At 35.7% G+C, this 144,179-nt stretch overlaps 2 protein-coding genes, 1 non-coding gene and 5 pseudogenes across 3 annotated transcripts in view; 7 read left to right on the top strand and 1 right to left on the bottom strand.

Moving 5' to 3' along the window:
* Positions 1-50,658, bottom strand: part of Dbp80 (putative ATP-dependent RNA helicase Dbp80) — a 68,861-nt gene extending 18,203 nt beyond the window's left edge. Inside the window, exons 1-8 of the mRNA XM_089093636.1 lie at positions 50,403-50,658; positions 42,803-43,008; positions 23,999-24,091; positions 20,119-20,336; positions 14,810-14,987; positions 8,752-8,989; positions 4,876-5,038; positions 992-1,183 (exon numbers count right to left, since the gene is read on the bottom strand). Coding sequence (XP_088949762.1) covers positions 992-1,183; positions 4,876-5,038; positions 8,752-8,989; positions 14,810-14,987; positions 20,119-20,336; positions 23,999-24,091; positions 42,803-43,008; positions 50,403-50,456 — 1,342 coding nt within the window. The 5' untranslated portion in view covers positions 50,457-50,658. The remainder of the gene's footprint in view (positions 1-991; positions 1,184-4,875; positions 5,039-8,751; positions 8,990-14,809; positions 14,988-20,118; positions 20,337-23,998; positions 24,092-42,802; positions 43,009-50,402) is intronic.
* A 24,278-nt stretch (positions 50,659-74,936) lies between these two features.
* tws (protein phosphatase 2 regulatory subunit tws) lies at positions 74,937-140,297 on the top strand. The gene is made up of 9 exons (XM_089093635.1): positions 74,937-75,070; positions 90,134-90,202; positions 95,622-95,719; positions 103,319-103,484; positions 108,098-108,213; positions 123,192-123,534; positions 125,188-125,357; positions 126,071-126,286; positions 137,779-140,297. The coding sequence occupies exons 1-9, from the start codon at positions 75,064-75,066 to the stop codon at positions 137,929-137,931; spliced, it is 1,338 nt and encodes a 445-aa protein (XP_088949761.1). The 5' UTR covers positions 74,937-75,063; the 3' UTR covers positions 137,932-140,297.
* Positions 109,277-109,566, top strand: LOC148949626 (Nuclear RNase P; annotated as a pseudogene).
* On the top strand, positions 111,015-111,303 carry LOC148949625 (Nuclear RNase P; annotated as a pseudogene).
* Positions 112,900-113,190, top strand: LOC148949624 (Nuclear RNase P; annotated as a pseudogene).
* On the top strand, positions 117,760-118,051 carry LOC148949623 (Nuclear RNase P; annotated as a pseudogene).
* On the top strand, positions 120,349-120,638 carry LOC148949622 (Nuclear RNase P; annotated as a pseudogene).
* On the top strand, positions 124,756-125,063 carry LOC148949621 (Nuclear RNase P). The gene has a single exon (XR_016142162.1).
* Positions 140,298-144,179: the final 3,882 nt, after the last annotated feature.

Below are 144,179 nucleotides of genomic sequence, written 5' to 3'. Positions count from 1 at the left end.
GTCTTACTCGTTGACAAATATTCATACTGGTTGACAAAAATTGGAATTCGTCGTTAAAACGAAATATTTGCATTACAAAAACCGCAAAGAAATCGTAAAGAAAACCTCATATTTTGAGGCCAATTTATCAATTGAATTTACTTTTGATAGATCAGAACTATAGCACATAGCGGGTCTCTATCATGATACTACTAATATCTTTGTTGTACGTTTCTTTCGTTCCTTCTCTAACGTTTATAGCGATCTCTAGAATTTGTGGACTAGTATAGGGCTGCATTCCATTCTTCTTGCGAAAAATTCTGTTTTTTTTATTTATTATGTTTATACTTCGGCAGTAATGATATTTTTTCCAGATTTACCAAAGTAGTTTTTAACTTATTCGTTCAGCAGTAATTGTATTTGTTTCCAGATTTACAAAAGTAGTTCTTAAGTTATTTAAAAACGTTTGATGCGCTAACAGTAACGTAAACAATAATAGTTCCGTGAACAGTAACAGTATTTGTTTCCTAACTTACCAAGGTGGTTTTGAAATACTATGATCAAGAGTTGGATATCCTAACAGTAACGTAAACAGTAACAGTTAAAGTATTTGTTTCCAGACTTACCTAAGTAGTTTTTAGATTATTTGAATAAGCTTAAAAATTACGAAAAAGAATAACAGTTCCGACAACAGTAGCAATATTTGTTTCCATACTTACCAAAATGGTTTCCGATTATTTTAAAAACGTTGAATGTCTTAACAGTAACGTCAACAGTAGTATTTATGTAAAGATAAGGTTAAAAATATTTGTTTTCAGAATTACCAAGTAATTTTTAGCTCAATTGAAAATATAAAATGCCCTAAAAGTAACGTTAACAATAATACTTATGTAAACAGCAACAATATGTTTCCAAACTTACCAAAGCAGGATTATTTTTAAGACGTTGAATGGTTAAAAAGTAAAGTAAACATTAGTGGTCATACAAACAGTAACAATGCTTCCAAACTTACCAAAGTGGTTTTCTATTTGTTTGAGAACATTCGATGTCCTAGGCCCATCGACCATATTGATTGCCAGCCCACTCTTTCCAAACCTTCCAGTTCGACCAATTCTATGCAGGTATGTTTCACAATCAGCATTTCCCTCCATATCAACAGGTACGTCGTAATTGACGACGAGTGTGACTTGCTCAATGTCAATGCCTAAAAAAGGTTAATAGTGTAAGAACAAGACATACACAGACAGAAAGAAATAAATTCACTTAACTTGCCTTAGGAGTGCCATAGTTTTTTTCGAAACATGTATAGCCTGTTTAAATTTTGAATACAATTTTTTTTTGTTCTCTTAAGTCGAATTCACAAACATATTTAGCTTAGACTGTGTAGATGACACAGGGATTCTTATAATGGAGATGGCCCGAGAGGTAACTGATTGCCCCTGTTATGGTGAGTATGGAGATGACCTGAAATTTTTTCTAAGTAAATGCCAAAGTTTGGAGAATTCAAGGAATAGCTTTTTTTAAGGGGATTTAACCATAAACCACTTCTCCTCGTACTTTACGCATTATTCTGACTACAAGTTGAACTTACGACGGGTCACATAATAGATCTCTGACTTGAATTCTAAGGAAAGAAAAATAGAATTTAATCATCTATAAGAAATTATTAGTTTCTAGGTTATTATTATTTTCTTCAAGTTTTACCGTTTTAATTTTTTACCTTACAACCTCAGTATTTAGATTATTTTACTGACTAGCTTTATTCAAGTCATGCAAGTGGCCCTAGTTCACAGCAATTAGAGTGACAAAATTTACTTTTTAATATCTCTAAGCGGGAGAAATTTCTTTATTCTTATATGAGAATATATTAAAACAAACATTTTCAATGAGAATAATCCCAGAAATGTATTCTTCAAAATCTAGGGGGAGGGGGGCAAACACATCTATGCAAAGGAATCCTAGATATCCTCCTTACAAACAGAGATGGGACCTGAAATCTGTTTATACGCATAATGAAGAGTATCAATGTATTTTTATTTTTCTTACTCTGTTTGAATTTCTATTTAATTACGTGTAAATATTATTGAAATCTATGAATTAATAAATAGAAGTACAGTTTTTCATACACACGTTTAACTTTTTTCACAATTCTTTATCTATTCGCTGGTAAAGAAAATAATATGGTAAAAAAATAAAAGTTTCACTATAGTAGTTATTTTTAAATTGTATACACCATCGAGAAAAAGAAAAAGGATTTTCTCTAATTTGGAACCTATTAAATGTGAAAGCTGCCAGAGAAGCTGGGAGGGGGGAGGGGTCAAAAATCTAGAGGTGAGCAGTTTTTTCTCTGAAAATATGAATAAGAGTATTTTCAATAAAAATACAAAAAAAAAATTTTAATTTAGGGATGGAAAAAAATACAGGGGCACAAATTTCAAAATGTAATAATCGTCCTTCATTGTTTTCTGCAAGAAAAGCCATTCTTTTCTTGGTAACATACCAAGTTTGGAGAATTCAAGGAATAGCTTTTTTAAGGGGGTTTAATCGCGGCTATTATTGCTGCTATTGATTTGTTATTGACTATTATTGATTTGTGCAATTTCGTATTTTGTTTGTCTTTTTTCGTGTATATGGCCATTAGCTTTTAAATTCACCTATGTACTTATGTATAGCTTGCTTAAATTCCGTTTTTTTTTTTTTAAAGTTCAATTTACATACAGGTTTATCTAAACATAAATGTCTAGGCGTAATCATTATCTTCCAATCAAAATTTGATACCTCTTTTGTAAGCGGCCTTGATTGGTCAAAAGCAACGACTAGAAGTTGATGTTGAACAATTAGAACGGAACTTCAATAAGTGAGAAGATGAAAAAAGGATAACAAAAATTTCAATGAAAACAGTGAAAATTACACGCCAAATAAATTGCAAATAATTAAGAATTCCAGTCTGAAACTATTTTTCAATCAAAAAAGAAAGAAATTTAAAATAACAGGGATTCGTTGAAAAAAAAAATGTAAAAAAAATGAAGTTTTATATCTCGAAATGCAACGAATAGAAACGAATTTTTTTAGAATTCCCATCCTGAACGGTGCTTACCGAATTAAAACAACAAAAGGAAAAGCCAGGAAAAAAAATCAAGAAAATTTCTGTAGCTATAAATGCCAAAAATCGAAATTGAATATTTGAGGACTTAAATCCAAAACTATTTCCATAAAAATCTAAGCCATAAACTCACGAAAATTTCGACTAGGCAGCGAAAAAATGTGAAAAATCACTGGAAATCTCTACTGAGAAAAATATATACAGGGTAAGCCCTAAAATTGATAAGGAATTGTTTGGATTGTTTCGTGAGTATTTGGGATTGTTCATCCCGCTAGAAATCTTTCTCTTTTATTTCTTTTTTTCACATTTTTCTTCTACCAAAACTTGTTTCGTTAAAAACATTTAAAAACGGAAGAGTTTCTAGTAATAGATATAGATATGCTATCAAATATGGTACAATTAAATTCTTTTCCAAGTGAATATTTGAGAATTCACATCAGACATTGTTTAAAATGGTAAAAAAGAGAGAAAAAATAAATTTAAAAAAAGACATTAGAAAAGAAAATGTAAAACGAACTTGTTCAAAAAGTTAAGAGTACTGGAATAGGAGCCGTAGGTTTGAGACTGTCTTCAATGGAAAAACATCAGCAACTGTTTTTAGCAGAAAACCATTTTAACAGAATAATAACGCCAAAAAATAGGAAATAAAAGACCTCTATAACAGGATGAACAATCCTAAACAGTCGTCAAGCAATTCTAACTAATCGTCATCAACTAAATAAAACCATACAAAAAACTTCAATAGCTATACGTGGCTGAAATCAGGATCGAATTACAATCTAGGTAGGAGACTGCATCTATCTATATGGTATCTATGTGGTATATTATGCAAAATATGTCGTACCATATTTTCTGTTTATTTTTCAATATTTGTCGCCGTATATACTAATACTATAAACCAGCGTAAATGACACGAATAAAATAATATATAATATATATCATATAATAAATAATATATAAGAATAAAAATAATGAGGAAGAAGGATTTTAGAAGAACTCTAAAGGGGGACTTCTGTGACTAATACTGAACCCCTGAGCTCTTTTTCTGCTGGGTTATGGTTACTGCGTTAACGTACTTTCTTACTTGATATAAAGTAGTGACACCTTTTTTTTCAGTTTTGTTTTTTTACGGTTTGTCACAGCTCTTCTTGGCTTTTATACAAATAAACTAAAATTATAGGCTGGACAACGTATAGCTTTATTATACAATTATATAACGTATTAGATGATGTACAGAATTTTTTGAGAATTACGTATTAAATATCTCATTTATAATCTACTTTGGGCAAAGATCTGTTACAAAACAAGATACGATTTTATTAAAAATTTGACAGCCAAAAGCCCAAATAGGCCAAATCCACATGCTTGTTTAAAAACAGCAAAAATAAAACAAGATAATACAGTGAGAAGGGAAAAACGCTAACATAATAAACGCTAGATGGTCTAAAATGAATATTCATACAAGATTTGCAAAATAGGATACAATCACATAATAACACAGAGTGAATAATAATATCACAACTAACAAGTAACTGCAGCACCAAGACGTCTGAAACCAACACAGCTGTGCACGCCCCTCGTATACTCCAATCTATTCAAAGCTTTGCTCTTAACTTCCTCCCAAAAATTCCCAATTTCCTTCTAATCCTTACAACGTCCTCCAATCCAATTCGAGGACGAACTCTCTTTTACTTTTGACCTACTTTTCAATAATCATTCATTAAACATTAGGTAGAACTGTCGTTTGGTACGATTAATATTAGAATACAAATAATTAAACACATCACATATACCTCTTGCCACGACATTAGTGGTGATTAAAACTTTCTCCTTTTCTTTCCTGAATCTTTCCAATACAGCAATCCTTTGGTCAACCTCCAATTCACCAGTCAACAGCCCAACTGAGTGACCATCTCGAGTCAACTTCTCCGCTAGCCATGAGGCTGTTTTCCGTGTCTGGAAAAGAAAGACTGATTAACCAAAGCTTAATTTAAATGATAGGCCATAGAAGAAGCTTAGATGACCCGCACTGCTAGTGGGCTGTAATATCAAATGGATTGACATATGTCTGAAAAAGGATTAATTAAACTCAGCTTGATTTACATGACAGGCCACAGAAGACGCTTGGATGACTTCAGATGCAGCTGTGAGGACTCGATGTCATTAATGGACTGTATTAATATATTATATTGGAAAAAGAGACTGATTAACTTAAGCTTATTTTAAAGGATATTTGAACTCAGAGCGGTATTTTTAATAAAAGCAGCTGGATGTAAAACTGCCGAAAATACCGTGCATTTGAGGGTTATTAGAATATCCCCTTCAACAAATTTATTATTTTACTTTACCAAGAAAAACCAAATTTTTGGAAATAATCTATTAAATCTACAAAACCAAAGTAGAAAATACTAAAAAAAACAACGGAAGAAAAGAAGCAGGGAGAAGAGAAGAAAGAAGAGCAATCAAAGAAATATTTCACTTGTGTTCAACAAGGCTTCCTCGGCGTTGAGAAAAAAAGAATCTAAACCATAATTACTTAAAAAAGGAAGTAATATAAAGGAAGAAAAAAAGAAGAACAAGACAAAAAGATGAAAAACAAAAACAACAAAAAACAAAAAAAATAAAAAAAAAAAAAAACAATAAGGAGAAAAAACAGACCAGTACACACAATAGCTGCTCTTTAGTTCTTCACATAGCAGCTATTGCATATATCGGTTAAGTATATATATTTGTTTCTGTCATGGTAGGCCATTTCGGCTAAAGTCTTCTATTAAATCTTCACTTATTGCACAAAAGCTAACATAGGATACGAAACGATATGCTAGGTTTCTTTTTCTTGACAAGAAGAAAGAGAAGGAACAAATACAGAATAGTCAGTAATAACGATTTTTCTAGGCTGAGACCTTTTCTACGGCCTGGGAGACCATTTTTCTTATATCCCTACATCTATAACAATAGGCTGAGGATTACCAATGAAAAATCAATAATAAACAAAATATTAATAAGTAGATCAGTAACATGGCTTGATTTTGGTTTAGAGTTCATATAATAATTACATTAAATAAATAAATTTTGGCTTATGTCTTTTATTAAACATTTTAGTGCACGAAGGCAGAAACAGGATAGGATATGATATACTAAGGTTTTTCTATTTGAAAATAAGGAAGAGATGAAGAAATAAATAGGGTCAACAATGATGATTTTTATAGGCTGAGACCTTTTTTACTGCCTTGGAGACTATTTGTCCAGTATCCCTACACTTGCAACAAGAGGCTGAGAATGACAAATGAAAGATTAATAATAAACGAAATATTAATAAGTAGATCAGTAATATGGCTTAATTTTGGTTTAGATTACACATAACAATTAGAAAATTAAATTAAACTTCTCTTCCTCTTTTTTAATGATGCCATCTGGACCATGTATGTACACCTCAAGTAAGAGGCTATTTTAAATATATCTTCTTTTTTTTAATATATTCAATAAAAACAAGTCCAACTAATAAATATATTAATAAAATTTTGAAGAACATATTGGACAAAACAAAACGAAAAAATGGTTCAAATACCAAACCAGTAGGTTGAGCAATCCTCAGCAACTCAAAGGGTGTTAGTGTCACAAGACATAAATGTTAACAGTTATATAATTCAACTGTTTATCAGTAATTCACATAAGATAAACAAGGCCTAGATCATGCTCAAGTCATAGTTGTAAGGACATTTCAAACAATGTGGATGCTAATCGAATTACAAAAAGAGCTTCCTTTTTTCTTTTTTTTTATTCAGTTGTCAATTTGCACATTCATAGTTTTCAGCATTAAATGAGTGATGTTGTTGCGATAAATGAGTACATAAATACACCCCTCCCGTGAATATATAGGGGAAAGTTAGAATTTGTCTGAACAACCATTGGATGTTTTAGTGGATATTCACCAGTTTATAAAAAAATTTAATGATTTGCATTGGGATCTTAATTGGTGATCCTTACTTTGGAGGTATTTGGAATATAAGGTTCTATGTAGATTTGAATTTAATGCAACACTGCTGAAAGGACGAAACACCTGTTTCAATAACCCTATGTTTTGTGCATATCCAACGGGTCGAGGAGGGGAGGGGGATCTGATTGTGCTGTATACATTGGCACATACATAATTCTCAAGAAAGGAGAATCTTGAAGCTTTAATTTTGGGATAAGGTGGTGGCATCTTCCCCAGGTTTAAACTTCCGCTCGGTTTCTCCGCCTCCCCCCTCTTTTTCCAATCAGGGCTACAAGTCTAGTCCCTTAGCCGTAATATTTGATGTCTAGCGGTTGCTAACCGCAACAATATATTTTTCCCTTTTCCCTCCTCCATTATTTATGAAATATATGCAGGAAGTAAAAAGGCTTAACACAATACTGTCAATATTGTAGAAAGAATTGTTTCCTAGACTTTTATTCCTAGAATACTTCTAGAAAAAAAATATACTTGACTAAAAAATTACAAATATTACTTGATTTTACTTAATCCTTTGTCATAAAAAAAAATTAGTTCTAAAAAAAAAGCTTCATCTCAAGAAGAGTTTATGTTTCACGGGTAAAAATAAATTAATAAAAAAATAATAATTATAATTTGTAACTAAATAATAATTTGTTTAAATTACGCTTTTGCCGCTGGAAAAAAAAAACCCTCAATAAGCAAAAATTTCAGAGCATGCTGAGGAGGATTTTGAGAAGTAGAAAAGAAAAATCATGAGAACTGACCCCTGGCCCTTCCTCCAGGCCCCCTCCCTCTGAAAAAATTTATTAAAGATGTTTTATTCCAAAAATCATAGAAATTCAGTTTCATTTTATTAGTTCTTTCCAAGACTGCTCAAGACATCTATAGTTTTCACTACAAACAAGAGTATGGCTGCTGCCCGTTTCCGAAACGGCAAAAGCATGAAGCCTACTGCGTATTGGCGCTTTACTAAAACGAATATGGCCTTTAATTTTCTTTGGCAAACTTCTTTTTTTTAGAGTGGAGTAGAATATTTTTATTTATAACACATAAATAAATAAATGTCACAAAACAGCGCACATGCCTGGTGGCATACTTTAGCGCTGAAAATATTGCCAACGAAAATACACTGCCATTTTCTAATTAAATTTTACAACAACGTAAAAGAAAACCCTAATGAACAAAATCCTTAGCATGTCATAAGATATTTCTTCACCAATTTTAGAAAATGTCGCTTGTTGCTGCATTCTCGAACTGATGCTGGAATTGAGTTCCAGATTTTTGGCCCAGTGTGACGAATGCTGAATCCCGCTCTCAATGTAGGGCGAATTTCGCACGAAAAGTCTAAACGATGCGTAGTAGGATAATTATGAAATTGAGAATTAGTTGGAAAAATGCCGGAGAAATTTACAGGTAAATTACTATATTGATAATCGTGAAAAATACTAGAGATAGAAATTAAATGAAGTTGGTCCAAAGAAAAAATTGCTGGAGTCCCATATAGGTGTCTAACTGAAAATCTGAAATCAACATTAAAAAGAATCCTCATTTTTGGAAAGTTGTTTCAATTAATTTAAAAAAATAGCATTTTTCCGCAAAGTAAATTAATAAACAAATAATAATGATAATTTGTTTTAATTACGCTTTGGCCGCTGGAAAAAAAAAAATCCTCAATAAGAAAAATACAACTTACATGGCAAAAAATAATTGCTTGTCCAACTGAAACTGATGAATAAATCATAGCGATTGCCCGGTATTTACTTTCTTGTGAAGGGCAATTGACATAATATTGCTTAATGCTTTCCACCGATTCCTCCTCTCTCTTCAATTTAATAATATACGGATTTGGAATTATGCACTCAGCAAATTGCATCACATCTTTCTCGTATGTAGCTGAGAACAGCATCATTTGGCAGGTCTTTGGCAATAGTCTGAAAGATACATGTAGATAACAAAACATCTTACCCAGTTTAATCATCTTAAACTGATTAATCTGATGAATCATCTGATGATTTAAGATTAATCATCTTAAACTGATGGTTAATCATCAACAAACAAATTAATTACACACCAATCGTAAGCACACACAGGTTCAATTCGAATGGACTGAAAGAAATCCATGAAATATTGAGAGTAACTCTGATTTTATTTCTCGAACACCCCCTATCGAAAAAAGTTTAACATTTTTATCATTTTAAGTTTCCGAGCTACAGACTGCCAATCATAAGTAAAGAAAAAACCTGCGAAAGCCTGAATATTGCTCCATGACAAATAAAACTTTCAATTCTTGACATATTTCTGAACGAAAAAAGCGGAAAAAGAAAACTTTGGAAATTATTGAAAAAATTAGTTTTCTAAAAATCTAAACTAAAATAAAAAAAGGAAGGTTTACTGGGTCTTTGATAAAAACCTAAAAGATAAATATCAACAAACGTCCCCTCCCTGAAAAATCGACAGACAAATTAATCATAAACGTTCAACTGTTTAATTCTCATAGAGGGTGACAAATTAAACCATATTAGTTACTTATATTGAGAGAAAAGTTTTTAAATTATTTATCTTACTGTATCCCAGCAAAGGACCGCTGTTCACAAGAAAGAAAAAAGCGAAAGTATAAATGTTTTTTAATAACTCAATTAGCTGAACTACAAATTTTAAACCATGACCACCCCATTTGAGTCACTTATTAACTGGAAAATCTTATAAAGAAACGGTTCGAAAAAGCTACAAACGTTAATTTTTCTTATATTTTTTTTTACAACGAAGTTCCTTTAATTCATTGAATCGCAAGACGGAGCTTGCTAAATAAGGATGCAAATAATACACATAAACGTCACATATAAAGAATAGATATTCAACGCAGCGTTTCCCAAAGTGGAGTACCCATACCCCCAGGGATACAAGAACACATTGATGGGGGCATATGTTGCACTGGAGTTTAGTGGGAACATTTCCTGCCCCATGCACGAAACGACAGACAAATTAATCATAAACGTTCAACTGTTTAATTCTCATAGATATTAAACGTTGAATAGAATCTCGAAATAAAGATTTTGATCAGAGAAGCAATTAATCAGCTGTGAAAATATGAAAGGCGTTAAGTGAAATTTTTAATCAGAGAGCATATTTTCCAAAATAAGTCTTTTGCTTCTCCTGAGCAATTTCTAAAATGTTACTTAACGCCTTTCATATTTTCACAGCCGAAAGGGGGGTACACATTGATCTAGAGAACAGTATGCGCCATCTATATCTATGGGGGGCAAGGGACCTCTGGAAATACTTCGCCCCTTGGGAATCTCATAGTCTGCAATTACCGCAATATTTTCTTATAACTGTCATATGTTTTACCTTATGTTGCTGTTGACTACCCCCCCCCCTCTCCAAAAAAAAATTCTTTATATTCTGACTTATTACGTATTTAAGAAAATGATATACATTTCGGAAAAAAAAATTTGAATGTATCTAATGGGTTAGTGGTCGTGCAATTCGGATTATTCAGACATTTGTCAAAATACACCAGTGTCTGACACTGGCCCGCTTAATTAATTGGTTACGTGTACAAAATCGCTCGACACCTTGCCTGAACATGTCTACTTGAACATACAAAATTAACAAGAATCTGCTATAATTGGCATTATTCAATTCCTATGCAGCAAATTAACATACAAAAGATTTTGTTCAAAACTAGTTTTCCGCAGTAGCTTATTTTGATTTTAAACAACAGAAGTATAAAGCTTCAATTGGGATGCTTGCAGCTACAAACACTTGCCTTTAGACGCCACCGTGGACATAATGCTAACATACAAGTATTCACAAAAGGTGCTAAAAAGTCTTATCAATACCCGAACACGGCAACATTTCTGCTATAAGCCAGTTGCTAACGACTGGAAAATAGCTTCTAAGCTAAATTTATTTGAAAAAAACTACGTTTTCTAAAGAGTTAAAGAGGCTGAGTCACAAGTTCGAACCTTAAAACGTACAGGGACTTCCGCATGACAGACAGGAATAGTGACCACTGTACCATTAGAGACTCTTGTTAAATTATTTTTAGTCTCTGCAATCTATTTTCGACGCAAGCAAATACAAAGTAACATTTTCGTTTTTCGACAAAAAAACTTCTGGGAAAGAGCTGGAATTTTTGGAAGCTTGCAGTCGGTCTTGTCAAGTTAAGAGGACTATTTTGATCTAATTTAATAATGAAATACTATGCTTTTAGGAATTTCAAAAATTAACATGGGCTATTATAGGAAAACGAGGTTTTTCGTAAATGTAAATTCGGGGGATAATTTTTTCGGTCTGAAAATATCAAAACGCCCTAACAGGTCGAATTCCACTTCGAATGAGTCCTCATTCACCCAGATCCGTTGCCAACTGTGGCCTGTAGGCGTGTCAGATAAAAAAAAATAACTTGATGAACATTAAGTGGCTATATTTGGTTTTTGGAAAACAGGGATTGAGCTGAAATTTTGAGGAGAAGCTCCCAGGCCCTAGGAAAGTTTATCCTCTAAATTTCAGCCCGATCGGACAACGTTAAAGGGGGGCTGTGGTGGGAGGGTTGAAACTTCCGGCCCTCTTTCCGCCATGAAGATAAAGTCGGAGGGGGGTGAAATTTTGCATGTTTCTTAGTTTGAGCTTAGGCTACAAAATGCGATCACGGCCGTCTCTCTGTGACCACTAGGACCGGAAATCGCTTAACATTGTGGTGGATCGCCTCTTTAAAGAGGCACAAGTGTGCCTCCTTGATGGTGAATTCACCCATAATTGCGTCCTTCAAGTACAGATTTGAGCAAGAATGGAATAACGAGTCATAGAAATATGAGTGGGATTGTCCGTCCCATTCAACCATTTACTGATGTTAACCTTACCAAATCTTTGCCATCATTGGTACGGAGCTTAATAAATCCAATATGGACGTTCATTTTGCACCGGAGTGCGAATTAAGGTATCACAGATTCTGGTGATTGTTGGGTAGATTTTTGGCAGTTCATATTATTGACCTACAAATAGAGTGAACATACCACTCGATGCCTTTTTTATGCTCTTTACGAATATAATAATCGCTTCGGAAATTCGGAAATAACCGGAAATTCAAATTTACCCACCCCCACGCGCCCAATGTGAAAATATATACCTGAATTGTCGACGGCAAAGTTTCGAATCGCAAAATTCGACGCTATTTTGGTCGAAGGCATTTGAAAAACTTGAAACGGTAGGAAAACGTTTTATATTTGAGTTACCTAATAAATGAGGTTTGAATTGTTATAAATAAGTATGTTTGGAATATGTTACTTTTGAACAACTTATCTATAAACTAGTTATATTTTTTAATCATTTTTCAATAGCTTAACTGGTGTTGATAACTTCTTTGTGTGGTTACAATTCAGGGTATATATTTGCACATTAGGGGGTGGGTGTTGGTAAATTCGAATTTCCGATATAAGCTATTATTATATTCGTAGAGAGCATAAAAAAAGGCATCAAGTGGTATGTTCATTTTATTCCTAAGTCAATAATATGAACTGCGAAAAATTTACCGATTTTTGAATTAAAATTTACTTGGTAGTCTGTGATGAAACAATTGAGAGCCATGGCTAATAGGAGAAAAAGCCATGGCAGATAGTCTCATTGAGAGGCAACTGCAACTCAGTCTTCGCAGAAAAAAAAGCTTTTTAGAAACAAGTCACTTCAAATTTTTGTGAAGTTTTAGGGTCAAAGTACTTGATGAGGGTTACTAATAAAAATTAAAAGAAACATTTCACCACTACATTTTATTTTTCGAGTTGATCATTTTCAAATAATCTTAAGAATATTCTGAATGCTCGAGCCCATAAGCAAAGGCAAAACGGACTGAAACTACCCAGCGTTGCTCAGGAATGTTTCATTTTGGTTTATTTAATGGCTTATTTTCAGCAAGTGGTTTCTGTGGTTTCTAAGAAAGAGTACAGTTAACTTAAGACTGGAAACTGGCTCAAGTGTTGACAAAATAAAATCACCAGTGCCATCTAGCATTTGATGCTTCTTGGCATTTTTTCAGTTTAGTAATAAGGCAAAATCAGTGCAATTTGTGCAATCGGTAGAACCAGTATAGTAATAAGTATTTGATCTCGGTTTCCGAAAAAAAAAAATTACGAAGTCTTGAAAAAAATGCCAAGAAACGCCATGTTACATTGGTGATTTTTTTTTTTTTTTTTTTTTTTATGCTAGCTTTGGCTTCCACTCTTATTAGTAGCCTATACTTTTTGTTTCAAATCTTTAATTCTTTTTAAGTGCTTCCTGATTACTTTATCACCAACCTCCCCCCCCCTAAAAAAAATCTCCATCACTCCCTCTTAACCTTCCCCTGTCCTTTCCTGCCATTCCCGCCTTTTCCTGCCATAAAAGCAAAACGTCAATGACAAAAAAAAGAGGTCATATCTGAAATCGAGTCGTTGACTAATTGCGTGTATAGGGAACGCAATAGCCCATCCGTTTTATAACTGCAAAAACCGATCTTATATATCATTCAAATACAAAAACACTCATGTTTGAACTTCTTCAAATATGACTTCGTTTTATGATCGTTTATCCTGCAGCAGCCGTGAGTTCTCATTTTAAATTTCTCACCGGTTTGCTTTAAGAGCTTGCTCAAATTAAGTTTTGAAGGGCTCCGATATAGCCTTAACTTTAAAATTTACATGATGTCTTCATGGAATATTATCTTCATCTCAAGTGTCTTCAAACCCTTGCATATTATATGAGTTCAAGAAATCCATCTCACAGTCGCTAAATCTTCTCTCCATTGCTCTAATGAAGACCCAAGAAAATAGGTACGATTTTATAAAATATCGGTTCAATTAATTTTGCCATCAATTTTACAACACACATAAGCTGACAGAAACCCCAGCCAGTGATTCATACGGATTTTAACGAATGGAATTTAGCTTACGATTTACTCCCTTTGCTATTCTTTTATCTTTTACATATTTTATTTTTAAGCATACATAGTCATGCATGGCTAAGAATATTCATGCCTTAATTTCCTCAAATTTCCTAACGTATTTCGTTTTTCCTACCGAGTGAGCAATCAAGGCCCGCCAAATAACTCTTATTTGTTAGACAAAACACTGGATTCAGAGTAAATATTGCTGAATCCAGCAATATATTGATAAACAAAGCATAAATATTGCTAGGTCAAAAAGATCTAATAAAGTAGATTTAAAATGGGACGTTTTAGCACACGATTTGGTATTAGGGACTCTTATTTTCTCTCTTTTTGAATTTGAAAATTTAGGTTACGATTCTTTTGATTGTTTTTTTCAGGCACATAAAAACATATGCATAGCTAAGAACACACATAGTCTAAGTCTAAAAATGAATAATTTAGATATATGTGCATTTATAATAAGAGATTTTATTGTAGCAATAAGTGTATTTTTAGAAACACATGAACAGACATATATACTGGTTTCCGATTACTCATTTTCTTCGAAAGAATTCACGCTTTCTTTCTAAAAATATACTCAGCTCGTAAATACACTAAACCAGCGGTTCTAAAAAAAAATTTTAGGGGTTACTTAAAAAATCCAACAACTTTTTAACTCCAAGACTGGCAATTTTATTTATATTTTAGCTATAGTTTAATTAGTGCCGGTAACTGAGAAGGGGTACCTAAAATGTTTTGTAGGTAAAAAGGGGTACAGTGTCTAATTAAGTTTGAGAATAAACAACTGCACTAGACAAAAAAAGAATATAACAATAAACATGTCACTTACTTATGAATACGAATGCTCTGATCTTGAAGGCCTTGCGTGTCAATCATAATGTCAGCCTCATCTAACACAAACACTTTCATCTTGGTCAGGTCAAGACATCTTAACTTAGTTGCCCAGTCAAATACTTTGCCTGGTGTTCCGATTATCACTTGCTCGGTTAATTTCGTTCCTCTGGAGACTGAAATAAAGAAAAACCAATTGTTCAATAGACAACACTGTCCAAAATTCACATGGATAACTAATTGAAAAGGAGCAAAAAGGTGGGCAGATGTATCCCTTTCCAGATAAATACAGTTTAGCTCATGAACTTCATAGTATAGTTCGCTAAGCATAAACTCTTGGAAGAAAGGAGCACACTATAGGTACTTTGATCATTCTACTATCCAAATCAAAGAGTATGGGTAACTTATAAGAGTTGAAACTGGCGCTAGTCTCAATAACAAAAAAAATCAACGCCATCTAGCATTTGGCGACACGGCTTTTGATCAAGCCTTGGAATTATTTTTCTGTCAGAAACTGATATCAGACACTTTAGCTATCCTAGTTTTACCAATTGCATTAAATAAATTAATTATTCTTATTACTACACTGAGAAAAATTTCAAGTGTCGCCAAACGCTAGATAGCATTGGTAGTTTTTTGGTCGACACTAGCGCTAGTTTCCATTCTTATAAGTTACCCATACTCTTTGATCCAAACTATAACTTTCACCTCTTGATTTTGAATCAGGTGCAAAATAATAACTAATTGGCTTCCAAAGTCTTCTCATTATGAAAAAAACAAAAACAAATCAATTTTCCTTTGAAAGAAGTAAACTCAAAGACCCAACCAGACACTTTGCCTGGTGTTTCAATTATTATCTGTATGGTTGGTCACACAGTACACTCACTAGGTGGTTTCTATTCCTCTACCACTACTAATAACAACTGACAGCAGTACCGAGAGCCACAAAGGACAAACACAGCTGCGCATGCTCCTCCCCCATTTCAATCTACTCAAAGCTTTCCTCTTTACATCCTCCCAAGAAACTGTGATTCTCTTTACATCCTTTCTTACGATCTTCCCATCCCATATGGGGATGACCTGCTTTTCAAATTGCCCTAAATCCTCTATCCCTCTGGCTACTAGAATAACAGCGATTGACAACTTGCACGGAAAACAAAGCCCAGTGGACAACAGGCCCATACCCAAGAATTGGTTCCAGAGGGGACCCAAATACAAAAAAAAAGAAGAAGAAAAAAACAGCGAAAATAATTAAAATCCAGATATTTCAGGCGAAAATGGGGTAAAGGTCTAGAGCAGGGGCTATTGAGAAGGAAAAACGTTAAGAAAATAATTCTTAATTCATAATACACATAATAATTATAACTAACAGATTTTAACCGCAGATCCACTATACCTAGCCCCCCCTCTAATGTGCAAATATATAGTCCAAACTTAATACTTCCCATGCATCTCTTCCCAAAACCCGGCAAAAAAAGGACGAGGGATGGTGGAATGCATGAAAAATATATAAATTGGGCTACATATTTGCAAATTGGGGGGGGGGGAATTATAACGGAGCTGTCACCAAAATGTGTTAGCTGTAAGAATCTGTTATTGAAGTAGCTGCTATGAAGTAGGAATCGTTTTCTCAATATGTTCCTTCTCAATAGCCCTTATTCTAAACCTTTACAGAGGAGGGAGACGGTCCGAAAGTGCCCACCCTATGTGCGCGCTTGTTAATAATAAAACCCGACAAACTAACTAACAAGGAGTGGAATTCTTAGTTTGATACTGATAAACAACACAATTTTAAACAATAAAAATAATTAGACAAGAAGCACATTCAAAGAATAAGACAACTCATAGTAGTGATATCAAACAAGCAACAATATAGACACCCGCTCCACTAAAAAAAAATCCGGATAAATAAATAAAAATTAGCTAAGGACAATAAATAATCCTTAATACAGAGACAAAGCCTTTTTGAATTAGATTTGAAAATATTAAATGAAAACTTTCCTGGACCAACTTGCAAAGCATTGTAAAGTCAGGGATTCACATAATTTAAACCAAAACCCAATTTGGCTGTGTTATGACACTGAGAAGTTAAACCATTTTTGGGACTTGCATCACAACGGTGAAAGACCTAGATAAATTGCATGATTTTGCCACTGATTTTACGAATGAATTGAAAAAAACTGCGAATTATAACCAGGTAATACACATGAGCTGATATTATCATTAGATAAGGACATAACTAATGATATGACATCAAAAGTTCTAAGTTCAAAAAGCGAGATGTTATCCTACAAAAAAAGAAGTTTTGTTCTAAGTAGTTGGGTCCTTTTGAAAAAAAAACAAACCGGAGCATATCCTGTTACGAGGACTGGAGATAAAATATGATGATTCCTTACCTCCAAAATAAAAATCAAAATTCTCTCAACCTCCCATTCCCTTCAAAAAATTTCCTAAGGTTTCGACACGATTTCCGGCCAAGAAACAAAACAGGATAGACTTACTAAAACTACAAATAAAATTCGTCCAAATGTCAAACCAATTCGACAAAGCAAAACAGGGTAGATTAACAAAAGCTACAAATAAAAATCAGCAAAATGTCAAACAAATTCGACAAAGCAAAACAGGACAGACTACTTAAAGCTACAGTACTTCGTCAAAACGTCAAACAAATTCGCTAAAACAAAACAGAGTAGACTTACCAAAGCTAAAAATAAAATTTCTTCAAAAAGTCAAACAAATTCGACAAAGCAAAACAGGGTAGCCTACCCAAAGCTACAATACTTCGTCAAAACGTCATAAAAATTCGCTAGAACAAAACAGAGTAGACTTACCAAAGCTAAAAATAAAATTCGTCAAAATGTCAAATAGATTCCACAATGCAAAACCCGGTAGACTAACCAAAGCTACAAATAAAATTCGTAAAAATGTCAAACAAATTCGCCAAAACAAACAGATTAGACTTACCAGAGCTAAAAATAAAATTCGTCAAATGTCATACAAATTCACCAAAACAAACAGGGTGGATTTACCAAAGCTAAAAATAAAATTCGACAAAATGTCAAACAAATTCGCAAAAACAACACAGGGTAGACCCACCAAAACAAAATTCACGAAAATTCGTCACTACCTTAATAAAACCTACTGACCAGATAAAAATCTGCTTAGGATCAATGTTACGGGTCTCTTTGAAAAACTTCTAAAAGCATTGACCGACATAAAAGTTAGAAAATAATCGGAAAGTTTATGATGTTTAGAGATTTAGCCAGCAGTTCGCGGTGACCTTAATGGACGTTGTCAGTTCATTAAACAGCTGAATGGAGCACTCAACGCATTGATATTGCTATAGATCATTATCTCACACAAATAAATTAAGTAAATAAATAACAAATAATGTCTAGCCTTTATTAGTAACAAATAATTTTCCAGGTACTATTTTTGGTAGCATCATGAGCCAACATGTTGTGACGAATCAGCAGGTAGGGTTGGTTACCCATTGTTTAAAAAATAACTTTTTCCCTTAATTCAGAAGGTGGATTGAAGCAAAGCCAGTCCGGGAAAGTTGCAATCAGAAATTTAATTAATTTCTCTTATTTTTGGAGAATCATAAGGCCTTCAATGCACGAGTTCGAGTTTAACCAAATAAAATTCTTAAAAGTTCCAATTTTATCCAAAAAATTTTTACTTTCGCAAAATTTACCAGAAACTGCTTTCATATGTACGCATTATTCTTCTTTCTGCCCACCTCCAAAAAGACCCTTAATACCCCTTCCACAAAAAGTCAAACCTGTGCCAACCCATGACAACACGTTTTATGGCAATCAAATCGTCAGTAAGAAGTGGCTTTCTTCAACATGAGCAAAATGTAAAAAAGGCATGGTTTTAGAAACAATGTGATTTTACTTTAATCACACAGGAATTTTAAATTTTAAATACAAAAAATCCTTAAGTTTCAGTTTCAAACTGATCAACATAATTATTTGCATCTTTTAACAAAAAGGGATGTGACGCTGATGAAAATTATGCTACCAAGTCCAACAAGTCAGATGGGATAGTTGTGAAAACCTTGTCGTGGTACAGCTGAGAGTAGTAGACACAAATAGCCGCCTACTGCGGCTAATTTCATTTATCCAGCCTCTGGTCGTCCTGTCCAGTCTCTGATTATCAAGCAGGGTATTTTCTGAAAAACACTGTCAATATTGGTTGGGTCAAACCCAACCCCCTTGACATATGAAATTCCGACCATGGGCCAAGAAAAGATCCCTGACGAGCAATTCGACATGGAATTAAAAAGTTCTTTTATTGATACCAGTTCTGAGGAGGGCTTGCCGCTGATGGCTGTCGAGTGAAAGGTGACTCCTCTTCTCTTATGAGGGATGACTGTTACCTGCTCAAGCCAGTCTGAAGCAGACAGATGGGAATCTAAGGATGGAGGAAAACAACAGTAGACATCTTGACACTACTAAGGAAGTCTCTTCCATAAAGGGAAGCCCTATCTCAAAATACTGCGCATGAGGGGGGGGGGCACCAATAAACCAGTGGCTACTAATTCTTTGGCTGTTTTTGGTATGGAGGCAATGGGCATTGGTTGCCTTATCCTCGAGCTTGTAAGTATCTCTATAACAATAATAACACCAAGTAAGTTAACAATGGAAGGAGGTTTCGCAAATCTATTTACAAGCATTCCTAATTCCAGAATTTATACTGAGGAGGGTGGTTGTATTTTTTTTTTTTTTTTTTTTCTTACCAGGAGCGACTGCACTGAACCACAAGTCTTAGGAGATTGGAAAGGAGCTCACTCAAGCGGAAATTTTGAGCTCCACTCCTCATTTTAGCAACAAAGGAAATTATGCTGCTCTACCATGCCTCAATCACCATTCAGTGGCCCAAAACAGCAGATTTTGGCCCCTATACAGCCAAAACACCAACGGGCAAAACTTCTGAAATAGCCAATGAAAACCTATATAAAAGTAATTTGTCACACATGAGTTTCCGGGAACGTCCTGTCAACGGTGGTATATTTCGTCCCTCAGCATATATGTAGTCTATATAAACACATTTCTTCTTTTTCCATTGAAGTCGGTTTACAATATAATATATAATTTTAGAAATCTTTTGCTGAATGGAGTCTGAGCTAGAGTCGGTATATTGAAAATGTCTGGAGTCGAAGTTGGAGTCTGTTATAACCTAAGTCTCTAAGTAATGGGTAAGTCTCTTTACCCATTCCATATGGGTGCAAAACATAGCAAAAGAATATCAATAACAGACTATAGCAAGCAATAGGAATGACAACATAGCAAAAATAATTACCTTCTTCACCACGAACAGCATACCTGATGTCAATATCAGTACAAAATTGCCCTATTTTCTTAACAACCTGTCCTATTTGAAGAGCCAGCTCCAAAGTGGGAGATAAACATAAGACTTGCGGGTATTTTTCCGATGGTTCAACTCTGCTTAGCATAGCGATGACAAAGGCTGCTGTTTTGCCCGTACCAGATTGGGATTGAGCGATCATATTTTGAGGCCTATACAGAAAAGAGTCAATTATAAGCACATCTCTACTGTCCAAAAAACCGTCACCGCGAAATAAAATATAGTAATAATAAAATCAAAAAAGAGCAAACGAAGTTAGAAGTTAGTACAGTTTCTATATAGTTTCAAATATTTTCACCAAAATTCCCATATTTTGGCCTTTAATGCTATATCAGATGACAGAAGAAATTTCTCTTAGCATAGTGAGCTATATTCACAAAATGATAGAATATTGTAAGTACCAAATTGGAATTGAGCAATCATAATTCCCATATTTTGGCCTTTAATGCTATATCAGATGACAGAAGAAATTTCTCTTAGGATAGTGAGCTATTTTCATAAAATGATAGAATATTGTAAGTACCAAATTGGAATTGGGCAATCATAACTTTAGACCTGAATAGAAAAGAGTGAATTATAAGCTTGTCTCCTTTGTCCAAAAAACGTTTGCTGCAAAATTTGCTTTGAGAAAATGAAGTTGGATGCTACTACAGATTTCTCATAACTTCCAAAATTTTACCAAAATCACCGTATTTCGGCCTTTTTCAGATTGACCTTTTATGCTGTGTTAGATGACAGAAGAAATTTCTCTTAGCATAGTGAGTTATTTTCACAAAATGATAGAATATCGTAAGTACCAAACTGGAACTGAGCAATCATAATTTTAGGCCTGAATAGAAAAGAGTGAATTATAAGCTTATCTCCTTTGTCCAAAAAACGTTTGCTGCAAAATTTGCTTTGAGAAAATGAAGCTAGATGCTACTACAGATTTCTCATAACTTCCAAAATTTCACCAAAATCACCGTATTTCGGCCTTTTTCAGATTGACCTTTTATGCTGTGTTAGGTGACAGAAGAAATTTCTCTTAGCATAGTGAGTTGTTTTCACAAAATGATAGAATATTGTAAGTACCAAACTAGAATTGAGCAATCATAATTTTACGCCTGAATAGAAAAGAGTGAATTATAAGCTTGTCTCCTTTGTCCAAAAAACGTTTGCTGCAAAATTTGCTTTGAGAAATTGAACTTAGAGGTTACTACAGTTTTCTCATAACTTCCAAAATTTCATCAAAATCACCGTATTCTGGCCTTTTTCTGACTGACCTTTTATGCTGTGTTAGATGACAGAAGAAATTTCCTTAGCATAGTGATTTATTTTCATAACAAATGCTGCTGCTTTGTCAAAACCAAATTTGAATTGAGCAATTATATTTGTAGGCCTAAACAGAGAAGAGTGAATTAAAAAAAACTATCAATGCTATCTAGCGTTTCGCGACACTTGAAATTTTTCTCGGTGCAGTAATAAAAATAATTAATTTAATTAGTGCAATTGGTAAAACTAGGGTAGCGATAAGTATCTGATCTCAGTTTCTGACAGAAAAATAATTACAAGGCTTGATAAAAAGCCGTGCCGCCAAATGCTAGATGGTGTTGATGGTTTTGTTGCTCAGACTAGCGCCAGTTTCAACTCTTATAAGTTACCTCCGCTGTCCAAACAACGTTTACTGAAAAAAATTGCTTTGAGCGAATGAAATTAGAAGTTACTACAGTTTTCTCACAATTTCCAAATTCCCATTAAAATTACTATATTTTGCCTTTTCTAAAGATTTACATTTTATATTGCATTCGACGACAAGAAGAAATTTTTCTAAACATAGTGAGTTATTTTCACGAAAATGATGCAGTATTGTAAGTACCAAGTTAGAATTGAGCAATCATATTTTGAATCCTAAACGTTTCCCTTGTCCAAACAACGTTTACCGCAAAAAAATTCTTTTGACCAAATGAAGTTGGAAGTTACTACAATTTTCTCATAGTTTAGAAAATTTCCATCACAATTAAAACTGTTTGGCTTTTTTTCATATTTTAGCTATTATGTTGTTAGAAAAAAGAAGAAATTTTTCTTCAAATAGTGAGTAATTCTAAAAGCAAATATGGTACTATTGTTTTGTAACTACCAAATTAGGATTGGAAGATCATACTTTGAGGCCTTCAATCACATTTTTGAAACCTTTGAAGTTTAAACAGTGAACAACATTCACGTTTCCACTACGTTAGTTTCATTTATTCTTAAGCAAAAAACTTGTTTTAATCAAGTAAAGTTTAAAGCTATCATGATTTTCTCAAAAATTTCAAAACTTTCATATAATTTATGATTCTTCAAATCTACCATTTTTTTATGTTAAGTAGTAGAAGTTTTCCTTAAAATAACTGACAATTGCTGTTTTTCTTTACAACCAAAGCATATACTGTCGTTCAATTTTCCAGACAAATTCTGTCGTTTCGCCAGTACCATATTGCAGATCATATTTTGACGCTTTAATAGGACAAAGTAAATTAAAGACAAATGTCTATTGTCATAGCCTTTTAATGCATAAAAAAGAAAAAAAAGGGGGAAAAAATTAGTTTTTGAAACTATTTTCACATCTTCTAAATTCTTCATTTTTTTAGAATTCGTTTCAGATATCTAGCATTTACCGTCATACATATCAAGTTTTTGAACATTTTTTTTCGAATTAACCGTTTCAGTTATCTAGCATTTACCGTCATACATACCATGTTTTGAATGGTCATATTTTTTTTTAATTAACTGTTTAAGATATCTAGCATTTACCGTCATACATACAATATTTTTGAACGATCACATTTTTTTTCGAATTAATCGTTTCAGTTATCTAGCATTTACCGTCATACATACCATGTTTTAGAGTGGTTATATTTATTTTTTAATTAACCGTTTCAGATATCTCAAAATTGCTTTGAGAAATTGAAGTTAGATGCTACTACAGTTTTCTCATAACTTCCTATCTACAGTTTCTTCATGAACGATCATATCTTTTTTTCGAATCAACCGTTTCAGTTATCTAGCATTTACCGTCATACATGCCATGTTTTTGAATGGTCATATTTTTTTTTAATTAACCGTTTCAGATATCTAGCATTTACCGTCATACATACCATATTTTTGGACGATCATATCTTTTTTCGAATTAATCGTTTCAGTTATCTAGCATCTACCGTCATACATGCCATGTTTTTAAACGATCATATCTTCTTTTCGAATTAACAGTTTAAGTTAACTAGCATTTAATATACCATATTTTTGAACGATCACATCTTTTTTTTTCGAATTTACCGTTTCAGTTATGTTAATTGGCAAGAGGCTAGTCTTAAGATACTGGCTATTTCTCCGTGTCATTTTCACTTCGTGACGAATATTGTCATGTAATTTTCATAAAAGAAGCTGTTGGTTTGCCACTACTGAGTAGGGATGGGGTAACAATATATTAAGGCTAATTAGATAAAAATAAAATATAGGTATGTCTTTATTGCCATAGAAACGTTTTTCGAGAAAAAAAGGTTCCGAACAATTGGAATTCCCACTTTAATGATTACTCAATTACACACTATCATCTATATAGCTTTATTTCAGTTTTATTTAAACAGTAATAAGCGCAGTGTAAAAAAAAACTGTTCCCTTTGGAACTGTTCAGTTTCATCAAGCTGGTTTTTTTTCTGCTGCAGAACAGAAAAGTATTGCATACACCTAATAAATTTAGACACGACACTATAAAAACGCCCCATGAAGCTTAAGAACTAATAATAAATTACACAAATTAATAAACAATAACAAAAAGTAATATTAACAAACTTACGGATCAGCAAGCAAAGTAGGCAACGCCGTTTCTTGAATCTTTGATGGGGCATTGTATCCCATGGCATAAACACCTTTCAAAATATTTGGCTTTCTAGAATTAGGATAATTCATACAAATAAATAAATGCAGACACTGTAATTATGTTTCTTATGACATCATTTATTTTGTAAGTTTTATGCCTACAATGTCTTTACAAAGTATTTTTTTTTACATTTTATAATTATATGATTTTGAAACATAAAGATCATTACCATCTTCAGTGGACAATATATATATATATATATACCTTTGGGACGTCTGGGCACAGTACAACCTTGGTGTGGAGGAGAAGGGGATCTATTACAAGAGATTGCCTGACCTCGACTAAACTTGGTGGGAGCTCAGAACTAGTGTTCTAGCTATGCATTTTGACGTTTACAGCCTGATCTCTTTGAGGGACGAAAAAGGATAGGGGAGGAGGGTGATATATTTTTGTTGCCGGAATATCTACCTGAATGGGTTACTACCTAAAAGTATTACAATAGTATAATATGTGGAGCAAAATACACACAAAAAAAGAAACGTAAAACGAGCAAAATATAAATCGAACATAAAGGGAGAAACAAAAAACAACTGAAAGTAAAACTGAAAGGGTGGTGATGTGAAAAAATACGGAAGCAAGCTGTGTTTAAAAGCTTTGTTATGCAGTACTTCCAGTTTTACTTTAATATCATGAGCTGGAAATTTTCTGACAAGAACCTTTTTTTCTATTTTCAAGGTGGAAGCAATTTTTTTTTTACAGAATCTAAAATAATTATCCAAGATTCTGCTTTTGTTAATCCAGATTCTTCCAGAAACAAAAAATAATAGAATGATCACAGAAAGATGAGTAGAGCTTGGCCAACGCACGCACTAGCAACAATCTCAGTAAAACTTTACAGGAAGATCAGAGCCAGTAAGACTTTTGTCAAAGAGGTGGGGTCCCTAAATTCTTCCAAGTGCAGCTAAAGTAAGAATAATCTTACTTTTTTGCTTCTTTTTAATGAATACGAGGTTAATCGTTTACATAGAAAGATTGTTAATTTACTGTCTATTACTTGCAATGATAATATGTTGTGGTTATTATTCTCTGTCACTAGCGGCAATTAGCCAAGAAAGTTCAAGTTTTATTCTATTTTATTTATTATTAATGATTCGCCTTTGTCTATTAGTAACGGCAATTCAAAATGCTTGCTGACGACGTAAAAAATATTGGACTAGTGAAGTTGATTATGTATGAGACATATGTATGTATGAGATTTGTATGAGACTGAATATGTATGAGACTTGTGTATGAGACAATCGGTCTTAAGACTTCACACACAAGAATTCTATTGGGCAGTACTTATCATCTTGCGCAGGTGAAACAAAGTCAGAGGCGAGTATCTTCCCGTTAATCTGGAAACTTCAAATTCGATGGTGTCAAAAATATTGGACTAGTGAAGTTGATTTAGATGCTGGGTTAGTGCAGGATGATTTAGATAGTTTATCTAGTGAGTGCTTCAGTGATTCTATGTTTGTTGATTCTTCAAAGTGTACTGGTTTGAATTACGTAATTGTTAATTGTAATAATATGCCTTTTTTATACTTTACAGGGTTGTAATATTCCATTCAAGGACCTTGGTATATCCTTTTATACTTGGTTAAAGTTTGAATAACATACATCTAAAAAATGTTGAGCATTACTTCTATAAATTCTAACTTGAAGATTGTATGACCCTTTATTAGTCGTTAGTTCGTATCATCGTTGAATATTGTACTTCTATTGGGTAACCCATGAATGGCTCCAACCATTCACACATCAAAAGAACCAAAAGACATAAAAAAATCGAAATTCCATAGCTTTCCCCGCTTATTTACCAACAGTACTTGAAATGTTTGAAGTTCCTTTCACTTAAACTTCTTAAGAACAGAACTAACCCTATTAATACATTCTAAATAACTATAAGCATTTATAATGCGGATCCTATCCCTATCATATGTGTTTCTTTCAGTTCGGCCATTGCCTTTTTAACCCAATAGCATAAGCACAAAATTTATCCTAATGGATGGAATATTAAATTGGACAAAATTCTTTTGGTAATTGACTGCATAAAAACAGCTACTTGCATCTTTTAATTGATACTGTTAAAATTGAAGCGTTTAAGACTACTTCTACTACTGACAACTAACTGCAGCACCAAGCCACCTGAGGCCAACTCAGCTACGCACGCTCCTCCTCAATCCCAATCTATTCAAATTCTCCCTCTATTCAAGGTGTAAACCTTCCCAAGAAGTTCCTATTTCCCCTAAAATTTTCCTTAGGACATCCTCCAGCCCCATTCGGGGACGACCTACTTTTATTTTAGCCTAGACGGTTGGCCGACAAGGACAACCTTTGCCAATTTGTCATTCTTCATCTGTAGAACATGTCCTAGCCATTTCATCCTTTCTCTCATAATAGCCCTAGAGTGCGGGACTGACCCACATTTTTCGTACAGCTTACTGTTTGAGATACGGTCCTAGACTGGCACAACCGTTATTTTATCAATTTTAATTATTTTTGTTTGTATTATTTATTCTAGTATATTTTGTTTTGAGATAGGCATCTGGCTTACTGCAGTTTTGTTTCAATAAATAAACAAATATCTAAGCCTTTCCTACATTATCTTTGCTTTAAGATTATCTTGAATTATAATCACTTCCATTTGATCCTCAACAAGGCTGTAATCAGGATTTTTCGGGGGGTGGGAAAGTATTTTTCGGAGGGGTTTTACAAAAAAAACTTTAAAAACGCATCAAAAATGTGTTTCTATGCATCTTTATTCCGTTTTTACAAGTCAGACAAACATTTATTGGGTGGGCGGGGCTAAACTTCTCCTCCCCCACCTCGATACGGCTTTGGTCATCAATACCAACTTAAAGAACCAGTGACAGTGAAAATGAAACCTGATAGTTCGAATCGGTTATGTGGAAATTTACACAACCACATACGTCATGCGCAACCACGCAATACCTTAAAAATAGAAAAATTGGAAAATAAAAAATAGAAAAAAAATACAATTTTAACAAAAAAAAACCTCTGTATGCAGTTTTTAGTAGTAGCTTAAACAAAATAAAAAAAAATGAAGGCCAAAATTCATCAAAAATAAACTAGAAAACATGTTCCAAACAGCTTTCTTTTGAAGGTATAAATGTCTACTGATTTGAACATAGTTAAGGCTAGCCAATCATAATATTCTCCTAAAAATTGAAATAAGTAATCATCTTTACAATCCCAGTAGAAAACTTCGGCTTTGGCTGGCAACACAATCAGAAATGCCAACACACAGTTCAACTGGTTTGAGCTCAGTCAAGGGTGGTCAATTAGACCACTGACCATACGAAATTTGTATTCCCAAATATTGCATAAAATTGAGGCATTGGCTGGTTGAAGTATTTAAGTAAACAATAAAACTCAATCATTAGCATCAAGTTATACCAAATGTTGATACATGTGAATCTAGTAAACTCTCATTGTGGATAGGTCTTTATTCCTTTGATCAGAGGAGAAAGAAATTTAATGATGGCCCCAAAACATTATATCTCAGAGACAAGTGCTCAGTGTCCCTTTTTTTTGTCACTGAAGATCTTATGGGTAATTTACTTGAACATCTCTTTTAAACTGAGAAAAAAGCCAGCCAATTAGAGAGCTTCAATGTCAATCCTTAGCATTTTGATCATGTAGGAATTTAAAGGTTAAAAAATACCTATATAATAAATTAAAAATAGAAATAACTGCCACCCACAAGCACAGAAAAACAACCCCTTAAACAAGGTCACTTATTTAGGCTAGTATGTACCAGTGTACTAATAAGTAGTAGTAATTGAACAATATATGTACTAGTACATCAACATATGAGCTAATAAATCAATGTACCTAATAAATCGTTTTAATAAATGATATCTACCTATTTCTCTCCTTCCCGTCAGCTCTAAAGTTGTTGAAAAAGTATTACATCGTAGACTAACTTCATTTGCATTTAGCACTAATGCGACGACAGGAAATTGTCTCATAACTAACCATCAGTATGGTTTTCCTCCCTCTTTCTCTACTTCGCATGCACTTTCAGATGCCCCGGAGTTTGTGCAAGTTAATCTGGACAAAGTATTGTGTGTTTTGGTTCTATTTCTTGACTTTTTGAAGGCATTTGTTATGGTTGACCATTCTGTTCTTCTGTCTAAACTATCTTTATTTTGAGTCCATTGAATCCCACTAGAATGGTCAAGGTTTTACCTCTCAGGGAGATCTCAGCATGTTTTGGCTAATGGTACTTCTTCCTTTACTTTGCCTGTATTGAAAGGTGTCCCAAAGAGCTGTGCTTGGACCACTTTTGTTTTTAACTTATATTAACAATTTTGTTGATGGTCTTCAGCCCCATATGCACTGTTAATTTTGCTGATGACAGTGACTTTTCCATTGCTGCAGTGGACCTACCATCTGCCACTTCTGTAGCTCAAGGTCTTCTTGATAAAGTGAAGGAGTGTTGCTAGTCAAATGGTAGTGCTTTTAACAGCTGGAAGAGTGCTGTTGTGCATTTCAGGAACCCTTATCGTACTTGTGATGTACAGGAGACAGTCATCCTGACTTATGAGAATGATACTATACTGCAAGCTATTATGGTAAACCTTCTCAGTATGTTCCTTGATTGTTTTCTCTCTTTTAAACCCCATATAACTCACACCCGTCTGTCCCTCACTAATCACATCTGCCCCCTCATCCTCCGTTAGTACTCGATGTTGCACCATGTTAACTCATTGCTTCCCCCAGATGTTTAACTTTCTCTTTATTATACTTTTATTTCTCTTCACCTTTTATATTTTTGCCCTGTACCGTAGTACTAACAAATCTCTTCTGTACTCACTTCAAAGAGCCCAAAATAGGCTGACAAAGCGTACAGGCTACTTTTCTTCTCCCTTGGCAATACCCTTCTGCTGATTTATATAGTGATACTGGAATAGCTCGGCTGGATTGCGTTATAGGTAAAAGTAATCTTTATATAGCACATTCTGCTTTTCTAGGTCCACTTCCATCATCTCTACAGCAGTTTTTTTTTTCATGGATGGGTTCAGGTAGATATTCTTCTTCTTTGCGTATTATTTCTCATAAATTTACTGCACCTAAATGATCATCAAAAGCAGCTCAGAGTTCTCCTGTTTATCAATCCATTCTACTATTGAACTCCATCCCTTCCAATGTCTTTCTATCTCTCTCCGTGAAGGCAGTTTCTTGATGGGTCTTTCCATAGTTTTAGGCCAGTAAATTTTCTCCCTTTTTTCTTTTCCTATTTATATCCTTTTTTTAGTATCATGTCACTTATATGATCTGATTTTTTTAGTTTTCCAGTTGATTGTTAATAGGTTATTTTAACTTACTGAGTCATTTTCATGTGTGTGGTCAGTTTGTTGCTTTATAAATATTTAACGGATCCCTCCACAGTCTTGCTTCTGGAGACCGGGTTTTTCTGCTCGTTTTTGTTTGTGTTGTATTTAGTATAAACTAAATTATGATGGTGATGATTGCAGCACCACACCATGTGAGCCCATATAGCTGCACAAGGTGCTGCTCTGCTCCAATCTGTTCAAAGCTTCCCTCTTTACCCCCTCTCAGAAAGTTCTTATTTCCTTTAACTCCTTTCTTAACAGCCGATTCTGAACTCATTTGGAGACAGCCTGCTTTTCGTTTGGCTCTGGGTGGACCGCCAAAAACACAATTTTGGGCAATCATCCTTCATTCATAAAACATGGCAAAGTATTCTAAGCCTTTTTTTTATTATAACCTAGAAAGCAGGATTGAACGATATTTTTCTAAGCTTCTTGTTTTTCTAAGCTTATTGTTCCCTATAACTATCTTCAGACTATTCCTCTGAAAAACGTCTAGCTATCTTCCTAATTCTTTCAATGTGCCCATGTTTCAGAGCCACACTTGATCTCTGCCATTATTGCAGCTTCCAATATCCTAACCTTACTTTTAAGACTTACCTTCCTATTCTTACAGACTTTTTGTCAACTGCAAAAAAACAAGACTTTTCAAGTCTTGGCTATTCTACTTTTTACACCTTCACCACATTCATCATCCTACTAATATTACTGACTAGGTAAGGGAAGGTATCCACTTGATAGATTATCAAATTACATCTCTTCCTCCTCACTTATTACTAGTCTAAGCAACTTAGTCTTTTCAACAATAGTTTTCAAATATAGTTCCAATGCCCAGATCTCTTAAAACCTCCAGGAATTCACTAGTTTTGTAAACCTTTGTATCTAGGTACTCATATCATTTGAACAGTCTTAAGTCTACAAGAGTTTTACCATCACATTTGTTACCTTATTCATGTAAACAGGGTTTGCAAATACACAAAACACAAAACCTATTAACAGAAGTGAAAAGGGTACTGACCAAATCATATCTTCAGCTGACCACACTGCTCTTATAATGGATGGAAATTATTGCAAACTAAGAAATCAGAGGCAACGATATAGCGTTGCCTATATTAAAGGCCATACGGCTCCAAAGTTTTATTATTTATTTATTATTATTAATTTTTTTCCCAGAGGCACTTCATATGGAAGGACTCGTCGTAATATATTTCAAATATAGTTCCAATGCCCAGATCTCTTAAAACCTCCAGGAATTCACTAGTTTTGTAAACCTTTGTATCTAGGTACTCATATCATTTGAACAGTCTAAGTCTACAAGAGTTTTACCATCACATTTGTTACCTTATTCATATAAACAGGGTTTGCAAATACACAAGACACAAAACCTATTAACAGAAGTGAAAAGGGTACTGACCAAATCATATCTTCAGCTGACCACACTGCTCTTATAATGGATGGAAATTATTACAAACTAAGAAATCAGAGGCAACGATATAGCGTTGCCTATATTAAAGGCCATACGGCTCCAAAGTTTTATTATTATTTATTATTATTTTTCCCAGAGGCACTTCATATGGAAGGAGTCGTCGTAAAAACTTCAAAGGGGGCTCATTCGATTGGAAATCGAGAGTTCTAGTGCCCTTTTTAAGGGTCGAAAGAAACTGGAAGGCAACGAACACCCCTTCCACGCCCACCAGTTCCCCAAACACATCCAATCAAAATTTTGAGATAGCCATTTTGTTCAACGTAGTGGATTTCCAGAAAGAAATTATATTTTTGAGGAGGATACTCCCCCCCAGCTCTCAGCGCAAGGGTTGTAAATTCTGCCCCTGGGGCATATAAGCTTTTATAGAAAGCTTTGTCGTAGAAACTTCAAAAAGGGATAATTCGATTGAAAATTGAAAGGGCTAGTGCCATTTTTAATAGTCGAAAGTGATTGGAGGGCAACTACCCCTCCTCTCACAACAAACTTTTCCCCACCCAAATCCAATCAAAATTTTGAGATAGCTATTTTGTTCAACGTGGTTGAAAATTCTGGAAATTAGGTCTTTAAGGATGACAACCCCCATCCCCCCCACAGCTCTCAGTGCATGGGTTGTAAGTTATGCCTTGGGGGCATATAAGGGTGTTCAGCGTAGTTGAATGTTCTGGAAATTATATCTTTGAGCATAACACTCCCCTTCCCCAAGGTCTTCAAGACAAGGGTTATAAGTTATCCTCTGGGGGCATATATGGTTATTATGGAAGGAATGCTCATATAAACTTCAGAGAGGGCTCATTTGATTGGAAGTTGAAATTTCTAGTTCAATTTTTAAGCGTCAAAAGATATTGGAGGGTAACCAGTCCCCCCCCCCCCCCAACACAACCTTTTTCCCAAATGCATCCGATAAAAATTTTGGGATAGCTATTTTGTTAAAAATAGTTCAAAGATCATATAACAAAAACTCCGGGGTCGAGACAGCCCCCCAGGGCCAGAAGGCAGCCGTTGTAAGTTATGCCCAAGGGGCATATATGGTTCTTATGGAAGGGATGCTCGTATAAACTACAAAGAGGACTCATTTGATTGGAAATTGAAAGTTCTAGTTCACTTTTTAAGTCAAAAGACATTGGAGGGCCCCTAGCCCCCCCCCCCCCTCCACGCCCTTTTTTCTCAAACCCATCTGAAAAGAAATTTGAGATTGCCATTTTCTCAAAAATAGTTGAAAGACCATATAACAAACATTCCGGGTCAACAAAGCCCCCAAGGGCCCGAGGGCAGGCGTTGTTAGCTATGCCCTGGGGGAATATGTGGTTTTTATGGAAGGAATGCTCGTAAAAACTTTAGAAAGGACTCAGTTGGTTGGAAATTGAAAGTTCTAGTTCAGTTTTAGAGAGTCGAAAGAGATTGGAGGACAACTAGCCCCCCCACGCCCTTTTTTCCCCAAATGCATCCAATGCAAAATTTGATATAGCCTTTAAGTTAAAAATTGTTCAAAAGATAGATAACAAAAACTCAGTTGTCGACACAACTCCTCAGGGCCCGCTGGCATACGTTGTAAGTTATGCCCTGGGGCACATTTGGTTCTTATGAAAGGGAAGCTCGTATAAACTTCAGAGAGGGCTCATTTGATTGGAAATTGAAAGTTCGAGTTCACTTTTTAATAGTCAAAAGAGATTCGAGGTGAAATAGCCCCCACCCATGGCTTCTTTTTCCAAACCCATCTGATGAAAATTTTGGGATAGACATTTGGTTAAAAAAAAAAGTTCAAAGGTCGAATAAGAAAAACTGCGGTGTCAATAGAACCCCCCCGGGCCCGGAAGAAGGCGATCTAAGTTATGCCCTAAGGGCATGTATGATTCTTATGAAATGGATGCTCGTATAAACTTTATAGAGGGATCGTTTGATTGGAAATTGAAATTTCTAGTTCACTTTTTAGGAGTCAAGAGATTTAAGGGCAACTAGCCCCCTCCCCCATGCCCTTTTTTCCCCAAACCCATCCGCAAGAAATTTTGAGATAGCCAGTTTTTTTTAAATTGTTAAAAAATTAGATAACAAAAACTCCGGTATACACAACCCCCCCAGGGCCCAGGGGGTCGGCGTTGTAAGTGTTGTCCTGGGGGCGTGTATGGTGCTTATGAAAGGGATGCTCGCATAAACTTCAGAGACGGCTCATTTGATTGGAAATTGAAAGTTCTAGTTCACTTTTTATGAGTCAAAGGATATCCAAGGCAACTAGCCCCTCCACCCCCCACACACCCTTTTTTCCCCAAGCCTATCCGATAAAACTTTTAAAATAGCCATTTCATTAAAAATAGTTCAAAGGTCAGATAAGAAAAACTCCTGTGTCGACGCAACCCCCTATGGCCCGGAGGTAGGCGTTGTAAGTAATGCTCTGGGGGCATATATCGTTTTATGGAAGGGATGCTTGTATAAACTTCGGAGAGGGTTGATTTGATTGGAAATTGAAAATTCTCGTTCACTTTTTAAGAGTCAAAGGAGATCGGCGGGCAACAAGCCCCCCCCCCCACCCTCCACGCTCTAAATGCATCAGATAAAAATTTTAAGATAGATTGTAAAAAATAGTTCAATGTTTAGATAATAAAAACTCTGGTGTCGACACAGCCCCCAGGGCCCAACGGTAGGCATTGTAAGTTATGCCCTGGGGGAATATATGGTTGTTATGAAAGGGATGCTCGTATAAACTTCATAGGGGCTCATTTGATTGGAAATTGAAAGTTGTAATTCCCTTTTTAAGAGTAAAAAGTGATCGGAGGGCAGCTAGCCTCCCCCCACACTCCATTTATTTTTTCTCAGGCACACTTCATATAGAAGGGGTCGTCGGATAAACTTCAAAGGGGGCTCATTTCAAAGGGGGCAAACTTTTTTCACTTTGATATTGTCACTTTGATACCAGTTTTGATACTTTGATGCAAATTTGTTTTTTTTTTTGTTTTAAGTTTGATTTTGAAATAAGGAATTTTTAAAGACTTAAAACTTTTTGCAATCAAAAACGAACGAAAATTAATTAAAAAAAAAACTTTCCAAGAAATAAGTCTTTCAAATAAAAGGAAAGGCCATTTTAAACTTAAGCTCAGCAGATAAAAATACCTGTTAAAATCCAAACCCAAAATGACCAGAAATTACCATTAAAAAATAAATAAAACCCAAAACGAACAGAAATTAAATAAACAATCATAGGAAAAAACATACAACAAATAATAATATAATGAATAAATAGATCTCAAAGCGAGTAATGCTTAGAATGAATATGAAAATCAAGCTTAAAACGGAAAAAAATATTTTGCCATTGAAGTATAAATGAAACTTAAAACGAACAGAAATTAAATAAATGAATAAATAAATCTTAAACGAGTGAAACTTAAATTGAATATGCAAATCAAGCTTGAAACGAACAAAAATCACGACAAACAAGAGTTTGGGTATCGCCTCCTTCTCTCACTATAAAAGTCTAAAACCTACTGCGTCATTGGCGCTTTACTGAAAACTATATGCGTCTTGAACAGTCTTGGAAAGTATAAGCAACATCAAATCAGTCTTAAACTAGATTTCGATGCAAGAACACCTATGTGAATTGTTTATATCACTAAAGGATTAAAAGTATCAAGTGACTTTTCATTCTGACGCAATCTGGTACTTCTTATATTTTTTGGACTGACTTAATGCAGTACTTAAGGTTGATGAAACATCAACCTAAAGGTGGATTTTTGGATATATATTCGTGATTAATGAATATAAAATATAGACATGGAAAACATCATTTGGAATGCGGTGTTAAATTTTTGTTTCAAGAGCAATGCTAGCCGGAATAAAACATCAATTGATTATTAATCGCGCTGTGGAATTTTTCTCCAGAGATAATATACTGAGTGCAAAAGAATTGATCCTACAGAAGCCTGGCCTACCGGACCCCTTCCGTAAATCAGTTAAGGATGAAGAAAATGTCCTGGAGATTGTGAAATTCTTTGCCAAATCAGCTAAAGAAAAGCGTAAACTTCCTACATTCGTGATTTTTGAACCCACCGAGGTCCCTGCATGCGGAGAAGAAATAAGTGCATGCATAACAACCAAAGTAAATGATATGTGCCGTCGTTTTGAAGGCTTCATGGAACGACTGAATAAAGATGACTTAAATCTTTTTACTCAAACTAGTTTCCCTACCCAACCAAATGCCCCCACAAAGCTGTCTTACTCTGTAGTTGCTACAAACCCTCCGCCACTGAAAACCCCATCGGAGCGGAAAGCGTTTATAGAATCTGCGTGTGGTGAATCCCTTGCTGCTTCTAAGGTTGAGCTCAGACGAGGAAAAAATGGGTGGCGGTTAGCCATTGCGCAGAAGGCTACTGCGGAGAAATTGGCGCTTGCGATACAAGAATTAATTTTTCTCCCGAAACGTTGTTTTAATTGTCACGAAATCGGCGATATGTCGACATAATGCAAAAATACCAAGAAATGTGGCCGTTGCGCCAAAAATTACCACGGTGTGCGAAAGAAAGCCCGTGCAAGGACCCGATCCGCTGTTTGAATTGTCAAAGCACCAAACACACGTGCTACCATGCTAACTGCCCGTTGAACAAAACTTTGAAGCCGAAAAGCCAATCTGTTCGAAATGGTTGATCCTTATATTAAAAAGAACGTCTTGTCATGGAACGTAAAAAGTAGTCTCAGTGAAAAAATCGCCGTGGTAGAACAACTTTGCCTTACAAAAGAATTTATGTGTATACAGGAACATTTTCTTTCTGGTGACAATATGAAACAACTCGATGTAGTGCCATCACATGTTCTCCACTTTGTAGCCGCAAAAAGGCCCGGGAAATGAAGCCGTCCCTCAGGCGGACTTGCTAAAATAGTAGAGACATACTAACTCCGAACTGTTTGTAAAATCTGACCATTTCCTTGCAGTTACAGTGGGTGATAATGTCATTGTTAATGTATACCTGCCAACAGACTATAGAGACGAAAATTCTGAAACGAAGTTTGCTGTAGCATGTAGAAAATTTGGTGAGTGTTTGAGTAAAATCAGAGCCTCGCACCCCCATTGGGTTCTGTTGGGGGATTTTAATTGTGACCTATTAAAAAGTAATAATCCATTTTGTAGTATCTGACCATTTGCCTTTGTCTTTCAGCATTATGGCTCCATTTAACCGTGCACGGGTAATCCAAGATTCTAAGTGGCGTAATGTGATAGAATGGGAAAAGATTGATATACCCCAATACCAGCAATGTATTGATAATATTCTCGCAAAGATAAAAATACCATTTAAGTTCTCCAGAATTCGGTTCCGTCTTCAATTAATAAAACTCGTATTAAATTAAATATATATGCGTCACTTATTTCACATACTTTATTACAAGCAGAAAAGCAGTTTGTCCCTTGCACCAGAGTACGAGTTGGATCCTAAGTGAGGTACTGGTCCCAGAATTCTTTACTTGTTGAGCCTTGTAATAGGGCCAAATTCTAGCTAAGCACCTGGATAGATTGTGGCCCTCCCAGAACTGGTGCCGTAAACCAGATCCGTTTATCCATCAAACGCCGTTTTTCAAAAGAGCTAGAGAAACATAGAACTACTATTCGTTCCAATTTTTCTGAAAAGATTTTCAATAGCCCAGGACTTTTGTGGAAAAAGTTATCACATAAACAAAAACAAAAGCCAAACCAGTAATTTAGTATTTCTCCTGAACTATGGGAACAACATTTCTCCAGAGTTTTCAGAACCAGACCCACTAATAGAAAATCCCTCCAAAGTTCACTCGAAAAATATTTTCGATAGGGGACATATCGATGTTTACTGCATCAGTTTTTGATGTTTATAATACAATTCATAAAATTAAGAAACCTTTCTGAAGGGGTACTGGTCAAGTTTACGCTAAACACCTCCAATATGGGACCCCTTTTCTTTTTTTCCCACCTTGCCCTACTTTTCCAAATGGTGTTCACAAAAGGAATAGTTCCTTCCTCGTTTTCAACTGCCCGTTTTACTCCTCTCCCTAAAAAAAATAAACGCTTAAATGAATGTTCATAATACCGGCCAATAACTGTACCAACAACTTTCTGTAAAATTTTTGAAAATTTGATAATGCCCGAGTTGGTTGATAAATGTTATATGCCCCCACACCAATTTGGGTTCCAGAAAGGAATAGGGTGCGCTTATGCACTGTCGTCAGTTTTGATTGATGCTGATAAATCTGGAGAGCCGTTTGTTCTAGGGAGACATGATGTCAGTCGTGTGTTTGATTCGATAATTCATGCGCATATCCTCACTGAATTGTATAAACGCGGGGTCAGTAGCCTACCTGTATTATTCGTGCTTTGTATGATATGTATAGTCATTTAACTGTCGTTGTTAATCTGCCTGATGGAATAATTACAAAGGTAAATATACCTGTTCGTCGCGGAGTAAGGCAAGGCGCCCTTACATCCCCAATTGCGTTTAACAACTGTATTCTTGACGCACAATCTCAAGCAGTTTCTTCCTGTATTTTAGAAGGGATAGATGTGTATCTTATTGCTTATGCGGACGATGTCTTTAACCCCAGCCGAACGGTAATGGCATTTGAGTAAAAATTTTCCATTTTGAGTCGAGAGTATTCAAAACTAAATCTTAAATTTAACATTGAAAAGTCAGAAGTGGTGCTATTCAACTGGGGCCCAGTTCCCGAAGGATTGAATGTTGATCTTAATGGAGTATTGGTTACTCCTAAATTTGAAATGAGTTATCTTGGCCTCCCAATCGGGAACTCCCTTAAAACAACTAAAAAGCTTCTCATTCGCCATTTCCAGCGCTGGACGTCCAGTGCCTACGGTGGCATAGTTTCCAATAAACTTAGTTTTAATCGCCAGCTGCTAGCTAAATTATATAACTCATATGCACTCCCGAATTTTTTATACCTTGCACCTTTTTGACGTACCTTTTCGGCAACGGACTCACAGCACCTCTGACGATTTTTATTACCGGTATGCTAAATATCTTCTCGGCCTCTCCCCTTGGGCAAGTAATTCTTGGGCTAATAAGAAATACGGTTTAATTGACCCCAATGCTGCCATCAGCATATGCATTGTAGCTTACAATAGGGGAATAAATGGACACCCATGGTGTTTTCTTTTAAAACAACAGGTCTTTCACGTTTACTGTTTATTATATATACTATATGATTGTCTGATTTATTACTATGTTTATGTGCTTGTTCCATACTTTTTATCTTCGTTCTGTTCGTGCTTGTCTATGTGCTTGTTGCATTAACTTGTGCTGTAATTTTCTGGTTTATTAGTATGCTTATGCGACTGCTCTATGAGCTTTTATTTCGTTTTATTTGTCATTATCCGTCTTTTTCTTTTGCTTTTGTTTTTTTTTATATACTCCGTTCATCATTGTATTTCAACGGGTTATATATAAATTCAATTCAAATTGAATATTTGATATATAACGATATTAGTTATTGAAAGATCCATCAGTTCAAGAATTTATTTCACTCAATTTTATTTTTATTTTCAATGCTGTAAGAACTGGAAAAAAAATATTTGTAATATAATTTGTTTTCAGTGAAGCGCCAATGACGCAGTAGGTATTTGGTTTTTATTTACAGTTAAGGAAGGGGGCAGTATCCAAACTATTGTTTGTAGTGAAACTGTATTCGTCTTGAAAAATTTTAAAAACAGCTAATAAATTAAACTGAATATTATATGTATAATGATATTAATTGCTGAAAGCTCATCAGTTCAAAATTTACAATAATTTTAATGTTTATTTTCAATATTAAGTACAAAAAAAAATATTTTTAATAAAATTGGTTTTATTAATAATTGGAAATTATTGTAAACTAAGAAATATCTGTAACGAACTCCTTCATACAAGGTAATTCTCATTTGATGTTTTAATTCATATAAATGGCAATACAACAGATTCCTTACAAACTCCTGATCCCATACCAACTTCTAACCTCACTTCCTATCTTAACCCCACTAATATTAGTTTTTTCATGGCAATGACGTTTTCCTATCAGCTGAACCATAATGAAGGCTTTTTCAGAATCTGGTGGGGGTAGGTAAAATGGCCCCATCCCTAGATTTTGAAACATACTTTTTATTAAGAATTTACAATAAAAAATGCCCCCCCACCCCAGATTTTTCAAAAACGCATTTTTTTTGTACACTCATTAAAAAAAATGAAAAAAAATCTTTGCCCCAACCTACATTCTCATGAAAAAACAATCTTTTTTTGCCTATCTTAACACAATTTTGCATAATATTCTTAGTTGTTTATCCAAATTTCTTCCCTAGGACATCTTTGGCTACTTAGGAGACTAATTTCTTGAAGTTATTCCATCTACTATATTATGAAGTTTTACACTCTCCAGATTCCAGTCCAACTGTTTTTGAACACTCCTCTCCAATCCTCATCCTGACTACTATCAACATCATAACATCATCTTTAAGGCAGTTACCCTTCCTAAATTTCAGCTTTAAAATGTTTAGGAACAACAGAGATTTGTTTAGTTATACCAAGAGTAATTAAGCAGTGTCTGTTTATATGAATCGAATAATTACATAATTCAAAAACATAGTATTTAGTCAAATAGCTTGGTATATAATGACTGAAAATTAAGCAAGCAGTTGGCAACTCCTGGGAGATGGAAAACTAAACAAAAACAATAAACAACAAGGTTAAAGCTGAAAATAACTCTTAAAGAAAATGACAAGTACAAGGGCCAAAGTCCAGAACAATCAATCAGTCAACCTTCTATTTTTAAATAAATGAACAAACAAAAGAATTAACATGAACATTTCGACTCAAAGCAATGCTTGTGCAAGTCACACCTGATATTGGTAAACAAATTTATATCACACTATGACATGAAAAGAGGAGAGCTGATAACATAAGAGAGGGATAAAGAATTAGAAAGGAAAGAATTGAGAAGAGGTGGAGTCAAAGAAGGAGAGTGAGAAGATAAGATACAAAAGAAAAATTAAGACATTAACTCATGCGGTATTAAATCAAGGAGGCCCACTTGTGCCTCTTTAAAGAGGCGACCCACCACAATGTTTTTATTTTGGGGGTCTTCCGCCCCCCTCAACCCCCGCTTTTTCCCTTGCAAAGAAATGCTTTGCAACACGAACGAAGTCTGCTTGAATTTTTTACCGTAAGAACATCCTATTGCATCTCTTTGATTAGAAACAGTTCTGAGCCTGTTTGCTGGATTTTTTACATGAGATTTTTCCCTAATTTTACCAGACAAATACATTAAAGTGATTAGTGCTATGTACGAGAATAACACTGCTGCGGTTAAGGTAGGAAATGAGGTTAGCAGCTGGTTTTGTATTAAATCAGGAGTTAAGCAGGGCTGTGTCCTATCCCCCTTTATATGGATTATTTTGATGGACTTTGTTTTAAGGAGCACAGGAAAGGCAATGGGAGACCACGGAATCAAATGGGGAGGAAAAAAGTCTCCTGGACTTGGATTATGCTGATGATTTAAGCATCCTAGATGAAAGTGTGAGAAAAATGAATGAAGTTTTAGAGGTTTTGCGAGTTCAGGGTGCTAGAATTGGTTTGAAAATTAATGTTAGGAAGACTAAGTCACTAAGGCTAGGAATAAGTGAAGATGAAAAGGTGACGTTGGGTAATGAAAAGATTGATCAGGTGGGCAGCTTCACTCACCTTGGTAGTATTATTAGTAAAGATGGTGGGAGCAGTGAAGATGTTAAAAGTAGAATAGCCAAGGCTCAGGGTGTTTTTTCACAGTTAAAAAAAGTCTGAGAGATAGGAAGATATGTCTGCAAACCAAGATTAGAATATTAGAAGCTACAGTGATGACAGTGGTCAAATATGGCTCTGAAGCATGGACGCTCCGAAAAGCGGATGCAGATTTGCTAGATGTTTTCCAGAGAAATTGCTTAAGGATTGTTCTGGGTACCCGGCTGACTGATCGTACTTCAAACGATAGGCTATACGAAAAATGTGGTTCAATACCGCTCTCTAGGGCTATAATGAAAGAAAGGTTAAGGTGGTTAGGGCACGTTGTGCGGATGAAGGATGAAAGATTGCCGAAGATTGTTCTTTTTGGCAAACCATATAGGGCTAAACGGAAAACAGGTCGTACCCGTCTGGGGGGGGGACGCCATAAAGAAAGATTTGAAGGAAATGGGAACTTCATGGGTGGGTGTAAAAAGGGAGGCTTTGAATAGATTGGGGCGAAGGAGGAGCGTGCGTAGCTGTGTAGGTCTCAGGTGGCTTGGTGCTGCGGTGAGTTGTTAGTAGTAGTAGTAGATTTTTCCCTAACCAATAGCAAGCTATAATGTGATGAACTTGGTACGACCAACTGATTGCAGGCTACATGACTAAAAAAACCTTAACAAAAGAGGCTGCAAAAGCGGGGGGTTTGGGGGGCAGCAGCCCCCCAACTGTACCTCCCAATCCCTGTACGTTTTAAGGTTCGAACTTGTGACTCAGCCTCTTTAACTCTTTAGAAAACGTAGTTTTTTTCAAATAATTTCTTACTGTGTAAGACAGGTATTGGTTTTGGAGTGTGCCAAATGATTCTATGGATTTAATAGATTCATTAATTGAGTTCCATAGAGAAATCTTCTATAAACTGGAGAGTATTGAGACCTTGTAAGACTTCTTCTTGGTAGCACAAAATTGTACTGGTTGCAGCAGAGAGCTCTTCCTCGATGGATTGTGCTACAAAGTTCGAAGTACCTGGAAAGACCTTGAGGAATTCTATTCGATATTGCCGAGTGTGCTAAATGCAGATTACTAACGTTGATTATCTCTGTTATATCTATTGTTCCAGTGTCTCTATATAGGTTTGTTGAGGGGTATAGCCTGGGGAGGCAATATGTGGCCTTGACTGCACGATTTTGTGATCTCTTTAATCATTTTAGACAAGGTCATTTTAGAACAGAACAGCAGTAGTTCAAGTAGGGGAAGACAAAAGCATTATAAAGCATTTCCATCATGTCAGCACTTAGAAACAGGCTAGCTCTATGCAACATTGATGTTTGCCATGAGACTGTTGAAGACAGATGGGATATGTGATGCTTGAAAAAAAAGAGGAATCAACAATTATGCTGAGGAACTTTGTGACTGTGGTCTGAGGAATGGGATTTCCATTGATTGACAGTGCGACAGTGTGAGACAATGAAGAGTTTGAAGGAGCAGAAGTTGAAGGAGCAGAAGACGATGATGCAGCTTTTTGTAGCATTTACCTGCAATTTGTTATGAAAACACCCGTCAGATATTTCGTCAAGAGTTTTTTGGGCCTTTTTTGCAGCAGACTCTGATGTTTCAGCAGCAATGAAGAAATTTCAGTCATCAGCGAATAGTAATGGGTGTGCATTTGTAGTAATACATGTTGTCAGGTCATTGATATACAAAATAAACAAGAAGAGTCCAAGTACCAACCCCTGAGGTATGTCAGATTGTCCAGGCAATTCTGCCAACACACTACCCTCCACAATTACACACTGCTTACAATCAGTCAGGTACGATGAAAACCACTCGTGAGCAACAGCATATACTCCAAATGAATCCAAGGCAAAGGATATGTGAGAAGCCAGAATATCACTCAAGCAGCTGAAAGAAGGCACCAAGGCACCAAGAACTGCTAAACATCTGCTAGCCAAGAGGCCTGCTAAACAGATCTTTTTGGTGAGTTTGTTATTACTAGCTTGAGTTCTGGGTAAAATATGATATTTTTGGGATTTCTTACTCTTTTCAACCTTATTTTTCAATTTTATTGTTCATTCTAGATTTAATAATTGTGGCTACAGTACCACCAGATGCTCAGAATTAAACTTTAATCTAATTAAACATTATTAAGCTGATTAATTATGCTCATAATTAATAGGCAACTATAGAATAATTGCATATCTGATGAAAAACTTACAGGTGTAAAGCTTCAAATGACTTCACTGAATATAGTGGCGAATTTGGATCTTTCCTTTGAACCTCTATGTCATTTTTAGTACTGACAAGCCCTGTTCTGATCACTTTTTGTAGTAAAGCTTTGTCAGCCAAGGGTATATTTTCAGTTTCTTCTGGATCCTCATTCTGTCTAGTAGCATTATTAGAATTGATGGTCACATTTTTAACCTGAAAGATAAGAAACAATTCAGATTACTTAGGCAAGAGGAAGAGCTGTTGATTGCAGTTTAGGCGTTTACCCCCCCCCCCCCCCCACGTACAAAATAAGGCTTTCCAAATTTGAGAATTTTATTTGAGTCTTATTTTTATTTCCATAGGGAGAAGGAATTTTGGTATTTGTGTATTATGTGCTACTTATTCAAGTTTATGTTGAGAAAATTCAAGAACACACCAGTTTTTTTAGTTTCTTTGTTACTTTAGAAATAAATTTGGGCTCTAGATTTTCATATTAGGGGGGGGGGAGGGTAAAGTATGGTGGGTCTGCATGCAAAATGTGTTTGGTACAATTATTCTGCATATTAGATAGATAGATAGAACAGTGTATTTTAAAGCCAAATATACAGCCATGAACATAGTAAAATAAACAGAAATAAAAGACACAATCAGCATAAACTTTGATCAGCAATCATCCTAAAACACTTAAATGAAAAACTACGTTAACCAAATTATAGTACTTAATACTTGGAAAAGCAGTCATTGAAAAAAAAAGAACACTTAACACTTGGAAAAAACACTTAAACGATAGAAACAATAAATGAAACAATAGATTTTCTTTATACTGGGATTTTATAAATATATATATATATATATATATATATATATATATATATATATATATATATATATATATATATATATATATATATATATATATATATTTATATATATATTTATTTATATATTTATTTATATATTTATATATATATTTTATATATATATATATATTTTAAGTTAGTTAACAAAATTTTCAGATACCTTGCTGTTCTTCTGATTCAGACTTCAAACTGACTTCTAATTGTTTTCTGACTTCAAACTGCCCAGATACTTTACCCTCCCCCCCTTATGTGCAAATATATAGCCCAAATTATATATTTCCCATATATTCTGTCACTTGTCTTTGTCTTGTCTTGTGCTAAACTGAAAAAAAAACTAACAAAGAAACCAGTTTGTTCTCGAGTTTTACACACCATAAACTTGAGAGAGTTGTGTTAAGTTTTTTTTTTTTCAATGACCGTTTTTCCAAGTATTAAGTACTATTATTAGGTTAATGTAGTGTTTCATTTAAGTGTTTTATGATGATCACTGATCAAAGTTTATGTTATTTGTGCCTTTCATTTATGTTATTTGTTATGTTCATGGCCGTATATTTGGCTTTAAAATACACTTCTCTATCTATCGATCTAATATGCAGAATACTTGTTCCAAACACATTTTGCATGCAGACCTGCTATACTTTACCCCCCCCCCCTTATATGCAAATCTACAGCCCGAATTTATTTCTAAAGTAACAAAAAAACTGGTGAATTCTTGAATTTTACACAGTGTAAACTTGAGTGAGTGGTGCATAATACACAAGTATCAAAATTCCTTCCCCCTACAGAAAAAAAAAAAAACTCAAATAAAATTTTCAAATTTGGAAAGCCTTATTTTCTATGGGGGATATTCTCCGCGGGGGAGGGGGTATTTTCCACGATGGGGGGGGGTATTTTCTGGGGGATAATTGCTGGGGGAGGGGGGGTAAACACCCGCCGCCATTGATTGCATAAGGCTTCAAAAGTTAGTATTTCTAGGATTGAATGCCTAAAATATCATACATTCAAGTGTTTTTTGCAGAAGGTTTTGGAATAGAATTGCTTGAATTGCTTTCATTTTTTTTTAACAAAAGGATTACAAAATCATTTCTTGTATATTTCATTCTAAATTGATTTAAATTTGATAACTAAATTTGACTTAAAATAAAATTTACTAAATACTATAAATGTTTTAGTAAAAACAGGATGTCTATGTATGTTGATTCTTAGTATACACTATTCTCAGTAGCTACTAGAAGGTAACAGTGGCATCAATTCATGGAAATTAGGGAGGGGGGATTTTTCCTATAGAAAATACCAAGAGCCCTTACTCAATTTTTTCAAAATCTAGGGGGGAAATATCCCCCTCTCCTCTCCCCCAATTGATGCCAATGGAGGGTAAAAAATAAATCTATCTCAGATATTTCAACCCTCCCAGGAGAATTCAACTCATTTGTGTAGTCCATACAATGCAGATTTTGTTAATTCAAAATTTATTATTTATATAGATCTAACACCTAAATTTTGTATAGTTAAAAGTGAAATTTTTAATGCTCATTTTTATTATGTAACATAAATGAGTGATGAATAATGCCCTAATTTCACTGCAAACGCTAGTCATGCCTCACAGTCCCTATTCCAATACAATTAGACCCAGGCACCACAATCGGCGGGGCCAAAAACAGCAGCAGAGGCGCACTGCCAGCCCACCACTGGTAAGATGCCGGCGGCGCATTCAATGTTGACTGCAAACATTAATGTTTTCATCAGTCTTTCTCAAATCACAGCTTAAATTTACAAATTTACTTTCTCTACGCATTGACAGTACACTTTCATTGGGTGCTCCGCCTAGTAGCTACTGGTAGCAACCAAACTGTCATATTCTTGTAAAAGTCTCTCACCTTCCTTTACACTCCCTTTTGAATTTTTTTTTAAAGCATCCATATAATGTTCTATAAGATATAGGCATCCCTGCTCTCAATAAAAAATAATCATGGTACTTTCACTTAAATATAATAATGCCCACCCCCCCCCTCTGGATACCATCTTTATAGGATACCATCTCTGCGTTAAATTTAAAAAAAAAAATTAACTTATTGGCATCCCTGCTTTCAAAAAAATGAGGTATTATCATTTAAATATGATAGCTCCCTACCCCCCCCCCTCCTCTGAATACCACCGTGATAGGATACCATCTCTGCTTTGAATAAAAAAAATAATTAACTTTTTCCAAAACAATGAGGTATTATCATTTAAATACAATAGCTCCCTACCCCCAACCCCTTTCCTCTGAATACCACCATGACAGGATACCATCTCTGCTTTAAATAAGAATAAAAATAATTAGCTTTTTGGCATCCCTGCTTTCAGTAAAAAAAAAAAATTGAGATATTATCATTTAAATGTAATACCTCCCTACCCCCACTCTCTGGATACCACCTTGATAGGATGCCATCTCAGCTTTACATTAAAAAAAATAATTTACTTTATAATTAACTAGGTCACTATATGGTTCAAACAAACACGTGAAATAACGTTAAACAACACAGTGTTCCTTGAAAAAAAAAAATTGAGGGTATGAGTAAAGAGGTACAATGAAAACAACAAAAATGTCAATGTTTTTCAGATATACCTCAAATTATTGGAAAACTGAGTCATAGATTTGTCATGGCATTCAATAAGATCCAAAGAATCTAATTAAAAGGGAGCATACACAAAAGTCAAATTAGGCCAATAGCCTATGAGAAATTGCAAAATATCTAAGACAATGGACAAGTCCCAATGGGGGCCCTGGGTCAATCAAAATATTTCAATGGTTTCCCAGGGAATTTGATATCATTTTCTTCCATCTCCACTTTAAATGAAAAGAAATTATCTTTTGGGCATCCCTGCTTTCAATAAAAAAAAAATGAGGTATTATCATTTTAAAATGATAGCTTCCTATCCCCCCCCCCCCTATAGGCAATAATTTACAATTTTTATGAATCATATTTTTTGGGTAACTTCAATTTAAATCTTTAATTCCCCAACCTTGTAAATAGCTTAGTCTATAGCTAAATTTTTTTTCAATAGAAGGTTTTTTTTTGGGGGGGGGGGGGTAAAAAATTTTCAGAAACAAGATTGTATTTTCTTTGGTCTATCAGGTGTTCAACAATTGTGCATTAAAAACTAAGAAAATCTTATCTAAAAACAGCAAAAGAAAACAAAATTCTGCAAACTTACAATTCAGCTGTAGAAACAATCTGTCAACTATCAATTTCAAGATCCAACTGAAGCTGTATAACAGTGAATGTGTTCTATTCAACTTAAAATTGAAATTCTTGACTACAAATGATGTAAGAAATAGCAATTGGGAAACTGCATTCGAAATGATTTAATCTGATTTCATAGAGACAATACTTTTTTTGTCCACATATGAAGAATTGTGTATATTGTAATTGCGTCTGTCTGGTTTTTATGCTAAGTAATAAGAGACGAAAATTAACGAACAAGAGAGTAGTGAAGAATTATGGCATGCAAAGTAATTTTTAGCAGGGAAAGTCACTGGTGATAAATCGCTAGGGGTGACACCGTGATTGGGTGATTTTTGGGGAACCCAATTTTTTTTTGGGGTGATGCATAGATTTTTTGGGAAATACCCAAAACTTTGGGGATAATGCAAGCCCTGCTTGATTTCTAATCAGAATAATTGAAATACTAAGCCACACAAGAAAGAAAAGCTCTGACTTTGCAGTTGAAGCAATAAAGAATTGCTGCAAAATTAATTAAAAGTCAGCCAAATGCCACCACCTCTGCTGGCAGTGGTGCACCTGGAGCATAGCAACACTTTGGTGGGGATTAACCAGGCCTCTTGTTGGCGGCATTTGGTCAATCAGCCAGCATGGTGCTGGGGTCTAAATACAATCATTTAGATTTGTGACCAAATTTTATTTCCTATAATAACTGAGGAGAATGACAGGCTTCATTAACAAAGAATTATTTATCATAGTTTTAAGCTTAGTATTATGTTGGTTTTAGTTTTAAATCCCTTTTTTTATTTTATGCTAGTTTTCCTAATTCCTAGAACAGGAAGACAATTCTACTTGTTCAACAGAATAAATTTAAATAATAAAATTTTAAACTTCTTCCTAAAACTAGTCATAGTTTAAACCATTTTTTCTCTATGCTAATGCACATATAGTTAATGGCATTCAAAGACCCTACCAACCTTTTCACAGAGCAATCAAGGGCAGAAATGTTTTACTCCACTGAATCAAAAATGAAAGTAAGAGCAAGCAATGGGTAAGACAAGAGAAATTAAAGAAGAGGAAGGGAGAAAAAATAGAAAGGAATCAATTGAAAATCAGGAGGAAAAAGACATTGAGAAACATCAGAAAATGAACACTATTAAAGCAATAATAATCAGATATTGTGAAAAGAACACTATCAAAACAAAGCTCATAAAATATTTAAAGTAGAATATTAAGAGAACAATTTAAGTTAGGCCTAACATTTGCTGGTATAGAAATCTAAAGAGAGAGAGATAAATATAGAGCAGTTCACATTTCTCACCTATGAATAAAGTGAACATACTACTCAATGTCTTTTTTATGCTCTTTTTGGATATAATAGTCACTTTTATAGCAAATTCAATTTCAAGCCGTTTTTGGACCCTTGAAAATGATAATTTTCAAAGTGCCATGGAAATTTTGTCTATAGTTTTGGATATAAAAAAGGTTCAAAACATTGGCTTCAAACTTACTATTTCAGTATAAACCATTTTGTAAAAGTTATACAACTCATAAACATTGATTAGTAACAATTAAGTTTAATAAAAAAAAAAAAAATCAAAACAATTCTGCTCTTTTCCTCTTATTCTGTTAGGCTACTTAAAAATTGTCATTTTAACTAAATGTCAAAGCCAATAAAAGAAACATGGCAGATGGAAAAATGGCAAAATATAATCAAATATAACTATAGAAAGAAATTATCATTTTCAAGGTTCCAAAAAGGGCTTAAAACCAAATTTGGAACAAAAGCAATTATTATATTCAGAGAGAGTAAAAAAAAAATGTACTGAGCAGTATGTTCACTTTATTTGTAGGTTAGCAATGTGAACTGCTCTATAATTACCATGAGATATGATGCACAAATGACACTCAATCTAGAATTATACTTTATTCTTAATAGGCTAGTTTAGACTTAATGGTAAATATTTTGTTGTTCATATTATTGTCTTATGAATAAAGTAAACATACACTTGATGCCTTTTTTTATGCTCTTTCCAAATATAATAATCATTTTTGTCAGAAGTGAATTTTAACCCCACCCCTATATATACCAATTCAGGGTATATATTTGCACATTAGAGGGGGGGTAAACTTATCTCTCATTTACATCAGAAATAAAATTTACCCCACCACCCCTAATGTGCAAATATATACCCTGAATTGGTATATATAGGGGTGGGGTAAAATTCATTTCCAACAAAAATGATTATTACATTTGCAAAGAGCATTAAAAAAGGCATTGAGTGGTATGTTTACTTTATTCATAACTCAATAACATGAACAACAAAAAAATTTACCAACTTAATTATTATGTGTATACTTAGCCCAAAGTTAGAAACAGGCCTAACCTGGTCAGGGGTGGATCCAGGATTTTTTAGGGGGGGGGGGGCAAAATAGATTGATCCAATAAACTTGCATTAGGAGTAAGTTTAATTAATGCAAATTTGCATTAATGAAGTAAATTACACTGCTTTAAACTATGTTAGGGGGGTGTGCACCCCCTCACCCTGGATCTACTACTGAACCTGGTCTATAGCCTAAAATTGGTAAATTCTAGACAAGCTACTGTTTACAATTTTGGAAAGTAGTTAGGTTAGCAAATGAAACTTTTTGGGATGGATCTATAGACTAAAATATGTCCTGGGAAGGTGTTTTGAAGTAGGCTACCTACCTCTAGGTAGGAAGTCTACCTAGAGAACTTCTCCCTCTAGAGGGGACTGACCTTTGATTACCTTTAAAAATCCTTCTTTTATGAAAGTGAAATCTTGCAAAATAGATCTTCTGCTTACATGAAGTGCAAGGTCATGAAGGCAAACTTCAGGACCCTCTAGAGGGAGAAGGAGTGGAGGTAGGTACTTCAAAATACCTTCTTGGGACATTAATCTTTGGAATTTGGTACTTCTCAATTCCTCTTTGGTAACAAGATGTGAGGGTTTTAGTTTTACATAATTTTGCTCAACTGGATAGGCATACTGGTCTTTTACCCTACTTTAGCCTGTGGACACATACCTGAAATTTTTATTCTACTAGTCTAACCCCTTTCCAAGATAGCCAAAAGTAACTAAAGTAGAATTTTACAGCTGGATTTAATACTGGAAGTTTTATAGCTTGTCTAGAATTTTACCCCAAAATTTAATAGCTGTAGAATATTTATTAAATAATTATCCAAGAAGCAATCCTAGCTGAGTGATTAGCATGTTTGGCCTAGACCAGAAATCCTGGACTAATAATGGCATGGGTTGGAATCCTGGTTTTGCCCCCAACCATAAACTGCACTCCTGAGTGAAGGCAGAGGATCAAGAGACCAATAAATGTGCAGCATATACTGTTGGTCTGCATGTGGAAATGTTTTGTGTTTATGGTGATTGTTCATTAAGCAGTAGGCTATTGTCCCTAGGCTAAATGCTTCCTCCAATTTCTATCCTAAGCATTTTTTTGACCTGAGAACAAATTAGGCTATTTAAAATAAAAATTTAACTAGTTTGGAAAAATAATGTTTCACCTGTTGAGCGAGTTCTTGCTCTTGTAATTCAGCAGCTTCTCCCCAATCAGCCATGCTTAATATTCAAATATCTTCTTCTTCTTCTATTTAACAGCTGGCGGGTTTTTCAGTAAAACTATTTAGCCCTTTTCCTTTTGCTTCACTCTGTGGGCTACAGAGTTACTGGCTTGATTGCCTCATATTTATTAGATATATTCAGATATCTTTCAGCAGATCTTTCGACTCTAGGAGTTCAAATATAAGTTGATATGCAATTTCAAATATATTAGGATGCTGCTGCTTCCGCATAGCCTATGCTGTGCGACATTGCAATGACTTCACTGAACTCGTATCGAAGCTCGACAAAATGCATGTAATTCAGGTTCTGCCCCAATTATATAGAAAACTGAACACAATAAAAACGATATTTGATATGGAGTGTACAGAAATTACGAAAATTCTTGTTCTCATTCTTGCAGTTTTTCCACATTATTCCACATTCTTGCAACATTTATTAGAATTAAATAAACAAAACAAATTTTGTCAACTGAAATTAAGAAAAAAAAAATTAAAACTCAAAATAAACAAAAATTATTTCTTAAATGAAGTCGCTGTCCCTCCCTTTTCCTCAATACCCTACTCTTAACACTAAAATTTATAGCACTTTTAGAAATGTTTCCTATCACAGGCAGCATTGCCTAAGTAAAGAACGATGTAGGCACAATGTATTTTTTTCTTTCTTTTTTTTACCAGGGCACTTTGTATCGAAGGAGTTGTCACTGATACTTCGAAAAGAGCTCATTCGATTGGAATTTAGAAGGGCTAGTGCCTTTTTAATAGCCAAAAGCGATTGGAAGGCAACTAGCACCCCTTCCACGCCCACCATTTCCCCAAACACATCCAATCAAAATTTCGAGATAGTCATTTTGTTTAACTAAGTTGAAAGAAGAGGTGGACTGGAACGAAAAAGCTAAGGGGACATTTAGGCTAAGCGGCCCTACCTATCACGTTTCTTATAGAAGGAATTTGTTTTGTTGTTTCGTATTCAATCAGAAAGGGCCTTTAACAATGAGTGGAAATTGCACTCCATATAATTGTCAGACGAGTTCTTTGTCAGAGTTCAACCTGTCAACACCTCTTTAAGTTCAAAGCTATAGTGGATGTGACCTTTGTCCAAATGGTAAAACAAAAACAATACTGTCCAGAATGCAGACTACGAGTTACTTCTAACTCAATCAAATGTGCCAATTGTGACTCTTGGTTCCACGCAGGGGCCGAAAAGTGTGCCAGGATAGACATTACTAATTGGAGTAACTCTTGGATGTGCCTTGACTGCTCCACTAAATCCAAGGTAAACCTTACTTCTTCTCCGGGTCTTTCTGTACCCAGTTCTGGCTTCCCCCGAACGCCTCGTACCCCAGTTGAAAGAAAAAGAATTCTTAGCATCCTAAGTGACCTAAGCAGTCCTACTCCTTATCATGACCCTCCACACAGCCAGCTTTCTGTTTCAACAGAAAAATCAAACAAGCCCCAGGAGGCTAGCTCAGTTGGACCTACAATTGTCCTTGCCCCACCCCAGTGCCAAGTTCTTGAAATTCTTCCCGAAGGCCCAATGCATGTATCATGCCAAACCACTGAATGCAGTATGGATAAATATGTTCAAACGGACAGTGTCACGACATCTCCCTCATCACAAGCAGATCTTACGAAAACTTTGACTTTAAAAGAAAAGCTAACGGATGTGTTAATGCTAATTAGAGATTTTTTTGTCAATTTATGAAAATGATTCAAGCAGTCAACTTACAAATTATTCCATCACAAACGAGGTAAATAACACCTTAGATTCTCATCATCAAAACAGTGCATTGTCCCCAAGCTCAATGAATATTAATGAAGGAAGCAGAGGATTAAGTTCATCAACTTTAGCCACTACGAGTGATATAAACCCAAGTTCAGAAACTGTACCTGACCCCAATATCACCTCTGTTCAACCTAATTATAATCCTGACCTTGAGAACTCAATCAGAGATGCCAGAATTTGTATTGAAAGTACTGAAGTGATTCTGACTAATAATAAGGACTTCTCTGCAAATAATCGCAAATGTGCTAATATAATTTTGGCAGGTATTTGCAAATTAGGTGATGAATGTCATTTTGGACATGATCGTGCTCCAAGCAAGTTGCAGGAAAAAAGTATTCCTGATAATAGTGCTATAAAAAATTGCAAGTTTTTTAAGCAAGGAAATTGTAAATTAGGTCGAAAGTGCCCCTATAATCATGGATCTATTACCCGTAACTTCAAAAAACAAAATGAAGCTAGTCCAAGAGTTTGTTCTCGATTTTTATATAACAAGTGCGACCAAAAGTTATTGCACTTATGTCGTTTTTACCTCACTGGCAAGTGTACTAAAACAAAGTGAAATTTTGACCATGTTCCTTTATGTAAGTTAGCATCAAGTGGCTGTTGTTTTGGGTGTGATAGCCTGCATATTTATGTCCCCCCTTCTTTTTTACAAAATAAATCAAGCTGCAAACAAAAAACAAGTGCACAAACTTGGGCAGTCCCAGCTGTTACCAGTCAAGGATTCAACACTGGAAAGCCCCTTTTTTTAGGCAGCACTACGGACTCCATTCCTCCCTCATTAATTACTCCTCATTACCTACCTCCCTATCCTCTAAAAAGCAACATGCCCCAGGCATCCTCTACCCAAAACGCCCCTCCAACCCGAAATTTTACTCACGACCAGTCAAACCATCATCACAGACGTTACTGCACCAAAACCCTCCCACAATCCCCTCTTACTCATATCCCTCCCAGTCACAAGCCCCCTTGTATACCCTACCCGTTCCATGTGCCCAAGATGCTGTTGACTGGTTCTGGCCTCCATCCGTCATTTGCCAAAGCAAATCCGACCTCCCTCCTCCCAGAAAGTTCCCACCCCACTTCCATTTCCCAGCACCTTCTTACCTTCCCATCTCCTCCTTTCCTCCCCACCAAAAACCCTCCCGATTCAACTACTTATGACCGTGTCTCCACAAAACCCCACCTCTAGCCTAGTCATTTTATTCCGCTTCCCCACCCTACCAGTTTGACTCAGGTCTGTGGCCGTTTGCATTTATTAGTTGATTTGTATTAAATCCTAATTGTTCGCACTTCCCGACAACTGAAAACAAGTCACACCTTCCTCATCATGCTTCGTCTGTATCCTCGCCCTTCCTTCCACCTCCAAATTCCCAAGGTAAATCCTTCTCTTACCCTAATTCTCCGCAGCATCATAATGTTAATTTGAAACCCCACCCAGGAAATTCTCGAACACACCAAGTATCCCTGTCGAGATTCCCCAATCGGTTTGTTTTTCCTAAACTTTTAGTTACTAATTCTGAAAGTCTTAATTTTGAAAAGCTTACCGAGCTCGAGATGCTTTCAGAATCAAATCTAATCGATATTATAGCTATTACGGAAGTACAGTCCCATGACCCAGGGTCTCTGCGCCTGACAAATTATACGGAGTTTATTAAACTCCGTCCTTTAGACCACCCACTTGGAATAAAAGGTGGCGGTGTTTTGTTCTTTACTAAGAGTAACCTTTACCCAAAGCTGATTCGAGTCCCTAGTTTATCCGAGTATGATGAAATCCTGTGACTAAGTATTAGACCAAAAGTTCTTCCTCGTCCATTTAATATTATTGCAATAGCTGTTTTCTATTACTCCCCATATCAAAATATCGAGTCAAAACGTAAATTCATCCAGCAATTGCAGACAAGTGCTGATTTTGTTATTTCTAAATACCCCAATGCTGGTCTATTTTTCGTTGGCGATGAAAATGACCTTAAATTGGATTATTTTTGTTCATCACTTAAATTTAACCAAATTGATAAAATACCAACGACTCGGGGAAATACCTCTCTTGATGTTATTTTAACTAATATGTATAATTTTTACAACCCTCCCTCAGCTTTGCCTCAATTAGGTCGGAGTTATCATCTTTCGATTCTTTTATCCCCCTCCTCAATTTTTAAGCATTCTTTCTCAATAACTTATGGCAGTTATCACCCTCTTCAAAATTCTGGTCTTCTTTCTTTTGGTATGTGGCTTAATACTGAAGATTGGTGCGATGTTTACAGTTTAAAAAATCTTGATGAGAAAATGGCTTTGTTCCACAAAAAGCTAATTGACAAATATCAAATTTGTTTCCCTGAAAAAAAAATTTAAAAGTGCTCCAGCGATGAACCCTTTATTATCCAAACTATAAAAACATTAATTAGAACCAAATTGAAGCTTTTCAAAAATGGTAAACAAGATGAAGCCAATAAACTAAGAAAATCAATTAAAAGAGAAATTCGCAAATTGGCACGATCGTACTACAAAAATAAGGTCGAAGTATTGTTCACTAATAAACCAAAAAACTGTTATTCTGAGGTTAAAAAGCTATGTGGCAGGAGGTTTGAACAGCTTAACTTCAATCTACCCGAGTCCCCTGATATTACTGCCAATAATCTCAATAAATTCCTCGCTTCCATTGTCCAGAGCCTTCCACCACTGTCCGACCAATTACCATCAGGAGCCCTTTCCCCTTCTTTACCCACTGTTTCCCCGTCTGAGATAGAAAGAGGAATTCAAAAACTAAGAAAGAAAAGTATTTGTCCTTCGGATATCCCCTTTCCTCTTATTAGTGCCTTCGGTGATTTCTTGTCTAAGCCCTTGTCTTTCCTGTTTAAGAAAATTACCGAGTCTGGGCAAATTCCTACAATTTGGAAACAGGGTTTCATAACCCCTTTGAAACAGAAAAACGGAAAGCCTGGTTTTGAAGGCGTTCGGCCTATAACTCTTACTCCTATTTTCTCGAAACTTTACGAAGGATTACTTGCAGATTGGCTAAAGGAAAAAATCCTACCTCTTACTGACTTGAAACAATGTGGGAACCTAAAATCCACCTCTACTTCCCATTACCTCGTTTCTCTTATTGATCACATCGGGAAAACCCTTGAAAAGCCTAATTCCTGGCTAAATTTAATTTCCATTGACCTTCAGAAAGCATTCGACCTTGTTAACCACAATATTTTAATTGATAAACTTGTCAACGAGTTCAATATTGATCCCTTACTGGTGAAATTAGTTGCCTCCTTCTTAACAAATAGATCGCAAGTTGTCAAATACCAAAACCATTATTCAAATCCTCTCCCTGTCCACAACGGCATACCCCAAGGTACTCTCCTAGGTCCCCTCCTTTTTTCAGTAATGAGCAACAGCCTCGCAAAGGAATTTCCTGACCGATGGAAATTTGTTGATGACCTAAGGGTTGTTGAAACTTGCTTCAGAAATTTAATATGTGACCCTATGAGTATCCTCAATGAAATTGGAGACGAGGCCTTAGACTTAGACATGACAGTAAACGCCTCTAAGTCCATGATAATGCCCATTTGTTTCCTCAAATCCTCGCCCTATTTTCTTAATCCTATCCCTCCTGAAATTTATGTGTCCTCATTTAAACTACTTGGCGTCACAATTTCTTCCAATTTAAAATGGGATATCCACGTTAAAGACATCATCCATAGAGCTCATGTGTCTATCGCCCTCCTTAAGCTCCTAAATAAATTCAGCGTCCCCCCTTCCCACTCCTTAAGAATTTACACGTCTTTTGTCCGCCCGCATCTAGAATATGCTTGTCCAGTTTGGCACCCTGGTATCTCTCACGAAGAATCGGAAAAAATCGAATCAATTCAAAAAAGGCCCTTGCGAATAATTTTCAAAGAAGGCAAGGTGCCATACTCTCTGCTCCTAAAAAGAGCTAGTCTGAAAACCCTGGAGCAAAGGAGGGTTTCGTTGTGCCTCCGTTTTGCAAAAAATATCATAACAAACCCTCGGACGGCAAGTATTTTTCCCAAACGTCACTCACCATCCAGATTACGGCCGCCTCGACCTGTTTCTGAGTCCATCCCTGCTTTGTCCCCCATTCGCTGCGTTACTTCCAGATACGAAAGAACTTTTATCCTCTTCGTTACAGAAAAAATAAATAAAATATCTCAATAGTTTCTTCCCCCCCCCTCTTTTTTGTTTATTAGTTGATGGTACTGCCCAGGTTCTTGCACTCATTTGCTTGCCCCCCCTTGTTTTTTTTGACCAGTTTTTATTGTTTTTAACTCTTTTGTTGATTTATTGTAGTTGAATTATTGACATTTTGTTAGTATCCCTTTTAATTTAAATGCATTTATGTCTCGCTCCAAGTTTAGTTTGACCAGTTTTTATCTTTTTAATTTTTTAATTGACTTTTAACAGTTTTAATTATTGACTTTTAAATTATTGTTCATTATGGTTTTCTCTATTTTGTTGTTGTTCTTTGCATTTTTAGTGTAACCATTTATATTGTCGACTCCAAAGTCCGAATTCGGACCTTTGTGGGCTTGTGATAGCGATTTTTTTTAAATAAAATAAAATATCTTATGTTATCTCCTACACCACAAGGCAAGTTAGTACTACCCGCTAAGTAAGAACTAGGCTTACAGTAGGAAGAAGAAAGATATTGCTAATCATTTTGTGTGCCAAGTTTCCCTGATTTTTGGTTGAACTTTTTGTTGGCCTGGTTTTCACAGAAAGGAAAAGTGGCATCGTATTTTCAGCTGTATAAAATTTTCAGCTTTCGTTCTACATCATGAAAATTCTGGCCAACGAACATTCACGGCATTTGTCCTTTTCAGAAGGATGTGTAACAGCATCGAGTTTTCGACTTTCCATCAGAACACAAAATATATATTTCGATCAGATACAAAACAAAATAACTAGACTAAAAGAAAAAAGTGATATTAAAGCTGATGAGGACAGATTGAGCCTTAATAGCTACCGCTACACGCCAATTATGCAGTTGCTGCACAAACTGCAGGAAGTTGAATCTCGCACATCAGCCTCTCCACATTCGGCTCCAAGTTCAAGTCCATCCTCATATTCTGCACGAGAACAATCCCGGCTATTTTTACGACCTGTCCTAATAATTTCGTCGTAAACTGAGGTGAAGCTTTTTCTACTCGGACTTAATATCGTCATGAGAAACCTTCGCCATCTCTGCAACCTTTCGAAGAACCGGCTCTGGAATTTCACCTTGACATACAAGGCTGAACGTGGTGAACTTCAAGACATATACATCGGAAATAAGCTGTTTGTTGTCGGAAAAACTTTCTTTCAGGCTAGTTGCCATTTTGTTAATTACTACCCTGAACACTTCGGCTCGAATCACTTTTCCGGATCTTCAGGTCGAGAGCATTTTGCTGTTTCTCCCGGCATGTATTTTTTCTTAGCTACACGACAAGCTGATAGCTCGGTGATAATTGCAAGGTCGAGTGAAATGACCCCTAGAAGGCCTGAGACGAACTTGGAGGCGTTTTTTTGACGCTTTTGAAAGAAAATGCACTCTATATTCTTTTTTTGCTTTATCAACAATGTTCCAGGCCGTCAAAAAGTCCAATCGTTTTGTCTGGAGATATCCTGAAATAGGGCCAATGACTTCAAATACATCAAGAAATAAGTGAGCGGTTAGGAATGGTTTGTACTCCGTAAGCTTACTCAGTAGTGAGTCGGCTTCAGATTCAGTTTTTGAGTCGAAAGAACTGCTGTATTCCACTGAGGACAAAACTTGCATTGCATCTAAGTACATGCAATCGTCACCTGAAAACATTCCAATAAGTAACTTTTCTTTTGACCATCAAAGAGTCTCCCGGATTTTCTGTAACTTTTTTAACTTTGACTGTCCTTCTCTTGTGTTCTGTACTTGTTGTCGCCAAAGGCCCATTCGTTTTTATGACTCAGCAAATAAACATGAAATTCTGTTCATGGCGCAAATTTCTCACCTCTGTTGCAGTGCAACAATCAACTACGCAAAGGTTTATAACAAGGCTGTGGCACCAGATATAAACCAAATCTGGAATGAGGTTTTCGATGTGAGAAAGAACTCTGTTAAATTTGCCCCTCATGTTAGAAGCACTATCAAACGATTCACCAGCTTTCTTTTCGTACTCAAGTCCATGCTCTTCGTAATTGACATGTAAAAGTTCGTCCATACCCATACCGCAAGAGATTTGGACAGGTGTGGCAGCAAAGAGCCGTTCGTCTTTTACGTAGCTTAATACAATAGAAGCCTGGTCCTCAACCCCAGCGTCCTGAGTTGTGTCTATTTGGATGCTGTATCTTTTTTCACCGATTTTGTTCACTATAGCTCTCCCCATTTTTTTCAAAATGCTCCTTATCACTTTCTGGAGCGTTGTCTGAGAAAGAAAAGTGACGATTGAGCTACGACCCTTAGCTGCGTCTCCGGATTTCCCGCTCGCATTCATGGTCGAATTTTCTTTTTCTGATATCATCTATAGCTTTTTCCAATTATTAATTAAAAAACTTTCCGAAAAAGAAGTTTTTCAAAGAAAAGTAAAGGCCATTTTAACCTTAAGATGAGCAGATACAAATACCTGTTAAAATTCAAACTCAAAATGACCAGAAATTACTGTTAGAGAATAAATGAAACCCAAAATGAACAGAAATCAAATAAACAATGATAGCAAAAAAACAAACAAGTAATAATATAAATGAATAAATCAATCTTAAAGCAAGTAATGCTTAAATTGAATTAACTAAAAAAACCTAGTTTTTTTAACTGAAAGTAAGGAGCAACATTAAAACTTAAAATGAACAGAAATTATTTCGTATATGAAAGGAGCTGTCCCCTCCTCAACACCTCGCTCTTTACGATAAAGTTCTTATTGTTTTAAAAAATAAAGTTGTGAGACAGAGTCAAAGTTTAGCGTAAAGAGCGAGGCGTTGAGGAGGGGACAGTTAGTTTCTGAACATTTTTGAATTAATGCAGCTTTGATTTTGGCTCACCATACATGAATAATTAAAACAAAATTCGCATATTAATTTTCCTTTTTTTGGCTAATTGGCTTTCTCGAAATTTTGTTCTGACGTAACTTACGAATTAACTTACGTAACGAATTTTCTATATTCGTATGTTTTTATTACGTATATTAGGGAGTTCGCTCCCTAGTCATTACCTCGCTCTATACGCTAAAGTTCGAATTTTGTTCAAATCACAAACCCCTGAATGACAAAGACCGGTTAATTAGAATATATAGCTCTTTTGAAAGTACTAAAAAAAACTTTAGCGTAAGGGTGAGGTATTGACTAGGAGGCGAACCCCCTCACGTACGTAATAATTTCTGTTCTTTTTAAGTTTTAATGTTGCTTCTTACTTTCAGTTGAAAAAAACTTGCCTTTTATTTAATTTCTGATCGTTTCTTAAATAATGCTGGAAAATCTGGCACCCCTTCATAGAAATGTCCCTTCCCCCAAGGAAATATCCTCCATTGAAAGATCCTCCCCGTAACCCCTACTCTGACCCCGGCCCCGAATAAGAAAAAATTTCTCCTGAAAACGCATGTATACTTCCCAATAACCAATACTATATGTAAACAATGGGCAAAGCTTATAGCTTGCAGCCCTTCCCCTGGGAATAGTGGGGAATTAAGTCATCCTCAAAGACATATTAATTAGATTTTCGACTATGCTGAACAAAATGCCTTTCTCAAAGTTTTGACTGGGTGACTTCAGGAAAAAAAATGAGCGTGGGAGGGTCCAAGTTGCCCTCCAATTTTTTTTTGTCACATAAAAAGGGTACTAGAACTTTTAATTTCCATTCGAATGAGCCCTCTCACGATATTCTAGGACTACCGGCACGTTTGAACATAAGGTGTGAGTTACCTCTTTGGAAGTTTTCTTCACACTGTTGACACATTTTGGTTGTCATGTCTTTAAGTGCCTGGCGAGTTTACTTCTCGATTTGGCTTTTCAGTTGCTTGAATCTATCCTTGCTTTCTTGATCTTGTTTGTTTCCGAGAGTTTGTTTCCCGTTGCTAATGCCAACAATTCTGAGTACCTTCTTAGTAGGGACCCTGCCCTGGCCACTCAGTGCGTCCCCAGGTGGAAGTTAGGGGAACGTCCTACAGATATGTAAAGTACCTCCATAAAGGGAGGCGTGAACCAAGGGGGGGCCTAGCCCCTGGGGGTTCCAAATTGAAACTGGGGTACCCTCGCCTGGGGGTCATAAATACAGAGCAAGGAGGAAGAAGGCCCCTCTGACGCACACTGAGCAGGGCCCACCGGCGTGTGGACACGTCCCACTAGTTGCAATCTTCAACCAGCAATAGGTTAAACTGTGTGGTGCTGCAGGATACCATAGAGGGAGGAACCTCTCCACGACGAAAACTGAGAAAGGGTAGATGATACAGATTGGGGCAAAGACCTCTGCAAGTTGACAGAGAGGAGTGGCTTGCTGCCGTCAATGAATAAGCCGAGAAACCATACCTTTTTAGAATATGAACACAGGCTCAAAAGATCAAAATAGAAGTGCTACCGCGTTCGGGGAAACCGACCACCTTTGTGATTTGATGCTAATAATGAATGATAATGATGATGATGGATTTGCTACCGCGTACGGGGAAGCCGACGACCATCATAGGCCTAGGACGACTCTCAGACGGTATGAGATTTAGTATTGGCGAAAAAACTCTCAAAATTGGTATACTAAATACCCGGACTTTAGCTAAACCTGGCAAGATTGATCTGGTGTTGAAAGAGATTGATAGATACAAGTCGGATATATTCGGTATGTCTGAGACGCATCTTCCTCAAATCGGAGATGAAAACATTCTTGAAACCACTTTCCTACTGTCGGGACGTACTGATGGTGTTTATCGTCAGGGTTTCGGCTTCTTATTTTCTCCGGATAGCAAAAGGTCATTAATGACCTTCACTCCTGTATTGGAAAAAATAGCGACAATCCGCCTGAAAGGACCCATCAAAATCTCTCAGTCGTCCAGATATATGACCTGGATTCAGCCTGAAGTGAAGAGGAGTGCGACCAATTCTACTTCCAGCTACAAAGTGGCCCAGGCAAGATCCCCAAAAATGATATACTTATCATGTTGGGTGACTTTAATGCGATAGTTGGCAGTTTCCATACTAGTCGAAAAGATATCTTGGTCCCACACGAGCATGACCGTCTTAATGCAAGGAGAGAATGGCTTATTGACTTCTGCAGGGAGAATGAACTCTACATTGCCAATACCACCTTTAAGCACAGACATCACCGAAAGGTAACATGGAGATCCCCTGATGGAGTCACCGAAAATATGATCGACTACGTCCTGATATGCAAACATTGGAAGTCATCTGTAATACCCAGTGTCTCATTCCCGGTGGAGATTTTGACTCGGACCACACACTCCTGATGTTCAAACTCAAGCTGAGGTTAAAACGTCTCCCAAAAACCAAAAAATCCCAATATTTCGAACGGAACTCTTCAAGACCCCACCAAAAAAGCCACATACAACTCTAACCTGTCTCCAAAATTCCGTGAAATCCTGAGTACACCTACTCCACTCGCAACTCCCGAAGAGATCGATCGCTTGGCTGAACATGCTACATCTGCAATCCTCGAGACTGCAAGCGACATCCTTGATAGAGAAACCAAAGATGAAGAGCCTTTAATCACTGAAGAAATAGTTCTATTATGTTACCAGAAACGCCTACATAACAGCAAATCCGAACGAAGCAGCCGGGATACCTACAAACATCTCAAACGGAAAGTTGAGCGTGAAATCAGGAAGGCACTCTGCATTAATATTGCCAAAAAGTGCAAGGACTGTGAAACCCAGTTAAAGAAAGGCAACAGTCACAAGCTCTTCAAAACAGTTAGCGCGCTATCCTCCAAAAAAGATCCCCCAACGCCCGTAATCCTATAAAAGCAATGGAACGACATCAATGATGCCCATATGAAGCTCGAACGATGGAAGAAATACTTTGAGGAGACACTGAACCCTGAAGTAATGACCAACCCAAATCTCCTAAACTCCTTCCCAATTATAGATTGAGGCCCCTCTCCACCTCCACTTAGAAGCGAGAACAAAGCGGCCATAGAATCCCTAAAGCGAGGCAAAGCTCCGGAGCCAGACGGTGTCACTGCTGAACTGATAAATGCTGGTTCAGAAGATGTTGTCGACCTTGTTCCTTTTTGTGAGTCAAATCAAATAATCAAATTCTGAAGTTTATACGACCTCTCCTTACAGAGAAACCTCATATACCCTGGGGCATAATTTAAAGCACTTGCCCCCAAGCTCTTCGGTTTGTGTCAACCTTGGAGTTTTAATTATCTGATTTTTTAGCTATTTTTAACAAAATGGCAATCTGAAAATTTTTATAGGATGGATTTGGGGAAAAGGGCGGGGGGGGGAGGCTAATTGCCCTTCGATCACTTTTGAATCCTTATAAGTGAGCTCAGGGGCGCTAATTAGGGGGGGCAGGGGGGGCCATGCCCCCCCCCCTAGCCTTTGAAAATTACCTTCTTATTTATATTTCACAGGTAGTTTCTATTTTATCTATGTGCTATATTAAACCAGCAACTGGTCCAGTAAATACGACCAACAAACTGGTGCCCTAATTATATAATCTTGTTTTGAAATGTCTAAGAGCGAGCGCGTCTACACTATTTTATTTCCGAGGAGGGTTCATTCAAAACTAAGCTTCATGTGGTCAGTACCCGTTTCGTTATTGTTCTTGAGACGAATTAGTTGTAAACTATGAGTGTTGTATATTGCCTTTTTTAGTAGCAACGAAAGGAAATGTGTTCTAGGCTTTCAAGGGAGTTTTGGTCAGCAGATTCTTGACGACACTGAATAGTTTATGGGATAACTAGTTCCAGAGGAGTGTATGGGACTGTCGTGAACGGGAAATGTAAGTGATTGGTTTATGGGGTTTCTAAGCGGGAAAGTTTCACCGTGGAGTATGGGAGTGATTTTCTAAGTGAGTTTCTACGTGTTTCTTCAGTTCTTCTCTTGCCGTGTCTGAGTGGAGTCCTTGTCTACTACTCGTTTAACTATGAGTAAAAAGCGACAACAACAAAAGCGAAAATGCGGAAGAAAAATGAAGAAACTTTAGTGCAAGAAACTGGCAATAGTGTCAGCGCCCAAAGTCTCGGGTTAGTTGAGATAAATTCCACCACCTGTGACAGAATTTCGGAAACAAGCGGAACAATAAATGGCTCAGATCAACATGAAAGTTCGGTCTGCATCGCTGAACCCCTTGCAGGTTACAGTAGCAGTCAAAAAACTCTCTCAGATATCTCTAGGACACGTCACGACAAACCAGCTCAACCTATTCTTGAGAGATATCCAGCTTCCACTTCTAATGAAAGGAAATTCAGTACACATTACTATAAGACTTATGAATTGATTGAATACTCAAAAAACTTGAATTCCGTGTTTTGTTTTGCTTGTCGCTATTTTTCTATGGGGACTCTAGGGGCTGGAGAAACTGCTGGAAAAAGGGCTTTCATTGAGTCAGGATTTTGCAAGTGGAAAGACAGTTCAGCTCTATTAAAGCAACATGATGGTTCTGAAAGACATAGGCCTTGTATGTCAGCATGGACGGAATTTAAGATAATGAGTACTGATGCGTCGAAATCTATAGCGAATGCCTTAATTCCATCCAGATCTCAAGAGGTTCAGGAAAATAGAGATCATGTGAAGTAAATTTTTCGCGCTATTTGCTTTCTTGGCCGCCAGGGTCTTGCTTTGAGGGGTCATGACGAATCAGAAACATCTGCAAACCGGGGTAATTTGGGTGAATTGATGGAGGAAATGTCTAAAGGCGACGAAAAGCTGAAGGCCAAGTTACAGCTTCAATATGGTCACTATCGCAGTCATCAGTACCAAAATGACGCAGTTACACTGACAGAAAATGCCAATTTTTTGCCAATCAAATTGCAATAGTTCCAATTTTCTCGAACTTTCGAAAGTGGAAAGAGTTATGTGTCATTATCAAGAGATTCTCGGTGTCGATGACCATGCCATAGAATCCCAGCTTTCTCTTGCAAAGCTGCAGCTGTCAAAAGGTGATATTTCAAAAATGGATCTTCTTCGAGCTATCGAAATCTTATCCGACCTCCCAGTTGCCTATTCTGCAGTGCTAAAACTGATGAAGCTAGTTGCTACTTTCCCTGTGACCACTGCCAGTAATAAACGATTCTTCTCGGCATTAGGGCGTGTGAAAGAGTATCTGCGATCGACGATGGGAAACGACAGACTCAGTGATCTCATGATAATGGCCGTTGAAAAAGAGGAGGTAAAGAAAATGGATTTGGCTAGATTAGTCGACGATTTTGCCAAGCAGCGACCTCGCCGCTACCCCCTGTTTTAGGTATGTTTGCTAAATGTTGTTCTTTTTTTGCATCTTAATAAAAAAAAATCGAAAAAAAATCGTTGCCCCCCCCCCCTACATTTTCGTGAATTGGCGCCACTGAGGGAGCTATAACTTTCAATTTTCAATCAAATGAGCCCTCTCTGAAGTTTATACGAGTTTCTCTTCCATAAGAACTATATATGCCACAGGGTATAACTTGCAACGCCTGTCCCGAGGCCCAGGCTCTGGTGCTAGCTGCCTTTCGATGTCTTTTGACTCTTAAAAAGAGAAACAGAACTTTCAATGTCAAATCAAATAAGCCCTCTCTGAAGTTTAGACGAGAACCTTAAATGCCCCCAGGGCATAACTTACAACGCCTGTCCCAGAGCCCTGGGCAGTTGTGTCATCATCGGAGTTTTTTTATCTGACTTTTGAACTATTTTTGTCAAAATGTTAATCTAAAAAATATTATTTTATTTTATACATTTGGGGAAAAGAGGGCGTGTGGCAGGGGGATAGTTGTCCACGATCTCTTTTGACTCTCAAAAAGTAAACTAGAACTTTTAATTTCCAATCAACTGAGCCCTCTCTGAAGTTTATTCAATCATCCCTTCTATAAGAACCATATTTGGCCCCAGGGCATAACTTACAAGCCTGCCCCTGGACCCTGGGGAGTTGTGTCAACACCGTAGTTTTGTTTTATGATCTATGAACAATTTTGAACATAATGGCTACCTCAAAATTTTTATCGGATGTATTTAGGAAAAAAGGGCGTGGGGGGGGGGCTAGTTTCCCTCCGATCACTTTTGCATCTGAAAAAGTGAACTACAACTTTTAATATTCAATCAAATGAGCTTTCTCTAAAATTTTTACGAGCATCCCTTCCACAAGAACCATATATGCCCCCAGGGCATAAATTACAACAACTACCCCCGGGCCCTGGGGGCTGTGTCGACACTGGAGTTTTGTTATCAGACTTGAACTATTAAAAAAATGTCTATCTAAAAAAATTTATCTGCTGGATTTGGGGAAAAAAGGGCGGAGACGGCTATCTCCCCTCCGATCAGTTTTGACTCTTAAAGAGTGCACTAGAGCTTTCAATTCCCAATCAAATGAGCCTTCTGTGTAGTTTATACGAGCATCCCTTCCATAAGAACATTATAAGCCCCGAGGATATTGCTTACGACACCTGCTCCCGGGCCCTAGTTGCTTGTGTCGACATCAGAGTTTTGTTTAAAGAAATGGCTCTCTCAAAATTTTCATTTGATATATTTGGGGGAAAAGGGCATGTCGGGGGCTATTTGTCCTACAATCTCTTTTGACTCTGAAAAAGTGAACTAGAACTTTTAATTTCCAATCAAATGAGCCCTCTCTGAAGTTTATATGAGTATGCCTTCTATAAGAACCATATTTGACCACAGGGTATAACTTACAGCACCTGCCCCTGGGAGGTTGCGTTGATCCTGGCATTTTTCTTATATGATCTTTGAACTATTTTAATAAAATGGCCACCTCAAAATTTTCATTTGATGAATTTGGGGGAAAAGGGCGTGTGGGGGGCTAGTTGCCCTATAATCTCTTTTGACTCTGAAAAAGTGAACCAGAACTTTTAATTTCCAATCAAATGAGCCCTCTCTGAAGTTTATACGAGCATACCTTCTATAAGAACCATATTTGCATCCAGGGCATAACTTACAAAGTTTGCCCCAAGGCCCTGGGAGTTTTGTCGGTCCTGGTGTATTTTCTTATATCATCTTTGAACTATTTTTAACAAAATTTCTATCTCAAAATTTTAATCAAATGAATTTGAGGAGAAAAGGGCGTGGGTTGGGGGGTAGTTGGTTGCCCCCCGATCTCTTTTGACTCTGAAAAAGTGAACTAGAACTTTTAATTTCCAATCCAACGAGCACTCTCTGAAGTTATACGAGCATCCCTTCCAAAAGAGCCATAGTTGCTCCCATGGTATAACTTACAACACCTGCCCCCGGGCCCTAGGCAGTTTCGCCGACCCCGGAGTTTTTTTTATATGATCTCTGAACTATTTTTAATAAAATGGCTACCTCAATATTTGTATCTGATATATTTGGTGAAAAAGGGCATGAGAGGGGGGGAGGATGCTAGCTGCCCTTCGATCACTTTTGACTCTTAAAAAGTGAAATAGGACTTTCAATTTCCAATCAAATGAGCCCTCTCTGAATTTTAAACGAGCACCCCTAGCATAGAACCTTATGTGCGCCCGAGGCATAACTTACAACGCCTGCCCCAGGGCCCTGGGCAGTTGTGTCGTCATCGGAGTTTTGTTATCTGACCTTTAAACAATTTTTAACAAAATATCTATCTAAAAATTTTCATCTGATGCATTTGGGGAAAAGAGGGCGTGTGAGGTAAGGTAGTTGTCCTCTGATCTCTTTTGATTCTTAAAAATTGGACTAGAACTTTTAATTTCGAATCAAATGAGCCCTTTCTGAAGTTTATACAAGCATCCAGGGGCGTCCCGAGGGGGGGGGGGGGCGGGGAGGGTCGCGTCGCCCCTCCAATATTTTTGGTATTTGGTAAAAATTTTGCAAAATTGCCCAAAATTTAGAAAAATTCTTGATTTCTGCAGAAAATTCAGCATTAAATCAGGTGGCAATTTGGTAAAATTTACGAAGGTCGCCCCTCCAATGAAATGAGTCTCGGGATGACCCTGCAAACATCCCTTCTATAAGACCCATATTTGCCCCCGGGGAATAACCTAAAACACCTGCTCTTGGCCCTGGTTGGTTGTGTCGACACCGGAGTTTTTGTTATATGATCTTTGAACTATTTTTAACAAAATGGCTATCTCAAAATTTTTATCGGATGTATTTGGGAAAAAAAGTTCTCGGGGGGCTGGATGCCTTCAGATCATTCTTGACTCTTAAAAAGGGCGCCAAAACTCTCGATTTCCAATCGAATGAGCCCCCTCCGAAGTTAATGTGACGACTCCTTTCATATGAAATGCCTCTGGGAAAAAAAATAATAAATAAATAATAAAACGTTGGAGCCGTACGGCCTTTACTATAGGCAGCGCTATAGCGTTGCCTCTGATTCCTTAAGAGGGACGTCATATTTCGAGTGCAAAAGTATGGCCTTGAAGAATTTTCCGTGTTTTATCCCCGGCTTTATTAGAAGCTCAAGTCTCTCCGGAACGCCGTGTGCTCAAAAAGGTAATATTTGTCTCCCCAGCAGCCTAATGACCTCAAAAAAGCGCTGTTTATTTACCATCCAATGTCTCGGCAGTTTTCTGCTTCAGCTGCAGGGATATGATTTTACGACTTTTCATGTGCCTGAACTTTCTCATGGGAATGCCTAAAATTGGCAAACTTAGAAACAAGCTGCGACTTTCCGTTGCAAAAAGTGTTGCATGTGCAGGTAAAGACTTGATTTCAGTCTCATTTCTCTAGTTTCAGGAGTAATCCAGGATTGTGATACGGAACCGGTGGTAAGTTTTTGGTAGTAAATCGAAGCCAAGTCATAGGTAGGCTTTTCTACTTGAGGTGGTGTCAGCTGGAACGGATGTGACGTCATGAATTTAATTTCAAAGCTAGTATCGAATTCGGTGGTACAGATTATGATATGGACACGCTTACTGGCACAGGTGGTTCATCATCAACTAGCTTCGCGTCAGAGTTACCACTTCCAGTTTGGCTGGGATACGATATAGATTCGTCAGCTACTGGCTCCACTGGTATGGAAGGTATCACAGTATTTGACGGTGTTGGCTCACCCTCTGTTGAAACTGGGTCGATGTCGTTTGTTTCTTCGGTGTGGTTCTATAAAAGGGAATATAAGCATAAGAACACCCAAGCTCAAAAGCAGCCAAGGTAGGGTGAAGTTGTCAAGACTTCTGTAAAATTTTGCAGGCATTGAAGCCAAGACGCTGAATCTTGACTCAAATTCATTGTTCGACCGTCTGCTAGCCAAAGCCAGGTCTTATCAAAGTTCAATGATCGGATAGGATTTTTCCTCAATCTGAGGACAGTGAAAAAATGTGATCCGATCATTGACCTTTGGTTTTTGAAAAAAAAAAACTTTAAAAATCGCCGAAGAGGAAAAGTTGCCTTTTTAGGGGTCGTCCCACAGAAACTGGAAAGTAACGCCATAATAACACGAAATCTAAACCAACGCAACAATAACTCATATTTTCGACTCAATGGACCTCAAATGGGTGGGGCTCTGTCCGTACTGTGGCCACCTAAGCAACCAATTTGATGAAAAATTTGCCAGTAGAACGGTATACCGGACGTGGCATCCATAGACTGGCAAGCTTTTTGATGTCAAGATCTGCCCCTAAGTAATCAATAGTGACACTCATGGGGAAAAAAAATTAAGACGAATAAATGAAACCCTAAACGAACAGAAAACGAACTTAAAAATAAACGGGTTAAAAATGAGCAGATACAACGGAATGAACGTGTTTCATTTATTTTTAACAGTAATTTCTGGTCGTTTTGAGTTTGAATTTTAACAGGTATTTGTATCAGCTGAGCTTAAGTTTAAATTGGCCTTTACTTTTCTTTGAAATGCTTATTTTTCGGAAAGTTTTTTTTTAATTAATCCCAGGTAAAGATAGGAACTGGACCACTATTAGTGTTAAGGAAAGAGAGATGAGCAGAATATTTTGAAAACGTGCTAAATCGTGCTTAAGTTATAGGAATAGATATAGAAAAGATTGAAAAAGCTTGTTACACTTTGGAAGTGAAGCAAGATTTATTTTGTGAATAAGAATTAGTAACAGTGCAAAATGAATTGAATAATAATAGAATCCCAGTGCTGATAGTGTGGCAAATAGGTTTTTAAATATGGTGGTTGTGAAATTAGGAATGAATTATTAAGATTGTATTAGATAGTTTTGGAGACCACACTGCCTTTCCATGACGATAAAATAAAAATTCAAAATAGGGGTAAGATCCTTTTTAATAGACAGTGCATAAAAAATTCACAAAAAATACCAGATTTTTTGGTCAAATGTACAGTGACCAACATCAGTAATAAAACTAAACTAAAAAAATTGGAAATAAAAGCTTTTAAACGAACTCATAAAACCATATATTGTTTATATCTCTGATTCTTTTCAAAGTAAAGGCGGAAGCTAGCCTCTTTGATCTTCTTGGATTCGGTTCATTAGCGTTCAATGATATAACATTTGGGCAAAGGTCAACTACATTGGCTGAATTGAACTTTATTCTGTCAGATTTTAATAAATTATCATAGATAGAGCACAGCCCATATTCACCTGTATCCCGATTCAAAGCAATATTCTTGAATAAGATTTTCTTTATTTCAAGAGTTTCACGAAAGTTTTGCTTTAAACCCCGATCCCTAGAAATCAAGGAGACATTCTCGAACAAAATAAAATGGTCTGGAAAATCAAAAACATGTTCTGAAAGGGCTGAAATAAAATCTTCAGACTTAGAATCTTGATTTAAAGCTAAAGAAATAGAATCTTTATGTTGTAATAATCTCATTTCCAAACTCTGGTTAGTACGTCCGACATATGAGCTTCCGCAAGTACATGGGATCTGATAAACCCCACTTTGTTGCTCCAGGGAAGTTAGATCCTTCCCAGAATTTAGAAAACTACCCAAAGTATTATTACTTTTTAAGGCTACCCTTAGACCATTGCTTTGTAAAATTCTTTAAAGTTTTTCACTTAGCCCGGGTACATATGGTAAGGAACAAAAAACATCCTTCTCCCGAGTTGTCTCCAAGACTTCCTTAGAAATCTCTAGAAATCTTTTTCTTCTTTTTGAAAAAGTCTGGTTAATTAACCATTCTGGATACGTGTTGCTTATTAGTATTTTCCTTAGAAAAGACAACTCCTACTCAACAAATTTTGGAGAGCAAATACTAAATATTCGATCAGTTAAAGAGATGATCAAACCAATTTTTACTTCGCGAGTGTGAGCGGAACTATAAGACAAAAGTCTATTTTTCTTTGTCGGTTTTCTGTAAATTTTAAAATCCAGACTATTTTCATTTTTCAAAAGAAGAACATCAAGAAAAGGAAGTTTTCTTTTCTCTTTTAATTCAAGAGTAAACTTTAAACCCCCCCCCCCCCCCCACCCCTCCAAACAATTAATATGTTCCAAAAATCCTTTTAATTCATGACATTATTGCAGTATGGGATTATGGGGTGGAAGAATTAAAAGGATTTTTGGAACATCTTAATTGTTTGGGGGGAGGGGATTTAAAGTTTACTGTTGCATTGGAAGAGAATGGGAAACTTCCTTTAAACTTCCTTTGGCTAATTAACCAGACTTTTTCAAAAAGAAGAAAAAGGTTTCTAGAGACTTCTAAGGAAGTCTTGGAGACAACTCGGGAGAAGGATGTTTTTGTTCCTTGCCATATGTACCCGGGCTTAGTGAAAAACTTAAAAGAATTTTACAAAGCAATGGTCTAAGGGTAGCTTTAAAGAGTAATAATATTTTGGGTAGTTTTCTATATTCTGGGAAGGATCTAACTTCATTGGGGCAACAAAGTGGGGTTTATCAAATCCCATGTACTTGCGGAAGCTCATATGTGGGACGTACTAACCAGAGTTTGGAAATGAGATTATTACAGCATGAAGATTCTATTTCTTCGGCTTTAAAGCAAGGTTCTAAGTCTGAAGATTTTACTTCAGCCCTTTCAGAACATATTTTCAATTTTCCAGACCAGTTTATTTTGTTCGAGAATGTCTCTTTGATTTCTAAGTATCGGGGTTTAAAGCAAAATTTTCGTGAAACTCTTGAAATAAAGAAAATCTTGCTTGCAATATTCAAGAATATTGCTTTGAATCGGGATACAGGTGAATATGGGCTGAACTCTATCTATGATAATTTATTAAAATCTTACAGAGTAAAGTTCAATTCACTCAATGTAGTTGACCTTTGTCAAAATGTTATATCATTGAACGCTAATGAACCGAATCCAAGAATGTCAAAGAGGCTAGCTTCCGCCTTTGCTTTGAAAAGAAGTAGAGATTTAAACAATATGTTGTTTAAATTTGATTTCGTATATAAACTTTTGTTTTAAATTGTTTTAGTTTAGTTTTACTACTGATGACGGTCACTGTATATGTGACCGAAATATCTGGTATTTTTTGTGAATTTTCTATACACTCTCTATAAAAAAGGATTTTATCCCTATTTTGAACTTATATTTTATTAAGATTGTAAAAACGATTCTAGAAAAAGGGAAGTACTTAGCGATTTTGGGACAACTTTATTTAAACCTCTCTATAAGAAAAGTAAGTGTGATGTAATAATTATAGAGACATTAGCTTGGTTTCTGAGAGAAGCGAATTACTTAGTTTTAAAGAAAGAACAGTGGAGTCTTAAAAAGAAGACAGGATGTGTCGATCAAATTTTCACTCTCAGATTAATAATTAAGATGTACCTGAGTCGTCAGACGCATTTAATGCTCAGTTTTATAGATTTGTAACAAGCGCTTGATTCATCTAGTATAAGAACTTGAGTGAAAGTCCATTCTTTGTTTGGTATATAAGATAAATATAATAAAGTGACTAGAACTGCGTACGAGAATAGCATTGCTGTGACTAGGGTAGGGATTGCGGCTAGTCACTGGTTTTGTATTGAACCTAGAGTTCAGCAAGTTTGTGTTCTATCCCTTTCATTTGGATCATTTTGATGGACTTTGTCCTTAGGAGGCTTGGAGCACAGAAAATGCTATGGGAGAACACTGCATCAAATGGTGAAGTAAAACTTTCCTAGACTTAGATTACGTTTATGATTTGAGCATCTTAGATAACAAATTAGCAAAATGAATGAATTTTTTGAGGTTTTGAGAAATCAGAGAGCAAGAATATGTTTGAAAATTAATGCTAAGAAGGACAAGTCGCTAAAAATTTGAACAAGGGATGGCCAAGGGGCTATCTTGGATAACGAAAAGATTCATCAGGCAAACATCTTCACTTGATATATTTTATCATTGGTTAAGACGGTAGATGCAGTGAAGATTTTAAAAGTAGAATAGCCAAGGTCCTGGGGTTTTTTTTAGTTAAAAGAAAAAACCAAACAGGATGATGAGTCTGTCAACTAAGGTTAAAATATTGGTAGGTACAGCGATGACAATGGTCAAGTCTGTTTCTGAAACCTGGGCTCCGAAAGATGGAGGAGGATTTTCTAGATGATTTCCAATGAAATGATTGACGGATTGTTTTGGGTAGCCGTCTGACTGACCGTATTTCAAACAGTAAGATGCTCGAAAAATATGGTTCAATCCTGCTTTCGAGGGCTACAATGAGAGAAAGGTTGACATGACTAAGATACATTCTGCTGATAAAGGATGACAAATTGCCAAAGATTGTCCTTGTTGTTCAACCATTTAGGGCCAAATGAAAAGAAGGTAGTTCTCGAAAGAGGGTGGGAGGATGTCTTAAGGAAAGATTTAAGGAAGATTGAACCTTTTTGACAAGGTTTAAAGAGGGGGGCGTTGAATAGATTCGGATGGAGTAGGAGCGTGCGTAGCTGTTTTGGCCTCAGGCGACTTCGTGTTGCAGTCAGTTGCTATCAATAAAAGCACTATAATTAAAGAACTTGCACTGGTATATGCAGTGACTGTTGCAAACACAGTATTATTAGCAGTGCTAATAGTAGTGTTTATAGGGTCAAACAGCCGCCGTAGCAATTGAGTTGCTGCATCTGTGGTCACAATAACTTGCACTCGCCGTTGTGGGTTGTCACAGTGGTAAGTAGTCACAATCACAAGTATTAGCAGCCATAAATAGTCACAGCCGCAACTAGTGATAGTCGTAAGTAGTAACAGTCCCAGTTACAAGTAGTCGTGGTCAAAGTCACAGGTAGTCTAACTTGCAAGCAGCCATAGTCGCCGTCACAAGTAGTTGCAGTTACATTTATAGTAGCAGTAGCATTAGTGGTCCTGAAAGTTTCAAGTTAATGTCATTAGGTCCTTCCAAAATATTGTAAATAACCCTTTTGACAACAGGGATGCACATAGTGCCATTTTATTTAGCTAGAAACCCCTCACCACATTCCATAAATTTTCACCTCAATACCCTTTGCCTTTTTCCGACATACCCAGGATCAAACATTTCCCTCCTTTTTCTAAATTATTAATCGTCAGTGTGAACAATAGGCAAATTGCATCATATAAAACCATTTCCCTGGGCGGCTTGGCATTACCAGAAGCATAGTACATTAGAACTTTTGACTATTTTGAATCAAGTGTGCGTATTATAACTTCGAACGCTGTTTAGAGAGGGGACTTACAAAAAAAAAAATAAGGGGGCCCCTTGCCATTCCAAGCACTGTTCAACTTGTCTTTAAACTTTTATGTGAATTTACTCAGCCTTTCCTGAGTTATTGCTAAAATGCCCTTTTGACAATCAGCATGCCCAAAGTGTGTTTGATATTTTTCATTATGCCCTTTGAAATTTTCTCAAAGTAGCCACAGTTGAAAGTAGTCGCAGTTACAATTAGTTGCGTTCACAGTCGGAAAATTCACGTTTGCATGTTGTCGCAGTCGGAATCACGATTAGTCACAGTCATAGTTGCAACCAGTCACAGCTGCAGTCGTATTAGTAGTAGCAATAATAGTGGTCCCGAAAGTTTCAGGTTAATAACTTATCTGTTCCTAAGATATTGCAGATTCCTCTTATTTCTAGCCTAGATAAACGCAATGTCTTGTGGCTCAGCTCAGCGTTCCCCTCAACAATCCCTGGAGTCTTATATTAAAACCCTTAGATTTTTCAGACACACCCACAATCAATCAATCCCCCTTTTACTATAAGCAATGGGTCAGTTTTATAATTTACAACCCTTGTCCCGGGGTCTGTGCGGGGATTAACATCCCTGGAGGCATAGGTATTAGAACTTTTTACTATTTTGAGCGCAATACTTTGTTTTGCCGAATTTTACTCAAAATTGGGAAGAGCATCCAAATGAGACAGGTGAGGAAGGAGCTGGCTGCCGTTCTATCGCTTTCGAGCATCCCTCTGAGCATACCCTGAAAGTTTTCATCTTAATACCCTCAGCCATCAGAAATATCTAAGATATTTCTGATATACCATTTTGATAAGCAGAATGCACATAATGTGTATCAGTTTTGTTCAATATATCCCTCAAAAACCCATCAAATTTGTCTCAAGTAAAAGATGTCACGGTCGCGAATATTGGCAGTCACATTCACGATCAATACCACAGACAAGAGGTATGATAATACTTCTTGTCTGTGATCAATACCATTATCGCCAGAAAAGGGAAAACAGTAGATAGAGACACAGCCTAATATAGAAGGGCTATACTGCATCATTTCTATTAGATATCATCGTTGTCATCATTATTTTGTTTTGAAAAAATAGTAAAGACTGTGAAAAGTACAGTAACTTATCGTGTTGGATCGTATCAAGATTTTTTCTTTTCAATGAAATTCCAAATATTGGTGCTTGTAGCCCATGAATTGAATCGCACATGAGGGTGTGAGATGGCAGGTAGGTGCTCAACAGTCCCCATGCTCAGCTTAATCTAGGATACTTTCTATCTAAGGCATGTTCAGTGAAGTATCATAATTGAATTTCAGTAGGCTGGTATGCAAGAATAACTTCTGTGGAAATTTAAATATAAGAATAGCTCTGAGACTGTAGTCAGTCAGTCCAAACTAAATATTCCACACCCTAGGCAATTCAAGATTAGGAACCTACTGCAAAGTGTAGGCTAGCCTATGTCTGAATTTAGGGACTGTTCAAATATTGGAAAAACATTGTTGCTTTGTGACTAGCCTATCAAATATTTTGGAAGTTAAACTTTTGTTATAATGAATATTAAGTACATTTAATGTTAGCTTCCAGCCATAGCTTGCAGTAGATCACAACTCCCCTTCGATAAAGTGGGTTATTCTGGACTCTTCCACAGCTTATGTACAGTAATCTGAATAGCCTAGGCCTTTGCAATTCTTCAAGAAAGATAATACAAATAATGTCTACAGTTCATAGCCACCATGCTTTTAAGCTTACATTAAAACTAAAGTTTAAACTTACCTGTCTGTTACATAAGAAATAAAATTTACCCTGCCCCCTTAATGTGTAAATATATACCTTGAATTGGTATATATAGGGGTGGGGGTAAACTTCATTTCTGACAAAATGATTATTATATTTGGAAAGAGCATAATAAAAGGCATTGAGTGGTATGTTTACTCTATTTGTAAGTCAATAATATGAATAACAAAAAATTTACCCAATTTGTAACTTGTTCTTTAGAAAATTTTGTAAGAAATACAAGTCATTGGTTGGGGATAGGATGCCATCTGCTACTACACTTGCATGTTTTTTTTTGTCTATCAAACTTTCAAAGCTCTGCAGTGTTTGCAGTTCTGGATTATTACATTCAAGAGAAGTTAATCATTTTGAAATGTAACATACATATCTGGTAAAAATTTAGAAATGTGGCACCTGATAAGGAGACTTGTTAAGAAAACAATTCTTACTTTAAAATATGTATAATGATCCTAGTTCTTATATTATCCAAGGGGAGAACCTTTATCATCAAGTCTTTCCTCTAAAAATCCTTTTTCCAGCTTAAGAGAAAAAGTTTCCTAAAATCACCACATTGAGATTCAATGCTTAAGTCTTCTGAAATTGCCGCCAAATAAGTTGTTTATAGATAGTTTTCATGCCAGTCTTTTTAATACTTTTTTTTAATGAGCAATGGCGCAAATACAAAATATTAATAGCAGTGGCAAAAATCAAAATATTGCTATAAATATACATATACATACAGAGTATATACCCCCACCCCCCTAATGTGCAAATATATAACAAAAATTGCATTCTGAACCTAAATTTAACCAAATGAACTGTATATTTACAGCAATATTATTATTTTTTAATGAATTTTTTTTTGTTAATGGCATGATTTCAAACATAATTCACAATTTCTATAATTTCAATATACCACTGCCTTTTCTTTAAACACATGCTATGTCACACGTACTAAACGCTATCTATAAAACAACTTATTTGGTGGCAATTTACAGCAGCAATTTCAAAAAACTTAAGCATTGAATCTCAACCTTGTGATTTTAGGAAACTTTTTCTCTTAAGCTGGAAAAAGAAGGATTTTTAGAGGAAAGACTTGATGATAAAGGTTCTCCCCTTGGATAATATAAGAACTAGGATCATTACACATATTTTAAAGTAAGAATTGTTTTCTTAACATGTCTCCTTATCAGATGCCACAATTCTAAATTTATACCACATATCTTTCATTTGATTACAATGCCAATTCAGAACTGACTTCAGCAGCTAGGTTGAACCTCCACATTTACCACTAAATTTTTACCAAATCATATTATTGAGTTAGGAATAAAGTGAATACACCATTTGATGTCTTTTATGCTGATTAGAAATATAATACTCATTTATATTGGAAATGAATTTCAGCCCCCCCCCTAACCTATCCTAACCCCCACCCCCATACGTGCAAATATGTATCCTGAATTGACATATATTATGGGGGGGGGGGCTAAAATTCATTTATGATAAAAATGATTCATATATTCATAATCAGCATAAAAAAGGCATTGAATGGTTTATCCACTTTATTCCTAACTCAATAATATGATTTGGTAAAAATTTTATTGATTTACCAATTGGGCATACCCAGTTGCTACCAAGTTAGTCATTCATTTTTACAAAAATACCATATTCAGTAGGGCGACATTAAGAGACACTGCACATAACCATTGGTCATATTCATAAAACTGTACAGCACAAGAATTGTTGTTCACCAAACTCCTTGCAACAGTACATATATCTATGCCTTTTCTGGTGTTGTTGGTTTCTGATGTTTTTGTTACTTTGTAGAAGAGGCATCACACTGACAATCCTATTCTTTGAGGATAGTAAATTTGCAGTAATTTTGAGGTTAGTTGTCAAATTTTGATAGTAATTTCACTGGAAACAGGGTGAATCACTAAAATAATTGTGACACAATAAAATTCAAAAATTACTATGGTTTGCAATAGTCAGCTATCCACAAATATTGGCTACTTAGCTATCAGCCAACAATAAATGCTTGACAATTGCAGTCAACCATCAATACAGAGAAAAATCTAAATAAATTCACTCAACAAAATTAATCAAAATATGAAAAAAAAAAAATACCTAAGCCAATCATAATTTGGTTTATTATATTGTTTGGTTGACTTGTTATTATTTTTTGTTGCTGTTATTAACACACAAACCACAAAATTATTACTTTATAACCTCCAAGACAAAACCCTGACTGCACCCACTAGTGCTTCCTTTAAGTCAAGACTTGACAAAGAATGGAACAACAAGCCATGGAAATACAAGTGGGACAGTCCATCCCTCTCAGCTGCCAACTAATTCAACATCACTGGGCCCATTTCACAGTGACATTCCAAATTAACATCATTGATGCATGTACATATCATGATTATTATTAACATAATTTACTCATTTAAATAAAAATAAAACATTATCCACTATTATGCACAATTACTCAGGCTAATGCACATCTTGTGTTTATTTTATTTTTTAAATCAGAAATAGAATAAGCCATAGGCTTGTCTCATAACACATTACATACTGTGAGCATCACTTATAAACAAAAAAACTTTCTAATAAAAAAAAACAAAACAAATATACACTTTACAGTCCTACACAGAGTATCTTGAGTATCTTATCATTGGGTATCTTGATTCTACACAGAAAAATTATTTATAAGAGATCAATTTTTACAAAGAAACAACTAAAAAATATATTGTTAGAGCTATAAATGTGTCCATCAGGAGGAGGGCATTGTCTGGGTGGCAACTATTGTGGTAAAAGTAAGCATAGAATAAAAAAATCTAATAGTACCATTTTATTGTATTTTAGTTTTGTATGTTGCCCAGGGCTATGTGGGAGGGCTGGGGTTGATGCCCCACCTCCTCTGTAGGCAATCCTGTATAGGCTAGACCCAGTACAGTCAACTCTTGCTGATTTGAAATTCACAGGACAATGAATTTTCTTTGTGTTATTGATGTTGTTCAACATTAGATTTGACTTTTAAAGGTAACAAGTTATAGTTGTTAGTCAAATGAAAATTCAAGTTACAGAGATAGAACACTTCTAAATTTACTCCCTACAGCTACTAGTGTATAATTGACAATCATTAAGAATAGCTTTATTAGTATATAATAAACTTGACATATCAAGACTACTTTCAAATGTCAATAATAAATTTAGTTTCCTAGGCAATAGACACCTGAACATTAACAGAGCCTTATACAAAAATATGATAAACAAAATTAATAATATCAAAGTTTACATATTGCAACCTCCATACTGGGGTTTTGACTAACAGAGGTCCATTGGAAAAACTTTGAAATACAGAGGTAAACTTTAATTTTTGGAGGTAAAGGGCTAGGCACACATAACTGATTTTAGGAACTGATTTCAGCAAGGGTGTATTCCATGTTGAGTGATTATAATTAATGATCCTAAGAGGCAGGGCTTAGTGATGTTTTTCAGTGATTAATCATTATTAATTACAATTAATTTACAATACTCATTAAATACAATTAATTACATGTCTAAAGCTCTAAAGCCCTAGTACATTCCTTGTCTAGAACGTAACTAATGATGATTAATCACCAAAAAATCTCACTAAGCCCTGCCTCTTAGCATCATTATTTAGAATCACCTGACATGGAATACACCCTTGCTGAAATTGGTTCCCAAAATCAGCTATGTGTGCCTAGCCCTTAAGGCACAAAATTAAATGACAACTTATCTTATCTACTGATTCTTATTAACTTTTCTACTGAATGTCAAGTTATAGAGGTAAGGTCATTTTGACTTCCAGAGGTAAAATATAGTTACAAAATTAGTTTGAGTTATGCATGGTTTTTTCTTCAACTTAGACAAGTTTTTCCAAGGGGGTTTCAAAGTAATTCCAGATTTTGATAGTTTCACATTATTAAGGTTGGGGCTATTGAGATTCAACTGTAATGTATTTCTCTGTTAGTGAATCTAGTCAGAACATCAGATGTTCTTTATTTAAATTAGTTTTTATTGAGTCAAAACTGTCTATCAGTGATGAAGTGCCATATTTATCAAAATATTATTCCAAATTATTATGGACAGTAGAGAGCAATGGACCAAAAGATGATAATCTGATGAATTGAAACATACTATAATTATAAAGTTTTATTGTCTGAGTGTTTTTATTTAGTTTTTATACATTCCTTAAATAATTTCTTAGACCACACTGCTTTTCCATTTACAAAAAATTAAACAAGAAAAATGGGTTTTAATTTCTATAAAGCAGTGAATACAACACATTTAATTAAACACAAATACTCCAAATATTTTGGCCCCACATCCGGGAGCCTTTCTCCATGAAAAAAAAAAAATCATACATAAACATAAAAAACATAATAAAAAAAACAAAAGAAAAAATATAAATAAATAGGAAAAGAAAACTCACATATTAAATAAACAAACTCCATTCACTGCTGTATACAATCGAATGCTTATATTGACACACCTTCTCACAGAATATAAATTGACATCTATCAAAAAAAGAGAATATATTTATACTTAAACTAAAACAACAAAGGTCAGCTAACCCCCGGCCCATAACCTCTAAATAGATCTCATAGGTTCATCACCCAATGTTTGAATTATAAATTGAACAGATTCTCGTTTGCTTGCAAGCTTAGCTGCAGTTCGTTTACCTTTCCCAGCATTTAACCCAGTCTGACCTTTGTCCGCAAGGTCATCATTCGTATCTGAAATATTATCAAAAATAGTACTGGTTGAAAATTTTACCTGCGTTTTAATTAAACTATTATAAATCGAATTGATCCTAAAATCCCCTTCATCTCTATTGATACTAATACCCCCATATATTATCTTTTTTATCTCTATAATTTCCCTGAAGATTTGTAAAAGTCCTACAGACGTATCTACTATTTTTGTTTGATCAAATAAAATCCTGTGATGAGGAAAATTTTAAAGATGTTCTGCAGCAGCTGACTCAAACGTTTCTGGTGTTTTGTTTTGTTTTAGAGCGCAATCTATGGCATTCTTGTGTTGCTGTAGCCTATTTTCTAAAATCTGTTGCGTTCTTCCCACATAAAATTTACAACAAGACCATGGAATTTTGTATACTCCATGGAACTTTGCAAAAGGGAGTATACAAAATTCCATGTTCTTGTGGTAAATTTTATGTGGGAAGAACACAACAGATTTTAGAAAATAGGCTACAGCAACACAAGAATGCAATAGATTTCGCTCTAAAACAAAACAAAACACCAGAAACGTTTGAGTCAGCTGTTGCAGAAGATCTTTATAATTTTCCTCATCACAGTATTTTATTTGATCAAACAAAAATAGTAGATACGTCTGTAGGACTTTTACAAAGCTTCAGGGAAATTATAGAAATAAAAAAGATAATCTATGGGGGTATTAGTATCAATAGAGATGAAGGGGGGTTTAGGATCAATTTGATTTATAATAGTTTAATTAAAAAGCAGGTAAAATTTTCAACCAGTACTATTTTTGATAATAGTTCAGATACAAATGATGAACTTTGTAGACAAAGGTCAGACTGGGTTAAATGCTGGGAAAGGTAAACGAACTGCAGCTAAGCTTGCAAGCAAACAAATCTGTTCAATTTATAATTCAAACATTGGGTGATGATCCTGTGAGATCTAATTAGGGGTTATGGGCCGGGGGTTAGCTGACCTTTTTTGTTTTAGTTTAAGTATAAATATATTCTCATTTTTTGATAGATGTCAATTTATATTCTGTGAGAAGGTGTGTCAATATAAGCATTCAATTGTATACAGCAGTGAATGGAGTTTGTTTATTTAATATGTGAGTTTTCTTTTCCTATTTATTTATATTTTTCTTTTGTTTTGTTTAGTATGTTTTTTATGTTTATGTATGAATTTTTTTTTTTCGTTGAGAAAGGCTCCCGGATGTGGGGCCAAAATATTCAGAGTATTTGTGTTGTATTCACTGCTTTATAGAAATTAAAACCCGTTTTTGTTGTTTAATTTTTTATACATTCCTTATGGCTATATCTGGGACCATTGGGGGATGGGGGCTCATTGTCAGGGTAAAAACTATTGTACTGAATAAGGAGCATAAAATAATGAATCTAATTGTATTAGCCTGCTATTTTTATGTGAATTTTATCACTTAGTTATTTGATGCAGAGCTGCCTGCTGACATGATTCTGCTTGACTTAATAAGGCTTTTGACAAATTTTGTCACAAACTACTTGAAATTAAAATGTATAGACTTAATTTGCACTTTGGAGTGAAATAAGGTCAAATATTAGATCTGTTTGGCTCCATTGTTGAGATGGCAGTTAACCCTTTCCAGCACAAATTATGAAATTGTCAGAAAATTACATTCCAACTATGAAATGAAATATAAGGTGGTGTCTGGTAGAGACCACTTTGAAACATGTGCAGAAAAAACCTCACTCCTAGTGAAAAAACTAAAGCAGTTCTTTGTGTAATTCATGCACAATAGAACGTTACAAACTGAACATTGCTATTTTGTGCGATGGGGCTTAATCTTTGTACTGCATTGAGCACATCTTCTTGAAGTAGCTTGAACAGGTAAGTGTTTTTATTGATCCAATCTCTTTGATGGAGGAACGTAAGGCTAGTATTTGAGGAAAACTTTCAATTTTCTGGATGCCTGAACTCTCTCACCCTTGTACAAATAACTTTCAACCAAACCTGTAACGATGCGACATCTAAAGTCTTTCAACGTCGTCTTGTTAGCATCTGGTATAGTGGACAACTTGAACAAAACAAAGGCATTGATCATTGTAATGTCCATGAAGTGAGTGCCACAGTAGGTGGTGCCACCACTTTCTGCTTTTTCTGTCAGTCCCATTGAGACTTCAACATATCAGCTTTGTTGACACATCGCATAAACTTGTTGTACTCAACGACCACATTTGGGCATGTAACTTGGGCAATAGATCCATCTTTCTCCTTCCTACCAATCTGTGTCACTTCTCTTCCTTTATGAATTGTCGAAAGAAGTTGTACACATCATTTGTCCTTCCAGTATACACAAAAGAATCCATCTGAACTCACAGCGTAGTCCAAATCACCTTGTCTCAGCTCTTTTTCAGCTTTGAGTTTGGGTAGACCTTTATGGTTTGCCCGAACTGCACCCCAGCAGTAGAGCTTGTTGTTCTTCCTTTTTTCATGAGGTTTACTGAACTGAAGAAATTCGTCACAATAAATGTGATAATATTTGCCTTCCAATCCCATGGTAAGATCAATAACTACTTGTTCTCCAAGTCCAAACTCTCTAGTGTCAGATAACTTCCTGGTGTAGACCTAAAAATCACAAACAAAACTGTGCATGTCTGCTCTGACCCAGATCTTTTAGCCTCGTTTTATGGGCTTCATATGCATATAATGTTTGAAAGCAATGCGCCCTTTGAATTTGAGCATGCTTTCATTGACAGCCTGCTCTTTGGTAGGCTTTTAAATCTTTCAAAAGCTTGAGTGTAGTTCTTCAATCAGAGGCTTGATCTTGTAGAGTTTGTCATAGTTGTCACTTCCTTTCTAAGGTAAGATCAAATTGTTATTGAGATGAACATGAGCAAGAAGCCAGCTGAAATGGCTTATATTCATCAGTCAAGAGATGTAATTATCTCTGAGTTCATCATGACTTGACCAGAAATCTCAATAAGATGGTACTGTCTGACACCCATAAGCATACTTATTGCTAAAAAAAAACTTTCATTTCATCTCAAGTAATTGGGGTGAACAAAACATCTTTCTGAGTAGCTTAGAAGTTTGTCTGAAATACGATGTGGTCAATCAGATCAAGAATTTAGAATTAAAAATAAAAATGTGCAAATTTATTTTAAGATTTTAGATGCTAGGCTCAGTTTTGTGGAAATTGCTTGAGTTTCATTTTTTTTTGTCGAGCTGCTGAAGTGGTCTCAAGCTCAAACCACGCCAAAAAAAAAAAAAAAAAACTTGAGCATATGCTGCAAGGTGGTCATTGGGGATGACCAGCCTCTCATGTCCAATATCTCCTTAAGGTGCTTCATATCTGAAACTGTGATGCTACTAACTTGTACTCTACTACACAAAGAACAAATTGACAGGAAAACAATATTAAAGATACTACTATTTCCAAGTATTTTAAACTTTCTTACTTTTTATTAAAAAATAGCACGTGGTCCAATCTAAATACTAGGTGTCAACTAGGCTGCCCATAAAATTTTGCCGGTCAGATAGCGTTGCTAGGCATATGCTAGACCAGTGGTTTATTATTTTTACCACATACGGATCATGGTAAAAAAAAATATAAAAAGGTGGTTTCACATTGGAACCACTTCATCGGAAAGGGTTAAAGACCATTTTACACAAAATATAAAAGAACCAAATTGTGACTGTGTTTATGGCCCAGTGACATGCCTTCTGACTAAGAGTGTGGTAGGATATATGCAATTTAAGCCCACTTGGTAATGGTGGCCACAGATAGGTATGATCAAGGGGACCATTCTTATGTAGTTTAGAGTAGACACTGGCAATTTTTGATTTCTGATAGAGCATGCAAGTTGGTTGGGTATGATAATCAGCATCCTAGCACAACTCTGTTGTATATATATATATATATATATATATATATATATATATATATATACATATGTTAATCACTATTTATGAGACACAAATGATGGGCAGCTCCAGTTGTACCTTGAAGGTTTGGCTTCCCATTCTTTGTTGAGTCTCGTTTCAAAAAACTTCAGCTGATTTTGAAGACACTGTCTCCTTGCTTAAACAGTTCTAATCATTAATGACCCTTTGGCTAAAGAAATCTTGTCTGATTCTACTGTTAACTTGGGGTTTATGAAACTTCTTAGAATGTCCTTTTCTTTGTGTTTCATTGGGTAACTGGTTAAAGAGCTAATTTTGGGGTTGGTTGACAAATTTATATGTGAGTAGCATGTCACTCCACTTGCATCAGAAGGTCAGGTTAGATAGGGGAGTTTTAGGTTAAATAGCCTTTCACCATATGGTTTCTTACCAAGTCCAGATATGCACTTAGTGGCCCTGCTTTGTACACCTTCAATCAACTGTATATCACCTTTGTAAGAAGGACCAGCAAGGCAGGTTCCAAAGTCAGAGCTGGTCTCACAATTGCCTTGTATAGCTTCAAGAAGATTCTGTGTGATTGGCTAGTAAGTACTCTTTAATTAGTCCAAGGCTTGAATTTGCTTTGGAAGCAGTTTGTGCAGTGTGTTCAAGGAACTTCAGAATATTATCTATTGTGACTCCCAGGTCTTTGCCAGTGGTGCAAGTTTGGAGGGGAATGGGGGATGATGTCTGGTTATCATTCATAGTGTATTGATGCAGAGGATTATTGTGACCAAAATGAATGGTGATGCATTTTGATATGTTGAAAGAGAAAAGCCCCTTACCTGCCCATGCCTGAATGGGGTCAAGGTCAGGTTGTATTGATGATTTATCAGGTAAACCAAATAGTTTTGAGTCATCAGCATAAAGTGTTAAGTGGTTTTTGACTTTGGTAATCATATCATTTATATAAAGAAGAAGCAATGTGGGTCTCAAAACTGTTCCCTGGGGAACACTGCTTAGAACATTATAGGGCTGGGATTAGGTACATTTGCTATCTGTTGTGAAGTGCTATAGTCTGAGATATACCAGTCAGGAAGTCCATTAGCCAGTCTACTAATTCATGGTGGGTTCCTGCTGCTATTACCTAAAAACAAAGCTGACTATATGAGACCTTATTGAATGCTTTGGCTAGGTCTAAAAGAATCAAATCAACAGGAAGGCCTTTGTCCACTAACTGGGTAACCTGTTTGTAAGTGTCTAGAAGGTTAGTTTCTACAGATTGTCCTGGGAGAAAGCAATACTGCCTGTTGGAGATAATTTCATTAGCAACAAGGTGTTGAAGAGGTGCATCATTAACAATCCTCTTAAGGAATTTTGCTACAGCAGATGTGAGGCTGATAGGTCTATAATTTTCTGCTTTGGATCTATCCCCTTTTTAAAGATAGGTGTGATATAGGCTAGTTTCCGTTGGGAGGGGAGATACTTATGATCAAGGGAATCTTGAAAAAGTATTGATAATGCAGGGGTTATGTCCAGGCTTTTGAGTTGTTTTTCAACCATAGAAGCAGTAACTGTAATGTGACTCCTTTGCTTTGATGTTGTACTTTAAGGATATAGGGAATAGGAACATTATCAGGTTCATTTGTGAAGACTGATGCAAATTGCTCATTTAGAAGGTCAGCTATATTTTGGGTGCCAATGACTTCGTTTCTGTCACTTGTTGTTACGCGTTTTATGCATCTCCGGTTGTGATCTCTGCTTGATACATAATTCCAGAATTTCTTAGGGTTCGACTTGCTCTGGTTGGCAAGCCTTGTCTCAAAATTGTGGTACAGTTGTTTAGTCAGATTCCTTAATTTATTTTGGGCTTTGACATATTTTTCATAATGGCCTGGCTTATCCTTTTTTCTCCAATGGCATTTCTTTAAGTTTCTTTGTTGTCTTGTTCCAGCTGCCATGTATGGTAAGGTCTCTGGTATGGGGATAAAACTTTTTATTGTGGTCTGTTGCCAAGTTTCCATGAGTAGAGCCCAGAATTTCTCCCAGTGCTTGTTGATCCTACCCTGGAGGGTCGACTCCCAGTTAAATTTTGCCTCAATGTGACCCTAATCGCCATGTAGTCTGTAAATATCTTTGTTTATGTCTATTTCTTGCTTTGTGTCTATGGGTAACTAATTCAATGGCAAGGTGGTCACTTTTACCAATAGGCAGGAGATAATTTATCCTTTGGATAAATTCAAGCTGGAGGAAAAATCCCTTCTCTGGGTCCTGGATTTTCTTCACAAGTAATCTTAGCATGTTTGGCTATTTGAGGGCTCAGGTAACCTTGTTCTTTCATCCTCTAAGATAATTTGATTAGTGCTCCTCAGGGAAGTGTATTGGATCCTGCACTATATAACATCTTTTTTAATGTAATCTAGTATAAGCAGTAAACTAATGGTATACCAGCAACTTAAGACTTCTCATACCAGCCTTGTCATGTGATGATACCCTTTTACAAAAGACTTTTGAACTACTTATTCATTCAGCTAAGGCTTAGCTTTTGGAGTTTAATGTTGCCAAATGCCATGTAATTCACTTCAGCAAAAAAGAAAAAAAAACCTGATGCTTTTATTCCTTTTCAGCTGTCCAATCTCTTCCATAAATGATGAACAAAATGTTGGTGTCATTAATGACAATAAATTTAAATTCAGTATGCATGCTGAGAAGTTTCCTGTTGGTGCTAGTTCAACTCTGGGGCTGATTAAGCACACCCTTTCCAAATGTTTCTCAAGTCTTCTGTGTAAAGGAGTAGTCCAACCAAAGCTTGAAGTTGGAATGCCTATAGCCTCCCTGTATTAAAGAAAACATTAAAGTCCTGTAGATGCCACTAAAATGTTATCTGTCATGCAGAAACTTTCTTACCCTGCAAGACTAGCTAAGCTGAAACTCCCAAAACTTACATATAAAAGAAGAGGTAATGCCATTTTAACCCAACATGCTAATGAAGACCAACACTTTCAGAATTACTTCCTGCTGTTAGTACTGGTTCAAGAACCATAGGTCATCAGCTGAAGCTTGTAATTTGGTATATCTTAACCAGGGTCCACACCCAATTCTTTTCCTCAAGGATTGTCAACAATCAGAACAAACTTCTGAAGATACAGTTACTGCTGACTGTTGACATCTTAAAACGGTGGCTGGATGGTGAGTGGTCCTCCTGAGAGTGGAAAATTGACTGGGAAGATACTAATCATCCAGTTGCACCTGGTTACTAAACAACACTCTAAACAGCTTATCAATCATTCAACTCTGGAGCTTCACAATGATAAGTCCTTTGGTTCCACTAAGCTGTAATTTGAGTTAGTGTCTCCTTCAGAAGAGCCATAACTCTAGGATGCTAATTGTGTAAGTCAGCCATATGTTGCTACTCATGAATCAGTGGGCCATTTTAGGGTTTATATTTCTAGCCCATTTTTTTGTATGTGGGGGGGGGGGGTTGCATTGTCTCATTACCAACAATTATATTTAGAAAGAGTGTTGATAAGGGAATCAAATAGCACCACTCTTTTTTGTTCTAATGTTCTCTTTAGAAGACCTCATGGACTAGACTGTTATAATTCTGAAATCAGGATAAATTTATGGAAAAAAATTAGGACACAATCAGTTAGGGAGAAGCAGCACTCCGCTCTCTATTGCTCTTTACAAATAGAAAAGCATTCAGTGTTTTTACTATATTTCTGTTGTAGCGTATACTAAACCTTTTTCTAATTGTGCTTATTTTGGCAGTAATTAGGTAGAAATAAGAGAAATATATAATTGGAATTTGCATTCATTACTGTTTCCATATGTGCAATTGCTGTCATTCCAGTTGTGTCCCTCCCCCTTGCAAGAGCAGATTTAGCCATAGACTACATAAAAAGTTTGCTATTTCTCAAAGGGGTGTCAAATAGCTGTATAAACCAATATTTGGAAAGGGCATTGAATTGGGAATAAAATGGTATGATATTTCTGCTAAGGAATTTATATTTACCAAGATACATATGCCTAAGTTTTGTTTGTAGCTCAGACAAAAAGCCCTAGGCTTTGCTCTAAAAAAATAGAAAAGCTTATTACTTGTGAAGTTCTAAAAAAAACCTTGCAATTTTATTCTTTGCACAAGTCCATGTTATATTTTAATCAAATTTTCCTCAATTCAGTATTGATGTTGAGCTCATACAATGTGTTCTGTTTAAAAATATATTAAAAAAATAAACTAGTGAACAGCTGGCCTAGGCCTCAAGTATTTCATTTTTCCTGCTATAGGGAACTGAACTTCGATGAATTTGAACATGATACTTATTAATAGATTTAAAGCACAAATAAGACTAGGAAAGTATTTTGAGTCTGTACCTCTGACAAATTGTGCTTCATAAACTTTTGTAGAATCTTGAATAATGTCTCTGGTACAAAAAATCCTATTTTGACTTAAAATCCTACTCAAATCATTAAGTGTGCATTTGCAAAACTTACAAGTCAAAGAAAGTGGTACTCAAACCAAAACTAAACAAAAATTATAAAAAGTTCTATGTAAACTTGGAAGCAGGGAAGGAGTAGAGATGACTGCTGAAAATTGCTTTTCTATGTCATCAGTTATGTTCTGTGAAACCTTTTTAGATAATGAGCTTTTAGTGATCTTGGAAAGTTGTTGAGTTTGGTGAATGATTCTTTCAGGAATAGATCTAGAGCATAAATTATGTCCTGGGAGGGTGTTTTCTCAATTCTATGTCTACAGAAAGTTCTGAAACTGTTACAAAGGTTTTTCAACCTTATATATCCACTTCTATGTTGCTCTAAAGAGTCTAAAATCTATCCTAGTTTGATCACACATCAATATAAACTGTGCCTGAGTGGTCCAAGACCAATTCTTTGCTTATTTGGAAGCGGGTCCTCAAGTTTTGAAAAATATATTTAAAAAATAAAAGTTGGTATATAATTCTATACATATAAATTCTTCCCTTGAATTTAATTCTGCTCAATTCAAAGATACAATGTACAAATATTAGACTTTTCAGACTGAGAATTAGGCTTCCACAAAGAAAATTATATCACATTATAATTACAAAACAGTTCTGTCTTTTTATCTAACTTAGATGTTAAAAGGGGTCTAGGCGCTCCCCTCCCTGTGTGATCAAAATTTGAAGATACCCATTTTGTTTAAAATTGACCAAAGGCCAGATTACCAGGCCTCCATGTTTGACAGCCCCTCCAGCCCCAGGGCAAGGGCTGTAACCTATGAAAGTTTCTTATTGTTAACATATAAGGTTTATGGGGAGGGGCGTTGTATGAAATTTGGGGGGGGGGTAGATGCCTCAATGGGTGGTTCCTGTTAAAAAGACTGCAAAATTCAAAGAGAATACTGTTTAATGGTGGAGAGATGGCTTTATTTTAACTTGTAAAGTTTTATCATTACTGTCATGTGTGAATCAACTTTTTGAAAAGTGCCTGGTATATTAATATTGAAAATTAAATGTTTATTAATATAAGGCTATATAACTATGCCAACTCAAAAAGAAGTATGAATTTCAACATATTGTATGTTATAAAGGAGAGCAGAAATTATTTTCTTTCTTTTACTATTATCAGTTGGTACTTAACAAATTTTAGTATTAAAAACCAATTTGAATCATTTCTGTGAGAGAGAAAGAGGACAGTGTATTTTAGAAAAAAAAGTAAATTTATTTGGAATCAAATCAGTTAGAGTTAAGGGATTGAACTTATCAACAGTGTTTGCTGCTTAAAGAAATACAATACAGTCTTGTATAAAATATAATGCATCCATAAAAAAATACATATCCATATTACTTCTTTGATTCATTGAAGGCAATTAATTTTGGTGAGTGTAATTTTAGTGCTTTTCATTTGCCAAGTATGACTATCTTTTTATTTTTAGTTAATGGAAATGAGATACAATGGTGCTTCTCTCAAGTGAAAGGATCCCTAGATGACGAAGTGACTGATGGTGAGAATTTGTATACCTTTATGAAAGATATGAAAACTATATTTATGTTATCCCACTTATTTGTTTACTGAATTTTTATTGTTCAATTTGTGTTGAATTTAGAACAATTGGTAACTCTAATTTCTGGCAAGTCCATTTTTTTATCTCAAGAGCTAACACAATATACATAGGATTTTATTTGGAATGAGGGGTCTTTCTTGGATATTATTGTTTGTGAATTTTTGAGGTGTATCTGCAATTTCATTTCTGTTAAAGGGAGTTCTTTTTTGGGGGGAGGGGGGCTGAGGTTTGGGGAAAGTTTGTTATCTATATTTCGTAAATTTGAAAAGAAAAGTATTGTTGCTAGAGGATAGTTTGATTTTTTTTGCAGGCAAGGTGAACCTGGTAGCTGATCCCTGTCCAGCCTTACTCATTGTTTGCCTTTTTTGCATGCATGTTTTAAAAGACTTATGATTTTTTGAACCGTGGTTTTAATGTTAATTGTATTTGGTGGGGGGATATGATGCAATGTCATTTTATTGATGGAATAAGACTTCTTTCTTGAGGTCTTGTTCCCTGTTTTTTTTCTTTCCCATAAAGGGGATTTAAACACTAACGCCTCTAGTTACTTCTAAATTCAAAGATAGCCAACATCTACAGAAACCTGCAGTTGAGCCAAACTTGCTTCAATATTTTTATTGTTAATTCCTAATATTAGAAGTTTTATCTAATTTATTTAGTTTTTTATTGAGTGTATATTTTTCACCAAAATTCTTTGTTTTATGTTTTTTAAGAAAAGCTACAAACCTTAGCTCTCCTAGTAAAAATGCATGATTTCAAAGCAATGTTTTCCCTATTTTCCTTTTTTTGGCTGATAAGTGGATACTGTACTTAAAGTTACAGTAGTATAATCTATATCAAGTCATTACAGTCCACAACCTGATCTTTTCAGACCTGCGTGGAATTTTTCACACTTATTGTAGGCTATGAAAATGGTTTATTTGCAAAATTTCAGATTTTTATCTCATGTATCATTCAAGTTATAGAATATTAAAATTACCAAAAAAATACATAGATTTTGGTAAACATTACTATCTTCAAAAAAGAGCATCTCACCTCCTAATTAACCCTTTGATGGCTGGTGGCCCTTATAAGACACACCAATATTTTTGCCTATAGCTCCTTTCTGATTGGTTGAAACGAGAAATTACCTGCATAGCCAGAGACAAGAGATCGAGAGCTATCGAATGGTTTATTACTTTGCCCCTTTATGAGTCATCTAACAACGTTCGCACAGTACTCAATTTGACATAGTGAAATTTTTCGGATTTTGTGGAATGAAATAAATCTGACTCAGGTAGTTTTGAAGTTTATGTTGCTTGGTGAAGAAACAAAATCTTGTGGTGTTCGTTAATGTCTGATGGTTCCATCTTTTTATTTTTATTCAAAACTTTTTATTCGTCCACAGGGGAGGACGTTTTATAAGTATGTATCTTATAAGGCCCATCCGCCCTAGGGGAGGGAATACATTACCGACCCGCCGAAAAGTTCAGTATAGTTTACACACGTTGAAGTATTTCCACGTTGAAGAAAGTGGAAGTATTTCCACTTTCTATTAGCTTTCTTATTCAACAGGAATATTTTTAAGTAATGTAGCCAATACTTACTTTCTATTTATTTTTGGAGGCTTAAGTTTTCGTGCCAGCCAAGTATTTTGGTTTCGATTCCGTTGAATTATAATCTTATAATATCTTATGGAATGGAAGGGTGCAATTGTTTTTAGCAGCGGCATCTTTTTCAGGAGCAGCAAATAGGAAATCCGGGAAATTATGAAATACCTTACCCAATTTTGATCCTGGTTGACGTATAAACAGCTAATTTATAATAATTGATCCTGGTTGACCTATAAACAACTAATTTAAAAAAAATGATCTTGGTTGACCAATAAACAGCTAATTTGTGGATAAAAAGAGCAGTTTAAATGAATGAATTTGTTTAAAACCGTAAGGCCATCTATATATAACCCATGCATTATCTGCCCAGTTCGCTAGTTTACTATCTACTATCAGCAGCTGAAGAGCCGTTGAGATTATGGAGCCCTTAACCTCCTTATTGGTTGATGAGGCAATAGCAAGGAGTGAAGAAAGTCTGCAGGAAGCACTGAGGAGGTGACATGAAGGACGACTAAGAAGAGTGGACCTCAGCATTGCTGTTTCCTATGTATTAGAGCCGGATGGTGATATCTCTGACCTGAATTTGGAGGATTCTGAAGACGACAATGACCCTCTCTTTTGCGAATCAGCTGAAGACGAGCACGATAGTAGTTGGGATGACAACGACGATGAATACGATCTACCACTCAGTTAAAGAGCAAAGTCTCACATAAAGTCTGCAAAATTTCTCCGCGATGAAGCCGAAGTAGACGTGGTTCCTAAATCTTTGGCTGAAAAGAGACTAATCTGGAAGAAAACCCCTTTGCCAGAGAATGATGTAGACTGGAAAGGGCAAATGCCAAGTCCCGACTCGTCTCTGGTTACTCTAATATTTGCATTCTTCCGAAAGTTCTTCGACTCCAAAAGTTCTTTGAAATTATAAGCATCCTTGTAGAAGAGACGAATCGGTATGCTCTGCAGGAGAAAGGCTTGGAGCCGAAATGTACTATCAAAGAAATGGAACAATTCCTTGGAATCCTTTTGCTTATGGGAATTGTGAAACTTTTCTACATGTCTATGTACTGGGAAACGGCTACACGTTATCCGTTAGTGGCTAACGCTATGGCACGCGACAGCTTCAAAATAATAATACAGTTCTTCCACGCAAATGATAGTTTCAAAGCAATCAAAAAGGGGAATCCGGGATACGACCCCTGAAAATGTAATGTGCACCTTTGTTTTAACCAAAGCCAAGAATTGTTTCAAAAGCATGCCACTCAAGTTTTTAAGTAGACTGTATCACTATTTAGCTGATGTGCCTTAAAAGATACGCATTACATGTGAAATGAATATTTGAAATAAATGATTTTCCTCAGTTGCCCCTATGTCATGGACCCCTAGGTAACTGGTAAAAAGCAAAACCGAATTTTTCTAATCACATTTTCCTAATCCAGCCATCAAAGGGTTAAGACAAGGGCATGAATCTGTCCCAAATTAAAGGCTTTTTAATTAATTTTTTAATGATATGCCACAAGAGTACTATTGGAAATAGAAAATTTATTGTATGCCTAAGGTCATAATTTAGGTGTGCCTAAAGGCTGGAAATGTGGTGTTACGAATTTGAGGGATCAGTTTCGTCAGCGATTTATTAACTGCGATGTTAAGGAAAGAATATTGAAGTTTGGACGTTAGAAATTTTTGAACATTATATGTTCAAGCCCTGGCCTCGTTAACTTTCATGAAGGGTAACAGACTTATAAATTTTACAGTTTGTTGAATGTTTCATTACATTAGTTTCTGCCTGAAAATTGCTCCTTAAAGACGAACCCTTTCGTTTATCATAGCCAGGTAATTAGACAAAAAAAAAAACATTTGTGACCAACCCATGGGAAATTTGGTAGCTTTTTTTGAACCAATATATTCTATGATTCAGGTTTACAGCCTGAATAATGTAATTATTTCATTATACTCCAGGTGACCTATTCCTTTATAAGATGGAAACCTGGTAAGAAAGTTGTACTGAGTTGTTATTTTTTCAATGAAATGCAAAAAAAAAGTGTTCAAAATCTGGGAGGGGACGCCTGCTTCCCCGCTTCTCAGTGGACACCACTGCTTCGCTTCTGAGAACAAGTCGAATGTGCGCTTTGAAGGAACAGTCATGGAGAACTAGGACAATGTGGAGATCAGGTCATGATTGTGCATGCTACTGGAATGACTGTGTCAAATGTGGGACTAGTATTTATGCTGCAGATATGTAATGCCATTTTATCTGAAGATGTGCTTTACATTATTTTTTGTGTCAGATATGGGACTAGTGTTTACGCTGCAGACATATAATGGCCTTTTATCTGAAGATGCGCTTTACATTATTTTTCTCAGGAGCCAGCAGACATGTTCACAGCCCAAACCATTCATAAAACCAAGTAGTTGAACTTATTTTATTGTATGTGACATAATATAGGGCAGCAGTACCTTTTCAGATACCTTGCTAAGGGCTGATGGTAGTGTGACTTGTCTGTAGCTCTTGCAGAGCAGTAGATCCGAATTCTTTTTTGAGGATGTGGGGTTTGCAACAACTGTGGAATTTGAAGAGTGAGTCCCTACTCAAGACGCATTCGGAACAATAAAGGTAGATACTTGTATAGAAGCTCTGTGCTGTACTGTAGGTGTTTTGCTGTGTTCAATGTGTCCATTATGAATGATGAAAGGGATGCAGTGGTTTTGCGGTGGCTAGCTGCAAAACTCCATCACTGCACAATCATCAGCTTTAAATCCATATTTATAACGTTTGTTACTATAATTAATGTCAGTTAAAATAAGAAAGGGTTTAATGTTTTTAAATAAAAATTTGAAACAAAACGAATTGTTTTTTTATTTGTGACTGGATGAAAATTTTGTCATGCAGAATATGGAATTGTTTCCGTATGGACAGTCCAAATTTGGTATCTTTTCTATATTTCCAAGGAATAGTTCTTGATAAGTCACTCAAAATGTCAATTTCTGTTTTTCTTTGGTGTGGAATGAATAGTTTCAATGGAATTTCCGAATCCTCTGTCCACGCGTAAAACTAGGGCCCAGAATTAGAATAAAACAAGTTCAGCAGCAATGTGACTCAGGGAAGATGTGTCTTCCAGCACCTTGTTATCAAAGCATACAGTGTCAAACCGAGATGGGGTATTTTTAAATCACGTTGGACGTGAGCTAATTTTACCCTTTGGCCTGTTACGGCCAGGGCCTAATTTGGTGACGAGGGGGGGGGGGGGGGCAGAGAGCCCCTTTAATTCCTGACACCATGCAATATACAGAATTGTATGTTAGATACCAACCAAACTTGGTTGAAAAGTAAGGGATGAGTCTATAGCTCTTTCTTGTAAAAGCCTTAAATTGTAATAATCGTGTGGCATTATGTGACATAGAGTATAGATGGTCAATAGCCTCAGTTAGGGTGGTATGTGCCCCAACCCTCAGATTGAAAATGCCTTTGGTATTTCATTGAAATAATTGAAAAATTATAATTGCCCCTCCACTGGAATTCGAAGACACACACCCCCCCCCGCCGTAATTTTCGTAAATTGATGCTACTGCAGATGGTACTTTTAGGTGTATATTAATTTGCCAAAGGACAATTAAATAAAATATGAACAAGGAAATAAGAAGTGATATGACACATTTGGGCATAACAATTTAGCATGTCATTGCTTTTAGGGATGAGGCTGTCAGTTGATTTTTTGGGGGTCACCAATCCTATATTTGGTGTGTCGAATATAATGTTCCTGTTATTCTTCTAGCTGATATTATATCTTGTGTGGAGTTCAATCACGATGGTGAACTTTTAGCAACAGGAGACAAAGGAGGCCGAGTTGTCATATTTCAGAGGGATCAAAGTGTAAGTACGTTAAGTTAATTCGTACTAAAACTTAGGGAAGGGAGGAGGTAGCAAATTTTTTTTTATTCGGGTGGGGGGTTAAAGTTTTTTTGGCTTCCTTCTTTAAGACTAAACCAGTTGGAGAAATATTTTTTTTAGAAGCAGTTGTCTTTGCCTGAATTCTATGACCAACTGATGAGTTTGATAAATATTAAAGGGGGGGGGGGTGCGAACACGGATATTCATCAAAATACAAAATTTAATAGGAAAAAACTTGTCTGAAAGGAAGAATATTTTTGACAAAAATTGTCCTTTTCCTCTTGTATTTTTTTCTTTCATTGGTACCATCAGGGCCGTATCCAGGATTTTTGCTCGAGAGGGGGGGGGGGTTCCCCGATTTCCTCCCTTGGACTTTGTCTAAAAACCTCGAGCATCATTACATTAACACGATACCGTTAGTACGCCCCGTGCGAATCCACAAGGCAAACTTTCGTATCTTTAAGGGGCATTTTTTTTTTAGTAACGCAAAAACAAGACAAGTATTTACATACAGTTAAATACTACAAGCTATTTTTTTACTACAAGCTATTCATTTGCAAACAACGACAAAGACTGGGTTGGTTCCAGTGTGCGTGATTCAGAAGCTTCAACGATGGCTCCAGTGCTCTTCAGATCCACAGGTGTAGATGAATGCTCCGCAGACATCCCACTAAAGCCACTGTCAGAAACATCCCTGGTCCGATTGGGGACGAAAAACGACGTAATGTCACACTTGCTGTTCATGTTGAAAATCGCTCTTCTCTTAGCCAAGTCCGAAATTGAACTGAACTGACAATCTTGCACTCTCTTATACCATACCCCGAGCGCCCATTAATCCTAATTTACTATGCAAGGTCAGGTGAACATGGGGTTACCTAATTGCGTAAGCTGATCAGAGCGTATATTATTAACCCTAATTTACTATGCAAAGTCAGGTGAACATGGGGTTACCTAATTGCGTAAGCTGATCAGAGCGCATATTATTAACCCTAATTTACTATGCAAGGTCAGGTGAACATGGGGTTACCTAATTGTGTAAGCTGATCAGAGCGCATATTATTAACACTAATTTACTATGCAAGGTCAGGTGAACATGGGGTTACCTACGGTTACCTAATTGCGTAAGCTCATCAGAACCGTTTACCCACAAAATCCAATAGGGTTTAGTGTGGGAGCATATTTTTTTTCTTGTAAGGTTTTGTCTTTACAGGTATTTTTCAGACTAATTTCTGACTCAGTCAAAAATTTCGGGGGGGGGGTCAAAACAGGTAACTCCCTCCTGGATACGGCCTTGGGCAACCGTTTAGAAGTTATCTCAGATGTTTGAAAAAGTCACGCCATATGGGTGAGACATAAGCAAGACCGTATCCAGAGGGCTACTGGGTTTGAACCCTACCCCCATAAAATTTTTGTCCGACATGTTGAACCCCCCTCCCCCCCCCAAAAAAATCCTGGATACGCCCTTGGACGGAGACGATATTAAGAGTTCTTGTCACATTTTTGTTAGACCTGCTGTTTTCACTTTTCTTGATAGCCATTTAAGTATAATAAATGACAAAATCTGTCTTGTTCTCTGGGGGTCTCATGAAACATGCTTGATTGAGGATCCACATATATCACATGTACTGGAGTATTTTTGGGATGGGGGAATAATAATAATAAAAAATAAATTATTTGACAGTTCGAACAAAAGTGCCTAAAATTCTGGAAAATTTACTGTTCCTTGTGCACAACTCTGATCTATGTAATTCAGAAACTTATGCCTACTACAAGCTGACAATCAAGATTAAAATAAAAAATCTTACTTTTATATGAATGAATAATTAAAATAACAAATGATACTTTTTTAATGCCAATAGCTTAAGTAATCTTTTCTTGGGTAAGTTTGGAAATCCTCATTCACTGTTAATCCAGTCTTATGGGTCTTGCTATTAAGTTATATTAATGTGAGCTTTTCCATCATTCATAAAACCCTTTTCCAATGTTTCATAAACCAATCAGTTGATCGTTTGGGAGCTATAGACACTGGTTCAGGAACGGAACTATTATCCATGTTAAAGTTTATAATTAGGACCAATGGAGAAATCAAATTGGTGGGAATTTTGAGTAAGAGCTCTAAAACACCTCGAAAACACGTTTTTAATGGTAGTTGCGGAGTTACAGATAAATTGATGAAAATTATGAATATGACCTCCCGATTTCAACTCATTAATCTTCAAAATGTGATATTTAAGGGCAAAATTTTCCAACTTTTCGTGAGAGGTCCTTATTTCAGATTTCTAAATATTTTTGTATCGATTAATTCTCATTTACGAACTACTTTGTTTGTTGCAATGGCCCTCCCACAGAAAAAAAAACGAAACGAAAAAGTGCATTTTTTTCAGTGGCCGTTTTTATTGTTAAAACTTTGTTATGCATAATTAAAATTCTAGCATAAAGGTCAAACTACTTATAGATTTTTAACTGGCTCAGTGCCAATCAAAAAGCTCTTGAAGTGGGCTTGATTATGACTAATTTTGAGATAGGTAAAATCTGATATAGGAATTTTTTCACTTTGAAAGTGACAAGTTTCCCCTGATTCCTGTAGATGAAATTTTGCCTATAGGTGAAATATTCTCCATTCACGATATAGCTGATTGATGATGACCCAATTTTAACCTAATTATTAGTATTTTTTATGGCATTTCAATCTGGTCAGAGTATGAATAAATTAATAAAATTACCTTAAGTGTTGAAATTTGGCAATTTAAAATTCAAAATATAGGCACTTGTCTTAATTATTTTATTTGGAATCCATTTATTTAACGGGAACAATTAATTTGATAGTTGTGCCATTGTGCTTGAGCTCCTTAGCGGCTTAGCAAGTGGTTTCATATTGTTCTGCTTTAGTTAAAATTTGTTCCAGACAAAAATGGAGTTTCCATTTTCTTCGAATAAGTAAGTTTTACTTTTCTACATATTATAATCTGAGATAATACATCGAGACTGTATGCAGGGTTGTCACCCTTGATAATTTGTTACTAGTTTTAACAGCTTACATCCCTATTGACATGATTTGCACAAAGAATGGGATTGGATTTATTTTTAATCGCTATAATGAAAGAAAATTACTGTTCAGGTGAAGTTTTAGTGATGAAGTGTTGCCAAAAAAGGTGCTTTGTGGAGATCCAGCTGGAGCGAAACTAAAAGCGAGGCATCCTCGAATGAGGTCGTAAAAGGTCAAAATAAAAGGATTTAAAGCAAGCAGGCAGGGACTGTATGGGAGGGGACTAAGAATGAAACTAGAAATAGAAGTAGGATGGAGAAGGAGAATGCGTAGCTGTGTTGGTATTAGAGGGCTTGATGTTATGTGTTTTATTAGTTGTGCTATTAGCGCTTTTCTTGTAGAGATTCGTTTGCAACATCCTTGTGCTCTCTACAGTTATTGTTTTTTTTTCCGGTTATCGTTATTAACAAACCGAAGGGGTAAATTTGACACTTCCATTGGTGGCAATTCACAAAATTTAGGCGGGAGGGAGGGGTGGAAAAATTTAAATGACGTTCAAAGATGACTTGTCAGTAGTTTTATACTGTCCAACAAATTTTGCACTAAAAGTTATTTATGTGAGAAAAGAAAAAGGGGAACCAAAAGGTATTGAAATAGTATGTCTAAATAATCTGAGAAATTTTTGACTATAATCTGATATTTTTTGGGGAAAAAAATGATGTTAACAAAAGGATTCTTGGACTTCTCTTCATTTTGCTCTAATTTTCTATGTTGTGTCTCCTTCTCCTTTGAGGATAGTGTTGTATTATAGCTTTCAATGACCGGGAACGGATTGGAATAAGCTGTTTTTGAAATACCTAGTCAAAAGATAAAATGCTTCAACTTTTCAAACTTAGTCGTTAATTCTTGAGGGTTCTTTTTTTGGCAAGTCATGTTTGTTGCATGGCCAAGTGTGTAGAACGTTGTATGGCTTATTGTAATTTCCAGTTCAATGAGGTTCATTGACTTGGCAAATCTATTAAATTTTAAGTTATTATCCTTTGATGTAGTACAGTAGGAACATGTTTAAAATGTTGCTTTTCTTTAAATTGATTATAATTAAGATTAAATTAGATTGATTAATTAAGTCAAGTTGTATCGTGGAATATCACAACCAGCTTTATGGAAAACTCTGTTTTGATGTCACCTACTTGGAAATTACTACATTTCTTTTTGTGCTTCATTCGTTTTGGTACTTTTTTTATGAACATCATTGTATTATGAACCAAGGAATGCATTTAAAGAATTAATGATTCTATAGGATAGTAAAAATAATGCTTTGAAATCAAGGTTGTATTTAGGGGAGGGGTTGGGAGGTTTAACACCCCTTCCCCTTGCACTGTCCGACTCATAAAAACGTAATAAAAATTTATAAAACACATTTTGATGTTTTTTTTTTACTTACGCGGGGCCCTTTCAAACGCGGGACCCGATTGGGCCCAATCGCTCTTTATCTGGACCTGAATACACGGGCTGCTGGAAAGTGTTAAAAAATATTAAATATATAAACTACTGAAAACGTTCTCAAGTGATTCAATTTCTTATTGATACATCCCAATTGGATCAATGTTCATAGTTGATTTCAAAAGTGATATGCTTATTTTGAGTTCGCAGTCTTTTTTCTCCTTTCTGATTTTTGTTGTGTTTATTTCTCTCTATTTAGTGTTTTATAGTTTTTGTAGTTGTAGATGTGAAATACCGGTTTTCCGGTCCAGTCACTAATAAATTATCTATCTATCTGTCTTAACTACTGAAGGACAATAAAGGAAGCAAATATTTGAAAAGAAAAGTTTGAATCTTCGATTTAATTCAGTTTTACTTTGATCTAGTTTAGTTTTCGGGTTTTTGTCTAGTTTAGCTTTTGATTTAGTTTTCGTGTTTTTGCCATATTCACAGCTTGGCCTTTGACTTCAACTAGTGAGTTTTTAGAGATTTCACTTCAGAAAACCAGATCATTCCTCGATCTCAAGGATGGGAAAGTAAAGCTGTCATTCTCCCTCTGACAGTGTTCAAAATGAAAATGAAAAGGAATCAAAAATAATTTTGATTCCTCCCGTGATTAAGTACGTCATTCATCTTTGACAATTTGTTTTTTTGGCAAATGAATTTGGATTTGTTTCCAAATCTCGACTGGCTATTTTGTTGTTGATTTTCCAAATTTTGTTTCAAGTTGAATAGTTTTTAATTATTAAATGTAATATTCTCTTAAAAATAGGTTATGGAATTTGGCAATGCTCCAAAAATTTGAAGAAAAGAATTGAGTTTTCATATATGTAAAAGTTGTGATCTCGTTTTTGCTGGAATCTGTGAAGTCATACAATAGCTATCTGTCCTGCACCATTCGAGATTGCACCGGATCTATGAGGGCAGAATTTATAAAATTACAGGTTAATCAGGGACAAAAATGAAGTATAAAATATATTAATAATAATAATAATTTATTTATTACCCACTATGAACAAAAAAGAAGTGGAGTACATCAAGAACAAAAAAGCAAACTCGCACACTTAACAATTATTTTCATAAAACGACGTAAATTATGGTGCGCAGTAAGATCTGCAGATAACGACAGCTTTCCCGTAAGCCCATTTCTCTTAAATCTTTCTTTATTAATTCCTCTCACCCCAGCTGCGGACGACCTGCTTTCCGTTTAGCGCTAGACTGTTAGGGGAAAATGACAATTTTCGGCAATCGGTCATTTTTCATCTGCAGAACGTTCCCCAGCCATCTCAGCCCTTTTCTCATTATAGCCCTAAAAAGAGATTTTCTAACCTATTCTAGCACCCTGAACTCACAAAACCTCTAAAAGTGCATTCATTTTGCTCATACTAATCTACGATGCTTAAACCATCAGCATAATCAAAGTCCAGGACAGTTTTTCCTCCCTGTTTGATTCCATGTTCTCCCGTTGCCTTTTCTGTGCTCCTTAAGACATCCATCAAAAGCTCTTCTGTTAATAGAATCGAACGCTTGCTCATAATCTATAAAACTCAGGACCAGAGGTGTTCGATAACTCAGGCATTTCTCAATTATTAACCTAAGAGTGAACATTTGGTTGACATATCCTCTATTCTTTCTAAAAACCGCATTGTTTTTCTCGTGTAACTTAGTCGACAGCATTTCTCAGTCTAAAAGGTGTCGTATTAGTGATTAATTTGCTACCTACAGAGGTCAGGCTAATGCCTCGATAATTACCACGTTCACTTTTATCACCTTTCTTATACAGTCGTTTAATTAAGGTTTTCCTAATATTGCTAGGTTCTACCCCTTTTTCAAAAATCATGCATAATCTTCAGTTAGTTATTTCTAACATCAGAGCCACTTTATTTAAGACCTCATTTACCACACTATCAGCACCTGGGGCCTTATAATTTTTAATCCTTTTAGTTCTGTTACTAATTCTTCCTCACAAAACGAATCTTTCTTCACATCCAAGGTATGACAAACTTTTTCATTTTGTCCTATATCTTTTCCTGCAACTCTATCTCGGTTTAGCACTTTCTCAAAATTTTCTGCCCATCTCTCTCTTTATCGCTTTTCTTATCACTAATTGTGGCCCCGTTCCTATCTTTAACTAATTTGTCTTAAGAAGGGGCTTGTTTGTCTCTGAGCTTCAATAACGGGATTCTTGAGAGGCTCCATAATGGCTCTTTGAAGTCTAGCCATCTCTGTATAATATAAGAAAAAGCTTGTCTGAACAAGTTTAGTTGTAAGTCTTAAAATATCCAACCATGGCCGGGCCCATTTTAACCAATAGACCCACTAGGCCCGGACCTAGGGACACAGAGTGTCAGGGAGTGCAATAAATTATCACTGAGTGATTTTTATTAATAAAAACTGGGCTGATATGATCCCTGAAACCCTGAATTGTCGGGAATTTCCCCGAAAATCCCGCAAAAACGGAGCAGCCGAAACGCTTGGGCCTAGAAGCGCCAAAGCTTTAAATCCGGCCCTGATCATGACTGTTTTTAAGCTACAATTATCGTTGTCTGAAAAGCTTCAGTCTTGTTGAAACTAAGTAGCCTAGTTTAATTAGGTTTATCTATTAAGATTTTTTGTACTTTTTGGAGTGTCAATAAAGTTCTATTTAGCTTTCGTGGAATACGAAAAAAAACTTGGAAAACTGTAGTGACTTTGAATTGGCCAAGCTCATGTGCCGTTCGTCTGCCTGTCAAAACATCTCCGAAATTTATACATGCATTTGTAAAAGACATTGATAATGATTTTTTTAGGGGGTAGAGATAAAATTTTTTTACAAACAGTCAATCTAGACATTTCAAAAATAATTAATTAATAAATTTAATTGCATAAATTTTCATAGTCTTGATATTTTTGTGCTTGCGTATTTGGAACAAAAATAAAAGATTTTACCTATTGTTTGTGGCTATTCCTCTTATGCTCATTTGATTAAGGATAAAGTATATCAAACTAAGCTTAATGAAGCATCTTTTTCTATTAACGAATTTTGTTCGCGTTTTTATCAAACGGTGTATTTTTGTTTATTAGTTTAATTCTGTTTTCATTATTATTAATTTACTCCCTGTTTGTTTTTTCAGAGTAGAGGCTCTTTCCCGAGAAGAACAGATTATAATGTTTACTCTACCTTTCAAAGTCATGAACCGGAATTTGACTACCTTAAGTCGTTGGAAATAGAAGAAAAGATTAACAAGATAAGATGGCTACAAAGAAAAAATCCCGCTCATTTCCTTTTGTCTACCAACGGTAAGATATGCATTCAAATAATTATTTTTAGCTCTTTAGTTTTTTTCTGGCCTGTTTTAAATTACCATAACTTTTTTTGGTCTTGAATCTGTTTGATTAAATTATACCTTGAACCAAAATCGACTATTTTTCAAAACTAGGATCCTAAACTACCGTCTATTTCCTATGCTGCCCCTTCATTTTTGTTTTTTGGAAATAGCTTGTATTGGCCTTACTATTAAAGCTGACCCTTTTTTCCATGTTATTAAAATTGACCATTTTTTCACTAGCCTCCATTTTTATTTGTTGGAAATAAGTCTTTATTAGCCTAGCTATTAAAGTTGGCCCTTTTTCCTTACTATTAAAGTTGGCTCTTTTTTCTTTCTATTAAAGTTGGCCCTTTTTCCTTACCATTAAAGTTGGCCCTTTTTCCTTACTATTAAAGTTGGCCCTTTCTTCCTTGCTATTGAAATTGGTCATTTTTTCACTAGCATTCATTTTTATATGTTGGAAACGAATTTTTATTGGCCTTGCTATTAAAATTGAGGCTTTTTTCTTGCGATTCAAATTGACATTTTCCCTTGCTATCAAAATTGGTCCATTTTTCACATACTTTCATTTTATTTGCTGGAAATAAGTTTTTATTGGCCTTGCTATTAAAATTGACCCTTTTTTTCTTGCTATTAAAATTGGCCCGTTTTTCACTGGCCTTCATTTTTATTTGTTAGAAATAAGTTTTTATTGGACCTGCTATTAAAATCGGCCCTTTTTCCTTGCTATTAAAATTGACCCCTTTTTTATTGGTGATAAGTTTTTGGTGGTCTTGCTGTTAGAATTGTCCATTTTTTCACTGGCCTTTGTTTTAATTTGTTGGAAATAAGTTTTTATTGGACCTGCTATTAAAATCGGCCCTTTTTCCTTGCTATTAAAATTGACCCCTTTTTGTTGGTGATAAGTTTTTGGTGGCCTTGCTGTTAGAATTGTCCATTTTTTCAATGGCCTTTGTTTTAATTTGTTGGAAATAAGTTTTTATTGGACCTGCTATTAAAATCGGCCCTTTTTCCTTGCTATTAAAATTGACCCCTTTTTTATTGGTGATAAGTTTTTGGTGGTCTTGCTGTTAGAATTGTCCATTTTTTCACTGGCCTTTGTTTTAATTTGCTGGAAATAAATTTTATTGGCCTCGCTATTAAAAGAACCTTTTTCCTTGGTATTAAAATTTGCCTTTTTTTTACTGGCCTTCATTTTTATTTATTGTGCTCCACCATTTTTGTTTATTCAACCACCGAGAGCCAGAATAAATAAAAGCAATCAATTATAAATTGAGTTTTTGAAAGATTATTCGGCCTTTGGCTGGTTAGGAGGGGGACGTGGGGGGGGGGGAAATTAAGCCTTAAACTGTGTTTTAGGTCTAATTACTCAGTATTTATGCTGTTGTTTTAATATTATATTTCTGTTAATTATTCAACCTGCTTTTGTTGCAAGCACAAATTAGTTACGTGAAAACCTAAGTTACTTTGAGAGAAGTCCACATGTTACTTACTTTGGTATCTAGTGGTCTAATAAATATATATAATATGTTAGTGGTCTAATAAATATATATAATATGTTAGTGGTCTAATAAATATAATATGTTGTTCTTTTTCAAAATTACGCGCTTTTGGGGTACAGAATATGAAACGACATGAAAAGGTGACTTGTTATCCTTTATATTATGGTGAACAGTCACCGGCGTCACCGTTTTTTTTTTTTTTTTTTTTTTTTTTTTTTTTTTTTTTTTTTTTTAGCAACAAGCATGGGAAAACGTTCTGTTTTTTTTGGGAAGAGATTTTTCGGAATCCGCCCCTTCCCCAGGAAATAAATTCCTGCATACGTGACTGACCTGAGGCTTTTCCTATTGAGAAAAGTCTGGCAGTCATGGATTTTCTAAGGATTGAGACATTTTTTTCGGGGGGGTTGTAAGCTCAGCATAAGAAGAGTTTCAGGTGGGAAGTAGTGAGTGAGGATTTTTGTAGGAATTGATTTCTAGGGTGTGGCAGCTGAGATCACAAATTATTAATGTGTCGATATTATAAAGCGTTTTAAGGTAGTATCCCACCCCGGAAAAAATATCTGATTCTCCATAACTCTCAAAGTTCGGCCTATTTGGACCCATGGTGAAATAACACATACGCTTGAGGACCTCTGGGCCTGATATTCCTGAATACTCAGGATTTCACATTATTTATATGTAAGTCGCCTGTTTCTTTCTATTCAGCCAACCCCCATTTCCTCTCACTATAAATTCCTCTGACTACGCATCTCTTCCTGTTTTAGAGAATGCATGCTAGTGGCTAAATATAACATACTTGCTAAATATCACTCACGAGGCTATGGCAACAGGGGAACCAAAGGGATATTATTGACCACCTGGTTTATTATGGGCATCCACCTCCTTGTTTTCAACAAGAAAATACTTTTCTAGTTACGCCTCATCTATTGCTAGAAAATTAGAAACTGCAATCATTGCAAAGTGGGATGTAATCTTATCATTTTAAAATAAATAATGCACTGGTGAAACATTGTACAGTATTTTATCTGCACTTTCTTGTTGCCGTAAGGAATTGTTTACAACTTCTGCAAAACAGCGGTAACAGTTTTGAATTGTTCTTTTTTTTTTTTTTTATTGCATAGCGTTATTTCATCGTTTGTTTTATATTGTTTGTGTTTTTTAGTTGTTTAGTTTAGTTTTTCCTTCTTTCCGTTGTTAAAGGCTTCCAGACATGAAGCTGAAATATTTGTCGTTTTCTCAGTAAAAAAAAACAACAAACGAGACTGCGGCCAGTGGAGAGGAAAGAAACCAAAAATGTAAAACAACGCGGGTATTTCGCCTGTATCCAAACAAGGCGTCTTCGACACGAGAGGAACAAGATAAAAAAAACAAGTTAAAACTTAAAAACCAATAAAACCACCACCACCAAAAAAAATATATATATATATACAATTGGCGCAACTGATCCACGTAGGGTAAAGATGCTATTATAGAGGTTACTTCAGTGAGAACAGCAGAGTAACTGAGAAAAAAAAACAAAAAAACTGGAAATTACTTTAATTATTCTGTTGCGAAATAATCCTTTTCTTGGCTATTATTGAAGCAAATCGTTTTGGTCTAGCAGGTAAAATAGTCCCCTGGTAATTATTTAAGAATTTAACTCCCTTATTAACTGTTGATTCACTTTTTAGAAAATTATCATAAATTGGGTCAATATTTAAACTACCTGTGTCCCTATTTATCGAAAGGTTAGCAAATATATGTTTTTTTTTATTTCTATGGCTTCTCTCGCCCATTGTGTGTACCCCTTATCATTTGAAATAGCTAAGACCTCATCAAATTTTACAAAGTGATCTGGTTGAAACCGAATATGTTCTGCTAAGGCTGAAACAAAAGTTTCCAGAGGCTTGCTTAATTGTAGGGTTTTTTTCTATTGAATTTCGATGTTAAATAAATCTTTCAACAAATTGTTGGTGAGTCTTGCCAATATAGAACTTCCCACAAGAACAAGGAATTTTACACACTCCACCTACTAAATTTCCCCGGCTTAAATCCTTACCAGAACTAAAGAAACTACCCATTGGCCTCAAAGATTGAAAACATGTGTCAATATTAAATTTACGCAAAATCTGTGAAAGTTTCTCACTCAGTCTCGTTTGTTGTTTTTTTTTTTCACTGAGATTTTTCCTTTTGTTGGTTTTTTGTCATGGCTGGCCAGTTCGGCTTAAGATCTTTTATTTGTCGTTTTATTTTTCACTGGCTTAATTAAGAAAATCTCGCTAATTAAAAGTTAGGTAGCCTATATTTTTCAATCTATTTGATATAAAGTGAAGACATGACATTTTAGAATTTAGATTTATATTTAGTAATGAGGACAAAATATCAGTTCAACAATTTTGACCCCAATATCTTTATCCACCTACTTTGTCCAACATCTACAAAGCGTCTACTGTGCAACACCGTCATTGAAGTTAGACTCCAAAGCTTTTATTTACTAATAAAAAGTTGAAAGAATTTACTAAAAAATTCAAAATTTTGCTTTATTAAAAGAACATATGAAAAAAAACTAAATCGTAGATTTATCTATTCAAATAAACATTGTCACGTAACTAAAAGAATATGTCGATTGTCAGAAAATCATAGTTGGAAGTCAAATAGAATTTGACCTTGTTTTGAAATCCAGGTTTTTTTTCATTAAAATGGAGCTTGTTGTATTTTTTTTTCAGCTATTCTGGGTTGTACTTTCAATGACGCTTGCAGTTTCAAATCGCTATTTCTGTGGTTTATCACTAGTAGTTTTGAGTGCTATGGGTTTCTTTTCTTGTCCGCTTGCACTTCCCTTACCTGTTTCTTCTCCTTATCTATTTTCGTTTTCTTATCCTTTCCTCTCTTATTTGGTTTACATCCAGTTTTTTTTTTTACTGAAGGAAGTACAAATTAAGAATATCTCAGAAGTACCATGGTTAGAAAATAATGGCAAAACGTGAAAATAGTGATTTGGTTATAAAAGTTATGATATAATGGGTTAAAGCTATACAAAAGTAATTGTTTTTTGTTCCTTGTCTTTTTGCTGTTCTGTTTATTTGAGTCATTTTTCTTTTAGATAAAACAATAAAGTTATGGAAAGTCTCAGAAAGAGATAGAAGAGCCGAGGGTTACAATCTCCAAGACGAAAATGGAATACCAAAGGATCCGTCACTTGGAGTAGCCTCTTTGCGCGTTAGTATTAGATACTTTATTTAGGTTTCTAATTCTGCTTTGCAGGCTGGCTTTCTAAATATATTTCTATGGACCTAGAGATACAAGGTATGGAGAAATAAGGTAAGAAACCAGCTAGCCCAAAATGCAAGAAAAAACAACATCCTTTCCGATTTTTGGGTTGTTTAAAAGATTTACTTCCCAATTCATTCGCCAACCTGTCCTCTAGAGGATGTGTTAATTCGTGCGTGGACATCCTTACCACATGATAAAAACGCTTAGGATTTCTTTGGCCTTCCCTTGAACGAATCACAATGTTGCAAGGTTTCCCTTGCTACAAATTAAAAAAAAAATATTTAGTGTTTTCAAAACTTTTTGTAATAAGAGATAAGAAGAATTATAGTATTAGAAACGGAGCTTTCGTAAAATTGGAACTTTTGTTGGCTCTATTTGGACCAAAAAGTTTATTTTTTGACAAAAATGGTATAAATTCAGTAGTTTTTCTTGCTGAAAATTTCCGAAAATCCCTTTCATAGCTTAAGGACAGTGGAACTTTTAATTTCTGTTTGAATGAGCTTTCTCCCGATATTCGACTATCACTACTTGTATATGATCACTCTTGGGGGAAAAAAAAAACTGTGAATAAATTTTGTGTCTTGTGTAATGATTGTATCTGGGCTTCATTGTTATTCGTTGTTTTTTTGCCATGGCCCAAAGTGGCTTTTGCTGAAATAAATATCTATCTATCTATGGAATTAGTCAAAATCACTCTGCTTCGTATACCATGTAGCATTTTGCTCTAAAACTAGTTGCTTTTTTCGGCGGTGGTGGTTAGGGGGTCTCGTGCTACTTTAACTATGTACGTCCAGTCACAGTTCCACCTCTGAAAGGAGATACTATTTCCTGGCCTGTGCAGGATGTCTTACATGTAATTGTTAGACACTAATACACCTGTTGTACCAGGTCTTCTTAAAAGTTGTCACCATATCTTCTCCATTTCTGCCATTACGAGCGAAAATTTTGAATTTATTCGTCTATGTTTAAGCAAATGTATGTTCGATGATGAAAAGGGATACTGTCTTCGGTCTGTACAATCTCGCATGAGTGGGCCACATACGGGTATTCTTTATTACTCATTTATGCCCACGGGAAGGTCTGAGTCAATAGTCTTCAGACGCTCTATCAGGGCGACCACTGAAAAAGAGGTGCAGAAGAATAGAAAGGCATGATTGCTGTTGCTTGCCCACGATCATGGGATCCATGGGAGGCTACGCGACAGCAATTGTTTGTAAAGCTTCTGTGACTAGCAAAGTAAGTTGAATATGCGAGGCTCCTTTAAAAGGCGTAACTCGATTCAGACTAGTCTGTGCAGATCAAGAAATTTCCCACCTGAGAACTGCTAAGCAAAAACACTTCTGATGAAATTAAATCTATATCTTTTTCACCTTGATTTAACGATACTTGGCTTCAATTAGACGTTTTGCCCGGGTTTTGTTTTTGTTATTATTACTTCTTGAATATATGAAAATAACTGATTTGGGGTAGTTTTGATCAATCGAAATCGGTCAAAAACACTGAGGCGTTATCTTCTGATACCATTTTGTGTTTGGTCCAATTCTGGTTCCTTTTTTTGTTTTTTGTTGTTGTTTTTTATCTGGGCCCCGGTGATAGGGGGTATGTCCTCGCTAGTTTCCTTTGCTGAAAATGTTCTGCATGCTCAGTCACAGCGGCATCTATGAACGAGGATAATATTTCCTACCTTCTTCAATATTTTGCTTTTGGGGTTGTTGTGAGTGTCTTATCTCTTAACTCTACTCAAAGAACTGCTCTAGTCAATAGTCAAACTTTCCTTTAATGTGAGCTGTCAAAAACTTGCGATTTTTTTTTTTTTTTTTTGAAAAACCTGAGAAAGCTGTCTCCTTTTAATTCCAACAAGTCTTGAATCCCATGAGACAAATTTTTCTTCTGTATGTAGAGTGAAGAAGGTGTCTTTTCGAATTTATCCAGGGCAAAAGGAAATTTTTATTGGTGACAAATGACGTGTTGCCTGGTCCCTGTGTTCTTATATGAGCGGAATAAATTAGTGTTTATTACTTCTTATGCCCGCGAGAGTGTCTTAGTCAAGAGTCCTGAAATGCACTAAGACGATGACCTTTTAATAAAAAATTAATTTACCTTTTAATTAATAAAAAGTTAAATTATTCTACGTAGTTACTTTTGCATATACCAAGATCATGGACTGAGTTCATGTAAGGTGGCATGAAAGAAATCGTTGGAAAATAAGCGTTTACTGGCAAAGTTAGCCAGACTTGCGAGGCACCATTCAAATGCTGTAACTTTATTCAGATTCGTCTGTGCAGATCAAGAACTTGCAGAAACCATAATTGATACACTCCTAGAATAATAAATTGCCTTACTGCTTAATTTTATTTGTATATTTAATTGACTCTTGAATTATTTTGGTTGATATTTGATCATTGTATGTTATTTGGAATATATTCTATCACTGTTTTTCAGTTGTAACAATTCACAAAATATAAAGGGGGATAAAATGTTGTTTTTCAGAATTAAGACCAATACCCTTTGGATATCTTATTGCTTTTTACTGTAAATCTTCTTGCTTTTTTTGGGTGGGGATGGGGTCTTCTTTGCTAATTTGATTAGGTACTGCCGTCAGAATTTTTTCAAGAGGCTTGAAACATTCCTCCTTAAAAATGGTCGTCAAGACACCTGCTTTTTTACAGTTACGCACAAAATTTTGAATTTGATTTGTTTTAGTTTACGCAAATGCATGTTCGATGATGAAAAGGGACATTGTTGTGGTCTGTACAATCTCGCATGAGTGGGTCACATACGAGTATTTGTATTACTCATTTATGCCCGCGGGAAGGTCTGAGTCAAGAGTCTTAAAACGCTCTATCAGGGCGGCCACTGAAAAAGAGGTGCAGAAGAATAGAAAGGTATGATTGCTGTTGCTTGCCCAAGATCATGGGATCCATGGGAGGCTATGCGACGGTAATTGTTTGTAAATCTTCTGTGGCTAGCAAAGTAAGTTGAATTTGCGAGGCTCCTTTAAAAGGCGTTACTCGATTCAGACTAGGCTGTGCAGACCTGCCCACCTGAGGACTGCTAAGCAAAGACAAATCTGATGGAATTTTGCGTATGGTTCTTTCATCTTGATTTAGCGATATTTGGTTTCAATTAAATGTTTTTGTCTTATTTTTTGTTTTTGTTTATTACTTCTTAAACATATAAAAATAACCGTTTTAGATTGTTTTGATGAATTGAAATCGATCAAAATTACTCATCTTTGAATGTATAGTTTTTTTATCTATCATTTTGGTCGTGGCATCTATGAATGAGGATAGTATTCCCTATCTTCTAAAATATCTTTTGCATTTGGGGTCCATGTGAGTGTCTCATCTGTTAACTCGACTCAAATAATTGTTCAAGTCAAAAACTTTCTTCTAGGGCGATCTGTCAAAAACTTGCGAGTTTGTTTGATAAATCTGTGAAAGCTATCACTTCTCTAAATTCCAAGAAGTCTTCAAACTCTGAAGAAAAATTTCTTTTCCATATGTAGAGTGAAGAAGGTGTCTTTTTGAATTTATCCAGGGTAAAATGAATTTTTAGTGGTGACAAGAGGCAGTGTTTCCTAGTCTCTACGATCTCATAAAATAGTTTCTGTCTGCGAGAGTGTCTTTCTTTCTGTCCACGAGTGTCCTAGTCAATAGGCCTGAAATACACTATGAGGATGACCTTTTAATAAGAGTAACAACTCTCGTCGCAAAGTTTATTTATTCTGAGCAGTTGCTGTTGTATATACCCAAAATCCCAGACTAGCTCATGGGAGGTGATGTGAAAGCAATTGTTGGAAAATAAACTGTCATCGGCAAAGTTAGCTGGATTTGCGAGACGCCATTCAAATGGTGCATTTTTATTCAGATCAAAAATTCCGACTTTGTGGTTGACGCAATAAAGAATTGCCACAAAATTAATTCAAAGTCAGCCGAACGCCGCCCCTCTGCCGGTGGCGGCGCACGTGCGGCGCGCCGGTGGCGTTGTGACACTTCGGCGGCGGTCAACCGGGCCTCTCGTTGGCGGCGTTCGGTCGATGCGCCGGCGTGGCGCCGGGGTCATGTCGTATCCAGGATTGTTTTCGGGAGGGGGAAGGGGTAAAAAAAAACGCATCAAAAACTTGTTTATTTTCTATTTTGCTACGTTTTACGAGTCGGACAAACGTTTCGGGGGGGGGGGGGTCAAATCACCTTCCCCCCTGGATACGGCCTTGCTACACAGATAAGTGGGTGATTAACACCTAGTCAAGCATAAACATATCCCTTAAACTTAAGCCTATCCCTGCAAGATGACTTAATACTAAACAAGATTACTAAAAAGTACTAGTAAATGCAAAATGCAGACTAAAAAACTTGCAGAAACCATGACTGGAAACACCCCTAGTATAAAAGTTGCCTGACTACTTATTTGTCTTTATATATTTAATTGACTTTAATTATTTTGATTGATATTTGATCGTTTTACTTTATTGTTTTTCGATTCAGGGAGGGGGAAGGAGGTAAAATGTGTTCCGCCTTAAGAAATGTTGCCTTATGTCCTGATTTCGTATATGTGCAGCAAAAATAATGAATTTCATTAGACTATGTTTATGCAAATCTATGTTCGATGATGAAAGGGGTATTCTTTTTGGTCTGTACAATCTCGCATGAGTGGGCCACATACGAGTATTTTTTATTACTCATTTATGCCCGCGGGAAGGTCTGAGCCAATAGTCTTTAAACGCTCTATCAGGGCGGCCACTGAAAAAGAGGTGCAGAAGAATAGAAAGGCATGATTTGCTGTTGCTTGCCCACGAACATGTGCTCCATGGGAGGCTACGTGACAGCAATTGTTTGTAAAGCTTCTGTGACTAGAAAAGTAAGTTGAATTTGTGAGGCTCCTTTAAAAGCCGTAACTCGATTCAGACCAGTCTGTGCAGATCAAGAAGTTGCCGACCTGAGGGTTTCTAAGCAAAGACATAGCTGATGAAGTTTAATGTTTTATCTTTGTTAGAATGTAATCATTTTTCAGTTGTGGCAATTCATGAAAATAGAGGGGGCTATATAGTTTTCCGAAACAAAATCACCCCGCTTCGAGTATCCTATTATTTTCTGTTGTGAATCTCTTTGCCTTGTTGGGTGTCAGGGGGTGGTTTTTTACTAATTTAATTAAGTGCCCTCAATTGTAATTTTTATAAGAGGTTAAAAATAAATGTCCCTATATCTCCTGCCTTTTTGCATGTACGGCATCAAATAATGAATCTCTTCAGTTTATATTTATGTAAACGTATGCTCGATGATGAAAAGGGGTATTGTTTTTGGTCTGTACAATCTTGAATGAGTGGGCTACACATGGGTATTTTTCATTGCTCATTTTTGCTCGCGGGAAGGTCTGAGTCAGGAGTCTTTAAACGCTCTATAATAAAATTTCAAATTACAAAACATACAAATCATTACTTGTACTCTTAAAAATATCATATCGGTAAAATATCATACCTGGATGATTTGGAATTGCATTATCACAGTTACATAATCCATCAGGTTCTCTCTTGGAGTCGTTTTTAGACTTCCATTAAAATAGACATCAAATTTCTTTCCAAGTTTATGAAAAATAATAAGGTGAAGCAACGTTGCAAAGAAAATAAAGAAACAATCTTGCAAACACTGAAAAACTTTTGGCCACTAAAAAAGAAGTTCAGAACAATTGAAAGCCATGATTTGTTGTTGCTTGCCCACGGTCATAATATCCATGGCAGGCTACGTGACACAAATTGTTTGTAAATCTTCTGTCACAATTTGAAAATTAATCAAAACAAAACAAATTACACGTACTCTTAAAAATATCTGGATGAATTTTAATACAAACAGCCTAACGACAGGTCAATTTTGTATTAGTTGGTCTTTCTAAAAACGAGCCGCTCTTGGAACTCTGAACTTTTGGCCACTGAAGAAGAGGTGCCGAAGAATAGAAAGGCATGATTTGCTGTTGCTTGCCCACGATCATGGGATCCATGGGAGGCTACGCGACAATAATTGTTTGTGAATTTTCTGTGACTAGCAAAGTAAGTTGAATTTGCGAGGCTCCTTTAAAAGGCGTAACTCGATTCAGACTAGGCTGTGCAGATCAAGAAGTTGCCCACCTGAGGATTGCTAAGCAAAGACAAATCTGATGAGATTCAATCAATACTTTATCACCTTGATTTTACGATATTTCTTTTGTTTTTGTTTTTATTACTTCTTAATTATATGAAAATCCCTGATTTTGAGGTTGGTTTGATGAATTGATATCAATCAAAATTATTTATTTTTAAATTACAAACGAAAGTCTACGAAACTCTGAACTTTTGGCCACTGAAGAAGAGGTGCCGAATAATAGAAAGCCATGATTTGGCTACAATTTCTCAATTTCAGATATTTTACTTCACCATGTCTAATTCGATCTCAAAATAAAAATTATTTTTATTTCTGATTTAATTTCTTCTAATTGATCCTAAGTTTAATCAATTAATATAATTAGTTTGAAATTATAATTAACCAATCCATTCAATTCAATCCAATCCAGTCAATCCAAGGCAATGAGTTTTCATCTGAGGAGCCCTGATACTTGGTGATTACTTGGGGAATATTAAAATTTTGGAGACTTAACGTGCTATGGCTTGGTTTTAAGACCATCCCAGTAACAGCAATGTACTGTATACGAACACCATTCTAATGGTGAAATTTTGTTCAAATTGGTCCTTTGATCAAGACCTTATAGAAACCATAATTGGGAACGCCCCTAGAATAATAAATTGCCTAACAGGAATTGCCGAATTGCCTGAGAATTGCCGAATTACCGAATTGCCGAATTACCAGGAAAAATTGCAATATACGAGCCAGTAAAACACCTTAGGTAATATATGATGGCATCATGGCAGAAAAGATGCGAGAAGCAGTCTGTAGGCATTATAAATTACTACGTCTATGGTTTTCACGGTTTTGACAAGTTTTGGATTTAACCCGGTATTTTGAAAAAAAATTGACTTGATTTGTTTTTACACGGAATTTTCAATTTCCTAATTTAAATTTTTCTAATTTTCATCAAACCCAGTAACTTCAGATTCTGCTAGCTCAAAATTAAAATTTCCACTATGTCTTAATCGGATTGTATTTCGAGTACGTTCGAAACATTCTTCAATTTAAGAAATGGGTAATAATCCCCATTTTTCAAAAATACCACGACGTATTTTGAACTTCAAAAGACCCATGATCATTTACTTAGTTTTCATTAACTGTTTAGCTGTTCATTTACTGTTCATTCATTAGAATTTTATTAGAAATTTATACTAATCCACCTTTTTGTATCTAGATAAAACGCTGCTTATCCTTGAAACGGAAACAGGCTAATTAATTGAACACATAATTGAAAGAACAAAGCTTTGTTAAGAAGCAAAACTATACATACGAACTCCATTATTGAATAAACTAAAATAGTTTGTTGACAAGGATATAAAGCAACATACTAATCTACAAAGAATTATACATTAAGATTCGATGAATCTTAATGTATTTGTATATTTAATTGACTCTAGAGTTATTGGGTTGATAGTTGCTCATTAATGTTATTTGGAATAGATTCTATCATGATTCTGTTCAGTTTTTGTGGGGGGGGGGGGTAAAGCATTGCATATATTAAATGCGTAACCTAGCCTAGTTACCCTTTTCTCCCCCTAAACCCCAAAAAACAACAGTTTAAATATTGTAAATTCAATGAGAAACCGCGCTCTTCGATCAAGTTAGATAACAATTACCCGCTTTACGTGTCTCCGTCACTGCATTCATTCGACTGTCTAGCCGGAGTGCCCATATAATGGGAAAGTACCGAATTTTTCTTCAAATCTGGGACAAACTTCCTATTTTTTTCAAAATCTTTTAATCTTGATTTAGCAAAGTTGCAGCGCACAAGTACATCCCCTGTTTCTCAATTGTGCTATGGATTCTAAGTTTAACTTTTATAGACTAAGAAAGACTTTGTCAAAGTTCATTAAAAGTCTATGCCTTTGGTGGGGGAGGGAGAGGAAGCAGTTGCTTGAAGGTCAGTCACAGTGCCATCTATGGATGAGGATAGTATTCACTACCCTCTATGTGGGGTAATTGTGATTATCTTATCTCGCATGTTCTGCCCTCGCCATGTTAGTTTCTGCTAGTTTTGAGTTTGACTCGGTTATTTACTGCAATTTCTGTTCGTTTCGGGTTTCTTGTATTTTTTATGGTGATTTGTGGTAGTTTTAAACCTCGAAAATAGTTTGACTTTATTTTTGCTCATTTTTTGTTTAATTTAGCTCTAATTTTTTTTGAAAAATTTATTTTGTGAATAAAGTTTTTGAAATTAAGTTCTGTCCGTTTTTGAGTGACAACTCTTTTTTATTGGCAAAGAAAATAATATTTTAAATATTTTCTATTCTTATCTTTAAAGTTATCGAAAAAATGGAATGTTCGAAGATGACTAATTTTGATCAATTTCAATACATCAAAACAACCTCGAGACAAATTTTTTTTTTCAGAGGGCTTCGTTTTTTTGTCCTCTATCTTTTGTTTCGATAATTTGGCATAAACTTTGCCTTGATTATAATTAATCTTCTATTATAGTATACGAAAGTCACTATGTGAGCTTCACTATGTGAAACAAGTCACTATGAGAAGCCATCAATTTGTGTTATCATGTGATATCATTTTGTGTTTGGTCCAAGTGTTTTTCTTCTTTTTTTTTCTTGACTGTGTTGGTTTGGGGTGCTCAGTCACAATGGCGTCTATAAATGGGACAGAATTTTATACCCTGTACAATCTCTTGCATGTGGGGTATTTGGGGTACTCGTGACTCTCAGGTCTGCCTAAAGAATTGTTCAAGTAAATATTCTGACTACTAGGACGGCCCGTGAAAATCTATGAAGCTTACAAGAAACCTATACAAGTTTGTGAACATTGTCACTCATTTAAATACCAATAAGTCTGAAATCCCGCCTGGATTTGCGAAGCACCGTTCAAAGGGTGCAACTTTATTCAAACTAGTCCGCAGATCAAGAACTTGTAGAAACCTTAATTGGAAACACACCTAAAATAATAATTTTCCTGACTACTTAATTGTTTTGGTATATTTAATTGACTGTTGAATTATTTGGTTGATTTATGTTAATAGGAATAGACTCTATTATTGTTTTTATGTTGTTTCAATTATTGAAGATCTAAATGTGGGTAAAATGTTTTTTTTTTTTAGAATCAAGACCATCCCCCTTCGAATTTCTTATTGTTTTTTACTGCAAATCTTGTTGCTTTTTTCGGGTGGAGGGGGCGGGGGCTCTCTTGATAATGTACTTCAGTCACAATTTTATTTTTAAGAGACTTGAAGCATTCTTCCTAAAAAAGAATGGTCCTCATATCTCCTGCTTTTGTACAGTTAAGACATAAAATTTTGAATTTCATCTCTACGTTAACGCAAATATATGTTCGATGATGAAAAGGGGATTTGTTTTTGGTCTGTACAATCTCGCATGAGTGGGCCACGTACGAGTATTCTTTATTACTCATCCATGCCCGCGGGAAGGTCTGAGTCAAGAGTCATTAAACGCTCTATCCGGGCGACCACTGAAAAAGAGGTGCAGAAGAATAGAAAGGCATGACTTGCTGTTGCTTGCCCACGACCATGGGACTCCATGGGAGGTTACGTGACACTAATTGTTTGTAAATCTTCTGTGACTAGCAAACTAAGTTTTATTTGCGAGGCTCCTTTAAAAGGCGTAACTCGATTCAGACTAGTCTGTGCAAATCAAGAAGTTGCCCACCTGAGAACTGCTAAACAAATACAAATCTGATGAAATGCAATGTATGTCTTTATCATCTTGATTTTACAATATTCGTTTTGAATTAGACGCTGTGTAAATATGCCCATCTGAGGACTGCTAAGCAAAGACGAATCTGTTAAAATTTAATATATATCTTATCACCTTGATTCTATTATTTTTGTTTTGTTTTTGTGATTAGTTTTTTCTTAAATATATAAAAATCACTGATTTTATGGTTGTTTTGATGAATTGAAATCGATCAAAATTACTCATCTTTGAACATTTTTTTTTGCTCTCTATCTCTTTGTCGGACAGTTTGGCATAAGTTTTGCCTTGATTATTATTACTCTGCTTATTGTAGTATTTGAAAATCCCTATATTAGCTTCCGCATTATTTAGAGACCTTAAATGTGTCTTATCATTTGATACTATTTTGTGTTTGGTTTAAATCTTGTTTTTTTTTTGTCTCTTGGCCGTGGTGACTAGGGGTTTGTCCTTGCTATTTTTCATTGCTGAAAATGTTCGCATGCTCAGTCACAATGCCATCTATGAATACAATCTTTTGCATATGTGGTACTTGGGGTATTTATGGGTGTCTTATCTCTTAACTTTGTCTAAGGAAGTGTTCCAGCCATTTATCTAAAACGATTTATCTAAAATTTTTACTTTCCATGTTCAATCATTTCAATGCGCCATACTTGTAGAAGGCAGAATAAATTGTTTATTTCGCAACCTGACTGTCCTTAAGGGCCAAAAAATCAACAACGATGTCGTATTTAAATTCGTGGCGCTGGCAACTTGCAACACTTTTGTAAACTTAGTGGGATTTGCGTATTCCGGTGCGAAAAATTAAACGCGATTGTGAATTTTGAACTAGGCTATTAGAGTCAAGTGATAAGTAATTAGGTTTAAACTTTAATATTTTGGCTTCAGTGTGAAAATGTCGGGTACTTCGGCATTATATGGGCCTTTACAAAGAAACCAGTCACGAAAAACCCGTTTTTGACGGGTTAATTCAAGAGACCGCTATAGAGTAATTCAATGCATAGCGTTGTTTTCATTGCGTTACGATAATTAAATTGTTGTTTTTTGGAGTTCAGGGGGGAAAGGTACCTAAGTTAGGTTAGGTTACGTATTTAGTCTAACTTCTAGGGCGGCCCCTTAAAACCTATGAATATTTAAATACAAGTCAGAAAATTATTGCTCATTTAAATGGTAATCAGTCTTAAATCCCATATGATATTTTATTTCTATATATAGGGGGTCAAGAAGGTGTCTTGAAATTATTTTCGGTTAAAAAGTAATTTTTAGCGGTTAGAAGGTACTTTGTAGCCTGAAAGTTTTGGTCAACTTGTCGGTGGCATTGGTTTTGGGGGGTGGGTAGAGAGGAAGGTCTAGATATATACTGAATTCTTAGACTTAACCAGTCTAAAATTGATTATTAGCGCTATAATAGAAGGACCAGGACATAGATCTTCTTGTAAATTCCATTCCTGACAGGTTAATTCATCCAAATTTTGGCTGAATATAAACTTCGAAAATCACTCGACCCTCTAAAAAGATCTGAATTGGAAATAACTGGAAAAATAGTTCCATAATAACGCTAGATGCAGTTTCTACCTATGTAGTAACAGCAAAAGATTTTGCCAAAAGCTTGCTCAGGAGAAAGCTGGAAAAGACTGGAGAAGAAAGCTTTTTGGTCTTTCTGGGGAAGCCAGCTCTCAGGAAAGAAGACTCTGGAGTACTAGTTCTTAAAAAAATTTACAGCAACAGCTGAAGAGCAGATTGTAAATTATGTCTAAAATTATTATTATATTCGGTTAATAAACCTTGGAGTCGTTCTATCAGTAACATAAGAACCCAGCTTTGTTTAGTTGTTTTTTTACAATGTAGAGAGAATTGAAGGGTCTATTTTATGTACTTTCTGCAAACCATACAACTTTGCTTCACCTCTTCACAATTTGAAAGTAATCAAAATCACTCCCCTTCGGACATCCTATTGGTTTCTTCTATAATTTTTTTGGGTGGCAGAGGAGGGGCCCTTTACTTTCATAATTTACTTTATTATGATAGCCTTTGCTATCATCATTTACCTATCATCATTTACTTTCAACCCCAGTCATCTCCGTCACAATTTTTAAGAGGCCTAAATCACTCCATTTAAAAAGAAAAATCTATTCCTATCTCTCCTATCTTTGTACAGTTTTGACAAAAACAATGAATTTAATTAGTCTACGTTTATGCAAATGTATGTCTGATGATGAAAAGGGATACTATCTTCGGTCTGTACACTCTCGCATGGGTGGGCCACATACGAGTATTCTTTATTACTCATTTATGCCCGCGGGAAGGTCTGAGTCAAGAGTCATTATACGCTCTATCAGGGCGACCAATGAAAAAGAGGTGCAGAAGAATAGAAAGGTATGATTGCTGCTGCTTGCCCACGATCATGGGATCCATGGGAGGCTACGCGACAGCAATTGTTTGTAAAGCTTCTGTGACTAGCAAAGTAAGTTGAATTTGCGAGGCTCCTTTAAAAGGCGTAACTCGATTCAGACTAGGCTGTGCAGATCAAGAAGTTGCCGACCTGAGGACTGCTAAGCAAAGAAAAATCTGATGAAATTCAGTGTATGTCTTCATCGTCTTGATTTCACTAGATTCGTTTTGAATTTTATTAGGCGCTTTTTCCTAAATTTTGCTTTAGTTATTGTTACTTTTATAGTATAAGATATAGTATAAGGCTACTCTTTTATTTTTGTCTTTAATGAGCAAGGGAAGGGATTATCCCCGTTTAAGGGGAAAAAATAAAGTATTTTAAAGGAAAGTAGATGCTGGCATTTAAACTCAAAATGAGCAGTAGAAATATATTCCGCACTTGAGGTTAGTCGCTTCCGCAAACCAAACACCCCCCCCCCTCTCTTCTCTTTACGCTAATGTTTAACCACTGCTTTACTGGTAGCATCTTAGAGTACATAAAGTAAAGCAAGTTTGTAATTGTAGGTGTTTTATTCGCTGATTGCCTTTCAAAATGCTTAAACTAGAAGTTTTACTGTTTAAAATGCCAGTAAATAAACCTTTCCATTACCCATGAATTGTAAAAGAAAAACCCTTTTCTCTTCTATTATAGTATTTGTTCTCAAATGAATACTTTCTAAGACCACACGATGCATGACAAAGCTGAAGAGAAAAAAAAAAGTGTGGATAAGAAGAACGAGGATAATTCCAGCTGGTGCAAAAAGGATAAACATTCAGATCCGGTCGAGACTTCCGTTAGACCGTCTTCAGTGCACAAATTAAATACAGAGTTAAAAATATAAGGATAAACATTTGCAAAATTTCCTGTTTCGCACAAAGATGCCTGAAACCTATCCAACTGTGTGTAAATAAAGAATAGGTTTTTTTGCAATTTTTTTTAGCTATTTTTTTTTACATGGAATGTGTTACTCATGTTGTTTTTTGGAACATTTACTTAATTGTTATTATGAACTGACTTTCTGTTATTTTTGACTGTTAATACAGTTATTACTGACTGTATTAACACTATTATCATAATTATATTACTAATATAATTACTGTTATTATAAATTATATTACTAATTCTTGTCCCTACTAATCCTACCTTTCCGTATCTTGGGAAGGTGGTTTCGCTTGGGGACTACAGAAATTATGGAAAGATTTCTCATTTGATTGCTTATTATTTGCAATTGATAACCATTTCTAGATACATTAAAAAAAATCCCCAACCTGGAACTCTGGTTAGTGATTTCCCACATGGGTTACAAGAAAGGATTTTTGGAGAACTATTTTAGAAAGGATATTATACAGTCAGATACTAAATTGCGTTCCCAAAATAATATTTTAATAGTAATCGTGCAGCCTGTTTTAAAGGATATGTTGACCGGGGAAAGTAATGGGAACCCTACTGTTCTAGGTTGCCACCTGAAAACAATATCGAGACTTTCTTGTTTTTGGTCTGATTTTAATACTGCCAACCTTCGATCTTTCATAGAACATTTAAGAAAAAAAAATTTAGCAACTAGATTAGTGTGTGAAAAAATGTAACTAAGGGAGAGTATAGTATAGTAGTATAGTATATTTGACACAAAATAAAACTGCAGGGCCAGGGCCACAAAAAAAAGTTAAAAAAACGATACAGTTTTTTCCAAAATTTCACTCCTTTAATTGGTGTTTACCCCCTTCTTGAATCACGCATTGTTCTCCTTTACCTACCATTCGTTTTCGCGATTCGTTTTATTATTCTGCAGAAAACGCCCACCGTATCTGCGGCAGTATATTGGCGACTTTTTCTTGGCAGTATATTGTTGCTTAACGTCTTGGCAGTATATTGTTGCTTAACCAATTTTTACCTGTGTACCTTTATAGTGTTTTTGATATTCTCTGCATCTTGGACGGCCCCTTATGGCCCATCTAATCGGAAGGAGATAAGAGTTCTACGTACCTTCTTAATAGTACCTTCTACATACCTTGAACCTTGGGCCAAGGTTCAAGGGCCAATTCCTGTGTAACAACCAAATATGGAGCTACAGATCCTCTTGCTGCCGTTTTAGAAAGACATAATACAATTAGAAGATATCTTGATCCAAGCCACAATTTTTACGTTTTATTTCTAAAATTTTAATCGTTCTGTTTTGTTTTAGTTAATTTTCTTGGCAATTTTTTTTATTTTGAGCGGCGTGGATTGAGGGGATGCCTTAGCTAGATGTTTCTATTGAAAATATTATGTCTACTCAGTTTCCTTCCGTATAGTATCCCTTACACGTAGGGCATTATTGAGTGTCATGTCACTTATCTCTGTCAAATAAGTGTTTGAGTCAAGAGTCTTCAAACGCTCTTGATTAGGACAACCTTTGAAAAAGAGGTGAAAATTTCTGCATTTGTGCTTAATGATAATATTTACAATCATCTCCCTTTGAACATGTCATTATTTTTACACTGTATATTGTTGTATTTTCTTCTTCTTTTTTTGTGGGGGGGGGGGGGGTGGGTGGGTCCTTTATGATTATTTTTTTTAATGGGAAAATAACATGTAGGTCTAATCACATGTCATGTGTGAGTTAGATAATTTGTCTATACATGGAATTAATCTAATTTCCCTTTGTTTAAGGTTCCTGTGTTGAAGCCTATGGAGTTAATGGTGGAAGCATCTCCGCGACGTGTTTATCCTAATGCTCATACGTATCATATAAACAGTATATCAGTGAATTCTGATCAAGAGACATATTTATCTGCGGACGATTTAAGAGTTAATTTATGGCATTTAGATATTACTGATCAAAGTTTTAATATAGTTGACATTAAACCAGCCAATATGGAAGAATTAACTGAAGTCATAACTGCTGCCGAATTTCATCCAACTGATTGTTCTCATTTTGTATATAGTTCTTCTAAAGGGGTTATTCGACTCTGTGACATGAGACAGTCGGCTCTCTGTGATAAACATGCAAAATGTAAGTATGGTCTTTTTATGTTTACTTGTTTTTTCCTATTAACATTTCAAACTAATCAGTTTTCCCCAATTAGTTTGAAAGTTAAAGGGGTAATTCTCTGCCCCAAGTAGAACGTAACACAAAAAATAGCTGGCGGGCAAGGTTTCATTAAGAATAAGGCCCAAAAGGACCTAAAACTTCTTTTTATGATTAACTCATAATCCTCAAATGATTAGGTCAAGAAGACCCCAATGCACAATAAAAAAACGAAAAAAAGTGTAAATGATGCTCTGATCTGACGTTTTGAAGGTTTTTATTTGTTTTTGTTTTTTTATGGGTGAAGAGGGAATGGAGTCTACTCTCAGTCGTGTTAATTTCTGTTTGTTTGTTTTAAGTTTGTTTGTTTCTGTTTGTTAGTTTGATGCTATTGTATATTTTAATTTCTGTTCATTTTGAGATTCATCTGTCCATTCGTTGCAGTATCGGTTGTCTTTATGTTAGATTTGATTGTTTATCAAACAATTTTTTTTTTGTTCTTTACCGACTGAGCCTGACCTTTTTTCACTAATTTTACGTCACATACTACTATCAGCCATTTGCTCTAATAAAAATAAATATATTAGCCAGTAAAATAGTGATGCTTCACACCATTGTTTTTCCGACTCAAATTTTTTATCCTACTGGCTGAAAACTTGGGGGAGGGGCGCCCTCCTCCCCCTATTCCTGCCGCCCCCGTCGACAACTGTTGGGCGTGGTACCAGTTTACCCCTTGCAATTAAGAAAATAAAATTCGCATCTGTGATCTTTCTTCCGAAAAAAAGTAAAATTCCACATTTTTGAAGATAGGAGCTTGAAAACTCCATAGTAGGGTTGACTTATATACAAACCTAGTGATATGATGTTCATTAAGATTACTTGACTATTGGGGGGGTGTTTTTCCAATTTTTCGAAAATCGGGAATATTTTCTAAGACTATTAGCGTTTGATCTGTAACATTAAACTTAATGAACTTTTTATATTTAAAGTCATAGACACACAACACCATACACACACATACACACACAACATACACATACATACACACACAACACCATGTATGTCAACACAATAAAAGCTGTAGGGAATATTTAAATTTAGTATTCTTATCGTTCAAATTACTCGTGTCTCTTAACTCCTGCCTAAGACAACTTCTTGAAATTAATTGACGTTTGGTTCAATGATGAAAATAGACACAGAATCTTGATCTGCACAATCTCGCATGAGCGGGCCACACACGAGTGTTTTTCACTCTTTCACGCCCGCGGGAAGGTCTGAGTCAAGAGTCTTAAAACGCCCTATCAGGGTGACCCCTGGATAAGAGGTGCAGAGTCAAAGCAAGGCATGTTGTGTCACGCAGTTGCTGGTGCTTTTACCCAAGATCATGGACTTAGTCTATAGGAGGAAATGCAGCAGCAACTTTTGAAAGTCTACTGTGACTTGCTAAGTTAGTTTAATTTGCGAGGCACCTTCAGTGTGAAGGTGTAACTCGATTCAGACTAGTCTGTGCAGATCAAGAGCTTGTCTCGCTGAGAACTGCTAAGAGCTTCACAATCTTAGAACTATGAACGGCAAAAGAAATATGTAAAAATACAATTTTTACTGAATCTTTCTTTTAAATTGTTTAATGTTTTATAGTATTTGAGGAACCAGAAGACCCAACAAGTCGGAGCTTCTTCTCCGAAATCATTTCTAGCATCTCAGACGTAAAATTTTCGAAATCTGGCCGTTATATGATCTCAAGAGATTACCTCTCTGTGAAAGTTTGGGACTTGCATATGGAATCAAAGCCTGTTGAAACATACTTTGTAAGTTCTTTTCTTTTATTTGTCTTATACATATCACCACAATAGTGATTATCTTGACAATTAGAGATAAACTGAAAATATTTTGAGTCTTCAGATGCCATTAAACTTCGGTGCAATTTGGGAAAGAGCTAGAATGGTAAGTTTTTCGGATTCAGAATCAGCACATATTTTTGGGTCGGGTAGTAAAAGAAGCATTTGTATAGCAATTTGTTTGAGGTTGACTCCTTTTTTTCAACAATTTTTCTAGACTATTTACCAATATACTATTTACCTATATGCTATTTACCAAGTCAAATCGCCACCCGTCAGCTTTTTTTTCTATTTTATAGTGTTTTTCTCATGCGACTAAAATTATTCTCCTAACTAAGCTATCTATCTACTATACTAAATACTGCTATGCTAAATTAAAACTATCTAATAGATTATTCTCCCCATTAAAAGATGAAACCCTTACTTTTGCTGTCTTGTAAAATTTATCTGCTGTCTTGTATATGTGTAAGAGGTGTTTTAAAATTATTTTTTAAAGCAGTGCTGTGACTCGTAAAGTTAATCTGATGTGTGGGAAGATGTAACTTTATTCAATTTGGTATGAGTAGGGAAACTGCCATTAATGCTTCTGGGTCTGGCCTTACTTGATGTTATGATCTCTTTGAAAATTGTTTTTATCTAGTGTACCATGGTAAGGGAGTTTTGTAGCAGTGTTTCACTTTTAGGTTCACGAGTACCTGCGATCGAAGTTGTGTGCCCTATATGAGAATGACTGTATATTTGACAAGTTTGAATGCTGCTGGGGTAATAATGACCAGGCTGTACTCACTGGGTCCTACAATAATTTTTTTCGCATGTTTGATCGAACTACTGCGAAGGATGTGACCCTGGAGGCCACCAGGGAAATAGCGCGACCGCGAACAGTCCTCAAACCTAAAAAGGTAATTTACAAAGCATCTTCTCACCGAGTTTCTCTCCTTTCCTTTTCTCCTTCTTTCTTCTTCTCCTCTCCCTCTTTTTCTCCCTAGCTAAAAAGAAATACGGGTAAATTATGTAAATTAAGGAGCTCAGTTTTTTAATTGCAATAAAAAGTAGTGAAAGACGAATTGAAATAAGTGAACTATGTAAGTTATCAATTTTGCTATCGTGTGATAGCTCAGAACCAGCTTTATCTATCTCCTGAATTTCATTTTTGGAATTCGTTTCTTTTTTATTAATTGAAAAACAGACCAAGTCGACAATCTTTAAAAAGGAGAGTATTTTTCTTTTTTTGGGAGGGGGGGGGGGGCAAGTTAAGATTATTTTTTAATGTGAATAAGTGGCAACATTTTAATTCTGGTTCGGTGAATACGTAAACTAGCAGATTAGTAATTTTTGTGCAACTTGCGGAGGGAGCATAACCCTTAAAACTAGCAGATTTGTAAGTTTTGCCCAACTTGGATAGGGAACCAACAAGTGAAAAATGATTGAATTAAAATCAAAAAAGTTTGAATTAAAATCAAGCTGCCATCAACCCATGTCTAATTGGAAATAAAGCCAAGACAGATAGTCTGAGCGAGGCAAAGCTGGCATAAGCCTTTTTCAGGATTGTATAAAAATGATGATTGAGATTTTTGGATTAACTCATGACGAACAATGTCAACTGGACTTGTATGCTAAACGGGGCACTGAATTTGCTTGGATTCACAGGTGAACAAGTGACCTAAGCTTAATAGACTTACCCGCATGGAGTCTCAGACGGACTACCTTGTTTTAGGATTGACACCCGACCGACATTTTTGAATTAAAATCAAGTTGTCATCAAGCCATGGCTAATTGGAGATAAAGCCGAGACAGATAGTCTGAGCGAGAGGCAAAGCTGGCATAAGCCTTTTTCAGGATTGTATAAAATAACCCTTAACATAACCTTAAAACTGGCAACTTAACCCTTAAACTGACAAATTAGTAATGGTGTACGTGTAACTGAATCCCCGTTTAACCGAACCCCCGTGCAACTGAACCCTCGTGTAACTAAACCCCCGTGCAACTCAACCCCATTTAACTGAACCACCGTGCAACTGAACCCTCGTGTAACTGAACCACCGTGCAAATGAACCCTCGTGCAACTCAACCACTGTACTTACATTGGATAAAACACAATAGGGATATGAACCATAGTTATTTAACTATGGTATAGTTATTTAACCTTTAAACTTTTTTAAATAAAGTGGCCGTCCCAAAATTTAGATCAGATGCATTTGGGGGGAAAATAGGGTGGGGTGGAATCCCTCCGATCACTATTAACTCTGAAAAAGTGCACTGGAAATTTTGATTTCCAATCGAATGAACCCCCTCCCCCCAAAGTCCATACAAAAATTTTTCTACAAAAACCTTATGAGTTAGCAATGAGCAACTAGCTTAACTTACAGCCCTTGCCCCTGATGCTGCTGGTAGGAATGTTAACCCCAACGGAATGGTTATTTGATCTTCAGACTATTTTGAACAAAATGTTTATTTTTATTTTGATCAGATTTATTTGGGGGGGGGGGTGTTGGTTAAGAGGGAAAGGCTGATTGTCCGTTGGTTAACTTAGATTCTTCAAAATTGAACTTGAACTTTCAATTTCCAATCAAATGAGCCTCCTTCAAAGTTCTTACGATCATCCCTTCTATAAAAACCTTAAATTTTAACAATTGGTATCTTGCAATAACATACAGATTGCTGATACACAATTTTTTTTGGAACAGCTTAGCGTAACAAGATGAAACTTCTGGGACATCTACCTGCTACTACTGCTATTAATACTGCTACTACTACTAATTCAACACTATTATTACTTCTACTGATCCTACTACGACCTCTGCTACTATTAAATTAGCGCTATTAAGGCTACGCATATCAAGTTGAAAATTTGACAGAATGAGGTATTTGAGGTGGAACTTGAACTAAATTAAAAGACACTATGCGCATGCATATTTTCAAAATGGCATCTCTCAAAAAGAGATTTGTGTATTAAGTTGGAACTTTCAGAGAGTGCTTAAAAGGAATATGTGCACGCTCAGGCCTGGATTTACCACTAGGTCCCTAGGCCTGGACCTAGAAGCGCATAATGCTAGCGGGAGCAATAAATTATAACTGAGTATTTTTTTCCGGACAAAAACTGGACTGATGTGATTTATCGTCGCCAGGTGCAATCTGCCGCCACGCTGCTTATTCACAGAAAAGTGACTTTAAAACAGCACAGGAATTCCATGATCACTTATAAACTGTCAGATGTCTCCCAAGAATAGTAGCTGAGAGTTCGGTATTACCCCTCTCTTTCGTCACTTTTCGCTAATCAGTTGTGTTCTGTTAACACACAGTTACATGGTTACACACAGTTACATGAGGGTTCAGTTACACGGGGGTTTAGTTAAATGGGGTTGAGTTGCACGAGGGTTCAGTTAAAGGGGGTTCAGTTGCACGAGGGTTCAGTCAAAGGGGGTTCAGTTGCACGGGGGTTCAGTTATACGGGTGTTCAGTTACAGGGGCTCAGTTACAATGGAACCATTAGTAATTTTCGCTCAATTTACTGAGGGGACTTAAACCTTAAACTAGCAGATTAGTAATTTTGCGCAACTTGGAGAGGGAGACATATCCCTTAAACTAGCAGATTAGTGCTAAGTATCTGAAGCTAATGAATCATAGATATAGGCATCTTGTCCTATCAGTGATTGGTTATCTCAAGATTAGTAGGAGTGTCCTAAGAATACATATTTCAGAGGGAACATAAACCTTAACTACAATCAATTTCAAATACCATTTTATTCTTACCTTGTATGAGGTGCTAAATTTGTTGCAGATTGAGGTGCTATTACCTTGTATGAGCTGTTTTATTATTCTTGTATGAGGTGCTAAATTGCATTGGCATTACTAGTATATATTGCGCTGCATTTCAGTGACGCGCTATTTGTCTCTTAATATCCTACTGCAAGTATCACTACGCGTGATTATTAAACAACAATCATTACTTAAAAAAGAAATAATTCAACGTATCACAAAAATGATTATTAAAACTTTCGAAGCTCCTTGTCTAAGAACAACATATACATATGTTTTCGGCATGACCGTGAACAGCGTTTGACAATAAAATATTTTGTGTTTGAGTTTTTTGTGTTTATAATATGTCGTTTTAGGAAGGTGTGAATGCAGTTTTTGTTAAAACCAGAGAAAATTTTAATTTTTATGTCATTAGTTTGGACTTAAAAGGTTTTATAATCATTTTTAGAGTTGTTAACATTAGGAACATTTTAACCAACGTCTGATAAGAGTTATTTGTCTAATTGTGTTGATTGGAGATTACAGATTAATAATACTTTAATATTTTCTCCCTTTTTTTAAGACCATTCAACAAATTTCTAGGTATTATACGCGTCATTAAAAGCACTTCTTTCAGTGTCATTTGTACAATTTTTAATGTGAAGTGAGAAATTATTTTATTAGTGTTTGTCCCTACTAATCCTGCCTTTTCTCAATTTGGGAAGGTGCTTTCGCTTGGGGACTACATAAATTATGGAAACATTTTTCAGTTGATTGCTCACTATTTGCAGTTGATAATTGTTTCTAAATATATTTTTAAGGATGCTTTTCTAAATTAGTGAATTGGGTGCAATTTTTTTTTTAGACATTTTAGAACGGGTTTTTGCGCTTATCACCTAATATATCACGTTTCTGAAAGTGATGTTTAAGTAGAAATGTAATTCTAAAGGGAGTGCGGGTCCAGTTGCGGTTCTGGCCTCTCTTGTGCCCGGGACAAAATCTTGATTACACCCTCTCCCCCCCCCCCACGGTCTCCCATAAAATTTTGAAGCCAAATTTTAGCAAAATGTTAATTTACAAAAAAAAAAATCTTTTTCTGTTTATTAATTAATTAATAATTTATTGTTTAGTTGTTTAAAAATTTTTGATATTTTATTTTATCAATTAATTAATACTTTATTAATTATTTCATTAATTATCTACAGTCTCTACTTTATTTTAATAAAAATGCAATTTCAAAAGTTATAAAACGATTATAACCGTTATATTATTTATTCGAAATTTTGCGCTTCTAAAATTTCCGCGCCCGGGGCAAGTGCCCCTTCTTTCCCTCCCATAAAACTCCATATGTGTGGAACCTAGAAAAATGGTGAAAATGCCGTTTTACATCTCCACTTCGAGATTTTTTAAAACTAGATTGACCTGACTATAAATGTGACAAATCAAGAGTATGCTTAACAATTCCTTGAGGTACTGACGATTATTCAGGTATGATAATCAGGGCCGTCGTTTGGGGGTGACACGAGGGAGTTGCCCCCCCTCCAATAATATGAAGAAAAAAATGATTATACATTCCATGCCCTTTGAATATCCGGATATGGACCCCCCTTGCCCCCCCTCCCCCCCATAAAAATGCTGAAGATTCGCCCCTGATCATAATAGGGAAGTAGGTGGATGAAAATTTGCAAGATATATATGTTAATTTGATATCTTGCGTCAGGGGTGCGCCACGATCTTTTTTGTATGTTGTCCGTGCTTTACATGAAAAAAAAAACAACACATTTATGGGATTTTTTTGGGAAGGGTTATACCAAACGCTTGCTGACGCCCTGGGGGAGACAGTATTTCCTGGGGGGATTTTCCTTGGGGATGGAAGTTATCGGGGTGTACTTTCCAAGGAAAATTTTTTCCCTGGCTGGATTTGACAGAATTCCTATATGAAATTCTTTTTATTTTTCTTACTTTCTCTTTGCCAACTCAGGGGATTGGCAAAGAGGGGATTGATTAGTCATTTGCTATTTGAAATAAATATGAGGGTGGACAATTTTTTTAATACAGGTAACTTTTTTATACTGTTTTCGATTATTATTTACAAATTTTGAGGTTTGAGGCATGAAATATGTTACTCAGAGTGTTTTTTTGAGCATCATTTATATAATTGTTAACATAAACCTTAAAATTATATTACTAGTTTCTGTCCCTACTAATCCCATCTTCTATTATTGTGTGAAGGTGGTTTCGCTTGGGGACTACAGGAATTATAGAATGATTTTTCATTTGATTGTTTCATTTTGCAATTGATAATCGTTTCTAAACACATTTTCAAAATGTCTTTCTAAATCAGTGACCTGGCGTGCAAGAAAATTTTCTTGGAGTGATTTTAGAATTTGGTTTCACGCTATCACTTAATATGTTACGTTTCTGAAAGCGGTGTTTAAGTAGAAACTTAATCCTATAGGGAGTATAGGACCTAGAAAAGGGCTGAAAATCCTGTTTTTATATCCCCACTCAATGATTTCCTAAAAGAAGATGGACAAGAGTGTTAAAAATGTGATGAATCAGGAGCATGCGCAACGATTACTGGAGGTAGTATCAATCGTTTTAGGGATAATGATTGTGAAGTAGGTCTATAAAATTATTTTAATACTCTCAATCCCTTCTAATCCAGGTTCTAATCCTATGAAATGCGTCATTCGAAGGTTTATTTTTTTTTATGTATATAGCATTATTTACACGATCGTTAACATAAACTATAAAATTGTATTGCTATTTTCTGTCCCTACTAATCCTACCTTTTCTCATTTTGTGACGGTGGCTTCGCTTGGGGACTACATTAATTATAGAAATATTTTTTGGTTGATTGCTTATGATTCGCAATTAATAATTGTTTCTAAATACATTAAAAACAAATGCTGGTGTTAAATCAGTTATTCCCGTCGTGGGGTACAAGAAAGGATTTTCGAAGAGTGATTTTGGAAAGTTTTATACAATCAGATAATATGTTACACTCCTACAAATTATATTTTAGCAGTAATCTTGAAGCCTATTCAAAAAGAAATGCGGACCTGGAAAAGTATTTGGAACAGGATTGTTCTAGATCGCCGCCTGGAAACTAGATTGAGACTCGAATTTATTTTTTATTTTTTTGGAATTATGAACACTCGATCTTTCATAAAACATAAAAAAAAATTGACTAGTATGTACGAAAATGTGACTAGGAAAGTGTTAAAGTACATTTTTAACTTAAAAAGAAAAAATGGAAAATGTCACTTATAAAAGAAATTCCTTGAATTGCTTTAGGAGGACTTTATTTTTTTAGCCATCTTGTGATTTCGCACACCACTCCTCTTTAGCTTCCCGAGATTCCTCTAGGCACCCATTTAGAGCTGGGTCAACTCTTGCTGAGCTTGCAGAATCATGCCACCGAACCCTTTTCCAAACCAAATAACCAGCGACGCCATGACTAGAAAACCTGTCCTCAAGGACACAGGATTTCAAGTTTAGTGTGCTAACCACTCGGTTAGGACGGTTCTTAAATAGTATGGCATGAGGTATGAGAAGCACTTATGAGGCATGACTTAAGATATGTCGTGAGGCATGAGTTGGTATGAGTAACACTTAGAAACTATTTGTGTAGTAGTAGTAGGTGGAGAATTTGCAAAGGGTTTATGGTTAGTTACCATATTTGTGACAGGGTCTTGATTATCCGAGAGTACCTGTGTAATTCCTGGGAAACGTCCTTATGCCAAATGCTTGTTGAAACCCTCGCAGCTTAGCTATTTCTTAGCTATTAGACATTAACATGTGGTCTGACAACTGTGTGTAAATAAAGAATACGTTTTTTTGCTATTTCGATTATTTTTTTTTTTTTTTTTCATAAACATGGTATGTGTTACACATGTTGTTTTTTGGAACATTTACTTAATTGTTATTATGAACTGACTTTCTGTTATTTTTTACTGTTAATACAGTTATTACTGACTTAACTGTTATTATAAATTATATTACTAGTTCTTGTCCCTACTAATCCTACCTTTTCGTATCTTGGGAAGGTGGTTTCGCTTGGGGACTACAGAAATTATGGAAAGATTTCTCATTTGATTGCTTATTATTTGCAATTGATAACCATTTCTAGATACATTAAAAAAAAAAATCCCCAAGCTGGAACTCTGGTTAGTGATTTCCCACCTGAGTTACAAGAAAGGGTTTTTGGAGAACTATTTTAGAAAGGATATTATACAGTCAGATAATAAATTGCGTTCCCAAAATAATATTTTAATAGTAATCGTGCAGCCTGTTTTAAAGGATATGTTGACCGGGGGAAGTAATCGGAACCCCACTGTTCTAGGTTGCCACCTGGAAACAAGATCGAGACTCTTGTTTTTGGTCTGATTTTAATACTGCCGACCTTCGATCTTTCATAGAACACTAGATTCATAGAACTAGATTAGTATGTTCAAAAATGTAACTAAGGGGGAGTATAGTATAGTAGTATAGTATATTTGACACAAAACAAAACTGCCGGGCCAGGGCCACAAAAAAAATAATCGGGAACAGCATAGAAATACAATTAGAAGATTTAATTTAAACTTTTGATCAAAACGATTAAAGCACAGAAAACCATTCAAAAATACTTAATATAAACGAACTAACAAAGTCATCACATAACGTCTTCACGATATACCCGCACGAATAAACCGCTCCAGATTCTTAATACTAATAAAACACCCATTTTCGATTCTTTTTCCACCCAATGCTCATCCCCCTCATCCACTCCAAAAATTTCGTTTCTCAAGACCCTGCACCCTTCCCCAGAAAATGCAATAAATTTTATACCCACTCTCCCCACTTCTAGGCAACTGTAAGGACAAGTCTTCATTCTAGTCCTTCACAGATATATATATAATATTGAGGTGCACTTTGAACTTGGAAAAAATAAGCTTGAAAATGTCATACTCTTTTTTTAAAAGAAATTCCTTGCGTTGTTTTTGGATGACTCCGTTTTTTGTACTTGGCATGCGTAGCACTTAGGAACTATTTTGTAATAGTAGTAGTAGGTGAAGAACTTGCATAATGTTTACGATTCTTAAACATTTTTGTGTCAGGGGTACAACAACTTCTTGATTATTTGAGTTATTTCTCGGGAACGTCCTTATACCAAATATATATATATATAGGCTATATATATCAAACAGTTCGTGGTAACGAACTGTAAGTAAGGAGCGACCCGGCTCAATGGTAACCGAAACTCTAAAAAACGGAATTTTGATACCAATAGATACATCAAAAGAATCAGATTTTAATTCTGATTGCAAATATATAAGGTTCATCAAGTTTAATCTTACCTATCAAAAGTTACGCGCCTGAGAAAATTTGGCTGATTTTTGAAAAAAGGAGGAAAGACCCCATAAACGTTATAGAACCTTAATGAAAATCACACCATCATATTCAGCGTATCATAGAACCCTACTGTAGAGGTTTCAAGCTCATATCTACAAAATGTGGAATTTTGCCTTTTTTGCCAGAAGAAAGATCACGGATGCGTTTTTATTTGTTTTTGGTTTTTTTTTTTTTTTTACAGGGGTGATCGTATTGACCCAGTGGTCCTAGAATATCGTAGTAGGGCTCATTGGAATGGAAATTAAAAGTTCTATTGTCCTTTTAAATTGACCAAAAGTAAATGGAGGGCAACTAGGCCCCCTCCCATACTCATTTTTTCCCAAAGTCACCTGATCAAAATTTTGAGATAGCCATTTTGTTTAGCATAGTTGACAATCTAATAAATATGTCTTTTATGATGACTTAATCCCCCACAGCTCCCAGGGGAAAGGCTGCAAGTTATGAACTTTGCCCATTGTTTACATATAGTATTGGTTATTGGGAACTATACGGACATTTTCAGTAAGGATTTTTTTTATGGTGGGGGGGGGGCTGGAGGAAGGGGTTACTTGGGAGAATCTTTCCGTGGAGGATGTGTCCTTGGGGTAAGGGAAATTTCTATGAAGGGGGCACCGGATTTCCCAGCATTATTTAAAAAACGATCAGAAATTAAATTAAAAAAAAAAGTTTTTTCAACTGAAAGTAAGAAGCAACATTCGAACTTAAAACGAACAGAAATTATTATGTATATGAGGGGTTTCGCCCCCAATTCAATACCTCGCTCTTTACGCTACAGTTTTTTTTTTGTGATTTAAAAAGAGCTATCTATTCTAATTAAACGGCCTTTGTGATGCAGGGGTTTGTGATTTAAACAAAATTTTAACTTTAGCGTAAAGAGCGTGGCATTGACTAAGGAGAGAACCCTCTCATATACGTAAAAACATATACGTAATAAAAAAAAAACATAAAAAAAGCGATACGGCTCAATAGTAATCGAAGCTTTAAAAAGCGAAATTTTCATGTCAATAAATGTACCAAAAGAATGGGCTTATATTGCTGATTCTAAATATATAAATTTTACTAAGTTTAGTATTCCTCATCAAAGGCTCCCCTACAAGTGAAATAATTTCAATGAAAATCACGCCGTCAGATTCAGCGTATCAGAAAACCCTATTACATTGGTTTCAAGCTCATATCTGCAAAAATGTGCAACTTAGTATTTTTTGCCAGAAGTGATCAGGGATGCGTGTTTATTATTATTATTATTTTTTAAGGAGTAATCGTACCGACCCCGTGGTCCTACAACATCAAGAGAGAGGTCATTCAAACGGAAATTAAAAGTTATAGTGCCCTTTTCAGAGACCAAAAATGCTGGAGGGTAACTTGGCCCCCTCCCACGCCCCTTTTTTCCCAATTTCGTCTGATTCACAAGGGAACAAATTTTTTCGTACTTTCATCAGAGATATTTATTATAATTAACGGCCTTTGTGAATAAGGAGTCATTCTTAAAGAATTGGAACATGATTTGAATTTAACGTAAAGAGCGATGTATTGACTAGGGGGCGAACCCCATAATATACGAATATAGAAATTTGTTACGTAAGTTAATTTGTAAATTACGCCAGAACCAAATTTAGAGAAAGCCATTTAGCAAAAGAAAAGTAAAATTAATATGCAAATTTTGTTTTACTCATTCAATGACTGTGAGCCAAAATAAAAGCTGCGTTAACTAAAAAACGATCAGAAATTAAATAAAAAAAAACAAATTTTTTAAACTAAAAGTAAGGAGCGACATTCAAACTAAAAACGAATAGAAATTATTCCGTATATGAAAGGGGCTGTCCCCTCCTCAACGCCTCGCTCTTTACGCTAAATTTTTTTATTGTTTAAAAAAAAAAAAGTTGTGAGAAAGTCAAACTTTAGCGTAAAGAGCGAGGCGTTGAGGAGGGGACATCCCCTTTCATATACGGAATAATTTCTGTTCGTTTTAAGTTTTAATGTCGCTCCTTACTTTCAGTTTAAAAAACTTGTTTTTTTTTATTTAATTTACTTTTAAGACGAACCGAAATAATGGTTACCATTCCTGAATCAGTGTCAGATGGCAATTTTTTTCACTTAGCAGTTTTTTCTAAATGCATTTATTAACTTTTGGATACTGTGGGCCGTTGTAATTATTGTAATTTCGGTTCGTTTTGTGTTCCATTTGTTTATTGATGGTGATTCATGGTAGTTTTGCGCTTGAAAAATTGTTTACTTTATTTCTGCTCATCTTTGTTACTCTCTAAAATTATTATATCAAGGAAGCATGTTTATTGTAGAACATGGATGCGCAGAGCAAAAATTCATAGCAGATTCTTTAGGAAAGGCCTAAAACGCGAAATAAAACGTATTTTTGGGCTATTATCCCGAATTGATCGCGGTGTATATATGCATATTGAACGATACAGTAAATTTATCTATCCCTAGGTTAAAAAAGGAATTCCGTGTCAAAGACCTACAACCTAACTTTACATCTAACATTTTAGAAGACCGTCCGGCATATTTATGGACTACTAAATATTTTTTTCCACTTGGCAGTTTTTTCTAAAAGCATTTTTTAACTTGTGGATACTGTGGGCCGTTGTTCGCTCTTTACAGCAGCACCAGAGGGTGCTGAGAAGTAGTTTCTGTCCCTAGTAATCCTACCTTTTCTTGTTTTGGGAAGGTGGTTTCGCTTGGGGACTACATTAATTATGGAAATATTTTTCAATCGATTGCTTACTATTTGCATTGTCAGTTGTTTCTAAACGCATTAAAATATGTGCCTCTACATCACAAATTCCAAATCTATCTGTATATCCTTGCAGTTTATAATATTTTTTGTTCCTTACGTGTACATTTTTTTTCTTTTTTTTTGTTCTTTACTCTGCATTCTTTTCGTATTATTGCGGGTTATAAATAAACTTGCTTACTTACTGAGGATATGAGAAAGGATTTTGGTTAATGGATTTTTAGAGATGATTTTTGTACAATCACCTTATATATTGCATGTTCAATAGTACCCTCAACAGTCTTTTAGTAGAAATCTCACTAGTTATTTTTTGGGTGAGTGGGGGGGGGGGAGGGGTACGAGACGCTGTTATAAAATAAATTAATGCTGAGTATAGAACTGGGAGTGTTTTTTTTTTCATGCTATTATGATCTTGAACCTCTTCTTTCATTAAGCATATTTAAAAAGAGAACCAATTAGAATTATGCAATGTTTCCATATCCCAAATTTAGTTTATTTTCTTTTTAGCTATGCACCACCGGTAAGAGGAGAAAAGACGAGATCAGCTCCGACAATTTGGATTACAATAAGAAGATATTACATACTGCTTGGCACCCTAGCGAGAATATAATAGCAGTGGCGGCTACCAACAATTTATATTTGTTTCAAGATCGATTGTGAAAAGGGGCATGATGATATATAGGCTATGAACTGTAGATAGTGTACGATGGCTCAAAATGAGTGGGGTGATACCATATAAGATCTATCTTGAAAATAGGAAGACCTTCTTCCTATTGGGACGATGATTTGTTGAAGGAATTGTCCAGGAGCCCTAATGCATCTAGCATGTTTTAGTTGCGCACACCCAGATTTTTCCTTTTATGGGTGGTCTATGGCAGTAATGGAAATGCGAAAAAGGTTTCTAGAATGTTTTTAACACTGTAAAAAGTCTAAATATAGAAAAGGCACGGTAACCTGTGAATTATTTGATTTGTGAAACTCGAACTTACCGTAACTTTTGCAATGTTCTTTTAATTACATAAAGGCATTGACCTATTCAGGGTGGGGGAGGCTTGTTACCCCTGTCACCCTCTCCCCTGCAAAGTTTTTGTTCGGCCCGTACAAAAGTAGCAAAAATACATGTCTACAGGAAGATTTTTAACCCCTGCTCCCCACCCGAACAAAATTCATTGATACGACCCTGCATACCTGTATAGATAAGAAAAGAAGTGCTCATACTTATCGGTGTCTGTTCCTCGTAGTCATACTCTGTCGGTGTGCCACTGATAATATATGCAAATATATGTGGCTAAGTTTTGATGGCCAGACGACGTCTTTGTGGAATCTTGCCGATATGTCTGATATAAAGCAAAGTTTTCTAAAATCTCAAAAAAATTCAGGAAAAAGGGTTTTTGGAAACCTGGCTATAAAGGAATACAAATTATATTTGTGTTGTATATTTTATGCTACATCCTTTGAACAGGCAGCTTTTATTGAATTTAAGTCAACTTTGCCGTCTGAGAAAAGAATTTTTTAGCTCTGGTTTGAAACAAACGACTTGAATATTCGTCCAGATAATAAGAAGTTTTACGGGCTGATGGGAAATCCGGTTGCTTAAGGGAAATGCGGCTCCTGCCTGTAACCAGTCTTTTTGAAAGAGATAATTTTCCCTTAAACTTCAAAAGTGCGTTATGCATATGAATGTGCGCTGTACATATAAACAACTAAAAGTGATAAAGAAAAGCAATAATAAAAATACCGGGAGACGGGAAATTCGGCTACTAAAATAAAGTTTAACTCATCTCAGGAATCAGCTCGTTTCAAACAAATTTCCCTCAGACTACACTAGCGCCTAACATATTTGAAATAAATACATACAGATAAATCTATGGCTATGAAAGAATTAAAGTATATAGTATAATATTGTAGGATTCCATAGTATATGAAACAAACCTGATAAGTTTCAAATTGAATTGACACTGTCGTAAAACCTGTGAGAACATTGACATCTATATGTTTATATGTGAATAGATGACGCTAATTGTATTAATAGTCGTTGGTGATTGTTTTTCTGACTTGTACTTTCCTCAAAGGCTATATGAATAAGTGATCGGTGATATTTACTCAGTTGCCTCAAAGGTAGAAAAAATATAGATAAACACAACCCAAATTTCATGGATACGGGGGGGGGGGTAGAACCTTTTTTGAGGCATAAAAGACTGTTTGAATACAAAAAAAAAGTGTGTTTTTATTCAGGTATCAGCAACTGCGCGCTATAACTTTGAGGTCGGGTTGTAGAAGTCATATGGGGGTGCTCTTGGGCGGACAGGTATTGGGATCTGAATCTTGAAGGAACGACGTCTTTCTTTTAGTCAATTCCAAAAAAAATATCGAATGCCCACTATTTTTATCTAATGATATTTTTTTTTATTATTATTGCTGTTGTAAAAAAAAAAAAAAAAAAGCTTTAAAAGATTAGATGAATAAAAAAAAAATTCTGATTTTGGTTTAGCAAGCTTACTCTATCAAGTAATTATAAAGATTTTTTTAAGACTAAGGTAATATTGTACGTTTTCATTTGTAGAACATCATTGTTTAAGTCTGTCTTTGTTCAAGTCCTAGCTTATCTATTAAATTATTTTTCAGATTCTAAATGTTGGGCTTCGCTATAAAGGCCCGAGCCATGATTTGTTTAATAATGCATGTAACCTATTTATGTTAACCTGCTGACAGAGACCTACTCATTAAGAGGGTTTCCTTCTGGGCCTGGTACTCCTTTCTCAAACTATCAAGATTTTAAATAATTTATAACAATAACATCTTTCTGGGGGTTTCGGTAAATTTGGCTTCCTCGTTATTCCAACTAGAATAGATTTATATATATATGTCTCGTTGGAACATCTAATGTTGAAGTTTATTTGGAACAATATTGGTCGTCTTATTGTATCATTAGTTTAGTAGAGATTTAGCTGCGTCGTGTTTTTGTCTTCCTTGTTAAAATCGTTTTTCTTATTCCACAAAATGGCCAGACAATTAAAGTTTCTATTTTTTTGTTATAAAAAAAACAAAAAAAAACAAGCTTTTTTGTATCAATTGGAATACGTGTCACGATTCAACTAGTATGTTCCAAGGTTTTTTTTTTTTTTAAATTTTTTTTTTTTTTTTTTTTTTTTGTTTTTTTTGACCTATGACAGGTAGTGTGCCAGGAGCATTGAAATAACGAGAAAGGCATCCGTTAAAATTTCAAAAAAGAAATAACACAGAGGATAATTTTTTTTGCTCAGTCCATGTTTGTGTTTAGTGGGTACAGCTGGCTTACGTGATACGAAAAATTCATCTTTTCTTTTCGTTTGTTTTGTATGTGGAAGAAAAGTAGCTGCGGGAACTCTCAGGGTAAATGTTTGATTCAAAGTAATTATACACGGCTTACGTTTTATACGGATGTGATTTTGCGAGCGGTATAAAACGATCGTTGTTCTTGTTTGAACGTTACACGTTCAATACTTGTTCGAACGGCTCTGAAATCATCTTATTGTACCGCAACGAGGTAAATTGCAAAGTCCTCTCGCCTGACAGAATTAAATTATAGCTTAAAAGGAAAAGATGCGCTTAAATTTAATCGGACGCCGTGGAAAATCTTATCTACTAAAGCAAGTTATTTGTCATCGGCATTTCACACTCAGTTATGACTGTCAACGATCAGAAGGGCTTAAACGACGTGGACAAGTAGCAGAATTCCTTACGTCCAGTTGCCCCGCTAACAAACGGTACAAAAATGGAAAGCTGATGTCCGGTCAGCTGTGTGTAGTAGAAGGAATGTCACTTTTCTTAGTTTTCAGTTCAGTGGTGATTATGACCTTTCTTGCGCCCAGGGCATCTTGATTAGCGTTCCTCTCACCCCTGTCTCAAAAAAAAATTAGGCCAGATTTAACAAAATCTAAAAATTAACGGTTTAAAGATTTAAAAATTAACGAAATTTTTGGTTATTAAACAAATTTGAATACAAATTATCACAAAAAAACATTACTTTTATTTTCAAGGAATGGTGATGAAAATTTGGGACAAACAAAAATTTCGGATTGAATTTGCATATTCCTACTGCTAACTGTGCCCTCTGCTTATTTTAATAAAAATAAAATTACTAAATTATTATAACCGGTAGATTATCTATTAGAAATTTTGCGCCTCTCAAATTTCTGCGGCCATTGCCATGTGTCTCCTGTCCCCCTCCCCCCCTAAAACCGCATCTGTATCAGTTGCATTAAATTTCTTTTTTGTTATGGCTGCTGGTTAAGGACTGCACATATGGGTCATTTTTGGATCGAAAATGTTGTATTAGCCTTGCTAAAATACCTGAAATTCGAAGACAGTTGAAGTACCATTAGAGTGGGGATAAACAAGATAACGGAAGGTGAAAGTTGGGTGGTGCGGATGTGGTTGTCAAAGGGTCAGTGTTTGTTGTTTGTGTGAGGATCCAGTTAAAGGTTTTTGTTGTTTGAAAATCTGCAAAAGTACTAACTAGCAAGAATTATTAGCTAGCAATCCTCAAAAAATACTTATTTCCATTCTACCTTCCAATTATTATTTTTTTTAATAAGCTGCGTTTTCCCTATTGTGGTAAGTGTGTTGAGGTTAACATGCTTATTCTTCAAAAAGCGAGAGAAAAAAATTACAGACTTGGAAAAGCAAGAAAACATTTTAACAAAATTTTAAAATAACGAAATTTCGTTCTGCAGAATTTTTAAACTACAGAAAACCGGATTGTTGTTTTTGTGAATCTTTGAAAGACAACAAAAGAGAAGAGAGTTGGAAGAAGGAAAACAAAAGGAAGTAAATTAGACACTGAGCTCTTGGTGTATAGTAAAGAGTGATCAGGTTTCATCAGTTATGCGGAGGTTATCTTAAACAAAAAACAGGTGGACTTCTCAGTAAGTCTTAGAGACAATAAGAAAGAAAGTAATGTGTGCGAAAGGGCATCTTTCGAAAGTAATGTGTGCGAAACGGGTTGGGGTAATTCCAATGGCGTTTTATGACATTTTTGTTAAATGTCACATCACGTTGAAGCACGGTGGATAACGTTCTAAGGAGTTGATTCGTTGGATAAGGAGTTACTGTGACGCTGGGAAACTCCAAATTCAAGCGCTGTTAAATGGGAACTTTCATTCTACGAGCCAAATAGTATTTTTGTAAACATGCAGATGGTGGTCGATAATGTTTTTTAACTTGGCTTTGCATACTTAATTTGTGTGCTTACCTGAACCAAGCCTCTATTTGATTGGAGAAAATTTTGTGCCAACGAAATGTTGAAAGATCAATGTGTAAATCTTGACTTTGGTGGTCGAGATAGCACAAGTGGAGAGGGAGTACAATTGCACAGTGCTAATTCGTTTTATCATATCTATAATAAAACTATCATAATAAATAATTAAATCCTTATTATATATTAAAATCTACATATTTATTGTATCTACATCTATTGTAGGAGAATCTGTTTCCTAAGGTTTATTCTAGAGTTATGATTTTGCAAGAATGTTCCTTTATAACCGTCTGTGAATATGATTGCCCTGATCCCCTATCCCTAGGGCTTGCCAGTGATATTAATATTGTATAAATGAGGACTGCGGTTATAAAGAGGTTATAACCTCTAATATAGAGGTTGTAGTTAGTAGTTTAAACTTCGTGGTGTCTCCTTGGACTGTTGTAAAAGTAGCCAAAAAATTTGATGTAATAATCACCAACTAGAGTTAAAAGTCATCTTGCCCTCCTCCATCCTTAAAACGCTAATATATTTTATTGTAACCGTCTAAGGACTTAGTGAGTTATGTGAACAAGGAATGAAGGATTGGGAACATTCTATAGAAAAGTAGCATTCCTACTGTTATTTTCTTCTTATTGGTTTCAAAGTCAAACGCTTTTATAAGGTCATTGATTCTGTCCAGAACTGCAGATAAGAATGGGTCGTAAGTTCACCAAAAATCCCCCCCCCCCAAAAAAAAAGTCGAAATATCTTGAAATCTGGAACTTCTGTTTGTTTTATATTGTTCTGTTTTATATTCGTTGACCTGTTGGCATGTTTTTTGTTCAGTGATGGAAATTCCTGATCAGCACAAGATCGAGTCATCTCGATTTTTTTTTGTCCTGTAGGTCCCCGGTAAGTTCTGAGTCAAAAATTTTAAAGCGCTGTGTTAAGACGACCTCGGAAAAGGATGTGCTGAGCAATAGTAAGAAATATTATGTTGCGGAACGGCTGTTGCGTGTGCCCACTGTTTGAAAATACAGTTTGACTTGCAAAGTGCGTTTTATTTGAGAAGAGCCGTTGTGAAGGTGTAACTCAATTCAGGTTAGTCTGTGCAGATCAAGAGCCTACCTAATTGGAACCAATCTAAACCATTTAGAATGTTACTTATTGGTGGGGGTGTCAATTGGGGGAAGTGGTACTTACCCTCTCCCCTAGAATGTAAAATACCTCGCGGTGTTTTCATTTAACATGCCTCTTTTGGCATCTTTGTGAGTCGATGCCACTACTTGTTGGATTTTGAATAGTCCAGTTGTCTTTCCATTTTTTATTATCTTAGTGCATTAGCTGTCGCAACCACCCAAGGACATGACTGGGGAAATGAATATTTTTACCTATATTAATACTATATAAGTATTTTATAGCCTTTAGGAAGTTAAAGTCAGATCTTGATTTTCGTAACAGTCTTGTATAAGTATAAATGTTATTGTAAATCTCTTTTTTTATACGAATACACTTGTAAAAAGCGACTTTTTTTCATCAATCGTTTTAGAATTAGTAGTTGAGATGCCAAAATTCATTAACGCTTTGCTGCAGATACTGAAGAAAAGCAGCAAAGAAATCAGGTTGATTTTATATTTAAGTACAAGGGGAAAGAGCTTCGCTCGGTGAAAAGAAAGACAGTTTTTCTTAA

This window comes from Artemia sp. Qi Xiang Cuo, chromosome 8 (assembly GCF_049724085.1).
Source record: "Artemia sp. Qi Xiang Cuo chromosome 8, ASM4972408v1, whole genome shotgun sequence".
NCBI lineage: Eukaryota > Metazoa > Arthropoda > Branchiopoda > Anostraca > Artemiidae > Artemia > Artemia sp. Qi Xiang Cuo.
Note: the sequence above shows the minus strand (reverse complement) of the source record. Positions and strands in the feature narration are given on the sequence as shown.

Bases quoted from the DNA above. Each gene is read 5' to 3' on its own strand.
- tws (XM_089093635.1), top strand. The intron at 90,203-95,621 runs GTGAGAATTTGT...TTATTCTTCTAG, and splicing joins AGATGACGAAGTGACTGATG to CTGATATTATATCTTGTGTG. The intron at 103,485-108,097 runs GTAAGATATGCA...TTTTTCTTTTAG, and splicing joins TTTCCTTTTGTCTACCAACG to ATAAAACAATAAAGTTATGG.